The sequence below is a fragment of the Rattus norvegicus genome, chromosome 15, assembly GCF_036323735.1.
Source record: "Rattus norvegicus strain BN/NHsdMcwi chromosome 15, GRCr8, whole genome shotgun sequence".
Lineage (NCBI taxonomy): Eukaryota > Metazoa > Chordata > Mammalia > Rodentia > Muridae > Rattus > Rattus norvegicus.
Genome location: NC_086033.1, coordinates 56,310,672 through 56,432,567, shown reverse-complemented (window position 1 = coordinate 56,432,567; position 121,896 = coordinate 56,310,672). Strand labels below are relative to the sequence as shown.

Here is a 121,896-nt window from a genome sequence, read left to right as displayed (position 1 = left end):
ATGGCTGTGATCTGCGGTCGCCATCTTTGTCAGTTAGGCAGAGCAGGGCCCAAGCAGGTGCCGCCTAGACATTACAGTGAGGTACGGTGGTAAGGACGACTGAAGCTTATAACCCGTGTATACAAGAAGCAAGATGGGAACTGGAGGGTTTGGGTTCTGAAATGCCCTCCTTTCTCCACGTGGACGAAGCATTTAGGGGTTGGAGTCAGATGCCCTGGCTAGAACTGCTACATTTCTTGTTAGCAGTGTGGCTTTCGACACGTCACTAACTGAGTCTCAGTTTTCTCATCTTCAAAACAGACTCTTCCTACCTTTAGGCTCATTGTGAAGGACTCCATTTATGTAAAATGAGAAAAGCGGAGCTTAGCATCTGGACTACGGTAGGTAGGTGCACTGCCCACGAGGTGTAACAACCTGGGATAAACCTACTCTCTCTGTAATTGTTACTGCACTTTCTTCATTTTAAATTTGTTTGGAAACAAGGTTTCATGTAACTCAGGTTAGCCTTGTAATCCCTCGTCCTCCCTTGCCCCCGCCCCCGATGCCGGGGTTACAGGCATGAACCATAAAGACCTGCTTTGTGTCCTACTCTTAAAGGTGAAATGATGAATCGTGTGACTTTCTGGCCCATCTGATGACACCGCATGTTTCTGTTGAGCTATGGTTGCTGTGCAGGAGTGTGTGTGTTTGTGCGTGTGTGGTAATGCATATGCACACCTATGTGCGTGTCTGCATATTTCGTGGTTGTGTCAGTAGGACACAGAGAACCCACAGGATTGGAAGCTGACTCAAGACCATTACGCTGATGAAGGGGATTGTAGCTTTGTGAGATGGCTGAAGACAGAAGTAAAAGATGTTGTTTTCCAACTAAAGCATCTTGAAGACCTGGGAGGTTTGAGGCAATTCCTTTTAGCAAACACAGCTATGGAGTCATTTTTTTTTTTTTTTGGTGTACTTTATTTGCAATTAATCATTCATTCTTGAAATATTTTAGAATGGATTAAAACCAGTACATAAAATAAATCTTCACTGTATTTGTTACATATGGCACAGAATAACTTAACACTTTATAAATATGTTTCATCAGTGCACAAAAATGGGAGAAGAACCCTTTTGCTAAAAGCAGTCCGGTAGCGATTTGGACTACAGTAGCGTTTTCAAAATTGACCATGAGATGGCGCTGTGGCCCAATAGATTAGGTAAGCTTTAACTGAGTTTTTCTTAATTATGGCGTTGAATCCCTTAAGTCTACAAGACTCTATCAATCAACTTGAAGAAGAGTGAAGTTTGTTACTCTTTTAATAGTATTGGCTAGAAGTGAATCCTTTCATCATGGATCCACAAATCATTCAATGGTTAGTTCTTTTCTCCCTTCCTGGGGAGAGGAGTGTATCTAAGAAGCCATAGAGGTCAAGAAGTACCAGACTAAAGTTACCATTCAACTTCAGATTAATGAATTGAATACAGACTATTGATTTCAACACCCTGCTAGAATGGTGTTAAAATCTTCCCACCTAATTAATGCATCTTCCAGTTTATTTAAAGTGTATGTCTGTTACAAAGTAACCGCCCCTGGCAGTCATGGAAGGTCATAGGAATATTAGAACATGAATTCACATTTAGATCAACATGATTCAAACATGCACATGTGTGTGTTTTCGCCAACTTGCTCTTCTTCATATAAATATATAAATATTGAATAAAGTGCACGGGAACATGTCTGTACATATATACAGGTACACGTTTTCTTATATACACTTTAAGAGCTACTTACATAGAGAGAAAAGCCACAAACGCACTGGTAATATATGTGTAGTCAAAAAGACACCTTCCAGCAGGCTTTATGTCCATTCTGATGAAGATAAGTTCATGGGATAGAATCTGCAATCTTTTCCTTAATACAGATTGGTGTGTGCAGAGTTTTAAACTAAGGCAAAACACGTTAGAGCAGACTTCTTAACACTTCTGTTTTTATTAGTCAGTATGGCCTAATCATTAAGGACTAACTCCTTTTAAATGCAACCTCAGGACTAGTGACATTATAAATTTTAGCTCTGAAGTGATGACCATCATTCAAAGTGTCTGGAAAGACACGCTTAGGAAAACCTTAGTTTCCAGCTTACACAATGAAGCTTTCTACATACATTGACTCCTAAACCTGCAACATTTCCCATAGGCGTGCAGCAAAACCTCTTTGTATTCAGGAAGAATGTTTCAGCATTTTACCCTGTATCTATGGTCTGTTTCAACAGTAATGTGCTCACAGTGTCCTGGTGGATTAACTTCAGCTGGTCTTTGTTGGTCTGTAGTAGCCATTTCTGCAAAACATTACGGTAACTGGTATTTGCTTTTTAATTGGGATTTGTCAGAGTAAATGTAGTTTTTGAGGGAAGGAACAAGAATATTGTTTTAAATCTTGGTATTTATGGATTGAATCCAATTTGCTGTGTTATTCTATGCATTGGGTGCAATCTTTGAGTCAACTGATATTTTCCCATTTCCTTGTTGGCTTGGCAAATATGAGAAAAAAAAATGAAAAAATTCTCGAGAGTTGATACAGGCCCTTTTCTGAATCAGTTAAGAAAGAAATCGAACTGGTTGATTCTCAAAATGAATCTATTCATACTTTTTTCATAACAACCAATTAAGTTGTCATTTTTAATGCAAAAATCTTATATCCTTGTTAGCTAAGAAACTGCTCCACTCATCAGATCCAGTCAACATATCACTATGGAACCAAGCTAACCCGTTTTTACAAATAATATAAATACATTAATCTAAAAGTGTCATTAAAAAATACCCCTATATTTATTTATTTAGTTTGGAGACACGATCTCATGCAGTTCACGGTGGCCTCATACAAGATAAACAGCTGAGAATGACTGAATTCCTGATCTTCCTGCCTGCATTTCCCAAGTGCTAGGATTACAGACAGCCGTGCACCATGATGCCTGGTTATGCATTGCTGGAGATCCACTCTAGGATTTCCTGCACGTGAGGCAAGCATTCTTTTGTCAACAGAGCTCTATTTCCCAGCTCTTTGAAAACATCAGTTTTACCTGATAACTGTCAATATGAAAGTCACTTGATTTTTACAGAAATAGCCTAAGAAGCTACTGCTAACAGCGAGAAACCTGAGTTTGTTGTTCAGCTGTGACAGTCAACTCTTTGTACTGGTCACTGCTCAAAGGGCGCATGCGCAGCGCAGTCGTTCCCTAGTGAGTTACCGAACACCTCCAGGATGCTGTTTATTTGAAGCGCGTTCTAGAACTGTACTTGGGAAAGTGGAATTATCCTTTGATACTTTACAGAGAAGAAAAATATACGAAACAAGACCACATTTCAAATTCAGGTAAAGCCCAAGAAGTAGAAGAGAAAGCAGCGTGTTATCGAATAACATTTAAAACCCTTCCACATCTGAGAATTAACGACAAATGCAGCAAATGCTAGCGGTCTTGTGAACATTTCAAAATGGCATCTATGAAAAAGCAAGAATGAAAAATATTGTCAAGTATTTCAATGAATTATATTAGCAATACAAATGTCATATTACTGTCTATTTTTCTTTTCAAAATATATGTCGTGGTGAATTTGAAACACTTTTTTAAGCTATTCATTATTTTCAGTATTTCTAGCTACTTTTATATACAATAATAAGTCACCAACTCACTCCCATGCTACCCATCCACAACATGGCAGCCAGGTTCGTATTTGACAATAGAAGTTACTTAGATGCATTTTATGCCTCATTACAATTGCACAAAAGGCCAATGGTTTTAGAGATCTCATTGGCAATAATTAAAGCATCGTAACACTCCTAGCTCCAATGCTGTCAGGACATTATAGTTGGTCGACTGGAGTAGTCTAATTTGTTGCAGCCTCCTTATCCCCGCCCCACACACATGGGTATAACCTTGTTCACATGCCCTGGGCAATTGCCATAGCATCCAGTTCATCACACACAGCTAACCTTTTCATTCACGGTTTCAATATTGTCTGTACAATTCTCTTCCGACTGTTGTTTCCCCAGTGTAACCATGGAGCAGTCATCAACTGTCTGCTCAGCATCTTCCTGTGAGTTCTTTTTCTGTCCCACCTGGAGCTGACTAGACTTGTAGGCCAATGCTGGTATAGTGTTCACTAAAATTAACTGCAGTGGCTTTCTGTTTTCCTTGTACTGACACTGAATGTACCTTGAGAAGGCGGACCTATAAGTTTTATTGAACAACGTATATACCAGTGGATTGACAGCTGAGGAGAGATAACCAATCCAGACAAACACATTGAGCAGGGCTCCGATGACATTTTCATTGCAGGATTCTTTGCAGATGACGGCCATGATATTGGTGATGAAGAATGGGCACCACATTACAACAAACAGGAAGAACACGATGCCCAGCACCTTGCACGCCTTTTGCTCATTGCTGATGGACTGCATCGTCCTTCGGCCTGCGTAGGAGCCTGGCTCTCTGTGGATGGACCGTTGGAAGAGCTTTTCTGATGACAGAGAACTCTGAGGGAGGAAGCTGAAGGAGGCTAGTTTGGCTCGAGTGCTGAGGTCACTCACACACAAGGTGGCTTCTTTCTGAAGTGACTTGATAGTCAGGAAGTAGGTGATCACCATGATGGTTAGGGGGATGAAAAATGCCACAAAAGAGCCTATGAGAACAAAGTTGTCATCGGCAAGCAGGCAGCTCCCCTCCTTAAAGACCTTCGAATCATCCTGTAGTCCAAAGACTGGGATTGGCATGGATATACCTGGAAGGACAGAAAGTGAGACAGATCAAGGGGCTGAGAATATGAAGTGAAAACTTCACCACATAACACTGGCTGGTCAAGGAATTGAAGCCATCTTACTGTAGGAGTTTAATATATTGCTGCAATGAAAGTTGGGCTAATTGATATTCCATATTGTTCTGATTATATTTTATTTATTAACTGGAGAAAAACACAAAATGGCAAAATGAAGCAAATAAAAATGACCACTAAAACCTCATCAACAGACTAACCGCAAGGGCAGTTTAAGCATGTTTGTTTGAGCATGTATCACACACATGATGCATACAGGAAGGCACTCACCCACGAACGTACCCACCCACGCACGTACCCATGCACGTAGTATGTACCCACGCACTCAGGTGCCCTCGCACGTATGAACCCAATGCACGTACATACCCAGGCACGCACTGGGCAACAGGACGAAGCTCTACTTTATCTACAATTTTTTTGACTTTCCACTTCATATTATATTATCAGCATTCTTTACTTCTTTTGTGAACGTATAAGCCTAACATATTTGCTTTCTAGCAAATTTGAAAAATATGAAAAAGGTAACAATGACTAAAGGAAAATCCCATTTACTCTCGCCACCAAGGTAGGTTACTTTTGTTTGCACAGGACTTTATGTCGCAGTTTTAGATCGTCCTATCTCATTTAATATTTATTATAAAACCTTTGCTAGTTGAGACAGGGTCTTCTACTAGCCTGGGATAGCCTCAAACTCACATCCATCCTGCTTCAGTCGCTTGAGTTATATGAGCCACCATGGCCGGTTTCAAAGTTGGACATATTTTAAACTACTTTTGGAAAACATTCTCTACTGTTAATTTCAAGTAATTCAAAATGAACTTGGGTTAGTTTTTAAAAGTTTTTACTTCAGAGAAATTTTAACATCTGTGAAACCCCAAAACGGACAAAGCCAAGGAAGTCCCTTAGCTTTTACAGTTGTAAATTCAGGACAGATATTGTGTCCTCCAGGGTCCTCACCTGGGACCTCCCTCCTTGTTTTGAAGCAAACCTCAGACTTCATATGACTAAACATGTACACATCTTATTATATAGGTTTGAAAGTGACACCCTTTCAGAGAAACTCACTATCATAGACAGGCTTTCTCCTAAAGGGGAATTTAGTTTCCTTCCACATCATGAAATATCAAATTTGTGTTCAGACTTCCATTATTCCATAGAAGTCATATATTTTTATAGCAGAACATTCATAAGGATGAATTGCCAAAAACAAGGCAGCCGAAGACTTTTATTGTCTAATGTATGAGTTCGATCCAGAATGCTATAGTACATGGTAATATGAGCTTACAGCCAGCCAGTTGTGGAATTCTCAGATTTGGGACAGCTATAATGGCCATCCAGGTATACAGCTCAGACAGAGGAGTATAGTGGTGAAGAAATGTCACAGCTGGCCCTAATCATGCTAATTCTCCCCATGGTGACTGGACCTTACTTAGTGACGTTTAGCTTGACCACAATGTGAGTGTTTGTTCTCTTTTTGGAGCTACAGAGGTTTGAGGGAGTCTGGTTAGGCCAACACAATCATGGTATACTTCTTATTCTGTTATTTTCTCTGCCACAGAGGCAGAATCCTGCAGCTGAGAAAGGACAAGAAATAGCTGTACAACTTAGTTCAAGCTTGCTGCTTTTACCAAAGGATGCTCTGAGAAAAAGCTATTTCCTTTCCACACTGGCCTGTATTTCCGGTTTCCCGAGTTGCATGACAGAGCACCCTTGGTTGTACTTCCAGTCACTCTGTACCCCAAGATGTTGCTCTCTGGCCTGCTTATCCCAGAGTCAGGGGCCACCGTTTAACCCTTTCCTTGCCATACCACCACCACCACCACCACCACCACCACCACCACCACCACCACCACCACAACAACAACAGCAACAACGAGAAGAAAAGAATAGCCAAACTTTGCATCGTCAGAACAGAGTTTGACTGTCTGCAAACAGTGTGACTGTCCTAACATCCTGCTGGTAGAGGAGACAGCAGCCAGAGCCTGGTGTAATATTTGACAAGATTGTCTCTCTGCTTCCTGCCCCATGTGTTTGTGTGTATGGGTGTATGTGTACACGTGTGTGTGTGTGTGTGTGTGTGTGTGTGTGTGTGAGAGAGAGAGAGAGAGAGAAAGAGAGACAGAGACAGAGACAGAGACAGAGACAGAGAGAGACAGAGCGCATGAGCGAGCCAGTGAGCTTGGCCTTTATCTAGGCTCGTGTGGGAGCCAGAGGCTAATATCTTCAATCTCCTCTCCACCGTATGTTTTGAGACAGGGTCTCTCACAGAACCATTTCAGCTAGACTGGATGGCCAGCGAGCCCCCAGATCTGTCTGTCTCCTTCCTGGTGCTCCCTCTTGCTGCCTTGCCCAAGTCTTTGCATGAGTGCTTAGGATTCAAACTTGGGTCCTCGTTCTTGACTGGAACGAGCTTTGCTCCGAGTTGTTTTCCCAGCCTGACATGTCTCTTCCTGAGTGCCATCCCACCATAACTCAGGATAATATTTGTCTCTTGTCTGTGCAAGGTCATACCAGTTCTTGGTGTTTTGGTTTTTGGAAGGTAAACATAAATGACATCATTCCTGCGTGCACCTGCCACATTGCTGAGAACACCTTTTGAGCTAAGAGCTCGGAGACTCTCTGATACCTCATCAAACGTCAGGAACTTCAGAAAATCAGCCATAAAAGATAGCCTCTGACTTATAAGAAGAGCACTCTCTTTTTCTGCCAGTACTTGAACTCACATCTGAGAGAGATGATTTTTATACTCATGCAGTCTTATTATATAGACTCCCAGCTTACTGGATCAGAAGGGGTACACTGGACATCTACTTCAGATGGACTTAGATGTGAGTCATGGTTCTGGGTCTGGGGTGACGTTTAGTTCTTCTATGGGATGAGGCTGGTACCAACCGTGCCTTCATAGATGGAGTGGAGATAAGATGGATCAAATATGCAGAACACCAGCATGGTGCCTGGACCAAGCGACATAGCATAACAAATGGCAAAACAGGTGGTAATAATTTTTGTGTGTGGAATTACTCAGAAAAATGATTATCAACATTATTTTGTCCTAATCTATTTTTGCTCAGCTTTTCTATGCTAGCCTTTATATAATAGAGTTCATAAACCATAAGAAGCAAAATAGTGTTTTGACTGTTCACTATTGGCGATGTAATGATGATGTAATTATTAGCTTCTGCCAGGGTCATGGGAGGTCTCAATCAATTTTAATTTGGTACAGCTAGCACTGTTGATTACTCTTCTAATGTGATGGATTATAGCCATTACTATTAGTCATGATGCATATAAACAAAGTATCAACTGTCCAAAGAGGTGTATGATTTTGTTATTAAACTCTTGGGTGTTCATTTTCTTGATTAATGCAAAGGAAGCTCCTACCTTTTCGCCCTGTTATTTATGACCTGGTAATGAGTGGCCATTTTCACTGGACCAGAATGTAAGACAGCGGAAAACACCCAATCCTTCAATCATGTGGACTTTGTAACTGTGTCTTGGGTGGGGAAAACACATACACTATCCACTCCCTGTGGGATATTTGGTTTTGGCAGCCGTGGAAGGAGAGTGATGGAATCACTCACATGGACACAGATTCTCCCTCTAAAATGTCTGAGAAAAAGACTTGCCTGACAGGGTGATATACTGGCAGGATTGTTTTGTGCTTGGAGAGGACACCTTGATTTGGATGGAGGAGAATCAAACTCACGAGTCTTTAAGTGGTTAATAAAACTATCCCAACTACTGTTGCATGCCATTCATTTTCAGCTTTTCTTCCCAATTAAGTGCAACCAGCAAATATTTGTAAAAAGGCTGGCCAGAGAATTAAAGCAGCACTCTAGGAAGGGAAAGAAACTTTTGTCAAGGAACAGAGGCATCTACCTAGGCTTTGTGTGGGTAACAAGGGGCTCAGAAGCCAAGGGAAACGAAGAACACTGGCTGACAGCCAGGAGTATGGCCACAGTCATCTCAAGGGCATTAAATTTTCTGGCTGCTTTCTTTGATAATAGTGGCTTTTGGAGACCTGACATCTTCTCATGTTGAGATTTCTGCATATTAAGCAGTTTGCTTTATGAACAAACAGACAGAGGCTTGGACTATGCTACTCTGCATTTCATTTAATATTTCCCCCCCTGAGGAGAAGGAAACAGCAATCAAAATGCAGTAAAGGTATTAGAGCTCCTGTGCGTGTTTCATATTCCTCTGCATTAAATTCCAGACGGTGAAGTGAACAGTGGGGAATCATGGACACTACAGACATGGAGGTTTTGGTGGGCATTCTCTTTGGGTTCAGCTCTCTGCTTGCTTTGCCCATAAAGTTCGCCAATCTAGTTAGCATCTTACCATGGGCTAAAGGATCTTAATTCTGAATTACCAGCTATAACAGTCAGGCTCTCCTCATAATCCTACACTTTCATGATTTAGGATCTTGGAACTAATGGTTCTTTTGTGGCAAGTACTTTCCTTTCGAATCAAGAAGTTTGAAGTACTAGGTAGCAAGGGTCTCATGGGAAATGAAACATTCAGAGTCGATGTATGGGGGCTTTCAGTGGGGGGCTGAGAGCAGAGAAGATTAAAACAGGTATTTCATGACCCTGAGGAACGTTTTGAGTCATGGGTTCAATCTTGCTCAGATTGTTACCTTTCCTTTGGATTTGAACACTTGCCTTAGAAGAAAGTGTAAGAGGGGGTTTGCTAGCAGTTTGACAGAAAGCATCTTATAAGTCAAAGCTATAGGAAAATCTTCACGCTGCAGGGAAGGAGAAATTAAGATACGTGGGAAACTGGAACTGAAAATGGCGCGCATCAACCTGACAACATTTCAAGATCTGTTACACACTCACATTCACTCTACATTGAGTGTTTTATGGATTAGATAAGTATTACCCAGACTACCCTAAGGGTAGATAAGAATTTCACCATATGGAGATGAAAATTGGCCCTAGAAAGCTTATGAAACTTACTTGGAATTGCACAGGAATTGAGGGACAAAATTAAGACATACTAGTTTCTTACTTGTTAATTACCACTGAATTTCACTAATATTGCACATTCATGCCTGCACACACGTTCACATACCTACACATATGTACATGCATATACACATACTATGCATACACACACACACACACACACACACACACACACACACTCAATGGTTCTCTGAAATTTGAATTGTCATTCTTAATCTCAAAATAAATTTCCTCCAGTGAGACTTATTGCATTACATTTTTAACGCTAGAAATTAGAAAGACAACTTAAAACCCTCGTTTGCTCTGAGTCTCATGTAACAGTTGCTCTCAACTTTGGTTGTATATTATAGTAACCCAGAAAGCTTTAAAAAATTATGGTGCCTATACCTCATCCCAAGAGTAATTTATAGACTCTAAGAAATATGAATGACCAGGTTCTGCCCTGACATTGGAACAAAAAACATGTCAGTGACCTCCGAGAGCTAAGCTGCCATGTGCATCCCAGAAGCTGGTGGCCTAGCTGCCTCATCGTAGATTCTGGGTTCAGTGGCTCTGCCAGTCCCATTGGAGAGAAGAGGCAGGGCTTAAACACTGTGACGGTCTCCCACGGAAAGGTCGGTTGAACTGACTTTGAGATCCAGAATGTTGGCTGTCACTTCAACACCCGTCTGCATGGCTCTTGTTCTAGAGAAGCTTTAGTTACACTTGCCGGTTTTGTCCTTGGAGAATATGAGTGCCTGAATCATATTGCATAGTTGAAATCATTGAAATTTATTATTAAAAAATTCATCCATTATTTCTGTGGGGAGGACACATAGGCGTGTCATGTGTGTGGCCTTCAGAGGACAATTTTGTGGAGTTGGTTCTCTCTTTCCACTGTCAGTTCTGGGGACCGAACTGAGGTCTCAGGGTTATTCTGCGAGCACTTTTACCTCAGTGTCCCTGAGACAAATTATTATAACTTTGCTTTGCTGTTGAAACCCCCAAATAATAAAGGAACTTTGGGTGATGACTATGTAAATTAATCTGGTTTAATTATCTTATATACATGTCTTAAAACTCACTTTATATCATATATATGTATTCATTATGATTTTCTCTTCTTTTAGTATAAAATAGAGTTTATTTAGGGCATGGGGAGTTAAGAGGGTAGTAGGGCAGAGATAGAGAGAGAGAGAGAGAGAGAGAGAGAGAGAGAGAGAGAGAGAGAGAGAGAAATAGAAGAGAAGAAGCCGGCCATGAGCACATGGAGAGAAGCGGGGATGGGGAGAGAGGGACAAAGAGGCAAGAGAGTGAGAGCCAGAGCCATCAGGATTTTCTAACAAAGCATTAATAATAAACTCAAATTTTTCTATACTGCATTTTTAAAACTATAATCATGTAGAGGTATATGTTATCCAGCACCTTGTTTAGTAACATGCTCATAAGCAGCAATTTATTCAGATAAAGGTCATGCCTGGGAACACTATTGAACCCATTCTTTTACAGCTTCCCTGAATTCCTATTGGGGAAAGGTTTCTTGAATACGTTTTGCATGTGAAATGTCTAGTTTTGGCAACTCCTGTCTACAGGTATGTGTAGAAACAGTCCTGGTGTCTGGAAAGCAGGCAGCTCTGTATCCACACAACTCTTGTCTATGGGAAGTCAAACCTACCTGTGGGTTAACACACTAGATTGAACATACTACACTAAAGAGAACCAACAAAGTTCCTGCTGCCCAGGCAATCACCGACCATTCAGCTCACCGTAGGTCTTTGCAATTTGGTCTTCGTGTAACTATTCACCATTCTTATTTCACATAATCCTGTAGCCTTTTCTCTCCGACACATCTTGAGCTATTCAGAACAGCCTTGCACAGGGCTTGCCTTTTTGGTTGGTTGCATAGTGATTTGAGATGTTCTGAAACTTTGCCTCCTCAAATAAATGTCTACTCCCAGTGACTTGGTTGATGTAGGCAGTGTCCTGTTGTTAGTACGAGCTGTCCCTTTTTGCATATCTAGAATACACTGGAGGGTTGGCTTTGACCCAAATTCAAATGGCAGTGAATAGGGTGGGTCCACATGGACCTTGACTGCCATGAAAGAGAAGCCACAGGGGACAGCTTAGGATGTTAGGGTGAGAGTCAGATGATAAATATATACTGGTATGTTATTATTAACAGTTTAGAGCATCGAAGGGCACTGTAAACAATAACAGGGGGAATATGGAGACTCCCAGCTCATTTCCCTCCTGATCCGTTCTGCCTACCTCTTCCAATGCTTCAGGCTCCAGGATCCCTGCTAAGCAGGGGCTTGGGTTAGGCAGCCAGTTGAGCATCTAGGGGTGGGCCACCTGTCTCATGACTCCATTTGCATAGAAAGAACACATGTTATTTGGTGTGATTACCAAGTATGCCATTGGGCTGCAGATGGAGACCGTGTTTCCAAGCTGCCCCCTCCATTTCTTCCAAGGCATTTCCCAAGGCAGATTCTTTGTGAAAACTCTCCAAATCATTCTCCAGCAAGGATGCCGTCCTCACTGTTGACTCCCTAAACATTTACATGGTGCTTCCAACATCTTAGTGACTTTTTTAAGTTCTAGAAATATTACACTTGTGGGATGATGATTTTATTAATAGCAGAGGTAAACGCTTATTATAAGTTCAGACCTCAGGTAAAAGCCTGTGTGACTTGGGATCAAGCACTGTAAGTGGGGTGGGGTAGAGGGAGATGGGTTGGGAATTAGAACACATTTTATAGGTGCATCTTGGAATTACTGAGTAATTTCATAGTGTTTCCCTTCATTGCTGTTGGGGAAACACAGTTAATCTGTCACAAATGGCAGAAGAAAGTGAAGTGGACGTTTATGTGAAACAGAAGAGCTACCCACAGGATGAGGCAGCACAGAACAGCCTACCTGAAGAGCCCAAACCACAGAGGGGCGTGGCTATGGGTGCTGGCAGTACCGTGTGGAAATCAGGGATCTCAGTTTTCTTCCTTACTATTCTGATTCCTGGCCCATTATATTGCTTAAAGCTGTTTCTTAGGTAAATTTATTAGTGGGAAACTAGAGAACTGTATCGTGGGGAAAGAGAGTATTTAAAATAGAAGTTTGTCTCCCGACCTCAGGCGGTGGGATTTTAATGATTCAGCCTTCGAGGTAAGGGATATTAAGGAGAGAAGTCTGCCCTCGTCTTCATGTAGGACTTTGATGAGGAAATAGTGATACACTGGTTTAGAATTAATTTTGTAAACTTCCAAGATTTATTTAAATGAAAGCAATTACAATTCACTTCACGCTGGGTGAAATTCTGTAGGTAATACAAAGGGCATATGCGAAGCTTCAGGAAGCCCGGGATCTTATAGAGAAAATTAAATGTGCATACATGATTTATTAAGGAGGCAGCGCAGGAGGAAATGAGATGAAGAGGCAAAGCATAAGCGTGGCTGAGTGATGGTGGAGTGGGGTGGTCAGAGGGAGTTCACAGTTCTGGGAGAGAGTCATGTAAGGAGGCAAGCACCTGGCCGTGCGTATCTTCGCATAAGTGTACCAGGCCTCCCTGTGGGCTGAGGCGATCTCCAGTTCTCTGTGCCACTGCAAGCTTAGACGCACCCGCACACATTCCCTTTGATTTCTCTCTCTCTCTCTCTCTCTCTCTCTCTCTCTCTCTCTCTCTCTCTCTCTCTCTCTCTCTCTCTCTTCTCTCTCTGTGTGTGTGTGAGAGAGAGAGAGAGAGAGAGAGAGAGAGAGAGAGAGAGAGAGAGAGAGAGAGAGCGCCAAACTCAAGGCCCTATCAGTGCTCACCAAATATGTCCCTGATGAGCTATGAACTGAGTTCCACACTCATGTCTTGTTTCTTATAGACACTGAGTGGGTCCTCCATCTGCATCAGCAATCAGTTTTGGTCATTTATTTATCAATCAAATATTTAATTGAGTCCTTACTGAATGAGATACTTAGGAATTCAAGAAAAGAGGGGGCTTTACTATGGTCAGTTACTTTATAATCCAAGACCTTTTGACGTCATCAGTCTCAAAGAAGGTTGCAGGGTGGGGGAGAGGGCAGTGTCAGGGTTATCATCAGCATCCCACTGCTAAAAGAAAAGATGCGAGAACTTTGTCCTTGTCGAATGGTACTATAAAGGACATTAGCCTGGAATACTTGGTATCAAGACTTGCTTAGACACTTAGAAATCATTAAAGGGTCCAGCAAACTTTTGTTTTGGGGACTTTTAAGTATCTATTGCTTCAGAAATTCAGAAGAGCACTTTATAGGCGGTTTTTAATGATTCATTCAATGGTAAAATATTACATATTAGCACAAATAGTATATTTTAAACAACAACAACAACAACAACAAAAAAAAAAAAACCCCTGTATTTTCCCAAATAAATGTGTAATGGCACTGTTTTATAAGTGAAAATCTGTCTACTGTCTGGTTTCATAGAACATGGTGGATTGGCAGGGCTCTGTTTATCAGCTCCAGTCTTTGTGTATCACTAATCCTTATATCTGGAAACTGCACCCTGTTCTCATAAGAGGATGAGTCAGGAAGAAGGGCACCACCATCTTGAAAATACCATTGACCCCTTTGGACATCCTGAGAGTGTCCTTGGGATTCTTGAAGACCCACACAGCATCCTTGAAGGCCACTAGTGTAAGAGAGTAAAACAGCTTATGTCAGAAAAGTCCAGATTGGCTCCTCTGTTATTTGAAGTGAGCCTCTTCTCTTTTCTGAGTTTCTTCTGTAAAAATGAGGATTGTTCAGTAATGTCCCTTAAAAGGACTGTCATCAGGAATGGAAATGAGACTCGCTGTGCCATTAGTGGCAGCTGTGGTACTGTCTGACAGCTGGCAAAGACAAGAGTGCTCCGTCAGCTCCCCTATGCTCAGAGTTCTTCGTGCTACCTGAAATCCCTGCTGTTGACCAAACCTCTAGCCACCCTTGTTGGGTTCCAACAGAAATGCAATCATTTTTATAACTTAGTTTGGAGATGTGTGTGTGACTTAACTCCTCTATACATGGGCTTCAATTAACCTCAAACCATTAACCACCCAAGACAGGGCCCTTCAGAGCAACACCGTATGCTAGCATGGCAAGTAAGAGAAGTGTTGAACATATTGTTCTCTGGGATGGGAACAATGGAGCCCACCACCAACACTAAATATTGGGTGCAAATAATGGCTATGACTAAGATAACACATGATGAGTCAGATTCGCAGAGAAAGGATAAAGAGATGCTCACGATGGCCTCTCTCTGTGGGCCCTACGGCAAGTGGGAGTCCTTGGCTGGCGTTAATGTTCATGAGAATTAGCATGGGAGACCCTCTTTCTATGAAGCAACCAGTGATAGGTCTGCATTGACTCCATTGCTAGTCAAGTGTTTGGATTTAAGAAATGGAAACGGTTTCTGGCTGGTGCAGCAGAAACTAGGCTTAATAAAGTGATACTGAGCACGTCAAGGATGTGGGAGAGGGCTGGACTCCAGGCGGAAAGCTCAGAAGTAAAATTATACCATAGATGCAATGGGTAGGTGAAGAACATGCCCTGCTTATGTAAGTGCCCCTTCTGTACTTGGGGCTCAGGGGCTCAGGGGCTTAGCCCCTGGCAATAGGTGCCTTCGATGTGTGAAACAGTACCTGGCACCAAGTGTGGTGAGCCTTCCAGCCCCAGGCAACTTCTTCACCTAATTTGTTCACTTCACTCCTTCCCAAGCCAAAATTGGTGGTCCTACTGGGTCCAAGTCTAGGTCTCAGGAAAAGTTGGCAAACAGAGTTCTGAGAAGTTTTGGAGTTCTTATGAACCTCCTGTAAATGTTGAAATCATGCTGAGAACAGCTCTGGAGTGTGGGGGCTGACACCCACTTTACTCAACATGGAGGATGATATACTGCTGCTGTAATGGCTAGCTAATTTCTGTTGTTCACCCCACCATTTCTCACATTTGTTGGGTTTTACTGTTTTTCTGTGACTTTAGCAGTTAGAATAGGGTCAAGTATTTAATACTTTAAAAAAAAAATAGGGCTAGCAAGATGGTTAAGTTGGTAAATTACTTACCATCCAAGAACAAGGGCCTGAGTTAAGATCCCCAGAGCCCTCATAGAAAAACAGGCACTAGTTGTGTAGCTTGATCTTGTGGGACTTGAGAGTGGGAGCAGAGACTGTCTCTGACTTGGTTGACGGCCTTGAGATCCTTTCCCCCCAACTGGGTTGTCTTGTCCTGGTTTAGTAGAGGAAGTGCCTAGTCTTACTGCAATTTGATATGACATGGCTGGTGGATAGCTATTGAGGCTGTACCTTTTCTGAAGAGAAACAGGGAGGAGTGGCTGGGGGGCTGCAGAGGAGAGGTATGAAGGAGGGACTGGAAGGAGAAGAGGGAGGGGAAACTGATGGTGGAATTAAAACAAAAGAAAAGAAAAGAAAAGAAAAAGACAACCTAGATGGAGTAGCACAAAACCGGAACCTCAGAGCTGGAAGGGGGCAGGGGACAGAGATCAAGAGATCCCTGGAACTCATGGGCAGCAAATCTAGATGAGTCTACAAGCTCCAGGTTCAGTGAGAGACTCTGGCAGAGGGTGTCATGGGGATGGCTTAGTGGGTAAGAACATTTTCTGGATGACAACCTCAATTCAAATCCCCAGTTTGTACCTATAAAACTTGGTCATGCTTACCTGTAACACTGGCACAATGTGGAGGATGGAGACAAGATCACTGGGGCCTTCTGGCCAGCAGCCTAGCTTCAGGCTCAGCGAGAGAGAGCTTGTGTCAAAGGAGTAAGGCCGGAAATAATAAAGAAAAATGCCCAAGGTCCTCTCCTCTTGTTCCTACATTCACATGGCATGCATACTTGGATACACACACAAGCACACACATTCACACACGAGAGAGACACACACACACATAGAAACATACACCGTACACACATACACAGACACACACAGAGACATACACACATAGACACACACAGATACAACACACACACACACACACACACACACACACACACACACACACACACACCAGCCAAACTGGAAGCATAGACTCCTCAATAACAACCATGACCTCAGAAGCTTCCAGAGCCAGTGTTTATAATTCAGTAGCATACCTGAGCTGTGAGGTTGGGGGAGGATGGTTGGTAGACCCAGTGCCTGGTAAATGATATCTGTGCAATCAGATTCAATTAATAGGAAAACTGAGACACATTGTACAAGCGAAACAAAATGTGTCTGTGGGCTAGATACACTTTTCCATTTTGTTATTAGCTTGGCAGGCTTAGAGCTTTAGAGAATTTCTCTTGAGTTCTTTTTAATTCACATCCCTTGTGGGCTTTTCACCTTGGCCTTACCCTTGGGGTCACTGTCTCTGTACTGATAAACTGACACCATTTCTACCACAAGGCTCAAAGTGGCTTTTTATTTGGTTCCTAAATCCTGAGATCAGCTAGGCTTGTTCTCAGCTCCATTTCAGATTCATGTTCTTGGGCTCAGAAAACACCACGTTTACACAGATAGGTAAATTCTCAATTTGACAGTGCCTTCTCAGGGCACGGAAAGTCCCTAACTAGCAACTTCATCTTCTAACCCCAGCCACACTTCAGCATTTCCCTTCTGTTTTAGCTGTGCTTGAGCTCCTAGAATTCTGGAAGCTTCTTTATGATTTCATCTTTCAACACCTGTCTTATTAGCTCAGACCCTCACATTTTAAATCCAGCTCAGGGAAGCTCAGGATGAAGAACTCTGAGTTTTGCTTTCTCTCAAGTTCTATTTGCCATGACCTGAGTAACGGGAAAGCTGCAGCTCAGCGAAGAGTTTAGCACCTCTACCTTCTACTCTGACATGTTGGCTCAGGGATGTGGAGGAAGATTTATTTATTTTTCTATACCAGAGGAACTTTCCTGGGCTCTCTAATCCCTACTTGTGCATGCTCTAGCTTCTCCAGTCTAAGTGCGCCATTAAGCTTGCAGCAAGAGGCACTGGCTTCAAGTTAAAAAGCACCTTTGATGGAGTTTATCTGGTTGTTACCAAGAAGATGGAGTACAGCTTTCTTGTAAAGAGCTCAATAGAGCTTGATGGTCATTGAATGAAATGGTTTTCCTTTATATTCAATGCTTCATGCAAATACACATTCAAAGGTAACAGGCAGGGAGAGATGGTTCAGGCTCGGTGTGGGTCATCACAGATGGTCTACCCAACAAGGAGCTGACAGGGTAGGAGGTATTCTTCCCATTTTATGAAGAAAACACACATGACCAGATAATCTATGGCTTTCTATTACCCTTAGGGCTAACACAAGGATGAGTTAGGAATGCAAGCTAGATCTGATCTATTTTATTTTCCCATAACTCAAATGCTTTAGGACCTTGGCCTGGAGGATGTTAGTCTTGTCTGCTTTAACTAGGCTGTTGTGTTTATAGGCCAGTTGGAAGGAGTTTTCATAGATCCCTTGACAACTTGAGGTTTATTAACATTTTCATGACTCTCGTTTTATAGCCAATGCTTCTGGGTTCTGAGGATTAAGTGCATTCACTTGTGGGAGCATTGAGATGCGTATGGAAATTATTCAAGATTTCCCATTACTTAAACATGGGCCAAGGAGCAGAAAAAAGAGTTAGAAAACATCGACAAACTGAACCTCCACCCCAAGAGCAGGGCACTGTCACAATCAGGAAGATGCACGGACCGAGCTGTCTGCTTGGCCTCTTAGTTTTGCATCTCCTACCTTTGCACACTCATTGCACACTTATAGCAGTGTCATGGGCTGCGTGCCATCACCCATTTCCCTTAGCCCAGGAAATGGCACTGCTCTCTCTCTCTCTCTCTCTCTCTCTCTCTCTCTCTCTCTCTCTCTCTCTCTCGCTCTGTGTGTGTGTGTGTGTGTGTGTGTGTGTGTGTGTGTCTGTGTGTCTGTGTGTCTGTGTGTGTGTACTTGGCTCAAGAACATAGAGGAAACATTTTCATCATGTTCCCCAGCAGCATCCTAGTAATGTTAGGAACTCATGCACATTCTACCCTGCGGGGGACTTAGTGACCAAGTCTACCATTCTAGTCTCATTGCTAGTCCTGCACTGTGCCTTTGGGACCCAGGTTTGATCTTCCCCGCTGTTCTTACTGCTTCAAGTCCATGGCATACACCGGCCTTCCTCCCTTCCACCACACACTGCCTCTTGTAGGATACTAGAGCTTCACTGTTGGCTCTTCTGATCTTCAGCTCCATAAACTGCTTACTTCTTTATGGTTGTGGGACTTGCTGGTCCCAGTGCCAGGACACTTTCTCCATTGGTACTCACATAGCTGTGACCTTAACGATTGTCTATCCTCACAAATACCCTGTCCTTAGAGGTCCCTTCCTGACCGCTCAGTCGGAACTGCCTTAAATCACCCCTGAGCTTGGTTTCTGGTTGGCTTCCTCTTAAGTATTCGCCACATTCTGAGGCCACTTTATTGGTTTATTTGTTTGCTTGGTGGGTGTCTGTCTCCATGGATGTGAGCTCTGTTGGAGCAGAGATTCTTCCTAAGGTCATGCCCAGCACACAGTGCTTAAATAAAGTTTCCGGAATAACTGACCTAGAAAATGAAGCAAAGCAGTTATGACTGAAAGGTAGACTTTCTCATTGTCTCAGCGATAGACCTAAGAGACTGCCCAACTATAGGTCTTTTGAGGGTTAATAATTTCAGCACCTGGGGCTTTGTAGAAAATGCAGATAAAGATATTAACTTGAGAATCCTCTATATAATCTCTCAATTAGAGAAGCCTCTAATTCGTGCTGCCCGTAATGCCCCAGCTGATAAAACTCTCTTGATGCTTCTGACCTAGCACTGTACTGGGCGAACTTGTCATAGGGGTGGTCACAACCACCACACACCCACTTTAAAACAGAATGGGGATTAGTTAGGGACAAAAGACAGAGTGACGGGAGTAAATACATGCAAATGAATCAGATATATACAGGTATATGTGCAAAAATGTCATAATACAGCACAGTATTTTATATGACCTAAAATAAGTAAAAACAAGTCAGATTAGCGGCAAATATTATACAAGCTTACTGTGTCCCAGGCGCTCCCTAAGTGCTTTTTGCAAATTAGCTCGCTTATTCCTCATAGCAACCCTGTGCAGTAGCATTATCTCTATTTGCTGATGAGAAAATGGAGAGACAGAAAGGCTAATCAACTTGCCCAAGGTCACACAGTGAGTGGCAGAACTAGAATTTTGACCCACACTCAATCTGGCTCTGTAGTCTTTGTTCTTTTATGCTGTGTGGCTCCAGTCTAACTATTTAGACATGAGATGCGCAGGTTCAGGGGCCAAGTTCTCTCTCTTTGAAGAGTTGAGGTGATCAGACATGCCACTTGGGTCCTGAATCCTCAGGTCGTAGGGGCCTAGAAGTCATGTTGCACCCTGTGCAATGCTTTTTGAGCACACACCCATTTTGTGTGCTTGTGCCATATTTAGAGCCATTAGGATGCAGTGGAGGTGAGAGCAGGTCATGGCTTCCCAGAGGAGACATAAAAATGAAGACAGCATGGGGGTAGCCTCTGGACCTCAGTATGAAGGGATAATTGTCTTTTACTATAAGCCTTTAATGCACAATTTACAGGCCAACATTATTTAAATTACCACCTCTTCCACTCTTTCTTATAATGTTAAGTTCTGTCATTGAATTCCGGAGAGGCGGTGTCCTAGACCTGTATTGACATTGATTCTCCCCCAATTTAACCTGTGGAGGATGTCAGGAGTGGGGCCATGGAGAGCAGACACCCTTAAAGATGAATGCAGACACTTACATTTGTGTGTCTAAGTTTAGAAGAGGTGGGTTCTGCTAGTACTCTAAAGCATAAGACATTTTGGATCACTAGGTCTAGGTAAACAGTGAATATGTTGCATACGTAGTGTCTGTGTGCACATGCGTTGCATATGTGTGGTCTGTGTGCACACATGTTCATGACTGTTGGTAAAACAGGCTGACAGCTTCCCTGTTCTGCTTTTTCTGGACACTGCTTTCTTGAGAACAGGAAAGTACTTTATAACTAGGAAACACCACAAGCAACAGAAGTCACAGTCGAAAACAAATGTGTCAGACCCTGTATGAGGAGATGCGGAAGAATGGTGATAAGCTACTGGGGAAACTTGGCACCCTGACATCCCAGAAGAAGTTCATTTGCTAGGTTAACACCAAAGCACCTATTAGAGTCTGACAGGCAGGAAAGGCTGTGCAATGTGGGTAATCTATAGGATGAAAATAGAAACTTCTAGAAAGTTGCTATAGTTTTCAATTTCACAGGGGTAGGTTTATAATAGTGAGATCATCCTTATAGCAATATTGTGGGTACATGTGGTGTGTGTGTGTGTGTGTGTGTGTTTGTGTGTGTATGTCTGTGTGCTTGTGTGTGTTTGTGTGTGTCTGTGTGTTTGTGTGTGTGTCTGTGTGTGTTTGTGTGTCTGTGTGTTTGTGTGTGTGTCTGTGTGCTTGTGTGTGTTTGTGTGTGTGTTTGTGTGTTGTGTCAGTGTGTGTGTGTTTGTGTGTGTGTGTGTCTGTGTGTGTGTGTGTGTGTCTGTGTGTGTGTGTATTCAGCTGCCAACTTCTCTAAGATATGCAGCTAACTTTTAGATTTTGTGAGAATAACAGGAAGTTGTTTAGTTTTCTGTAGCCCATTAAACATTTGTACCTGATACATTTTGTGGTAGGCAGCATAATGGTGTTCTAAAGACTTCCAGAATGTACGGCTATGCCCTAGGTCATGTTCCACAGTAAAGAGGAGTTAAAGGAACAGTCAAGAGTACAGCATCCAGATCAGTTGATATTAAACACAGGCTGGAACCTTTGACCACCAAGATGGGCCCCATGTATTCACAGAAGTCTTTGGAAGTGGAAGCAGGAGTCAGGAATATTGATTTGTTAAAGCAACTGAGGGAGAGGAAGGCCCACCCACTGGTCTTGTCTGGCTTTGCAGATGGAGCAAGTCCATAGGCCTGGCTTGTGTCTCTCCTGCAGTTTGAAGGAGAAAAGCTGACTTCCAAGGAGATCAGGCTAAAAGGTATCATGTGCCCATATCCTGTCTGGAAACCTCCATGTACATCTGGGTGGATTATCACTCTACCTCAAAATCCTCTAACTTAATGCTTAGAAGCAGGAGAGAAAGCTCAGAAACCAGCCAACGGCTCTTGTTCCTCCCTGCACTATTATTGGTTATTGGATACACATTGGGACCGATGACCAACTTAAAAAATAAACCCAAATATCTGACTGAATCCACATGGAGTCTGACTTTGCATTGTGGGTAAGGCTGAGGGAGTGGGCACAGGCATGTCCCACGGAGCTCCTAGGTGATTCCAATGTAGTCTGCATGCACTCTCCATTCTTCCCAGGCTAGAGAAGATGCTGGGCCACCACTCCTCTCTCTGCCTTGGGCAAAAGGTGGGCAGCCCTTGGCTAGGCAGTGTGGAGCCTATACTATGGCACTGTCTACTCCGTGGCTTTTTCATTAGTCCTCTGCTCTGGGCTGCCTATGATTCCTACAGTTGAATGAATGATCTGGTGTGTTGATATTTAGCTTCTCAATTGGCTCTGAGTCTATCGTTTTTCTCTTATTGAGAGGAGTAGTCTATAGTCCCACCTAGTGTACCTTCAGAACAGAATGAGGCCATCTTTATTTATTTATTTTTTATGTGTATAAGTGTTTGTCAGCACATCTTCATACTGCCTGTGTGCCTAATACCTGTGGAGTCCAGAAGAGGGCATTGTACCTTCCAGGAACTAAAGTTACAGATGGTTCTGAGTCATCATGTAGGTTTTGGGTATTGAACCCAGGTCCTCCAGAAGAGAAGCAGTGCTCTTAGCAGCTAAGCCATCTCTCCAGGCTTCTCTCGTGATCCTGAGAGAAGGGGAAACTACCTGACTCAGGAAGGTGGTTGTGGACATTAGCACCTCTTAATCCCATTGTGGGCTTATAAATTCCTCTGTTTCCTGAGACAAGCCTCTGCTCCACCCCACTAAGACTTTTTTTTGTAGACATGGTCAGAAATGGCTTCATTAGTCCATCTGAGCAGTTCATTTGTAGGCTGGACCAGTTTGGGACTGGTTGGCATAGGAACGCCATCTAAGAGGGATTGGGGGGTGATACTGAAGAAAATACTACCATTCCAGGACCAGTTCTTTCTAGATTAAAAGTTGTTCCAGGTTTTATGATCCGCAGGACTGATGACTTGACTCAAGAAAGACTCCTGTGCACAGAGACATGAGCTCTTGGTTGTCAGCTTGACATACTTGGGGAAAGGGAGTAATTGCCTCTACCCGATTGGTCTGTGTGCATTTTCTTGAGAGGATCCCAGAGGGAAGCAGCCTGGCTGCTACCTTGATCCTAGTCTCCTGATCTCCAGAGGGAGACAAGAACCATGCTGCAGCAAACCCTGGAAGTTGATCCACCTTTTCACTATTGTTCAGAAGGGATGCTGTGGATTGTTCAAACTCAGGGACGCCTACTCAATTCACAGGCTAAAATACAGAAAGTCTGATAACCATTCTGATCTTCAGAGACAGACATTTCACAGGACTTAACCTAGTATGTCTTTTAGCAGATTGTTGCAGACCTCTCTTTGGGGCCAGGTATGGGCATGTCTCATTCAGTGTGCAGCTCCTTGGGGAGAGGGAAAATGGGGAAGGAGACCCAAGTGGAGACATTTTTCTTTGCTCTTTATTTTTTTTAATGCTTTTAGAATACCCTTCATTCCACATAGCCAACAACATCTAAACAGAAGCAGGAACCCCCAATTGCCCCTCCTTAATGAAGGTGGTAGGCAGACAGGTGGGTATCTATGAGCATTTTAAGACCTGAAAAAAAGTAGTATCCAAAATACAAAAATTTGTGATCTCAGAATTAATATATTTAAATTTCTGTTAAAATGTTTCTATCTATTGGACACACCTAATAGTTGAACATTTAAGTTATTTTGCACAGCTTATTAATATTTATAAGAGGATGTAAGTAGGCTCTACAAAAGTAAGAGGTACCAAATGTCTGAAATGGAACTGGATGCTAGAACTTATGCTGTCTGCTGATCCCTCCTATTCTCACCTAGACCTTCTTACCAGGGACCTGCTTCCCCGCATCCGATAGGGTAAAACGATGACATGCTGTGAGTTGAGGACAAAGGGATAGATAAAAGCAGTCCCTTTCTGTGCTTGTCTTAGAAAACTGAGCAATTTAGCAGTGGGCTGAGAACAAGACTCAAGGCACTCTTGGGCCACTGCCAGTACTGTCTCATCCCTTGGGAGAGTACACAATTGAAAAATTTCTCTATAGAAACTCATTAAAATAAAAGCAAGGCATCAGTCCCTCATAGATTTATAATCAAACTAATATACCATTTTGAGACCACAAAGTCAAAGCTGAGGCACAGAATTCTATCTTTCCAATGAAACTTCAATAAATCTAATTACTTTCATAATTTCCTAACAAAGGCAGGTGGGAAGGGACATTATTTAAGAAATATTACTGGAAATGCCATAAACTTCAGAAATTCAAGAGGTAGAAAGCACAGCCAGATTTCAAAAAGCAAGACAGCTTTTAAAAATGGCTGTGAGGCTCAGGGGTACAGGTCTTTTAAATGAACATGGATCCTGTGGTGGTTTGAATGAAAATGGGAGTGGCACTATCAGGAGGTGTGGCCTTGTTGGACTAGGTGTGACCTTGTTGGAGCAAGTGTGTCTGTCACTGGGCTGGACTTTGAAGTTTCACATGCACAAGCAGGCCCAGTCTTGCTCTCTTCCTGCTGGCTACAGATCCAGATGTAGCTCTCTCAGCTCCTCTCGAGCACTGCCTGCATGCTGCCATGCTTCCTGCCACGATGATAATGGACTGAACCTCTGAACTGTAAGCCAGCCCCAATTAAATGTTTTTCTTTATAACAGTTGCTGTTGTCACGATGTCTCTTCACAGCAATAAAACCCTAAGACAGACCCTGAACACCCCTTTAGGTTTGTGGCAGTGAATTCTGCAAGACTCATGAGGCTTCTTGAACAAAATTCTAGACTGATGCAATTGAGGTCACTGATGCAATGGAGGGTGGTGGTTATGAATGATTTCACACTTGGATTAGATTCCTTATAACTTAGATTAAGAGACATATTGTTATTTAATTCATAACTGGTTCATGAAAGGGTATATTTTACTGAAAGTGTGACAGACGACAGACATGAGGTTCAATCCTGAGAAATATAACCTTTGTCCAAAACAGCAATGGTCCCTATCACCAAACAGCTTACAGGTCAGTAGGTGACATTTCTATATCACTATGATAAGTACTGATATGAAGACAGTACAAGGTAGGAGACACACTGGCATCTTAGACCCAACAGGCTGTTATAACAAAACACTACCAACAATGCCATTTATAAATCATACACATTTGTTTCTTACAATTCTTAAGGCTAGAAAATCTAAATTGCAGGCAACAGTAATTGGGTGTCTTCCTTATATATAAATACACAAAACTTTATTCATGTAATCTTCAACATAACAGGAGGGTCAAAGCTACTCCCCAGGGTCCCTTGTACAAAGGTGCCAACCCAGTCATGAGAGTTCTGCCCCCAAGATTAATCAGCTCTCACCAGTACATTGGTGATTGGGTTTCAGTATACAGACTTGGAGACACACTCCAGTATTCAGACCCTATCATGCAGGGAGGAGCACTTGACAGGATTTGAGAACCGATTAGGAAAGATTTCTGTGGAAACTGATAGCCAAGCAAGCCTTCAAAAACACCAAGACTTTATCCAGACAAATTGGATAAATGCCCCAGAGGCAAGAAAGCTCAGCACATAATCAGAACAGAAAGTAATTCAATATGAGGTAAGGGTGCTCGAGAGACAGAGCTGGGCTCAGACGAAGATGTGAGAGGCGCATCTTGAAGGGGTTTGCGAGCCATTTAGAGAAAATGTAGCTTCATCCTGGGGGCAATGGGTGACTCTCAACCGATTTCAGGCAGAGAACAAATGATGTGGTGAATGGCCTGGCCATGTGAAGGATGGATTTGGGCTAGAAAGGCAGAGAGGATGCAAGAGCAAACAATGGGGGTGGTGATGGCAGTATCGGGGACAGGAAGGAGAGGATTCCTAAGATACTGGAGATGGAATTGGCAGGACTTAGTAATTAACTAGGAATAGGCACTAAGGAAAAGACTGGGGGCTTCTGGCAGAAGAACTCATAAAGGAAGAAACAAGTTTTAAGGGAACGGTGATTTTCATGTTGTACAAGTAAAGTCATCTAAGTTATATACGCTGTCTTAGTCAGGGTTCCTATTGCTGTGAGGAAACACCATGACCAAAACAACTTGGGGAGGAAAGGGTTTATTTGGCTTACACTTTCACATTGTAGTCCATCATTGAGGAAAACCAAGGCAGGAACCTGGAGTCAGGAGCGCATGCAGGACCATTGAGGGGTTCTGTTTACTGGCTTGATCCCCATGACTTGCTCAGCCTGGCTCTTTGTAGGACCCAGGACACCTGCCCAGGGATGGCCCCGCCCACAGTGGGCTATTGCCTCCCCTATTGATCACTTATTAAGAAAATGCCTCACAGCCGGGTCTTAGGGAGGCTTTTCTTTTCAATTAAGGGTTCCTCTCTTCAGATAACTCTAGCTTGGGTAAAGTTGACGTAAGACTAGGCAGCACATAGGCTTGCTGAGGCCGGAGCAAGAAGGTGCTGGGGGTTCCTCTGGCATGGGCCTCTCCCTCCGTCAGCCCTTGGGCCTTTAAGAAGAGATGAATGCTGGTGGTTAGGAGGTAGAGGAAAGAAAGCACCCCAAGAGCAATTGCGTTAATGAAGGAGAGTAAGAGCTGCGAGGAGCTGGGATTGATACAGAGGGGAGCAGACTCAAGGCTGGGCATTCCTGATCAGTCTTGCACATTACAGTGTCTGGGGTTTTAGAAAGAGTCAAAGATTTTTAAATGAGAGAGAGAGAGAGAGAGGGGGGGGGGGGAAGAAACAGCATTTGTTTTAGAAACGAGACTAGTAGAGATCTGCAGACTGATTTAGAGAATACAGTATGAGTACATTCAAAAGACCAGGGAGGAATGAGTGTGGGAGACTGAGAATTACAGCATCCACCTAGGTATGTTGGGAGGTGGCAAGGACAGTACCGGGGCTCTGCTTTGGCCAACCTGTCAGATGGGCAACACCAGCTGGGGGCTAGGGAACATTAGGTGCCAAACATCATGATAGGTTGATCCCAGACCTTGGTTTTTCATTTTAGTCTAAAGTCTCTGAAACAGTAGAATTTGCCTCCCTACAAAAAGCAGCCATCAAGCACTTTGATCTGCACCAAGGAATGCGATGTCACTAAGGCTCCTCCAGTATGGTATTATGGCTTACGAGTTAGTCCTGTATTTGTGAAATGTTTTGTTTTTAGAGAGCAGTAGCGCATTCATATTCAACGTTGATGAGTGATGAAGTCCCTCTAGGATTTAGCATTTGCAGGACACTATTGTTAAATAACTCAAAAGAACCAGGTGCTTCGCCACAGCAGTGACTCTGAGGTTTGCTCAAGTTCTTGAGATGCCATATGTGGTGATGGTGGCTCCTCCCCCTTCCCCTCTTCCTTCTCCTCCTTCTTCAAGAGTCAGTCAGTGGACATGAAAGTTGCCAGCCAAGCCTTTCTAGAAAGATCTCTAACTACGTTCCACCATTGAAGCTGTGGCGCCCAAACCTGCTTATTCACAGCGCCTGCCCTTGCCACTGTTCAAGTGTGTGTTTCCCTGCTCATTGCCTCTCTCTCCTACCACTTAAGGTCGTGGGTGGGTGTAGGTAGGAGTCGTTCAGCTTCTCAGCCTGCACACAACCAATAGCAGCTTTCTGTCTGCTGTGAGATCACTTTTCTGTAAATACTGACTCTTGGAGATCCCCATTGGCAGGCTCTTTTGAACCAACACCTCTTTTATGACCACACTGACGGTTAACAGCCCAATGCCTTTTGTTTTCCTTACCAGCCACTGCACAGAGCCCTAGAATCCTTCCCCATTAGTGCTGCATAGCTCTCCCTCTCCTGGGAGTCTTCAATTTTTTCCCCCCAATAACCCACCACTTCAAGCTTAACAACCAGGTCAAGCAGGCTCTTGCCCTGGTGCTAAAACTGACATTAGGTCAAGCTGTTGTCTGTGCTGTACATGCTCATATTTTGACCACCATCCCTCACTGCCTTTAATTTGTTTTGCTATGTAATGCATGGAAAATTCCACAGCAATTAGATCAAGAAAGGATTCCTGATGTTAGCAACGGGCAAGCTCATTTATGTTAAAAGGGAAAACCATACCAACAGTTACTGCACATAGATGGGTAGGTCTGTATATATGATTGAGACAGGCAGTATATACAGGCTCTGGAGAAAGGGATGGGGGAACTGGAGAATAATTACATTTATTCTATTTTTGAATGGAAGATGATGCTTTATTGCTTTCAAAGAAAATTAAGGCTTACTGAAAGGAGTCTAACTTGAATCGCGTTGACTATTCCATATATTCTTAAGTGGAGAAATCTTGAATGAACCTTCCTCTTTAGCTGTCTTAATTGGATTCCAACTGGGCAGAATGGATTCTTAATCAGGACATATTTTATTTGCTTAAAATGAATATTACCACAGTTACCCCCTATTTATCAACAGAGTGGTCATTAAGAGCTATCAGCGGCTGACCTTGACAGATCCCATTATGAAAATAATGAAACCTGATGGGATACTATTATTCGCTAATGGTTCCGCATTGCAGAGAAAGCATGAGACTGGGGTGAAAGAGAGCTACTTCTTCAGGCAGGCTGACCCCAGGGAGGAGGTGAAGAGGGAACTAATGAAAAGCTCAGAGTTTGATGAAAAACGAATGCTTTGCAGGCAGAATTCTACAAATGAAATGCAAATTTGGATATATATCTTTTACTCGCCAGACTGAAAAGGTTGATTACTTAAAATTAGGCTCTCCAGATGTTCTGGTTGAGAGCAGGAACGGGAGGCCAACTAAGAGAGAAAATAAGAATGCATCCTTTGAAAAAGCTCTGGTTACTACTTTCTAATAGCTGGTTAGACATTGAACTGATAAATTGAAAGCATCCAGGCTTAGGAGGGGAATATAGGGGAAAACCCCAGAACAAGGTGGGAGGAGAAGTAAGCCGAGATTCTACCAATCATGTCGGCTCTCTGCATTTCTGAAATCTGGAGGTCTGAGCTGATGAATAAAAGACACGCTTTTCTTAGCTTTTTTCAAAGGCATTTACAGGTTAGGCTCGTTGAGCTTGTCAAAAACTCCCTTCAGAAGTGTTAAATTTTTTATCACCTTTAAATATTTGATCCACAGAAAACAGCCCGATGTTTCTCTTTTTCTGAGCAGAACCAGCAATGTGCACAGGACTATCCTTTCTTCTGGGACAGCTTGTGGGACGCTGGAAAGGCCTGTTGTAGCTCAGGTGATCCCCCAACCTTGCTGAAATTTCCCACTACACGTGTATTTCGTCAGGCCCACAGAGCAGTTTGGCTTTTCTGCCTTCTCTGGCTAAAGTGCACAAGTGTCCAGAAGAGATGGTGACTCACAGCCCTTTTGCTAGTCTTAGCAGGTGAGTTCAGCCAGAAGGGAGTCTTACCCAAGCTGAATCATGTGGGATGGATTTTGTTCGTTTGGTGGTTTTCTTTTTTTTTTTTTTTTTTTTTTTTGGTAATTATCTGGATGAGAGAAAATAGCACCCACGGGATTGGCAGAAGCCACCTTGCCTGTCTTATGGTCTGAAGAGGGAGGAATCAGCCCTGGCTTACCCAATCCCTACTACCCAGACTTTGTGGCTCACTGATGCTCCAGCTGGAAGCCAGCTTTGGGACTTTTAGGCCTGTCTATTGTACTGGAGCTCAGGTTGTGGATGATTTCCTACACCTGAAATTAGTTGTGGACCTCAAAATGACCTCTGTATAAGCATGCAAAATACCAGATAGGACTAGGTTCCTGGCCAGTGCTGATCAATTATAGTTACACAAGTGCAGTAGCATCTGTAAATATACTTGACCTTGATCATCAGGGCATGGCATATAGGAAATGCGGATGCAATTCTAGACACATCATACTTTAAAGCAACTAGCTCCTTTGAAAATCCATTTTTCTGTAGTTCTCACAACCTAAGCTTACAGAGATGATCACTCTGCAGATTGTGGGCCTGCAACATGTGTGCTAATGGGTGTGTCACTGTGTGATTTTATGCTATGTTGTATTATCAAGTTGGTTATTTTAATATTAAAAATTATTTTATGTGTATGGGTGTTTGGACTGCATGTACATCTGTGCACCATTCGTACACCTGGTGCTAGAGGCGGCCAGAGAGGTCAGATGCCCTGGAACTGAAGTTGTCTGTGAGCCACAGTGTAGGGGCTGTGAGTTGAACTCCTGTCCTCTAGAAGAGTGACTAGTTCTCTTAATCACTAAGCAACCTCTCCGGCTCTCATGCCCTCAAAGTTAATGAAATTTGTTTGGCAGAAAAAAATTGTAGCGCAATACTTTTAAAGAAAAAGGCTTTTGGAACATAGTCTCCCAACGAGGAACCTTGGAAACAGGAAAAACAGTGACTCTTGCTTGTGTGATAATTAATAGCTATGCCCATTCGTTGATATAAAACCTTGGCTCTCTCTCAACAGGAGTAAGGTAGTTTATTCTAGAACCAAATGATCATGGCCTGGGGACACAGATTCTGGTCACCCCAAGTACTGTGTTCCAATGTGCTAACGGTTGCACGGAGTTTTACAGTGTATCAGAGCAGAGGAGGCCATGAAGTAGACACTTTGCGAGGGAAGTCTCTGCTCTAGGCCTCAAGTCCTACCCGAAGACACTGTAAGCCTTTGTGCTGGTAGAAGCTACATTAGCTACTTCCATGCTCGTTCTTTTGAAAAGCATCTACCTGATCATCGTAGAATGACAGGTACACAGAGCCAGGCTAGGAACAGCTCCCAAGGGGGCTAATGCTCATTAGGCTCCTGGACCCATGGCATTCCAACTCTGCTCCACCATGAGCTTGAACTTGTTCTGCTTGTTAGAATCTTTAATTTTTCTGCAAACCACAGTTTACATATCAAATGAACTGTTTGGGACAAAGTATAGCTTATGTTGTATTGGTTAACTTGAAAAACTCCTTCTAGTTCATAATAAATAGATCCAGGGTTACGATATCTCAGTATATAAACTGGGAACCCAGGCCTGAAGGAAGAGCAGGAAATGGAGTGGATGGAACAAGATGAAGTGTGACCAGGAAGTAAATTTGAACCCCTTAAACAGGAGTAATTAGTACCTGGGGACAGTTCCTGCATGCCTCCAAGGAAGGATATGAGGAAGAAGGGGACAGTGGCAGGCGAAAAGAATGGGGGGTGGTGGTGGTGTCTGGAAAGACCCTTTCCTAAAGACCAGGAAAGATTACACTTCAAACAGTAGAAAGCTTTAGAAGAGATACACTTCCAACTTAGATCTCTGAAAACGTCATTGTCTAAAATAATGACTTAGCTGCTATATATTCAAACATTTAAGAATTAAATTCCAAATTAATGGGTTAATCCATGTATATGTATATATTAATATAATATTATATATGGTGTATTTATATTTATAGTTTTTTTTAACATCAAGTTTTATTATCTAGTTTTGGCTGGCCTGAGCCTCACTATGTAAACCAGATAAACCTTAAACTGGCAGCAATCCTCCTGCCCCTGTTTCCTTAGTATTGGCATTACAAACATACACCACCACACCTGGCTGTCTAATTGTCTGTTGTGTATGGTTATGAAAGGTCTTGGTAGTGCTCTGGTCACTGAAGAATGAAATAAGTGAATAATAGAGGAACTGTAGCCAACTGGTCCTTGACATGAATGATGGGGTTAGTTTTGCAAATCAGAGTCTTAATAAGGATTGAAATCGTATTTCCAAACCGTGTGGAAGGGCGCTCCCCTAGGCTGTAACGGAAGTCTGCAAGAGCGTAGCATTGCTAGGTGTGCAGCATTTTCTAGTAGCTCAGTGAAGGAGGCAAAGAACCGAAAGCAGGGCAATGAATCTAAGAACAGTTAAGTTGTCTGGTTTGTACAGATTTATTTAAATATCAATTACCACTTCAGAACAGACAAAGGTACATTTGTGCCACCTCTAGAATGAAAATGTTAGAGAAAAATAGCATAAAGCGAGCTTTGGGGAAAGTAATTGAATGGTGAGACTATTTTCAGGCCCTTGCCAGTCACTTCTAATGATGTCACCCACTAATGAAAAATGGCTCAGTTCAGTCATCATAGAAGACACCCCAGTGACCTCTCCCCAGTGATATTCCTTTTGGCAAACTAGTTCCCACCTGCATTTGAAGGTATGAAATCTCTATAGCCTTCTGTCATTTAGAGCAATTCAAGGTTGATTTTCTCAGATTCGTCAAACAAGGTGCTGCTCTAAGTGGCTGTATAGAGCTTTGAATGAATGTATTTTGTAAAACTGTATAAATATGGACATAAAGCAAAGCAAGCCACATGCCTGCCCTTTGTTGACAGCATTTGCTTTTGTACATTTGCTATTATAAATTGCTTCTCTGCTCTTGGAGACATAATCTTTCTAAAAACCTCTTGCGGGTCTTAGAATTTCTGAGTATCTTCCCCGAAGGGTCAGTGAGCTAGTGTTTGACATGTAATCACCAAAACGACAGTATTTCTATATCTCATGTTGAGAGGGTAAGTAGGAGGGAGTCCAGCTTCCTATAGGTGCCTCCCTCCAAGTTACAAAATTACCTTTCATCATTAAGATGTATTGTTCATTTGTACCAAGCCAATTGGTCGATACAGATGGCTACTCTGGTTTCCAGGAGAATCTAAAATGGACCATGCATGGCAGATGGTGCTGTCAGTCATCTCTTTTGAGGACTAGCTAGTTTTTATCTTGAGAATGTGTGTCATGGGTTCCATCTTCCAGACTCTCCAAAAAATGAGATTTCTTCCTATCTTTCTAAACTTCTATCTATGCCTGCGTGCCCAACAACAGCACTGTTTTCTGGACTATTCTTGAGAAGAAATTTTCTAGGTTTGAAGGTGATTTTGTCTGAAATCTCCCCCATATGACCTTATATTGATCATATTGATGGGACTCCATTCTCTTAAGACCTCACCCCAGCAGATGTTAAGAATTTTAGTGTCTGTGGATTCACGGTTTGTTTCAAACCACTTCTAAAACTCATTGGGACACATGGTCTACTGTTAGCCCCATCCCCAGACCTCATCTTTAATAATGTATTGAAACTTGAATTTAAATATAGAGGGTTAATTTAAAAATATTTTCAAAGAGTGAGATAAAGAACAAGGCAGGTTATTTAAGCTTCGGGAGGCTGGGAGCTGTCAGGCAGCTGAGAGGAAGGGGACTGATTATAACCAGTTTAGAGAGGAGAGAGGCTTGGAGCTGTTGGCAGTCCAAGGTTGGTGAGTATAAGACAGAAAATAAAACACTCCATGGTCCCAAAAGGCAGACAAAGATGAAACAATGGTGTACGGTTCACAGAAAGAAAAGAAGCCAGGGGGATGCTACACTTTATCCCTACTCACTCACTGCGCTACTAGAATTATGGCTGCGTCAGGCTAAGACCAGGCCTAAACCAGCCCTTCATGTCCATGCCATACCTAAACTGACAAGGACGGATGGCACTTTGTTTATCCATTCCCTTAGACAGGGTCTTGCTAGGTCCTACAGAGCATTTGGCCTCAAATGCTAAATCTTCTACCTCAGCCTCCTAAATGCTGGAATTATAAGTATGCTGCCCCTGTCTGTGCCTTGACTTCCCTTGAATCTTCAGAAGTGAGGGAAGTGTTCTAGGTCTCCATTGTTCCTTGTAGTAGCTACCAGCCGTGTGTGTGTGTGTGTGTGTGTGTGTGTGTGTGTGTGTGTGTGTGTGACAATTCATCACTGCAGGTGGCCAATGTGACTGGAGAATGTTAAATTTTTAATTTAAAAAAAGTAAGTTTTTAATCAGCATAAATTTATGTCACAATACTATACCTAGGGTCTTTTCCCTTGGGCAGCACAGAATTAGAGTATTTGAGGGAAAAATTTGGGGGCCATTTACTAGGGAACAGTTTTACAGCACCCATGCTGTTGAACGTGAATGGGTTACGTGTATTGGCGCTGCCCATCATTCACCCTGATGGGGGCTGCCCAGGACTAGAGCTCCTGAAGGTTGCTCCTTCAGGGATGAGCTTAGCTCTCCTGGGCTCTGTGCAGCCATTGCCTGAGAACGTTTTGCTGTTTTGCTTTCACATATTCCATTATTTTCAAGTTCTGCTATCTTTATCTTGCCCACATCCTGGGAATCCTAAGAGGATTCATTTGTGAGAGTCTTAGAAATGGCTTTGTAGATTAAAATTCAGTAGAGAGTGTCTATTACTACCGGCAGTCCTGACTTAGAGAGATTAGACTTCTGACAGTTCACTGTTACAGAGTTCAGAGCGGGGAATCTGTGTCATTAACTCAGGAGGTGGGTCCTTGCAGACACACCCTCTGAGAGAGGATTCTTACCCAGAAAGCTAGCCATCCTGCTGCTGCTTCAAGCCTCACAGTCTCTGACTGACACCTTCCTGGGGGCTGTGCCATCATCAACCCTGTCCGAGGGCAGGGAGAACTTGGTAACAGTGATAAGCATTGCACAGTGAAAACTCGGTCATCTTGAAGTCAGAAGATAATAAGACTTTGAGCTTTACTGTCCCTCGTTGGTTATGAAAGCGTCATCAGGTATATAATCTCTTTGAGCCTTAGCACTCTCATTTAACACATTCTGATGACCAATGACAGGCTAGGTATTATTTCATTGGGGACTAGAGTCATCCGTGAACAGCTACCCCATAGTAATTATGTTTCCACTGGGGGAACTGGAAAGAAAACAAAACAAATACTTTACAAACATACTAGGAAGCAATGCACTAGGGAGAAAAATAATCTGCAGAAAATACATGGGGGAGACTACAATTTCTGCAGTGGAATCAGAGTAGATCTCTCAGAGTAAAGGCTGAAAAGAAAGGAACTATAACCCTATGTGGTCAAGTTCGTCAAGTAACACAGTACAATGTGTTTGGTCAGTCTCACTGGTGACAAGAACAACTACCCTAGAAGTGTCTAACTATGCTAGAGGCCAAATAATTTAAAACAAACTCTCTCTCCCTCTCTCCATTTCCTTCTCCCCGCTCCCTCTCTTCCTTCCTCTCACTCCTCTATGTCTGTCTGTCTTTCTTTCTGTCTCGTGTGTGTGCGTGTGTGTGTGTGTGTGTGTGTGTATGTGTCTGAGTGTGTGTGTATGTGTGTGTGTGTGTGTGTGTGTGTGTGTGTGTGTTTTACTGGGAATTGAAACTTTGAATATTTTAGGTACACACTCTGCCATACACCTAGCTCTAAATGCTTCACATCTGAAAGCTGGAATATAAGGCCAACTGTGAAACTTTGAACTATCGGTCTCAAGAAATGGGTATTTTCAACTTGTATCTGACTCCATTTATCATTGGGGATTTATCTCAGTATTAAGAAATGGCTAGGTATGCAGAGATGGGGAACGGAACATAAAACCACTAGGAGCTGGTTATCCCTGGGACAGCCAGTAGCTATGCTTTCCCAGCTTCTCTGAGGATGTTTGAGGAATAGGTTGAAACACAGATTGTGTCTGTACCGGAAGCAAAGGGCTCTTTTGCTTGTTCATTATAAAAGGGCTGCTTTCCTTAAGATTAGCTTTGTTTTCTCTAGTGCAGTGGTTCTCGACTTGTAGGCCATGACCCCTTTGAGGTCCAGTGACCCTTTGGTGGGGGAGGGGATGTTGAAAGACCCTTTTATAAGGGGTCACCTAAGATCATCAGAAAATATAGATATTTACAATTCATAACAGTAGCAAAATTACAGTTATGAAGTAGCAATGAAAATAATTTTATGGTTGTGGGTCACCACATTAGGAACTGTTTTTAAGTGGTCATAGCATTAGGTTGACACTGCTCCTAGCTAGTGTGATCAAGCATTTATAGCGGTGGGCAGTAAGACTCAGGCGGCTAGTGGGAGCAAGTGACTACAGTGCTATTACTGGATAAATCTATGCCCAAGAGTCATGTATCTGTCACCAGACAAGAAAGAACGGCAGGGGGGGTTGGAGATTTAGCTCAGTGGTAGAGCGCTTGCCTAGGAAGCGCAAGGCCCTGGGTTCGGTCCCCAGCTCCGAAAAAAAGAACCAAAAAAAAAAAAAAAGAAAGAAAGAACGGCAGGCTAACTCACCAGTTGGCTAGTGGAATATACTTTAAAAATTTAGTCTGGGAACATTTGCTCTGTATATCTATGTGAATTAGATTTTCAAAGATAAAATATATGAGAAGTTAAGGAAGAACGATTTAAAAAAAAAAAGAACCTTACACACATAATGCACTGAACTCTTTGAGTAATGAACGTCCAGATTGTAAAGTACACAAGGAAATGATGGCTCCATTGTTATCTATAGCTTGTAATTTTAAAAACGTGCTTGCTCTTTCTTGAGAGCTCTGCTTGAGGTCCCTCAACCTCTCATGGCTACCTCTGCCAAGTCACCAAAGACAGCCCAGGCTATGCCCTTCTTCTGCCCACCTTAGTCACCATGGATAAAAAGTACCAGACAGTCTTAATATTTTAAAACTTTCCTGCCCCATCCTCCTTGGTCTCTACCCATGGCAGAGGCTACAAACTATATGTGCCCTGAGACCTACACGTTTGCTGCTTTCTCTGATCCACTGCCTGCTCTTTTCTCTCTCTCTGCATCCCTCCTCTTCCTCCTGGGACCCGGAAATCCTACCATCGCTCAGCGAATGACTTCTGTTGTCTTTATTGACACAATCAAGAACCAATTAGGGAAACAACACCTCTACCTACAGTTGTCACAGCATAACTATGTTTCAATAATACATTTAACCTATTAATTCTTCAAACATCCCCAGAAAAGATCAGGAAAGCACAGCAACTCACTATCTAGGGAGAACTAGCATCTCGTGGTTTTGCATGCTTACAGAGGTGGTTCTTAAGTAGCAGTTTTTGAGGCAGGGTCTTTTTTTTTTTCCCGGAGCTGAGGACTGAACCCAGGGCCTTGCGCTTGCTAGGCAAGTGCTCTCTACCACTGAGCTAAATCCCCAACCCCTTAAGTATCAGTTTTCTTTGGGTAATTGGAAATATAGAATGAATGCTTTGGGCCATTGTGACAACTTCTGTTTCCATTTTCAAGCATTTACCCCACTTTTACCACCCTATAGCCATGGGAATGTTTTCCTTAAAAGGCCAGGCCTTAGGGAGCACTGGACATTTGAATGACGGGAGAGCTTAGCATCCCTGCTTTGGTGAGCTGCCAAAGCAGGATCAGAGTCAGGCTGAGCATAGCAGGTGATCTGGATGTGAGATGGACAGCAAAGCCCCGGGGCAGGCTGGGAGCTGAGCCTTAACATTTATACAAGGTCCTGGAGGGTAAAGGCATGGACGAGAACAAACACAGCACCAAGATAATGGTTTCCAAGACTCCTCCATATGATCAAAAGTAAATGTCAGGGTTAGGACTCAGACACCATCCAGAGTCCAGAAAATATCACTGCCGATATTATTTCTTTAAAACGAGGGGACTCGCACCTTACAAACAGATGATGACGACTCCCAGCTCTTGGCAAGAACCTCTTCATCGGGAGTCAACCTGAAACTCTGTAGGTCTCACTGAGTTCCTGTTTTATCCCATGTATGGTGTGACCATGGTTTAGCTTCAGGTGCTCTCTGGGCAGACACTCATCTTCAAATAAGCATGAGTGCAACACAGGCACAGCTCGCTTGCCTCACTGTGTGAGGGTCTATGTTCAGTTCCAGAAGCTCCCAGGAGAGTAAGGTGTAAGCTTATCCACACTCAGCAGCTACTGAAAGCTCACTATTTCTAAAAGTAAGTGTGGTAGTTTTGAATAAGAATGGCTCCCATAGGCTTATAGATTTGAATGCTTGGTCACCAGGGAGAGGCACTATCTGAAAGAATAAGGAGATGTGGCTTTGTTGGAGGATGTGTGTCTCTGGGGTTGGGCTTTTGGGTTACAGAGGCCGGGCTCAGAGATTCTCTCTCTTTCTATTGTGTATGGATCTGGGTGTAGAACTTTCAGCTACTTCTCCAGCACCACCTCTGACTGCATGCCGCCATGTTCCCTGCCATGACGACAATGAACTAAACCTCTGAACCTGTAAGCCAGCCCCATTGAAATGCTTTCCTTGATAAGAGCTGCCCGGGTCATGGAGTGTCTTCATAGCAACAGAACACTGATAAGACAGTAAGTAAAAGCTTTTTTTTACAGCTATTGTCACACCCGAGACCCTCAAAATGAGGTAAATACTTTAAAGAAGTGCTAGAAAAATAAAAGCCCTTAGTTTTAATTCCTTGATATATTACTCAATTAAATGACAGTGCCATAGTGATTGAGTGTATTGTGATAAATTGGCTTTAAAGAGTCTAAAGAGAGAAAAAGGAAAATTGAAGCAACAAAGTCAACGAGACCCCAAGAGCAAAAGTAGAAGCACATGCATTTCCCGTTCCCTGGGCAACCTTGCTTTTTCTCCCTCCGTTCATCCTCTGTGTCAGCTTCTGATACCAGAAGAACTTGCTACCTGGGATCCCAGTAGCCACACTGGACTTGGACGCAAGTAAATGATTTCCACTTTCCTTCCTGCCATCCCTAGGATTTCTTCAGATTAATCCATAGCACACCCACTGGCCAGTCTTGTCCTCACACTCTACCGCCATTCCTTGGAGACTCCTTGTAACTGTGCAATGGACTCAGACCTCCTCCTTTCTGTGGATCCTCTCAGCACCCACTCTAGAACATTTCCTTCTTTGCGTCATCCGCCAGTACCTTGGAATGCCGTCTACCTGGGAACCCAGATAGGGGATCTCCAGTCTCATTCTGACCTTCCATTATAATCTTCCTAGTCTCACCCCCAGCCTGTTGCAGACTGCCTGCTGGGCCCTTTCTTCCCTCCCTCCCTTTATTCCATGGGGAGTTTTCAAATCTTGCATTGAATTTAGCTTTCTTCCCTCTCCCTACCCTTTGTATCAGAAGAAACAATCTCTACTCAGGACCCCGCAGTGGTCATACCTGACAGGGACTGGGTTAGGTGAGTCACATTATCATTCCTGGTCTCATTTATTTTGTTCAACCCCAGCCAGGCAACAACTTTCTTATAGGCATCCCTCCTCTGACCTTAATCCCATTTATTGGAAATTTCAGCTCTTGGTTCAGAAATAGGGTTTCCAGCCCAATCATCCCCATCTTCTCTAGGTAATTCTTTGCCTTACTGCAACCTACTTGCAGGATCTCTTTCTATCACACCACCATCTTCTTGGGGACCCCACCTCTAGGTATGAACAGGATCTCTTAGCTCTTTCCTGACGCCCCCTCTACCTTTCCCCTGGCCTACCTCTATTCCTCTGCTACTTTTTGACCTGCAAAATCACTCCCTATCGGGCAATCCACAGATATCACACTTTCCTACCATCCAGGGAAAGCAACAGGACTCAAGGAATGGAACACCCACCCAACAGAGACAAGGTAAGAAGAGAGGACATTGCATACTCACCAAAGGAAAAAAATCTATCAAGAGGATATCACATTTCTTTTTAAAAATTTATTTATTTTTTATTGGATATTTTATGCATTTATATTTCAAATGTTATCCCCTATCCTCCTTCTCTTATGTGCCCTCCCCTTCCTCCTGCTTCTATGGGAATGCTCCCACTCCCACCCACCCACTCCCACCTCAATACCCTGGCATTCCCTTTCACTGGGGAAATGAGCTTTCACAGGACCAAGGACTTCTCCTCCTATTGATGCCAGACAATGCCACCCTCTGCTACATATGTGGCTGGAGTCATGGGTCCCTCTATTTGTACTCTTTGGTTGGTGGTTTAGCCACCAAACCCCGTCACTATTCCTGATGCCAAGAAGTGCTTGCTGACAGGAGTCTGATATGGATGTCTCCTGAGAGGCTCTGCCAGAGCCTTACTGATACAGATGAGGATGCTTAAAGCCAATCATCTGACTGAGCATGGGGACCCCAGTGCAGGAGTGAGAGAAAGGACTGAAGGAGCTGAAGGGGATTGCAACCTCCTAGGAAGAACAACAATATCAACCAGCCAGAGTATATTTCATTTCTTAATATCTTATTCACCAAACAGAAGGTTCATATAAGTTCATACAAGTCCAAATGCATACAAGAAACACTACTATGTCTCAAATCACAATTGACCCTCATACAATGATAGTGGGTGATTTCAATACTGGATTTTCCTCAATAGACAACTTATCTAGATAAAAACTAAACAAACAAGTGATGGAGTTAAATAATTTCATAAATGAAATGGATTTAGCAGATATTTACAGAACATTTCACCCAAATTCAAAAGATTATACGTTTTTATCAGAAGCTCATGGAATTTTCTCCAAAAGTCACTACATACTTGGTCAAGTCTCAAAAGTACAAGAAAACTGAAATAGCACCATATAAGCTATCTGAGCACCATGGATTACAGCTTGATCAGCGACATCAGGAAAAACAGAAAGCTTACAAACCCATGGAAACTGAACTCACCGTGACTCACTTAACACCCAAAAATGTGTTAAGACAGAAAGTAGGAAGGAAGTTAAACACTTTTTAGAATTGAATGAAAATGAAAACACAGCCTATGGGATACAATAAAGGTGGTTCTTGGATGAAGGTTTGTCACACCAAGTGCCTACATTAAAAATAATGAATTAGGGAGATCTCAGATTAGTAACTTAACAACACACATGAACACTCTAGAACAAAGAAGAAAGTGAAAAATTAATTCTTTGAGAAAAGCAAAAAGATCAGCAAACTCTTGTCTAAAATAACTAAAAGGCACAGAGAGAAGATCCAAGTAAATAAGATTAGAGAGTTAAAGGGGTTGCTGGCCCCTGGTATTTCCTGGATGTTCTTGACACTTCATAAAGGCCATGCATACCACCACATTATTTTATTTCTGTTTTGTACCATGCCTAGTGCTATGGACTAGGTTCCCACTGTGGGCTTGAATGTAGAAGAAATAGACGGTATTATCCCTATTACAGATCTGGGTTTCCTGTCCTGACCAGCTGGCTTAATGTCAAAATCTAATTGATATTTTTCTTAAACTGATTTTTTTCTTGAGAATTTAAAAGGATAATTTGATTTCTAGAAAATAGTAGACTCAAAGTCCTGAGACCTAAAATTCTATTCTATTCAGCAAAACAAGTCATTGTGTATAGAGGTTGTTCAACTAAAGCAATAAATGTCTGTTAAACAACAACGACGATGACGACAACAACAAACAACAACAACAACAACAACAACAACAACAACAACAATCCTACACTCTATCAAATTGGAAAATCTAAAAGAAACGGATAATTTTCTTGATAGGTAGTAATTGCCAAAGTTAAATAAAGATCAGATACACAATTTAAACAGACAAATAACCCTAGTGAAATAGAAGGAGTAACTAAAAGTCTCCCCCACCCCCAAATCTCAGATTTTGCACATGTAAGTGCAAACTTACACGTGCGACTATGGAAATCAGTGTGGTTGTTCCTCAGGAAGCTGGAAATGGATCTGCATCAACATCCAGCTATACCACCCTGAGCATTTACCCAAAGGACTCTGTACCCAACTACAGAGACGCTTGCTAGAGCATGCTCAGTGTTGTGCTATTCATAACAACCAGAAATTGAAAACAGCCTAGATGAAAGCACTCCTAAATTCAGAGCAGAATTCTACCAGACATTCAAGAATGAGCGTTAATATATCTCAAATTATTCCATGAGATAGAAACAGAAGGAACACTGCCTGATTCTCTTTCATGAAGCAGCAAGTACCCTGATATCTACATCACACGAAGACCCAACGCAGAAAGCAGACTGCACTCTAATCTCCCTCGTGAATACAGATGCAAAAAGTTCTCAATAAAATTCTTGCCAACTGCATCAGTAACACATCAAAAAGATCATTCACTACGATCAAGTAGGCTTCATCCCAGAAATACAGGGCTGGGTTACAGATCTATCAATGTAATCTACCATATAAACAAAGACAAAGGCCACATGATCTTCTCATTAGAATCAGAAAAGGCCCTTGACAAAAATCCAACACCTCTTCATGATAAAAGTCTTAGAGAGATTAGGGATAAGACAGATATACCTAAACATAACAGGGCAGTTTACAGCAAGCCCACAGCCAACAACTTAAGTGGAGAAACACTGAAAGCATGTTCACTAACATCAGGAATGAGGCAAGGATCACTCACTCTACTTATTAGCATAGAACTTGGAGTCTTAGCCAGAGGAATGAGACAAGTGGAGATCAAGGGATACACAAGGAATGGAAGAAGTCAATTACTGGGTTGGGGGTTTAGCTCAGTGGTAGAGTGCTTGCCTAGGAAGTGCAAGGCCCTGGGTTCGATCCCCAGCTCCGAAAAAAAAAAGAACCAAAAAAAAAAGTCAATTACTTTTTATTTACAGATGGTAATATACATAAATGACCCCCCAAAACTCTACCAGGAAACTTCTAAAGCTGATAAATACTTTCAGCAAAGTAGCAGGATATACAATTAAAATACACAGAAGTCAGTAGTCCTCCTACATACAGATGACAAATGGTCTGAGATAGAAATTATGGAAACACCTTTCCCAACAGCTCCCCAAAATACTAGAATAACTCAAACCAAGCAACTGAAAGACTTATATGACAAAAACCTCAACACACCTTATATAACAAAAACCTCAACACACCTTATATAACAAAAACCTCAACACACCAGAGAAAAAATTGAAGTGATATCAGAAGATGGAAAACCCTCTTATGCTCATGAATTGGTAGAAATAATATAATGAAAATGACTGTCCTCCCAAAAGCAATCTACAGATTCGACACAATCCCCATCAAAACCCCAACACAATTGCACACAGAAATTGACAGGGCAATTTTCAGTTTTATATGGAAGCACACATCCACAAAAATACCCAGGAGAGCTAAGACAATCCTGAATAATAAAAGAACTGATGGAGATATACCATCATTTCTGATCTCAAATTATACCACAAAGCTATAGTAATAAAAAAGCATGATGGGGAAGAGCCTGGGGAAAGAAGGTCCAGTGACAGGCCCAAAGTGGGATCCAGCTCAAGGGAATCCCCAAGACCTGACACCAGTACTGAGGCTATGGGGCCCTCACAAAAAGGGACCTATCATGGCTGCCCTCCAAAAGACCCAACACGCAGCTGAGTCAGATGCAGATATGTGCACCCAACCAATGAACAGAAGCTGCTGATGCCTCTGGTTGAATTAGGAAAAAGCTGGAGGAAGCTGAGGAGGAGAGCATCCTTGTAGGAGGACCAGCAGTCACAATTAACCTGGATCCCCAAGATCTCTCAGACTCTGGATCACCAACCCCTCATACACCAGCTGAATGAGGCCCACAATATATATACAGCAGAGGACTCCTGGGTCTGGGTTCAGTCAGAGAAGATGTACCTAATTCTCAAGAGACTGGAGGCCCGAGGAAGTTTAGAGGTCTGGTGGGGTGGGTGGGGTGGGTGGGGTGAGGACATCCTCATGGAGACTAGGGAGGAACTGTGGAGGGGAGGTACGGGATGTGGAACAGTTGGAGGGTGGACCAGGAGGGGGATAAAATATGGAATGTAAAAATAAATACGTAATAAAAAAAGATTCTGCATAAAAGATAAAAAATAAAAATAGCATGGTATTGGCATAAACACAGATATGCTGACCAATGGAATCAAATCAAAGACTCAGACATAAGTTCACACATCTATCGGCATCTGATTTCTCACAAAAAGCCATAAATACTGAAAAACAAACAACAAAAATGAAAAACCCAGCATTTTCAACAAATGGTGCTGCCAAACCGGGAGGCTATATGTAGAACAATGCAAACAGATTAATATTTATTACCCCACAGAAAACTCAACTTCAAGTGGATTATGGGCCTCAGCATAAAGCTAGCTTACCTAATTTGACAGAAGAGAAAATAGGGAATAGGCTTGAACTCTTTGGTCCAGAAAGGAGTTAATGTACACTAATAACACAGGCACTAAGTATTATACTATTAATTATACTAACAAGTATTAATTAATGGGACATCATGACATTTAAAAGCATCTGGATACCATCGGACACCATCATTTGGATAAGGCTGCCAGCTATAAGATAGGGAAAGATCTTTACCAGTTATACATCTGATAAGGGATTAATATCTAAAATATGTAAAGAACTAAAAATCAAAAAACCGGACACCAAAAAATAACCAAATAACTCTATTAAAATGCATAGAGAAACAAAACATCTCAAAAGACGAAACACAAGTGACTAAGAAAAACAACGTTAAGAGATGTTTAACATCCTTATTCAGCAGGGAAATACAAATCAAAACTACTTTAATATGTCATCTTACCTCAGTCATGATGATCAAGATCAATAAAACAGCTCATACTGGGAAGATGTTGGGTAAGGGGGAAACATTATTAATTACTTGTGGGAGTGCAAACTTACACGTGCGGCTATGGAAATCAGTGTGGTTGTTCCTCAGGAAGCTGGAAATGGATCTGTATCAACATCCAGCTATACCATCCTTGAGCGTTTACCCAAAGGACTCTGTGCCGGACTACAGAGATGCTTGCTAAAGCAAGCTCAGTGTTGTGCTATTCATAGCAACCAGAAATAAAAAACAACCTAGATGTCCATCAACAGATGAATGGGTAATAAAAATGTGGCACATTTATGCAGTGGAATGTTATACAGATGTTAAAAAAAGCAAAAGAAAATCATGAAATTCACAGGTAAATCGAAGAGCTGGGAAAAATCTTGAGTGAGGTAATGCAGACCTCAAAAGACAAAGATGGCATGTCTTCTCTTTCGTGTGGATGTTAGCTTTGAAGCCTTCGATAGGCATGGGGGGATTAAATGGAGAGAGTGAGGGGAGAAGTGAATAAGGGAGGGAATATAGGGGAAATCAGATAACACTAAGGGCCATTGACAGGGCCATACAGAAACCCTACAATAGACACTCCTAAAAATACATACATATATGAAAGAAATCTATATGAGCTCACCAAATAACAGGGGAAACAAAGTTCCAACAAGACATCTCTTGTCATCAAGTGAAACCTTTAATGTCAGAAATAAGCACCAAGTAATTGAGAGGTTGGCCAAAGGTCCTCATGGAGACCCTCAGACAGCATAGGCTGTTGCCAAGGCTATTGGTCAATCTCTGTAAATGGATGATGGTAAAACCTTATGGCTGAAGACAAAGCTTAATCTCATTGAATATGGAGAATTCAAGTTGGTGCCCAACTAGAGCCTTCACCCCTGTTGACTAGTGTCCCTAATACTAGGTTCTCTGCACACTCTCGGAGGAGAAAGGTCAACACCCTGCTGGAAACCCTGTGATCTGTCATGGTGACCTGTCTGCATGATATGCTAGTACAATAGAGGCACACAGGTTGTGGGAGAAGCAAAACAGTCTCTGAGGACCATTCCATGAGATGGAACCCATGCCTGAAACAGTTTGAGGGGCTAAGAATCTGAGACGAGACAGACCTAGGGGAAAACCAATCGCCATTGCTCAAAGGAGCATCGCAGTCAAGTGACTATGAAGACATTCTGGTCATACCCAGAGATAAGTGTCCTGTTCAACCAGCGTGAGCTGAGCTGCAGCTTCCTCCTGCAGTAGATGGGGCCCAATACAGAGAACCACAACTGGACAATCGGCAGAGAGTGAGAGACCTTAGCACACGATGTCCTAAATAGGGTGTTTCCATGAAATCTCTTGCCTCAAGGTTTAGGGAATTATGCAGAAGAGGAGGCAAAAAGAGTGTAAGAGCAAGAGGGGATGGAGGACACCAAGGAAAAGGTGACACACCTGGACTGGCACATATGTGACGTCAAAGAGATTGAGGCAGCATGCATAACGCCTGCACAGATCAAAACCAGGCAGGGTCCCAGCAGTGAATTGAAGAAGTAGATAAGAACATCCACCCCCACACAAGAAGCTCTTCCGTTGACAACTACTTTCACAGGGAAAAACAGTTTCTGTAAGGGGGTCTCGCTGTGCTTACAAAGTGCACTTAAGGGAGGCTCCATACTCAGTAGTAGGTGGCCAACACAGAATGAACTCAAAACGGTTTTTGAAGATTTTGGTTTTTGGGCTTTAAAAAATATTTTATTTTACTTTACTGGTCGTTTGCTTGTGTATTATGGTTTTACAATTGTGTGTTTTATAGGTTTTATTTATATGCACCTCTCTCTCTCTCTCTCTCTCTCTCTCTCTCTGTGTGTGTGTGTGTGTGTTTAGCATGTTCTTTCTTTGTTTCCTTATTGATTGTTTCTATGTTTATTTCTCTTTCATTCTTATTTGTTTCCTTTGTTTTATTTGCCTGTTTGTTTCTTTTTTTAAATTTTTTAAAGATTTATTATTATTTTTTTTATTAACTTGAGTATTTCTTATATACATTTCGAGTGTTATTCCCTTTCCCCGTTTCCGGGCAAACACCCTCCTCCCCCCTCCCCTTCCTTATGGGTGTTCCCCTCCCAACCCTCCCCCCATTGCCGCCCTCCCCCCCATAGTCTAGTTCACTGGGGGTTCAGTCTTAGCAGGACCCAGGGCTTCCCCTTCCACTGGTGCTCTTACTAGGATATTCATTGCTACCTATGGGGTCAGAGTCCAGGGTCAGTCCATGTATAGTCTTTAGGTAGTGGCTTAGTCCCTGGAAGCTCTGGTTGCTTGACATTGTTGTGCATATGGGGTCTCGAGCCCCTTCAAGCTCTTCCAGTTCTTTCTCTGATTCCTTCAACGGGGACCTATTCTCAGTTCAGTGGTTTGCTGCTGGCATTCTCCTCTGTATTTGCTGTATTCTGGCTGTGTCTCTCTGGAGCGATCTACATCCGGCTCCTGTTGGTCTGCACTTCTTTGCTTCATCCATCTTGTCTAATTGGGTGGCTGTATATGTATGGGCCACATGTGGGGCAGGCTCTGAATGGGTGTTCCTTCAGTCTCTGTTTTAATCTTTGCCTCTCCCTTCCCTGCCAAGGGTATTCTTTTTCCTCATTTAAAGAAGGAGTGAAGCATTCACATTTTGATCATCCGTCTTGAGTTTCATTTGTTCTAGGGATCTAGGGTAATTCAAGCATTTGGGCTAATAGCCACTTATCAATGAGTGCATACCATGTATGTCTTTCTGTGATTGGGTTAGCTCACTCAGGATGATATTTTCCAGTTCCAACCATTTGCCTACGAATTTCATAAACTCGTTGTTTTTGATAGCTGAGTAATACTCCATTGTGTAGATGTACCACATTTTCTGTATCCATTCCTCTGTTGAAGGGCATCTGGGTTCTTTCCAGTTTCTGGCTATTATAAATAAGGCTGCGATGAACATAGTGGAGCACGTGTCTCTTTTATATGTTGAGGCATCTTTTGGGTATATGCCCAAGAGAGGTATAGCTGGATCCTCAGGCAGTTCAATGTCCAATTTTCTGAGGAACCTCCAGACTGATTTCCAGAATGGTTTTACCAGTCTGCAATCCCACCAACAATGGAGGAGTGTTCCTCTTTCTCCACATCCTCGCCAGCATCTGCTGTCACCTGAGTTTTTGATCTTAGCCATTCTCACTGGTGTGAGGTGAAATCTCAGGGTTGTTTTGATTTGCATTTCCCTTATGACTAAAGATGTTGAACATTTCTTTAGGTGTTTCTCAGCCATTCGGCATTCCTCAGCTGTGAATTCTTTGTTTAGCTCTGAACCCCATTTTTTAATAGGGTTATTTGTTTCCCTGCGGTCTAACTTCTTGAGTGCTTTGTATATTTTGGATATAAGGCCTCTATCTGTTGTAGGATTGGTAAAGATCTTTTCCCAATCTGTTGGTTGCTGTTTTGTCCTAACCACAGTGTCCTTTGCCTTACAGAAGCTTTGCAGTTTTATGAGATCCCATTTGTCGATTCTTGATCTTAGAGCGTAAGCCATTGGTGTTTTGTTCAGGAAATTTTTTCCAGTGCCCATGTGTTCCAGATGCTTCCCTAGTTTTTCTTCTATTAGTTTGAGTGTGTCTGGTTTGATGTGGAGGTCCTTGATCCACTTGGACTTAAGCTTTGTACAGGGTGATAAGCATGGATCGATCTGCATTCTTCTACATGTTGCCCTCCAGTTGAACCAGCACCATTTGCTGAAAATGCTATCTTTTTTCCATTTAAAGATTTATTTATTATATGTAAGTACACTGTAGCTGTCTTCAGACACACCAGAAGAGGGCATCAGATCTCATTACAGATGGTTGTGAGCCACCATGTGGTTGTTGGGATTTGAAGTCAGGACCTCAGGAAGAGCAGTCAGTGCTCTTAACCGCTGAGCTATCTCTCCAGCCCCATGACTGTTTGTTTCTTAATACAGAAAGAAAGAAGATGTGGATTTGGAAGGTCAGGAAGGCAGGGGAGGATCTGGGAGGAGGTAAGGGAGGGAACGTGTCATCAGATGTATCATGTAAAGAAACTTATGTTCAATGAAAAAGTTTAAACTTTAAAAACAGAAATAGATGTATATAACTTCATCGAAAGTTAGACCGCTTTGTATATTAAAGGGCCTTGTCAAGAATATCAAAAGGGTTTATGGAATTATGTGTTAGAATGAAGGGAAATATTTGTAAATCAGATAACATTACATTTCCAGGCCAGACAAAGAGCACCCAAAACTCAACAAGATAAAGCCACCAAGTAAAGATGGGCAAGGAACTCAGATATTTCCAGAGAAGCATGAAAGTGACTAATAAACATGGAATAACGCCAATTCCATTAATTAGTAGGGAAATACCAATTAGTACCACGAGGGCATAACAGTTCACATGTAATTCAGTGGTCAGAATAAAACAACTGGAAGCAGGAGTGCAGATGAGGGGTGGAGAAAAGAGAAGCTTTCGATATTGATAATGGGAACCCAAAAAGATCCAGTTGCTTTCGGGAAGACATCGGCAATTCCTCAAAGACAAACAAACAAACAAACAAAACCACCAAAACCCAAAAAAACTAGAAACAGAAAACAAAGACTAAACCTAAATCTATAAAGGGCCCATTAGTTCCACCCCTGGGTACAAACCTAAGTTTTAAAAACAAGAATCTAAATAGTTATTTGTTTGCAAACATTCACTGTAATGTCCCTCACAGTAAAGGGCAGAAACAGCTTAACTTCCCATTCATCAATAAGCAAGATGTTGCACCCACACAGAATAGTATTTAGCAGTTAGCTGGTAATCTAAGGGGGATGGGGCGAGCTGAACATGGAAAGGGCGAACATTGTACAAGCCCACTTACATAAAATGCCTCGAATAGACAAACCATTGGGAAGTAGGTTAAGGACAACCTGGGAGCTTGGGTGGAGGGAAGAAAGCATTAGTGATTAATGGACACAGTTTTTGTTTAGACGATGAAGGTTTGGAAATGGCGGTGATGACAGATGATCCTGGCCCTGAGTGCCATTCAGTGACACACTTAAGAATGGTGGAAATAGCAAAGTCACGGTTCCATATTTCGCTATGAGATTTGTTTTTTTTTTTTTTTTTTTTAATTAACTTGAGTATTTCTTATATACATTTCGAGTGTTATTCCCTTTCCCGGTTTCTGGGCAAACATCCCCCTCCCCCCTCACCTTCCTTATGGGTGTTCCCCTCCCAACCCTCCCCCATTGCCGCCCTCCCCCCATAGACTAGTTCACTGTGGGTTCAGTCTTAGCAGGACCCAGGGCTTCCCCTTCCACTGGTGCTCTTACTAGGATATTCATTGCTACCTATGGGGTCAGAGTCCAGGGTCAGTCCATGTATAGTCTTTAGGTAGTGGCTTAGTCCCTGGAAGCTCTGGTTGCTTGGCATTGTTGTACTTTTGGGGTCTCGAGCCCCTTCAAGCTCTTCCAGTTCTTTCTCTGATTCCTTCAATAGGGGACCTATTCTCAGTTCAGTGGTTTGCTGCTGGCATTCGCCTCTGTGTTTGCTGTATTCTGGCTGTGTCTCTCAGGAGCGATCTACATCCGGCTCCTGTCGGTCTGCACTTCTTTGCTTCATCCATCTAGTCCAATGAGATTTGTTTTTAAAACATACATATTATCTGTGGTTTTGGAAAACGGGAATTCTAAGTTCATTATACATGGGTGATAAGATTTATTGCAACCCAAACAAATACACCTGAGCTAATGATAAGCAGGCAAAACTAAAGAGACAAATGTAGACTTCCATGAGGTGGAAGTGAGTTGAAACCAGACCAAAAGTGCTGTGTGGTTAATTTATTTCACTTTAGCCGGTTGGCCAGGAGTGGATTGGGAACGACAGTTCATACACCATGCTGGACATACATGAGGGAAGACTTTATAGTTTTGGGGTCATTATGAACCTGAGGGGAGACGGGGAGGTGTTAGCACTACAAGATTAACACAGAAGGATCATAGCATAGACCAGCAGACAATGTTCTTGCAACTTTACGCTATACTACATGTGACAGACAAAACATAAAATGGAAATAGCTGCGCTAGGATTAAAATATTTCAAGTGCTGCTGTATTATTCAGTTTTTGAAGAAGGGAAAGGAAGAGAAAAAGGTTGACTCAGTACCTTGAAGCCCAATAATGGTTTAATATCCAACTAGATCACTTGGCGGATTTGGGATAGATTTTCTCCATCTTCGACTTGTACTGATGGTGTAAACTCAGTCTGCAGATCACGACTAATTGAGGTGGTGACACTGGATTTAAGCCAATGGTTTACTTACAGATTTTAAAAAATTCCACATTGTGTTTCACTTGAGAGCTCCCTAAATACTCTCAATGGTAAGACTTCAAGACTCGGTATAGCTAAGGTTATGGAGATGGAAATGAGCTTAGGGCTTTGGTAGCCAGCAGAAGCCCAGGTCTTCCAAGTCTTGGTCCCCTACTCATCATCACTGAGCAGTGTGAACTCGGATTGGCTTGCAAATCCTGCATCGCTGTTACAGACACATGACTGGATGCATTTGCTGCTTGGAGACAACACTGGATGATACCAGCTTGTTGTTTTAAACCTATACTAAACTAACACAATCGGGCTGGGGAGTTAGCTCAGTCAGTAAAGTTGTCCATGTGTAAGAACCTATGTCTGATCCTCATGTCTCTGTACAAGAGACAAGGTGCCCACAGTTATGCTCTGGCATCCACAAGCACCTGTATACATATATGCATCCCTACACATGATTCACATGCATGCACACACAGATTAAACTAACCAAATTGGTTAACCTGTTGTGCCTTCTAACATTACAGGAGTGATTTCAACTTAGCTATTCTTCGATGTTGACATGAAAGAGAAGCTAAATTTGGTCCTATAAATACAGCCTGGCTTGAACTCCTTATATCTGCCCTAGAAAAAACCATGTTCCTAACACATATATTATTTGGGTCAATCTTGACTCCAAAGATACCACAGGAAGTAGAAGGAAATCAGTGTGGAGGCACATCAACCCTGGGGCTGCTCTCCAGCTTCATTTGGAGCAGGAGGTTGGGGCAGAATAGAACCCCTCTGGCCCTTCAGGCTTTTCCTGCTCTAAGGCCATTGCCCTCCTGTTTCAGTCTGATGAACCCGGAGAGGCTGTTAAAGAATCAATTTTCTGCTCTGCATTTGACTATTTTGGAAAAGAAAAGAAAACCAAGAAAATCATCTTGAAAATAGACTCTTAGCATCACTCTCCCAGTGGGGTTTTCCTACAACTCAGTGTATCCAACCAGGAACTAACCCCACTTGAAAGTAATCATATGTTTGTAAACGCCACGGTTAGAGGTCTGAAGGCAAAGCTGTGGCTGGTCAGACCAGTGAGAGGCTTTAGCCTCCTTCTATGTAACCGTGACACCCAAGGTGCTTGGGTGCATGGTTGGCTCTGAAAATTGCATGGATCCTGTGCTTTGGATTCTATGCTGTTGGTCCAAAAATCGCTTTATGAAGCTTGCTGAGAGTCTCAGCTGTGGAGACCTGATGGCTAAGACGTAACAGGGATACTGAAAGGGTTATCGAAAGGTAGTTCCATTGGAGGTAAATGCCCTGTAAGACTTGCGATGTTCAGAGCTGTTTCAGAACAGATCAGGGAAATGGTTCAACGTTTCCTTTGTTTTTCTGTTACAGGCAGGGGAAGTAATTATTAATGGGCAGGGTCATCTTTGAAATATCGTGGTGCCATTTATGATAAGAGGGGCTACATTTTAACATTCTCATTAACTTGGAATGAAAACTGCTCCTTAGCACAGACTTTAGATCAAAGGTAACATGAGAGGAAATTCAAAAATGGAAAGGCCAGTACACCTGCTTGAGGAAATCCTGATGGATTTATCACAGAACATCTGTAGTATTAAGTATTTCTTGTGTCAGTGATAGAAGCCCAGTGATATGTATTCCTGTCACGGGAGTAGTGAAGGCCAGTGAAGGGAAGATGCTTTCTTTCTAGTCAAGAGAATGGAACCTTCGGCTTAGATGGAGACCTTATATCCCAGAGGTCAGTCACCTGGCTAAGGGACATCATTTAGGAATATGGATCTACCTTAAGATCATGCTAACAAGAAATGAGGAATAGTTACCTCTGGGAAGGAATGCACTTTTTCTTCCCAAAATTCCCACCTGCTAGCGCAGTTGCTATAGGGCTACTGTAAGGCTCTACCATGGGCTTTTCCCTTCCTTCCTTCCTTTCTCCTTCCTTCCTACATCCCTCCCTTCCTTTCTCCTCTCTCCCTGTCTCCCTCCCTCCCTGTCTTTCTCCCCCTTCCTCCCTTCCTCCTTCCCTCCTTCCCTCCCTTTTTCCTTCCTCCCTCTTTTCCTCCCTCCCTTTATTCCTCCCTTCCTCCCTTTCTTCCTACATCCCTTCCTACCTTTTTTATCTTTCCCTGTCGCTCTTCCTCTCTTCCTCTTTCCCTTCCTCCCCTCTTCTCTCTCCTTCCTTCCTTCCTTCCTCCTTCCTTCCTCCTTCCTTTCTTCCTTCCTTCCTTCCTTCCTTCCTTCCTTCCTTCCTTCCTTCCTTCCTTCCTTCCTTTCCTTTTGCTGATGATAGCTAGAGCCTAAGTACACCTTTTCTGGTACCCGGGGCTTCCTTTTTCTACCCTGAACTTCCATGCCTAATTCAAAGTGCATGACTTTTTTTCTTCCTTCCTCTTAGCCATCCTAGGGACAGCTGTTGAGATGAACAGTTTGTCTACTTTCGTTTTCCTCTTAAACAGTAACAACATTGTTTTAAAGCTTTCTTAGGAACCTGTTCTTAAATTATTTCATTAACAAGACTAAAGACCCCAACAGAGGACCCTGGTCTCTACTAATATGTGGCAACTCTGACCAGAGCAGACTTTCACCCAAATTTTCCATAACATCTCTTGCCCGGAGCACCTAATACTCTATTATGCTCTATGGCATGGTTAAGTTGTCCTCTCTGCATATTGCTGCTGGAGGGGCTTACATAACAAACACATGGACTGAACAGACATCCTCTGAGTTTAGACAGAAGTATGCATAGTGTGTGGCTCATGCAAGGCCTAAATCTCTAACATTTGAGGTGTGCCTCTGAGTGTAGTCTATCTCGGGAAGCTCCTCAGCTCCTATTGAATCAGATTCTCTGTGAATGGCCTTTAAGAAAATGGTATAGCTGTTTCCTGAGAGGCTCTGCCAGAGCCTGAAAAATACAGAGGGGGATGCTCGCAGCCAACCGTTCAACTGAGAACAGGGTCTCAGATGGGAGAGTTAGCGAAAGGACTGAAGGAGCTGAAGGCGTGTGCAACCCCATGAAAAGAACAACACTAACCAACCAGACACCCCAAAGCTTCCAGGGACTAAATCACCAACAAAGAGTACACATCTCCATGTGGCTCCCATGGCTCCAACCACATATATAGCTGAGGGTGGCTTGTCGGGCATCAGTGGGAGGAGTAGCCCTTGGTCCTGTGAAGGCTCGATGCCCCAGTGTAGGGAAATGCCAGGGCAGGGAGTGGGTAGGTAGGGGAGCACCCTCATAGAAGCAGGGGAGGGAGAATGGGATAGGGGGTTTCAGAGGGGAAGCCGGGAAAGGGGATAACATTTGAAATGTAAATAAAGAAAATATCCAATAAAAGAAAAGGAAAGAAAAAAGAAAAGAAAATGCATTTTCCAGTAACTACTATGCACTTTTCAAAGAAGTCATGCTTTGAAGAGATGAAAGTTTTTACCCAAAGGTGCAGAGGTCCTCAGGGGCCATCATTTTTGTATCTATGTCCCACTCAGACTCGTCTGGATCATCAGCAAGAATTCACATTTATGGTTCAGTCACAGTCTCCTGTGGAGTCTCTTCCTTAGCATGATTTATTCAAACTTAATAGAGAAAATGCTTTAAAGCATGCAGGTGAATGGGTAGGGCTACATATAGACCATGGAAAGGGCTTGAGGCAAGGAGCCATGAAGGCTGTAACTGGAATCTAAGTTCTCCATCCCCCTGACGAGCACTCCCTGTGCACACTGTCCCTGCAATTGCTCTTACTTTGACGAAATGGTTGGAGATATAACCTTATTAACACAACGAAGACAGTTCTTGGTGGAATTAACATGCGGCTCTCCTGCGTTAAGGGAGAGACGGTGCAAGGAAAGTGACAGCGTGCATCTCGCAGTCTCAGTGCAAAGTCCTTGTGCTATATGATTTTTCATTCTTGGCTTCGGTCTGCAGCCAGCTTTGCCAGAACTGTCCCCAAGGAAACCAACATTAAATCTGTGAAAATACTGGAAAAGCCACGGTGGAGATGTTCATCCAGACGCATTTGTTGTACTTTTCCAAGTAAGGTCCCATATGCACCCAGGCAGGCATAAGCAGTCATTGGACTGTTGAAACAACTTCCTTATCAGGGAAACACACAAGGGCCTCTGGGGAAACATTTTCTCCCTTCTTTCAGCTCTTGGTTGGCACTCTTTATTTTCCCTCCTTTCTTCCCTCACTTGTCATTTATTCAGCAACATAAATGTGCCCCCCATTTGCGGTTAAATACGTATGTGCATATACTTCTATTTCTTCCTGTCTAGCTCAGGCCCATGATACATAGCTTTCAGGGAAGCCAACTGACAAAGCTACTATGTTTGAGTGTATCTCGGAAACCTATCTACTAAACAGATAATGATAAGAAGGAAAGTTTGCTGTTTTTGTCATGAACCTCCAACACCCAACAGCATTGTGTATATATCTTCAGGGCGAAGGTGGGGTAGAGTGGCTGAAAGACTGGGGTAGAGGTGCTGTAGGGAGTTAGGGATGGTGGAGAAAACAAAGGCTCTTGGGTAGAGTCACCTAGCTCACTGTCCTCTTGCAATGGACTCAATGAACCATGAAACAACAGCAGCAACAACAACAACAACAACGACCAAAACAAAGGATCCTCTGGTTAACTGAAGAAGCCTCCAACATCAAATGCAGCATGTATACACGTGTGTGTGCCAGGGGATGGACAGAGATGTGGCCCTATATGGAGTATCTAAGATAAAGGCACAAGCTATGGAGTCACCATGCTTCCAGCGCACCTGGTAATTGGAGATCATCTCTTTTAACTTAAGACAAGCTTGAATATCTCTCTTCAGAGGAAGCAAAATTTTAGTCAGCATGTTTACCAATGGTAGATGTACGGACTGACCTGTTAGGGAGTAGATAGGAGGCAGTCCTTTGCCTCTTGTATCACACTGCGTATGATCAACTTGGCGATGTACTTGGCTTGGAAATGTACCCTGTTAGAGATCACCACCCACATGCATCTTTGGAGTGGTGGGGTTAGTACTTTAAGAAAGGGGAAGGGTTGAAAAGGCATCGTAGTGAATCTGCTCCACAGAAGGCAGTGAAGAAAGGAAGAGAATCCACATTTGAGAGAGACTCTAATAAGCCAAGAATGAGCTAGGGAGATGGCTCAGTGGGTAAAGTGCTTGTCACATAACATGAGGACCTGAGTTTGGATCCCCAGGATGCACACAGAGTTGAATTACAACGATGATTTTTCATGTCATTAGTCACAGTTAAATGCTGTGTAGAAATAATGACAAATTATATGTTTATTTTAAGTTTACTGTTTTTGACTGGTTGTCTAGGGTTGGCGTTGAAGCCTGGACATTGTAATCCTGTCTGTAAGCCCAGTGCTCTTAATTGAGTATGGGAATTGAGTATGGGAAGTGGAGACAGAAGGTTCCCTATGAACAACAAGAGACCCGTCTCAAGCAATGTGTGTGGCAAGGTCCTCATAATATGACTTCATTTACACACACACACACACACACACACACACACACACACACACACACACACACTCACCCCACTCACACACAATTTGAAAATACCAAGAGTGGCAAGCTGAGTGGTTTTGACCCTAAGAGTACTCAAGAACATGTTTTCATGTGTTGGGCAACAAGGTTCTTAACATTTCTGCACCTCACCACAGCCAAAGGACCTAACTACTGGAGCTAGATGTTAATAATGAATGAGAAAGGTAAATTTGAAAATTCACTTCCAGGATGCCACTTTTAAAACACACCATTGTAATTTCTACTTACAGCAATGCCAATGACAGAGGCCCTAACCCAGGGACCTGGAACGCCTCAGAAAATTGCCTCCTTCTGAAGGTTTATCATAGACCAGTGAAAGTGCCCATCGGCTACTTCCCTAGAACAGCCTGTGCAGAAGAATTCTGCAAGTTTTCTGATAAAAATATTTCGCTCTCTAGATGTCATCAAGCAAGAATTTACAATGTGACTGGTATGAGCCAGGGTTAATCCTGGAACTGGGATATAAAAATAGCAGATGGTTGATGCTCGAGAAGGACAAGTCTGGCAAGTTGGACTTGTGCGTGCCAGGGGGACAATATTCTGGCCTTAGATAAATGGATTTGTGTAACCAACCACTGATACCCATGGCAGAAGACTAGAGAATATTGGAGTTATAAAAGACTTCTGTCAGGGTCTCTAAGAAAGTTCATTTTTTTCATACTATACATTCTGAATATAGTTCTTCCTTCCCCAAGTCCTCTCAGATCCTTTGACCCATCCAAAATTCCCACCTTTCTTTCTCTTTCATTAGAAAACACAAGTATCTAATAAAAATTAATAAAACTAAAATAAGATAAAATAAAAAGAAATGAAATAGAATAGAACAAAACAAGTGGAGAATAAGAGCCAAAGAAGAACACAAGAAACATACAGAGATGTAGAGACACGCATTTGTCTGCCCAGAAATCCCACAAAAACACAAAACCAGAACCCACAGTATATACGACTAGGAAGGTAAATACCAAATGCCCAGACAATGCATTATGGGACTAAAAACCTCCCCAAAGATCATTGAGTTCATTTTGTACTGGGCGTGGGGCCTTCCCTGAAGTGTGGTCTGTGTACTCTGAGAGACTCTTTTGTAGTGAACTGATTTTTCTTTTCTGAAAATTTTTATTTAAGTTTTATAGAGCTTTTCACATTTATTTTCTTGGAATGAAATAAAATAAACCTGAAACAATTTATTTTTTCAGTCAATGATTATTTTTCTGTTAAAATTTATCACTTGTGAAGAGTACCTTTATACTTTTCTTCAAATATTAATTTGACTAAGAGTAAGGCCTAACTTTCCACCTAAATTATAACTTATTTATTTATTTTCCACTTAAAATTAATTATTTTACTTATTTGCATCTCAACTGGAGTCTCCCTGGTAGTCCCCCACTTCCTGGAGTTCTTCACCCCCTCCCCAGTCCTCTTAGCCTCTGAGAGGCTGCCTTCCCCACCCTCATATCCCCCTTCTCTGAGGCATCAAATCTTTACAGGATTAGGTGAATCCTCTGTCAATGTAATCCACTATATAAACAAACTCAAAGAAAAAAATCATAAGATCATCTCATTAGATGCCTGCAGGGGTTTGGGAAGCCTTTGACAGAAGCCAATGCCCCTTTATGTTGAAAGTCTTGGAGAGATCATGGCACATGCCTAAACATAATAAAAACAATATACAGCAAGTCAACATCAAATTAAATGGAGAGAAACCTGAAGCAATCTCACTAAAAGCAGGGACAAGACAAGGCTGAGCACTCTGTCCCTATCCATTTCTTGAGAAACTCTGTTTGTGGTGCCCCTTTCCCATAGCAATCTCTTCTTGAAAGTTCTCCCTCCCTCTTCCTTTCTTTTGCCAACCCTGTGTACACCATTCAAGATCCAAGTTTAACCTTTCCCTGTTCGGCCATCTTTCCTGATCCCCAAGCCGTGCCAGAGTTCTCTATATGTTGATCGTAATGCAAATTCTACTTTCTGCTGCCCGGAGCTGTCTCCAGGTTTTTAATGTGCTTATTACATACTTAACAATTTTTATTAAAAATTAAGTTGTGACAATTTTATGCACATCTGCAATATTTTGGGAGCCTATCCACCCTGTGGTCCTCTCATAGCCCTCCTATCCCTATGTCTGGTTTTTATTTTAAAACCGTCTGTGAGCATTTCCATGTGAAACCTGATGGGTGCTCATTTGTACCCTCACATGCTTATACAGACCCCTGCCAACTGTGGGCTCTCACTCATTTGCACTGCTGTTTAATGTGACCTTTGAGAGGATTCCCCTGCTAGGAGGAAGGGTTCTATGGAGTTGAAGGACCCAAGAAAATAAGTCTTGGGGACTCCACATTCAGAATATAAAAATTTAATTGTAATTTGACATGCAAATTTCCTTAGAAGGTGGCATTCCCGAATAAAGGAAACAAGTATCAGGAGTAAACCAGACATGGACCGTTTCTGCCAACCAAATGATCCTGTGGGTAGGGGATAATCAATCCCACAAGCAGAAGTGAGGTGCCAACATCCTGCCCGGGAGACCCACTAGATACAGAAGACTGCCTGCTTGCCTTTTTCTCCTTTTTTCTCATTCTCCCCTCACCTGTTTACCCAACTGAAAAAGCAACGTCTTTTAGAGAGCACTTTGATTCCAAACTGGGAAGTCCCGCTTTAGAAAGGAACGATTCCCAAATGCTTTCTGAAGAAATCTCAAAACCCCAGATGAAAGCTTCCCAGCAAATGGGGAGCACAACAGAGCAAGGCCCACGGAGGGTGGCTCTCTTACAGCCGCTACTAATTAGGCGTTGTTAATAAGCGTAGCAGTCCGATGCTGAGTAGGACAATGGAGCAAGTCCTTTCTTGCATAACTATTAGTCTTTATTACTTGAAGTATAGGGAAACATTCTAAAAATAGCTCGGAAACAGCTCATAGAAATACAATTTCTTTTAAAGGTGTCTCGGTGTCAGACTGAAGAAATGAGTTTTCAGCGGAGCGCTTGGATAGGCGTTTTCTATCATCAGAGGGGTTGGGAGCAAGATGAAGTATGCTTTACTTTTGTTTGGATTGCTTTCTATTTCTTGTTCTCTGGAAACTTGTGACCTCACAGGGAAGTAAGATTATTATCACATAAATGGAAGATGTGAAGAGATAGGAGCGTGGAAGGAAGAACCAAAGTAGGATAATACCTAATTTCTGGAGAGAAGAGAAGCTTGAGGAAGGCTTCTTAGAGGTGGGTGGTAAAAGTAGAAATCCTGTAAGCAAGGGGAGGGGGAGGGAGGCACTGCAACCTGAAGACCGGGCTAGACTGTACTAGGATGTACAGCTTCGGTCACAGCCTATGGAAGTCTGCTTAAAAAATGTGAACACGCTGTCCCCAGATGGTAGCTAAGCCAAAAATGAACTCTCTGTTCCTTAAATTGCTTTTGGTCATTCATTGTCTTAGGAACTGTCAATGATGTTCACTTATCGGAAAGACCGTTTAGAAGTATTTTCAGATCCAACTTCCCTATGAGCTTTCTGTAAGTGTAAAGGGCAAAACCTCATGGTTTTCTTTTTAAATTGAAATTATCGATGGATGTAAAGATGTACAGAAGGCCACATTTGTGGGGTGCCATGATATCTGAATGCACATATACACTGGGTGACTAACGAGGAATGCACGCATACACTGTGTGGCTAAGTAGGAATGCACGTGTACAAAAAGATGCTAAAAATCTCCTGTGAAAATAATGATGAATTAAACTGGTTAGGCTGTTTTGTTCTCACTGTCCCCGTGTGTGCATCCTGGGAAGGGAGGCCTTCCTTCTGAATAAAGAAGAGGCTTGATACAAGAGCCTGAGCTCTGGTGTAGTCTCTGCGTCAAGTCCTTGAAGAAGGAGGCCTTGACTAAATGCCACCCAGCCTACCTTTGTCTACTACAGAAATAATAACACAGACAATAGCGGTCGTGCTTAGCCTTGGGAGGCAAATCTTTCTATTTAGGACTTCGAAATTACCCCATGAGTTGAACATGCATTTCTGCAGTGCAGTTCTACTTATGGAGAATGGACTAGAAGGGGCGCATGTGCTTGTCATCAAATGACCGTGTGTAAGCAGAACCTTCCCCTTCCTCTCCCGTGCTTATCTTGCCTAATAACAAGATAAATGGCATATATATTTTTTTGCCATGGCATCAGCAAGGTGATCAAGGAAAGAGCTCACTCGCTTCATGTATTAGAGCAGGGTCACAGTTACCTCTGGCTGTGGGGATTGGGTTTGAGAAGGACGCTATAATCCACAGATAGTCCCTGGATTATTCACTTGATGTCTCTTCTTCACTCAGAGAGATATTACAGATGGAACACAGGGTTGATTTGTAATTATGCTAATTCCCTAGTTGATGCAAGTTTAGACAAGCAAGAAAATGGCTCTGCTGATAGCAGTAAGCAAGGGGGAGAAATGAGCAAATGATGGGGTTTACCCACTTCAGGGAACTGAAAGGCTATGTGAGCAGGCGGTGGACTCTGGTATCTGTAACATAAGCCCCAAAGGCTGGCCAACACTTCCGGAAGTCTTCTCTGATTCATCATGGAGTTGTGACATTCTTGGTTCTCTAGACCATCTTGTAAGTAATGGTCGTGGTGACTACAACCATGTGATCTGAAGGAGGGGATGGCGGCTCTGCCACTCTTTAGGATTTCGGACTCTGTAAATGAGAAGTTCTTCAACAGCTCCTCAATTTCCTGTCTCCTGTGATCATAACTAACACCGTCAGCCTTCTTAACAATCAGAATCAGTTCATAGCCACAACCTGAGCTCTGCATTTAGCCCTATAGACATGTCTCAGGAGACTCTGCTTGAATATCCAATGCCCTAATCAGTAACTCTGAGAGCTTCAAATGGTCCTGAAGTAGAGAATAAATCAACCCAATCTCAACTGAGAGGAGCTGAACACTCTACGATTACTTTTATTTTTCTAGGAAAAAAAAATTGTCAAGCAGGGCAGGTGTCTGCTTTTAATAGCGTTAGCAAGGTTGTACAAGAGCGAATCCTTTCCCCTGTCACACTGGGACTGTGGGTGAACACACGGTGCCAAGGTCACCCTGCAGTGTGCGAGGGTGGGGGTGGGGCATCTTTGGTCGCGATGGCTGGCTGGCCAGCGAGTGAAAAGCCACGGCATGCTCCTGCCATGTCTCCATGACCCCTGAGCGATGTTCCCAGGCCCTTACTGTTTATTTCAAATTATATTTCTGAAAATTGCCCATTTATTTGGTTTATTTCTTTCCTTACTGGATTATTTGTCCTTAAGAAAAAATCAAGATCTAAGTGTATTTTGCCTCTTAAAAAGAACAGTTTTTGGTCTGTGAGTCTCGTATTTTTTAGTTTGCTCACAATGATTTTAGTCATACCAACCATTTTCTACAGAATTCGTTATGCCTCTTTATCTTTGTGGTCGCTGAACTTTGTGACCTGTGTTAAAAGGCCCGTTGCACCACTTAGATGAGCTAAAAATTCTGAGGAACAAACAACCAACCACCACCACTAACAACAACAGCAGCAGCAGCAACAACAATGATGACCTGGGGATACAGGCAGATGAGAGAAATTGAGACTCCCACTTTCTGCTCCTAAGTAGAAAGGTTGGAATACTCATCTTGGATAAGATTTAGATTGGGAGAGGAATGAGAAGAAAAATCCAGTAGAAGTTATAGTAAGAGGGAAGGGATAAAGGAAATTACAAAAAGCATTTGCAGTTCGGTAAGAAGGGGAAAGGGGAGCAGCTTGAAAGAATGACAGAAAAACAGGTATAACACACACAGACAACAGGAAACTAATGATACCAACTGTCGTGGTGAATGTGGACAGGCTAATGTTCAGTGTTAAAGACATTTGCTGTCATATTTCGAGAAAGAATAAAATTCACCCCCAAGTGTGAGGTGTATATAAGGCAGTGAAGCAAACTGGGTTAAGATGAAGATAGGCTGGAGAGGACCGAACAGAAGGAGGCCTGCTGGTGTTGGTATAGAGCGAAGAGGACGGCAAGTGTGCAGACTGGTCTCTGAGTGAGGGCTGCTAGCTCAGACGGGAAGGGCCTGAGCCTCAGGGTATGGGGGCCATCTTGTTTCTGAAGCACTCACTGATCTGTCAGAGGTTGAATGAGTTTACAGCCATATTGTGGGTTGAGGATACGAGAGCTGAGGTCAGAGCTCTTAAAGTCAAGACACATCAGGTTTTTACCTGTCATCGTAGGGGGATACAGAGGGAGTGTAAGGTGACAGCAGGATAGCAGTCAGTTCCTTTGAGATCACTGCTTAAAATAAGTAGTATGATTGGGTTGAGGGCTCCTGCCCATACATGCACACACATGCACATTACACACACATGTACCAGGTCTGCTAATGCTCATGGATTCACCTGTGCTGAGAGCTAATATCAGTCCACAAGCTACAAGGCTTTTACATAAGATCACACAATGCAATTTTAAAAAATCTAGGTATAGCAACTCAAAAAAGTAAGGAAGGCCAGGGCAAACCAGGGGTCAAGAATCACCAGGTATCAGGTATCCAGAAAACAGTTATTGCCGTTTGATAGATGGAAAGGTAGAGGATGTTTGAAAAACTGAACTCTGCTAACTAATCAAACAAGGAAGATTTAAGAATCCAGTAACTGAAACGCAGTCTAAGAGAACACACTAGACAGGTTTGGCAGTAGATTGGAAATAGCTGGTGTCGCAAGACTCTGTTACACAGATTGAAGCAAGAAGAGAGCAGGAGGGAGGGAATGTGGAAACTGAGTCCTGAGAAACATGGGCCAGAGTTCCATGGGCACAAGCTGGAGCCTCAGATAGAGGGCAAGGAAGCACAGGGCGGGTGTGATAATATGGCTTATGAGTTTTCCCAAATGACTACAAGGTGACGTTGAACACCAAGGTTAATAATCCACACAAACCAAGTTCAGGATGAAGACAAACATAACCCACTTCCGGGCAGCACTTAAGAAAATCGCTAAAATACGAATGGAGACACCCAGACAGCCGAATTCTTACAAACAACAAACTAAAATAATCTAGAGATTCAGATGGCCATGGAGAAAGTTCTTGAAGAGAGAGACTGCTTCCTTCCTTCCTTCCTTTGTTTATTTATCTGTGTTACAGATTCTGGTGCCACCAGCCACTTCTAATCTGGGATTGAACCCAGATCCTCTCATATGCAGGACAGGTGTTCTACCATTGAGCTACAGACTGAGATTATTATTTTTTAACGACAAGTTCTCATTAAGTTGCCGAGGTGGGCCTTGAATTTGTGCTCTTCTGACAACAGAATCTCAAGCAGGTGGCGTCATGGGTCCGAGTCACCAGGTCAGTTTGGGTTCTGTACTGTACAGTGTGTGCTTTAAATGAAGGTAAAGCAGAGCGACCTAGAGCTACAAAGATGGAGAGCCAAGTAAAAGCATGACACTGTGTGGCTGTCTGCAGGAGTGAGGCTGCAGACCCAGGCAGAAGTGCAGAAGGGAAGAAAGTGGCGCGTGGCAGTGGGACAGTTTGCACATGGAAAACACGCCCAGTCCGCAGGGCAGCTGTGACGGCGTCTTGGGTCTTATTCATCCATATGTACAAACCCGAAAGGACCTCAGGGCAAGTGGAGTTAAAGTGTTCTCAGGGTTTTGTATTTCTCTCTTTTTTTCTTTTTTTCTTTTTTTCAGAGCTGGGGACCGAACCCAGGGCCTTGCGCTTGCTAGGCAAGCGCTCTACCACTGAGCTAAATCCCCAACCCCTGGTTTTGTATTTCTAAGAAGTGTAAAATCACTTGTTTTAGGCTCTCTATGATTAAAAAAAAAGCATTTTGCTTTTGCTAAGAGAATATAAAAGAATAGATAATTAATAAGCTTACAGAGAAGGGTAAATGACAGTTCTGAACATTCCAAAAGAAGAACAGCGAAAGATTGGCTGATATCAACCCTAAAAGAACTAAACACTCCATCTGAGAGACGAAGATGGGGCTGGAGTGACGGCTTAGCAGTCTGAGCAATTGCTGGTCTTCCGGAGGACCCAGCACCCATGTCAGGCACCTCACAATTGTCTGTAACTCCAGCTCCAAAGGACTTGACATCTCTACTCTCCACAGCCACCTGTACTCAATGCACTTATCTACAAACACACACACACTCGCACACACACATGCACACATACACACACATACACACACACCTACACATAAATAAAAATTGTTTAAAGACAAAGATGGATTGCATTTTCAGAAACTGTGCTTCTGTCCTGGTAGCACATTTAAAATACAAAGTTATAGTTCAACACCAGGATAGAGTAAAATACAGTCAGACAAATGATGATCAAGGGAAATCTGGCATAAACATAATATCTCCAGAGTTGATTTTTAAGGCAAGAAGCATCTTTAGAAATGAAGTGAGCATTTGGTAAAGTTAGAGATCAGTATGACAGATAAAATTATTTGTGTGTAGCTAATAACCCATAGAGGGGTAGATAGTGTAAATGAAGATTAAAGATATATATATATATATATGTGTATATATATATATATGTTAAATGGCACCAGAGAGGTAGGACTAAGTTCTATACATACTTCTTTCTTATGTAAAGAACTCAAAGGAAAAAATGACCACCTCTCAACTTCCCATAAGGAAGCTAGGAAAAGAAATTGTACAAATACAAGATTAGCTCTGTATTCATCAAGTTATCAAGAAAGTGGAATATATCAGTAAGCTGAGGAAAAGTTCTACAATAGTCTGTAAAATCCTTAACTGTAATCAAAAGCAAAGTAGGTCGTATAAAATAGAATTCTGTACTATGCAGCCAGAGAAAAGAAATCTTCCCGTTTCCAAAAGTGTGCATAAGTTTTGAAAGCATAATAAGGACAAATGGTCTCACTCATACATGGAATCTAAGAAAAGGTGGATTTATAGAAACAGTAGGGAGACACTGCTAGCAGGGATTTTAGGGTAAAAATCTGGGCTCCGGCAGCTTCCAACAAGTGACATGCCAATTAAAAAGACCCAGAGATGCAGAGGAAGGGAACTTAGTCCTCATGGATACCTTGCAAAAGACAACAATGTCCAGTGACCCCCAAGTCTGCCTTTGAGATCGTGCCATGAGCTTTAATTTCAATAGAGGGTAAGATGTATCATTAAACAGCCCTGATCATGGCTCACCCAGCACTGAGCACTGTTGTCTGGCTCTGGTCTGCCCTGCAAAGGAGTCTGAAAAGATATAAGACTAGTGAGTTCTCTTCCGGAGTTGCAAGTTCTTTCCTTTCTGTCTTTCCCTTCTCTCAGCATGGGACTCTGGGAAATGTTGATCCAATGGGTTTCATGTTTAAATAATCTGTTAGCCAGAAGTGAGGGTAGAACCATTTTCTTAGAATATTTCCTCTCCGATAAGACTGGTTCCATTATCAGAAACAGGTAGTGGTGGTAGTGGTGAGAGATGGTTAGTTCCAGGGACCTAGTGAAGGATGTGGTGTCTACATTTGCTAATTCTGAGTTCTGCTCTTGTAATTTCCTCCGGGTTTTGACTGCAAAATACAAGGCGTCTTGGTGAGAGGATTGAGGAATGAACTAATTTAATTATGATATTTACTTTACAAAATTTTTGTACGTTCAATCACCACAGTGTACATCTTGAAATCAGTTTCATTTGTTGACTATACAGGATTAAAAACAAAGCAAAACAAAACAACAGGAAATAATTGCAGATGGACTAAGGATCCACATATAAATTCACATGCAGAGCAAACGGAAACCTCAGACCCAAACAAAAAAGTAGAAGCAGAAGCAAGAGAAGAAAAGTCAGGAAGAAGAGCGCTGAGCTTCTCTGGGAGCCAGGGGAGAACTGACATTTTATTTTTAGCATTTCTTATCTGATTGTTTCTCAGAAGACCACCTCACAGGTAGTTACAAGGTTGGGTGACCTCTAGTTTTGTTAGGTTTAAGTGTCTTCTACCACACTGGGAGAGACATTTGAACACACGCTAGTCATCTGGTTTACTCTAGAATATCCACAGGACGGAGGGATGATAATTTCTGAATGATACTTTTTTAATGATGTCCATTGGTCAGCGTCCCTACAACCATTCCAACCTGTCTTCCTTCTGGGATGACGGCCAGAAAGAGCTAGGGCAGACAGCCTTATTAGGTGGTAGATAAAGTACAGAACTGGATTGGCCCGAGATGACTCTTGGCTCTAAGTGCTGCTATCCTGTGTAAAGGACTTATCTGCAAGGAGCTCTGTACATGGCTGGGTCTGTACAATAGTCAGAATCTCTAACTTTTGTTAATGGTGTTGTTGTGAAGGTTGAAAGAGATGGGAGTTGTTTTGGCCAAGGGTAAAATATAGTAGACTCTGGGACTGGAGAGATGGCTCAGTGGGTACAAGTCCTTGCCGTACAATGTGAAGGCCAGAGTTAGACTTTCAGCACTCATATAAATGTTAGCTGCGCTACCTGTAATGCTATCCCTCAGGAGGCAAAGACAGGACCCCTGGAGCAAAGTCTGACCAGACTAGTCAGATTGACCAGCTCTGGGTTCAGCGAGAGACCCGCCTTATAAAGTATAAACTAAAGAAGGTCCTTGGCGTCAACCTTAGGCCACTGCATTGAATGTGCAGACACATGAACTTCTTTTTTTTTTTTTTTTGGTTCTTTTTTTTCGGAGCTGGGGACCGGACCCAGGGCCTTGCGCTTCCTAGGTAAGCGCTCTACCACTGAGCTAAATCCCCAGCCCCGACATGAACTTCTATACATGTACACACACACACACACACACACACACACACACACACACACACACACACACACACACACGAGAAGAAAAGGTGATGGGTCACTTCAGTTTCTTCGTGGCCGGAGGGACAGTCTATGCAGTGAACTTTGCTGCACGAATTGCACTTGACCCTTTGTTCTTGTTCCCTTCTCTGATAACCTGGCTTGTGGTCCTCAACCATGGACCTATCTTAGGATCACTCCGTCATTTAAACCTAAGGGCTCTCCAGAGTGGTTACAAGCAGCTCGGTTGGATACCTGCTGGCCGCTTACCCTCCTGTTCCGGGTGGGGCGAGCCCTGAGTTGCCCAGATTAATGCCGGCAGCATTTTCTTGGAACAGAAGCTGTCAGCTAAGGAAGGTGTGGTACACGCAGCAGAAAGAGCAGGGCTCCACGCCAGAAGTCTATAGCGCTAGTGAGTCAGACATGTGACACAGGAAACCACAAGTCCTCCTTCCTGAGGTTCCCCAACTTATCAAACAAACACAATGGTCTCTGCTGCCGACCTCTAGTGAGAACATAGGGCTGGAAAACAGATGAGGTTTTCCCCAAAATGTGCAGAGATGCTGTGTAACACATAACTTATCGCTGTTAGCATCAGAGCCAGAGGCTTCTCACTGTGCTCACACTCGCTGCACACACCCCTCTTAGAACACGCGTGTTTCCTCTTCCTCAAAGTGGAGACGGTGTCACATTAACTCCTGTTATTAGCAGGAAAGAAACGAATGAGCACAAGCTGTGCTTGCTAATAGGTATTTTAAAAATTGCTTTTACTTTATCTGTTGTGGGAGTTTTGCCTTCCTGTATGTTTGCACACATGCGTGTTCCTGATGCCCTAAGAGGTCAGAAGAGGGTGATGAATCTCTTGGAACTGGGTGGTGAGCCATCATGGTAGATGCTGGAAATCAAAACAAATCCTTTGCAAGGGCAGCAAGAGCTCTAATGTTAAGCCATCTCTCCAACCCCGTTAATAGGTATTTTAAATTACAAAGTGGGTGAGTAGCATCAAATGAGTTCTGGAATTTTAACCTACCATCAAATCCTGCAGTCTTCCCTGGAAGTAGGAACCCAAGGGCCTTAGCAAATGCAGCACTTCTGTCTGAGAAGCTTCGAGACTCTACAGCAGGTCTCAGGGAGTCTTTGATTACAAACTAAGTATTTTGAGGGGACAGGTGAAATTGACTTTGCTGCCTGAGAGCTGCCCCTTTAGATCCTACTATGGTGACAGAAGATCAATATTAGCAAGAGGTGAGTGTGTGTAATCGAGCCTAACTGAAGTGGCTTGGAATCCTTTGGTGTGGATGTCACAGGAGGAAGAAAGGCCACAGAGTTACCGGGTGGCTACAATGCCCCAGCCCTTGAGCCATTTCCCTCTGTCCTCAGCTGATGCCCCTTTCTGGATCCTCCTCCTAAAAGGACTATGCTGTCTGGGACAAGTGCCCACATTCCTTAGCAATCACAGTTCAGTAATGACAAATTCAGGTTTCTGGGAGACCCCGGGCTTAGAGTACTGAGCCTGGATGTGAGAAAGAACACAGGCACTCCTGCCTCAGGCTGCTAGTGTGCTGTTTCTTACATGTGCAAGACAATACCAACACGTGCTGTCAGCCATTGACATCGCAGATTCTCCCTTCCTAAAGCGACTCCGATAATCATGAACTTGAGACACACCTTGCACACGTGAAACAACAGACTCAGAGGGTCAGGTTTCAGCGCAACCATGTGGGACCTGTCTCCTGGGAAAGGACAGACTCTAGTTTCAAATGCAACCCTACATGATGGTTCAGCTTACCTACAGATATGGTCCACACGGCAATGATTTTCAGGAAGGCTTTGGTTCTGGAGTTGAAGCGGCTGTGGTGAATGGGGTTCTGGATGGCGACATAGCGGTCCAGGGAGATGGCGCAGAGGTGCATGATGGATGCCGTAGAAAAGAGCACATCCAGGTAAATCCAGATCGCACAGAGCTTGCTAGGCAAAGGCCACCGGTACCCTGTGGGGAGAAGTTTAGCATCAGTGAGTAGCTTCAAGCTTTCTGCAGTGTGTGATTGATCTATACCCCAGGACAACTGTTTACAACTTGGGGACCAAGTGTAGGTGACAGGCAAGGGGCTACAAGAGAGTTTTGATACTTGAACAAACAGTAAGTGTGCGCTGTGACAGCACGGACAGGGGAGCTCAGGTTTGAAGGTGTCTGGACTGCGGAATTATATGAATGAAGGAGGAACTTGGTTTTTCCTCTTGGATGAGTCTCTTTTTCCCTTTACCTGGCAAAGCCACTTTTATTTAACAATCCATCCAAAGTTATGTTCTGAGCCCCTTAATTGATGTGCCAGTCACGTGCAGCCTTTATTTATCCATATGATTTTCCTGTGGCTTGTCCAATCTTAGTCACTCCTAAGACATGTCCAGTCAGTCTCACACAGGCAGGCAATTAGTGACTGTGGGACGAAATGGCTTTAAATCTCTTGACTCTCTTTACTTATGGTGCACAGTCCCTTAATGTCTTATTAAGCTCAAGTTTGGGGCATGTGAGAAAAATTAAGGATGGTGAAGAAGGGCATCTGACCTTGGAGCTTTGTCTCGGGGCAGTGCTCAAACCATAGGTGACAGCTGGTTTTTGTGGGGACCTGCCTTTGGTGATTCTGGTCCAATAAGCTTGGAGCAGGCTGGAAAATGTGCATTTCTATAAAAACTTAGAAATCATACTGCTGAGGCTGGTGTTGGCACCCCCCACCCCCGACGTCTCCCTGAGCGTCATAACCAACCAGTATAGCTTTGGGCCCAGTTAAATCATTCTCTCTGGAGGGCGGCTAGAGGTGGGGCCTCAACATCAGAGGATTTTAAAACTTCCCAGAGTCCAATGCAGGAAGCTGGGCAGGTTCTCTGCTGCCTTAGGAAGATGGAAAATGCCTTGGTGACATAAACGAAGTGCCCTGCTCCTCCCTGAGTGTTTTGGAGAGGATCAAACACTTGGATAAACTATCAATTTGTTCTGCTAACAGAAGGAGCAACAATATTGCGTCTGCCTGCAAATGGGAAGGAAGATTAGAGATCAGTACTTCCTTTAGGATAGTACAGAGCTCAGGGTGAGCAGGCCCTCCTCTTCCACAAGTCTTATTTCTGTCTTACAGCCTCCAGGGGTATTCAGAGAAGGAAAGGATGCTGGTCCTAAGTCTAATCCAAAACCTGCTAGTTATGGTTTCAGGAAAGAAACTTCTCCCCTCAAAGTTTCTTACCAAGGGGTAAGAAGAGAATACTTGTGCAAGACAGATTTGTGACTTGTGTGCTAGGACCAGCCTGGTTAAGTGTCAAGTAGACTCTGGGCAAGTGTAGGCTGCATACCCAGAAGTCGTCACTAGGGGGCAGCCTTGTACCCTGAGCTGAGTCCAGGGACCTGCTGCACTTCCTACGTGGCCAGGGCTACCCCTGCTGCCCAGCAGGTCACTCTGACTTCCTGCTGCGGTTTTGGGTTCTTGCAGAGTCACCCCTCCCACCCCATAGTAGGGTTTGCCTCTGAGGGTTGGCCAGGGTTTTAGGAAGTGAGAGCCTCTCTCCAGTGGCTGAGATATGATAAGCAAATTTAATGGAATTATTTGGGTGTGTCATTTCAATGGTCAAGCCAGGGCAAATGGATGCTTGATATTCCTTCTTCCTTGAAGCTTTTTGGGGCAGGATGGACATGATCAGATTATAGCCTCTAGAACTTGGCCAGAAAATTCTCCTTTAAAGGTGTCCCTAAAACTGCCTGTAGGTCCGGTGACTGCCGAGTACATGTGCCAGCAGTGCAAATATTCTCTCATCTGCTCATTGTTAGGAGAGATCTGGCTGTATTAGTCATACTTTGAAAGAATATCACATTCTGCTCCCCCATGAAAGCCGTCCCAGTGTTTGGTGACTTCCTGAGAAGTTTGACACTGTCAAACTGGATCGAAAAGAAAGCAAGACTAAGAGCTTTCAGTTTGTTCTCCATCCTTCTCTAAAACCAGACAGGAGGAGTTTATGTGTATACATTTTTAAAGACTTGAGGGTATAACCCAAAGGCTTTCTTCCGTATTTTCTTCTCTGGGCTAGGGACAGGGAGCAATTAAAACCAGAGTAATTCATTTATTCTAATGGAGACTCTGAATATTTTAACATTAAACCCACTCCGGCACTAATGCTCTCTCTGCAAATGTTCCAAGGTAATTGGGAAGGTTTTAACCACTCCATTAGAAATGCTGAGAACTGGGTGAGAAAGATAAAACAAAAGCAAAAAAAAAAAAAAAATCACACGGACAGACCGAGAATGACAGTTAAATTATACTCACGGAGTATTGGAACATAGATAATAATTTCTCTACAAAATGTATCCACTCTAAGGCACAAATTCACCAATGATCAGGTACTAGGCTGTCTGATTTTTTTTCTCTCTCAAGGAAAAATAGAATTTTAAGGCTAAAACAAAGCTGTCTGTTTATTTTTCTCTGGAGCCCCAGTCCCTCCGCTAACAGCATGCACAAGCTCTTGGGGACTACCGTAGGGACGGCTGACATGCTAACCCCACTCACCATACAGGATGGTTAACATGGACACAGGCATGACAAGGAAACCCAGCAGCATATCAGCTATGGCAAGTGACATCAGGAAATAGTTGGTGGCATTCTGCAGCTTTTTTTCTAGGGACACTGCCATGATGACCAGTATATTTCCAGCAATGGTGAGAATAATCACGACAGTTGTCAATAAAGCAGACCAGTTTTTTTCCTGGAGATGAAGAATGGAGAGGCATGTCGGTGGGAGGTACCCTTCACAGGAGAGGTTGGTTCTGTTTTCAGCATCAATTGTCCAGTTCGATGCTTCCGAAGTGTTAGCATCTCTGGAGTTGAAGTCATTATGGTAGAGCCTCGGGCCATCACCTAATTGCATTAAGGAGTTTGGAATTGAGCTCAGAGAGATATTGTCTTCACAAAGAATTTCCATGTCTAAGCCGGAAGTTGTAGCAGATGAAGTGTGGAGAGACTAGGGGGTCATAGCCTGGGCTCACCATTCATCTTCGTGCCCTGGCGCTAGGACGTGCTGAAGCGGAGAACATGTGTGGCTCCTCTGGCTGCCTTCTCCTCTTCCATAGTAAGAGTTACAGAAGTGTGATGCTTCTTGATTATGCCTCCCTTCACGGTGCTAGGGAGAGCCCACGGCTGAGCTGTAAGTTCTCACGGAAGCAAAGGCCAAAAAAAGCACTTTGAGTATTCGGGGACACAAACGTGTTCCTGGTTAAGGAAGAAAAGTTTTGTATCCGGTGAAAATCTTTCAGCTAATTCTCGGGTTGAATATGCTGCTTCCAAGAGTTCAGCCATCACAAAGTTAAAACAGCATGAGATCCAAACGAGGAGGGAGGGCAGTGTGCCCTCTATATCAATTAAGGAAGTCAATTAAAAACCTACACAGTGTTAATGCCATCCTAACTGAATATTCTTGGGTTAACCCTTCTTAGTCTCAGGCAGAAGTGCCTCAGCCGCGGTCAGGAATTTGAGCTTGTATTTCTGGCTTAGTTAATGAAAGGAAAACGCGAGCCGAAGAGCAGCAGAACTTTCCACATCAGAAATTCTCACGGCAATGACGGCATCGTGGCCAAGCGTGACTTTAAGCAGAAAGAAAATCCCACAGCAGTAAAAGACAGCAGCCCAGGAACTTACATTCGTTGTCGCCAGGGTCCGCTATCCTGTGACTCGCCTGTCGCATGGTGACTGAGCCAGTGTGGAATCCCCTCTCTTTAAGCTTCCAGCAGCATAAGATGATAGTAATTTGATTTCTGGTTTTGCTGACTTCAAAAACCGCATGCCGGTTCCAGCACCGTTGAGGTCTGTGCTGGCTGCCTCTGCCACTGCTGAGCTTGGGTCCTCCCTCCCAGAGCCTGGCTGCTCGCTGAGGCGAGCGCACAGAGAGGAATCAGTCACCAGAGAGCCCCTCTCAAAGTCACACAAAAGAGCCGCAGGGAAAGTAGGAAACGCTGTCTGTACCAGGAGGCTCTGGGATTTCCAGAAGAATAAGCAGCTCCTGGTTGCCTCCTTCCTCAGACCTCCCTCTGTCACTGTGTCATAACCTGCAAGGTGGCGACAGCCAGGAAGGGCGGACCAAACCGCCCCCTCCCCCGGCACGCCCCCATTCTTCTTTCTGCTACAGGTTAATTGAGAACCTTTCCATAAAAAAGAGAGAATGGGGAGACAGCCTAGGGGATGGCAGGCAGGTGGCTACATGGCAGTCATATTTTAGGCTGAGGGGCGAAGTGTGAGAAAATAAATAAGGCTAGAAAACCGCACGTCCTGGGATCTAGGGGCATCTGGCACTTCTAGCCACACCAGTGGTTATGTGTCCAGGAGGGATGGCTGACAGTGGTGACACACGTTCAGAGGAGTCAGGAAGTCTGTGGCAATAACTGATAAAACTATTAGAACAATTTTTAGTTAGTTAAAGCACAGGCACTATTGTTATGTGTATACATCTCGCAACTAGCTTACTTTTCTTCGTCTGAAAAAGGTTGCCAAGAAGTAATTGAAAACTTCATGTTAGAAAGTGAAGGGTTTTGTTCTATTTTTATTTCTTCCAGAAGTGACCCTAATGATAAAGTGACTAGATGAAAAAGAGGCCCTCTCCCAAGTGGTCCTTAAAGGAAGATAGATGTAGGGGCTGGGGATTTAGCTCAGTGGTAGAGCGCTTGCCTAGGAAGCGCAAGGCCCTGGGTTCGGTCCCCAGCTCCGGAAAAAAAAAAAAAAAAAAAAAAAAAAGGAAGATAGATGTACTCATGACAGATAAGAAAATCGATTATTTCCTGGACATCAGGGATTTTTGGGGGTTCTGTCCACCTAATTTTTCTCTTGTTTATCTTTTACACTCTCAGTTCAGCCACTCCCAGGCCTTCAGTGTGTTCTCATGGCAGTGAGCTAAATGTCTAGTTGCCTTCTAGATCCTTCTGTCTGTGACCCAGGATCCATCCTGACCCTCCTCTTAGGGCTCATGGACTCATCATATGGTCCACCTGGCCCTTCATCCCTGCTCCCTGCCTGTGCCTCTAGGTTCCCAGCATTGCTCCCATCCCACTCACAGTTCTCAGCTCTCCTCTGCTCAGCCCACAGTGAGGAGACCTTCTGCTCTTCCTGGGCAGGGACATTATTTCCCAGATCGCCTACCTGTGACTAGGCTGCGGTCATGTGTGTACAGAGTAGGTGTGAGAGTCACAGTCCTTTGGTTCAGAATCCAGCTTTGTAACACATATAACCTAACTCAGCTGCCTTTAGAGCCCACTGCTCCCCACTCCCAGGGCGTTATTAGCTTCATCATCCCTGGGTTACAGTGAGGTATAAGATAACATGCATGAATGTTTAGCCCATACTTGGCTTATAGGATGTTCTACATTTTATACTGGCTATTTTATTCCCATTAAAATTATTATTGGTTGAAGGAAACATACATCATTACCCTCTTGCCTACATTCTTTATCTCTTCTTTGAGGGATACACAACTCTATTCTTAGTCTGCTCATTCTCTGGGGTCCCCATGTTCAGGCCTAGATGCTCACAGGGTTTCTGTGGGTAGCCTGGCCACAGCCTGAATCTTCATGTTTCTGACATTTTTCATATTTGTGCTTGTAGTTCTTTGAGGCTGGAGTCTGGACCGCCCTCGCTGCCTGTCTTTCTGTATTCTTCTTGTGAATTTCCAGGGTGCAGCTCCCAAGTTGAGAGTCCCAGGTTTGCCTCTGTGACTTTGATTAAGCTCTTTAACGTCTACATGTGGTTTCCTCATCCGGATAAAAAGGAATAGGATTAGCTGTGCACCTACTTCAGAGTTAATCTCAGAGTTAAGTAAATTTATAGATTCACCTTGCATATTATAAGTCCACATGTTTTTAGTCTTTCTGCTGTTATTGACTTTTCTTTCAGGGAGCTTCCTGGGTACCATCCTGCCCCAATGGAGGCGAAGACTTCAGCATCCTCTGCAGTTTTTCATTTGGATGCTAATCACACTGAGTGCAAGCCACAGAAAGGCCAGAGGTGTGAGCATCTTGCTCATGGTTGGTTGCTTTTTCACTTAGATACACAGGGAGTAAAAGTGTTAGTCAATGTCTAATGGTTTTTGAAGGTGGCACAGGCCTGTGATCTCAGTTATTTAGGGGTTGGGAAGTAGGGTAGCAGGTTCAAGGCCAGCCTGGGCAAAACTAAATATAAAAAAAGGGTTACTTGCAATTTTTGCAGTTTAATGGACAAAACAACATAGACATGATCTCTCTAGGCTGTTGACTACCGATAATGGAATGTGAGTCAGATTGGGTAGGAAGATATTTGTATTCCTATATGATGCAGATAGTAACAAGACTTTATTGTGACATTTTTATATATGTGTACGCGTGATATGTTTTGATAATATTCAACCCTACTGATTCTAAGTTAGACAGTCCTTTTGAGTTTGCAGTGTGTTAGTGGCGAATGTGCTGTCCAGCACCCCCTGCTGGACTGTAGTGCTCAGTCTTGCTCCTGAGGGAAGTATTACCAGATGGCTGTGGAGAAGTTCTGATATGATGACCTTCTCTTTGCCCGAAGGCTGTATAGCTGTCAATTGCCTCCTTAGAAGAGCTCCTCCTCACATGTGGAGAAAGAGGAACACTCCTCCATTGTTGGTGGGGTTGCAGACTGATACAACCATTCTGGAAATCAGTCTGGAGGTTCCTCAGAAAATTGGACATTGAACTGCCTGAGGATCCAGCTATACCTCTCTTGGGCATATACCCAAAAGATGCCCCAACATATAAAAAAGACACGTGCTCCACTATGTTCATCGCAGCCTTATTTATAATAGCCAGAAGCTGGAAAGAACCCAGATGCCCTTCAACAGAGGAATGGATACAGAAAATGTGGTACATCTACACAATGGAATATTACTCAGCTATCAAAAACAATGACTTTATGAAATTCGTAGGCAAATGGTTGGAACTGGAAAATATCATCCTGAGTGAGCTAACCCAATCACAGAAAGACATACATGGTATGCACTCATTGATAAGTGGCTATTAGCCCAAATGCTTGAATTACCCTAAATGCCTAGAACAAATGAAACTCAAGACGGATGATCAAAATGTGAATGCTTCACTCCTTCTTTAAAAGGGGAACAAGAATACCCTTGGCAGGGAAGAGAGAGGCAAAGATTAAAACAGAGACTGAAGGAACACCCATTCAGAGCCTGCCCCACATGTGGCCCATACATATACAGCCACCCAATTAGACAAGATGGATGAAGCAAAGAAGTGCAGACCGACAGGAGCCAGGTGTAGATCTCTCCTGAGAGACACAGCCAGAATACAGCAAATACAGAGGCGAATGCCAGCAGCAAACCACTGAACTGAGAATAGGACCCCCGTTGAAGGAATCAGAGAAAGAACTGGAAGAGCTTGAAGGGGCTCGAGACCCCATATGTACAACAATGCCAAGCAACCAGAGCTTCCAGGGACTAAGCCACTACCTAAAGACTATACATGGACTGACCCTGGACTCTGACCTCATAGGTAGCAATGAATATCCTAGTAAGAGCACCAGTGGAAGGGGAAGCCCTGGGTCCTGCTAAGACTGAACCCCCAGTGAACTAGACTGTTGGGGGGAGGGCGGCAATGGGGGGAGGGTGGGGAGGGGAACACCCATAAGGAAGGTGAGGGGGGAGGGGGATGTTTGCCCGGAAACCAGGAAAGGGAATAACACTCGAAATGTATATAAGAAATACTCAAGTTAATAAAAAAAAAAAAGAAGAAGAAGAAGAAGAGCTCCTCACTAGATATGTTGAGACCTTTGTTTCAGGAATCATAAACACCTCCCCTGTAAGCCCCTCCTTTACTCCCTTCCCTCTGCAAGTTGTGCCCCTCCCCTGTAAGCCCAGCCCCTCTGCTGTAAGCCTCCCTCCCTGTAAGCCCCTTCCCTCCACTGTAAGCCCCTCCCTTACCCCCTCCCCTCTGCAAGCTGTGCTCCTCCTCTGTAAGCCTGCCCCTCTCCTTCCCCTGCAAGCCCCACCCTTCCCCATCATCTGCTCCCTTACAGGTGCTAATCTCTGTGAACCCTCCCACACAAACCTGCCTGATTTGGCTTCCTGGGAAACTCAGCCTAAGACTTAACTTTCTCACCTCCTATTTTAATGTTTACTTTTTCCCACCCCTGGATGAATCTGTCCTACAAAGAGCAGAAACAGAGTAGTTGCTTAAGTTGGTGAATGCTTCTTTAGCATAAACTTCCAGCCACGAATGGACGATGGCTGTCTTATTATTGTTGGAAGAATTTAAGGTCAACAGCTCAAATCAATTTATTATTTGAGGCAGAATTCTAAAATGATTGGGCCTTGCCTATGGGGGTGCCTTTTACTTTGAACAGGCCAACAGAAAACAGTTGCTTAAAATTGCTTTAAAAAACTGCTGGAGTAGCATTGGAAGTCCTTGCTAAGCTTCTTTTTTTTTCATTCTATAGTCACTTGGTTCCTGAAATATTAATGCTTTATAGATGTTAAAATATGTGAAGAAAAAGTTCTGCAAGTAAATAAATCTAGAACATATTGCATCTTTATAGCCTTCTCTTAAAAATACACTGTATACATTAGCATTTTAAAGGCTGTGGGAGATCCTGTAATAAGGAAATTTGCTTCTATTTATCTCTTTTTTCCCTTCTTCCAAAACATTCACTATAGGTCAATTTTATTTTCTTTCAAAGAATTGAGTTATATTTTGCATTCATCAAAGTATAAAGACCTTAAATATGTAATTTAGTGAGTTTTGAAAAATTTATACACCCATACAACCATCACCCAAATCAAAAAAACCTACCATTTTCATATTTCCAATACTTTTAAAAGGTTTTTCATACCCATTGTTGACCTCTGCTTAAGCCAGAGACGTCTGGTTTCTTTTTATTCCATAGAATGTCTGTGAGTTCTATACAGTTTGCTATTTTGTGTGTGTGTGTGTGTGTGTGTGTGTGTGTGTGTGTGTGTGTGTGTGAGAGAGAGAGAGAGAGAGAGAGAGAGAGAGAGAGAGAGAGAGAGAGAGAGATTGAGAGACAGACAGAGAGTGGGTGGGTATGTGAGACCAAAGGAGAACATCTTGTGTCCTGCTCTGTCATTCTTTTCCCTAGTCTCTTAAGATAGGGTCTCTTAACACCTGGAGCTCACCGCTTCTCAGTCAGCTGGTTGACTAGAAGGCTCCCATGGTCCTCTACATCAATATCATACCAGTGACAAAACTAAAGGTCCATGTGCTTATACCTATCTTTTATGTGTGTTGGGAATCTAAATTGAGGTGCTTATGTTTACTTAGCAAATGATCTTATCCATTGAGCCATCGCCCCAGAACCATTCCCCCATACCAATGTAAAAAACAGGTGGTGATCCAGCAAAATCTTCAACAGTCTGTACATGAATATAGACTGGATCTACATTCTCTCTGTCCTTTTAAAATTTTACCTTTTCAAGATGGTGCCAACAGTAGTCTCTATTTAATCAGCTAAATCTAATTTTGTCCTGAATTGGCAGCATGGAATTCTTTTACTCCATGTCCTTCCTTAGGAATCTGTCCCTGAGATTTCTGGGACATAGATTTTACTACTCGGTCTAAGGATGAAAAACCACCATTCACAGATTTGTTTGTTTGTGGCATTTTAATCTATCATTTCCCCCTGGATGCTGTAATTCTCAGGTTTTAAACAGGCTAGCCCTCTTTCAATTTTTTTCTTTTGTTGAAAATAGAAATTTTCATTTTATATATTCTGATTATGGTTTCTCTTCTCGTATCTCCCTGTTCCTCCCTACTTCTCTCACACGGATCTACAACCTTTCTGTCTTTAATTAGAAAACAAATAGTCGTCTAAGGAATAATAAAATAAACAGGATTATTAAAAAATAAACAAGCCAGAATATGACTAAATAATCAAACAAGGAAAAGAGCCAAAGAGGAAAACACCTCTCTTCCAAATAGAGATACCTGCCCACGCTGGCGGAGTGAAGACTATTCTTTCTATTAGTGGAAGGCACTGTTTGACACTTATTTATTTATTTTTGTAAGTTTTTACTCAGCCACGCTGTCTCTGGGGCCTGAGTCATCCTTGGGTTTCAGGAGAAGCGTCACATTTATTTCAGGTCACAGTAAGACTGTTAGCTACATTCTTCTGCTGGAGCTAAGTAGCCCCTCCAGTCAGGAGTGACCTAAAAGTAGTCTAATTGTATTTCCCCAAGTATCTCATTTATTATTAGCCATGACCTTGGTTTGAGAGAAATTACCACTTAGACTCTAATTATTTTCTTACATAAAAATAAAACTATTGGAAGAAATGATCCACGCTAGTCCCAAAGCACCACTCTTTGAAGTTATGTATTGTTTCTTCAAACTTTGAAACTCTCTTACAGGAAGATATTTGGCCAGGATGCCCAATCTTTTCTGGGTAATAACTGCTTGGTACTCCTCACTTGCATACATGAAGAAGTAAGATTTGCTTTTCACTTTTAAGCAGGGTCTAGAGTGAGTCAGAGTTGTCCATAGGCAATGTGAGTTTCTGTTTAGTCTCACAAAAACACTTGCTGGACCTGACTGCTGAGCTCAATCCTGGTTTTCACTTACTGTTTAAGGGGCTATCAAGAGGAATGGCTGAAGCCCTCTCCAAGTGAGAAGAGGGCTCTAGAACAGCTTTATCAAACCAGTATCACAAGAAAAGCAGGTTATGGGTAGAAGTAAATATACTCAAAGAGAAGGAAACACCCCTGTGTCTGGAGGAGGGGTGTCTCACCTGTTTGCTTCTTCCATAGGAGGCTGCTTCCCTCAGAGGTATGGCCTTGGCCTTGACCTATTTTAGAATTTCCCTTCCTTTGTAGTGGGAGGGCACCAGGCATTAAAGGAAGCCTTGAACTTTTACAGGATTAAATGGGTAGACGGACTCCTCAGTTCCCGTGTCTTCCAATGAGTTCACTACCATGACTAGGGAGCATTGCCTTCTCTGAGAGATACCAAGAAATCAGAAAAGTCAAATTTGCACCTTCATTGGGCTACTTTTCAAATCCAAATAACTGTTCTTTCTGTCTCCCTAATATCAATGATTCATGTGGTCAAGCCCTCAGGATGTTTTATAAGTATCTCAGATGGGGTACTGGAAACCATTGAAATGTATCAGGACATTACTTCAATTTAGTTTCTTCAAAGGCCAAAGAAAATTACTCTGCTCATTCCTTTGTTCATCTCAAACAATGTAGGCTCTGCTCTCTTGGATGAGGCAGTTGTTTCCTTTTGGTATTTCAGCTGTCTTCTAGAACCAGGGGTTAATTTGCTGTGACAGAAAAACCAGAGACAAGTGACCTAGATGCAGCAAAGGTTTGCTTTGGCTCATGGTTTCAGATGATTTACTGGGGAGTCACTTGTCCCTGCTGCTTTGGGCCCTTGGTAGCTTAGTGCCACACAGTAAGAGAGTGTGGTGGTGGGAACTTTAAGCCTTATGGTAGTTTCAAGAACATGCCACCATTGACTTAACTTCCTTCAGTTAGCATCAAGAATCCTACTCAAATATTCTAGTACTTTCCAATAGGGCAATGGCCATGGTCCAAGTCTTTACCACATTGTCCTTTGAGGGGCACAGTTCAGATCCAAATCACAGAAAACTAGCTCTGTGACATTAAAGTGAAAAAGTCCTAGTCTTTATTTGTAAAAATTAATCATTTGATCTTAAGAAGCCTAATATCCCCACTTTGAAGGCCATTATTGTCCCCACACCTTTGGATGCTGTTGAAGAACTCTAGAGCATTAGACCAAAGAGGTCCATCTTGCTTCGTACCTCAGCTGGGGGAGAGAATCGCAGTGGGTTTGTTTACTGGTTGGTTACATACAGTGTGTCTGTGAGGCTTTTCTACCCTTTGAGTAAACCAAATCCTCAGTTGTAGAACTGTCCCCAGTCCTTGGTAGTCTGTACTCGTTAGGTAACCAGAGCCATTTTTATGTTGCTTTTGTGAGATGATTGCCCCTGGAATCCAGATTGTAGTTTGGTGACTTATTTTAGGGATCTTCTTTCCAGAACCACATGCATACATTTTGTCCCCGAGAGGTTGTGAAACTTCAGGTTAGAGGGGTTGAAGAAAATGGCATTGTGCATTTATGATGTTGTCAGGGAGATACATTTCTAGAACACAACTTGGATTTGTTTCTATAGCTCCCTACCAACTCCGATATTATTTGATCTGGTGAATCTAAACACATTGTAAAAAACTATTATCGATGTCTTAATTTTTAAATTCTGAACTACAAAAAATAAAGTGTTCATAAGAAGTTGTGACATTTAGGATTTCTTTTCTAAATATAACCCCATATTTTATATATTCCACTAGATATTTTCTTTGTCCATGTGGGTCTTTGTGTGTAATTACCCATGTATATAATTTGTACGTGATATGGAAATTGTACAGAAAATTGGAAATACAGATTGGCAATAGAATTTTACTGATAGATATTCCATAATGCGTTTAATTTAACCTTTTTTTGACAACCAGACAACATGTTTGCATTTGGGGTGCCAAATTTCAAATGTTATTAAATAACTCCTTAACATTATATGCTGATGTACATTACCCCAAGCAGCTCGTTATTTTCCTTGAACCTAACAAAGAATTCCTTATGTGGGCAACTCGAATACCTTTATAATTTGTTAACAGCTACTCAGATTTGTTTCACTGGCAAATCAAAATTTCATTCCTTTTCAATTGCTACATTCATGAAAATGTCCTTAGGTATGAATTTTCAGGTCATAATATGCAGCAGGACTTTTTGGAAGTTACAGTGTCTGAGACTAAAATACTCTTCCTTTTTATAAGAGGCACCCCTTCTCCCCACTGAAGCTCTACTGTCCTCTCCTGAACATTCTGACTACATGTTTAAAACCATTTTCCAGACACTTCCTTGATAAAGATAAAGAACCTCTTCCCACATTGCTTGCTATAAGAAAACTCACTCTTAATAATGTTGGGAAAAATACAAATTGTAAATAAAATATGCCATAATTCACTTAATCAAGTTCCTTTTAATAATTAAAGTAATTAGATGAACACTTAGTTAAATACAATAATTAAATTAAGCACATCATGATGTTGTAAAAAGTGCTAAATTAAAAATCACTGAATAGCTCTTACAAATGATGTGCTAATTTATATCTCCAGCCACAGCCTAGATTGTGAGTCCCCCTAACACGTTACCAGGCAGACTTGTGCAGAGCTGGGGCAGTATGCAAGGTTTTTTCAGCCTTTCTGCATCTTCGCTGTGCGCACACATTTAGCGCCTGCTTAGCCAGCTTTAAACTATATCTATAAAGAGAAGGGGGAGACACATTTTCATTCTAAGTCTTCGCAAATATGCAGGCTATCATGTCACAGCTCTTCTGCTTTGTGATCAGAGTCCCCATGTTGCCTCTGGTCTTTGTCCTGTGCTTTGATGCTTAATACTGTATATTTTGCCATAGGGTGGCCTAAGACTGATCAAAGAATGTTCTCCAGTGGCTTCTTCAAAAATGATCATGTAGCTGTACTCCCAGACTGCTCGAAAGCTAAGAGAAATACTGTTGTCTATATACACAAGTAAAATTTGATCAGTTTAAAACTCCTGTGTCATACTCTATTTCTCTAAGGATCCTGTAGCTATTGAATTAACCACCCACTGGGCTTTCATATTGCTGTGGAGAGTTTTGGTTGGAAGAGGCCACTCATGCTTCATGTGTCTAAAACTTTCATCTAGATCAGTGGTTCAAAATCTCTGGGTTGAGATCCCTTACGGGATATCAGACAACCCTTTCACAGGAATCACATACCAGATATCCTAAATATCTGATGTATACACTGATTCATAACAGTAGCAAAATTGCAATCATGATGTAGGAATGGAGGTAATTTTATGAATGAGGGTCACCACAACATGGGGAACTGCATTAAAGGGTCATAGTGTTAGGAAGTTTGAGAACCTTGGATCTAGATTCTTGAAGGATCTGTCTTCATTTTGGTTTTGTATGTATCAATTGCCTGAGTAAATTATAAATACACACACACTTTCACTGTCTGTCAAGCTTTCCTAAAATGCTGTAAGTCCTTTCTTTTAGCATGTTGATTTCTTCCTGAAGGTCCCTAAAGGTTTCTTGACTTCTATTTTGTTAAGTGAATTTATTAGTATTTGAATAAAGAACAATGGGTTTCATTATACCATTCCATATGTGTGTCATCGTGCTGTGCTGATATTCCCTGAGCACTGCGCTTGTTACTCCCTCTCCCCTGCTGTTTAGGAAATATATTTTGTCCATGTGAAAAATTATGATATTTATTTCTTCCTTCTCCACATCTTATACTATGCTCCCTCTGTTAGAATAATTTGTTTTTTATTATGGTCCCCTTGTACTTTGATGCCACATATACATGCATATATATACATATATATTCATATTCTAACTATGATAGAAAACGCCTTGTTCTTTGAGTTTGGCTTATTTTACACAGTGTAAGTTCTAGTTTTTTGTAACTGGTCTACTTCTCTTCTCTTTGTGGCTCAGCCTAGGTTGGTCCATAACTGAGCTACTGCCTCCAGTGCTGACGTAAAAACTGATGTGCAAGTGCCTGTGCTACCCTGGCTTAGAGTCCTCCAGGTAAATACCTGGGGGTGCAGCTGGGCACGGGGATAATCCATTTTTATTCTTTCTTTCCTGATATTAGAGGAAATGATATCCGTTTCCCCCACTTAGCATAATATGGCTATAGGTTTGCCATACGTACTCAGTTATACAGAAGTATACCCCTCAGTATAACAGACCGCTCTTCGTTTCCTCAGGTCTTTTATCCTGGAGGGATCTTAAACTTTGTCCAGGACCTTTTCTGTGTGTGATTTCTGCTCTCAAGTCTATTTAAGTCTGAATGTCTGTGCTCTGTTTATTGATTTATTTATGCTTACGTGTCTCTGCATACCTGGAATGAAACTAATGAAACAGAAGGGATGGTGTGTACCATCACTTTAAAGGTGCCTTTGAATTACGTTTGCAAGGATTTTATTGAAGATTGTCGTATCTTTGTTCTTCAGGCTCATTACTACATGGGTCTCTCTGTCTCTCTCTCTGTGTCTCTCTTCCTCTCCTCCCCCACTCCCCACTCCCGTGTGTGTGTGTGTGTGTGTGTGTGTGTGTGTGCGCGCGCGCGCGCGCGTGTGTGTGTTGTCCTTATTCGGTTTTGGTAACAAGGTAAACCGAATACCGTGGAGTGAGTTTGGTAATGCCCCCTTCGCTTTCTATTTTATGGGGTCACTGAGAAGCCACGGTTCTAATTCGTATTGCAAGGTCTGGGAGAATTCAGCAGTGACTCCATCCGGCCTGGGCATTCTCTTTCTTTGGAGGCTCATGTCATTGCTCCAGTGTCATTCATTTTAATTTATATATCTATTTAAGTTTTTTCTGTCCCCTTGATTTAATTTTGGTAGGTCACATATCACTTGGAGTTTATTATTTCTGCTAGGTTTTCCATCTGCTTTTAGAATATATATTCTCTAGAATATTTTCTATTGATTCCCTGAATTTCATTGGCACCAGTAGAAACATAGCAATGTAGCGCTCTCTCTCTCTCTCTCTCTCTCTCTCTCTCTCTCTCTCTCTCTCTCTCTCTCTCTTCATCTCCAATTTTATTAATTTGTATTTCTTCTCTCTGACTTTTGGTTAGGTTGGGCAATGGTTTGTGGATTTAAATATATTTTCATAAATTTATTGAGAATTTCACACAATGTATTTTTATAATATGCATCCCATCCTCGCCCTTCAACATCCCTTGAACCTTCCAGTTCATATCATCGTTTGTTAGAGGACAGCACTCTGCTGCAGGCAGTTGGTGTAGATGCTGTGTTTTAAATGGGCATTGATAAGGGAGGGACCCCCCACTTTAGTTATTCTCTGTGGTTTGACTACTTGTGACATATATAATAATATCTATTGCATAAAGAACCTTCCATGAGAGGCAAGAGCTATACTTGCCTGTGGATATAAGGAAAACCATTTAGAGTGTAATTAGCAATTAATAGTGGTTTAGTACAGTGGCAGTAGTGGGTTCCCCTCTGGGCTCTATGGCCTCACCAGCCATGGCTAGTTGGTTAAGCTTACAGTTCCAGATATGAATTCCTTCCAATGAGCAGGCATTAAGTCTCCCTAAGTGGCCATTAGTTACCCCAGGGTATAAATGCCACCATTGCACCTTTCAGAATATCTTGTTGTTCTTGGTATCTTGGTCATTGTTGTGGTTCATAGGCCTTACAGCTGGATAGGACTCCTGACTGCTGGAGTATACATAGGTCCTTCTGATGCTGTGAGAGCTCTTCCTCACTATACTATTGGAGCTATTCTCAGGGAGAAAGCTTCAAAGTAAGATCATATCAAGATTGATTCCTCCAAGTCTGATGTGTGTGATGTCTTCAACACAAAGGTCTTACATGCAACAGCAGTAACCTATATTATTTTTGGGCCTCTTGTACTCTGCTGACCAACAACTTGAAAGGAGGTTTCCTATGCTTAGCATGGGGGTTTTTGTTAAATAGTCCATGGTGTTCGGGGGAGCCTTATCATATATAAGTGGTTCAACTTCAGGGAAAATTCATGTATATGCATACACATACTTATATATGATTTTCAGTTAACACAAGATGTTCCCTATGACTTTTTTATTGGTTATTTTGTTTATTTACATTCCTCTCTGAAAACCCCCCAACTCATCTCCGTACCCCTGCCTCCATGAGGGTGCTCCCCTACCCATCTACCCACTCGCACCCCACTGCCTTGGCATTCCTCTACACTGGGGCATCAAGACTTCACAGGACCAAGGGCCTCTCTTCCCTTTGATGCCAAAGAAGGCTGTCTTCTGCTACATATGCAGCTGGAGCCATGGGTCCCTCCATGTGTACTCTTTGGTTGGTGGTTTAGTCCAGGGAACTCTGGGGCTCTGGTTAGTTGATATTGTGGTTCTTCCTATGGGGTTGCAAACCCCTTCAGCTCCTTCAGTCCTTTCTCCTAACTCCTTATTGGGATTCCCCTGCTCAGTCATGGTTGGCTTTAAGCATCTGTAAGCCTCTGGCAGAGCCTCTCAGGAGACGTCCATATCAGATTCCTGTCAACAAGCACTTCTTTGCATCAGCAATAGTGACTGGGTTTGGTGGCTGCATATGGGATTGATCCCCAGGTGGGGCAGTCTCTGGATGGCCTTTCCTTCAGTCTCTGTTCCACTCTTTGTCCCTGTATTTCCTTTAGACAGGAGCAATTCTGGGTTAAAATTGTGAGAAGTGTGTGTGGCCCCATCCCTCAACCAGGGGCCATGCCTAACCTCTGGATATGGTTCCCTATGACTTTTTCCAATATCCTGAGAATTATTTATTCCTTTCGCTTCTCTCTATCTTTCCCTTCTCCCACCCCCAGGTTTGTTGACCTTTTAATCTTTTCTAAGTACCAACTTTTGCTGATTCTTCATTCTTTCAGGACTTGTTTCATTAATTCTCATTGTGAGTTTTATTATTTATTTCTGTCTACTCACCTTGAGTTTGGCTTGTTCTTGTTTTTCTAAGACTTGAGTTCCATCTGTGTATTAGTGTTCCTTTAATAGATTTTGAAATTAAAATCAATGGTATTCATTACATTAGAATTGTCTCTGCTTATAATGGGGAGAGAAACTAAAGAAGATATCTGCCCACTCCAACTGTGATTTAATTACACACACACACACACACACACACACACACACAGATACACACACAGACAGACACAACACACAGACAGACAGATACACACACAGAGACACACATACACAGACAGACACACACATAGACACACAAACAGACAGACACACATACACAAGCAGACACACAGACACACAGACAGACAGACAGACACACACACATAGACACAGAGACACACACAGATAGACAGACAGATACACACATGCAGACACATACACAGACAGACAGACACATACAAACACAGATAGACACACATACACAGGCAGACAGACACACACACAGAAGAGATGAGTATAGCCATGTTGGCTTCTGTTTAAGTTCCCATTCCCTGGTAAATTAATTGATAATCTTGTTCCTCTTGGTTCGCATGCATCTTTGCCAGTGAGATCCATTCCTGTAGACAGTGTATTCATTGAGGTTTTGAGACAGACATCTGGTCTTCAGCTTCTGTGTGGGAAACAAAGACTGTTTACCTTTAGAATTACAGACATAAATTTGTTAATTCCTGTAATTTTGTTGGTTGTTTCTCTATTTAGTTCAATAGCTGCCTTTTTTTTCTACTTATATTATCATCTTGCTGATTTATTGAGCTGGGCATGGTTGATTCTCAGTTCTCCTTTGTTTCTCTTACTCTTTGCTGTGGTTGAGACTATTCCTTTGCTGTGTGTGTATTGACTTTAAGAGTCATCTAGTCCTGGTTTGTCTGGCATGAGTTGATATAGTTTGCACCTGTCTTGAAATGTCTGTGATGATTAAACGCAAGCAAGCAAGCAAACAAATAAAACACCAAACACACCAACAACGTTACTGTTTAGAGCAAACTTGGCTGGTAATTGTTTTGTTGTACAGCTTAAAATATATCATTTCAGGCTCCTCTGGATATTAGGGTATCTGTTGGGAAGTTGATATTATTTTGCTATGTTTACTTTAGTAAGTTGACTTATACATATTTGAGATGGGGTCTGGTGTACTTCAGATTGGCCATGAACTCAATGTGTAGCCAAGACTGACCTTGAACTCCTAAGCCTCCTCCTTCCTACCACTGAGTGCTGGGACTACAGGTGCATGGAGCACTGGGGCTGGACGTTAGTGCCTTAATATTATAACTTCTGCTATAGCTTTTGTTTTGTTTGGTTGACAATAATATGTCACAGAGAGAGTCTTCTCTAGTCATGTTTTAAATGAGGTTGGGGTTCTAAGTTGGCGTTCTGACTGCCTCTTGTGTTTGATAACCATTTTCTTTCCACAAATTTGGGTAAAGTTTTGTTCTAATTTCATCGACTTGGTTTCCCTGTCCTTTGTTTTTATCTTGGCTCCTCCTATCTCCTTCTATCCTTTGAATTCTTAGGTGGTCCTGCTTGGTTGCCTCATTAATATGCAAATGTAGCAGTTCTTCAACCTTGTCTGCTGTCTTTGGCACTACATCCTGCTAGTTCTAGTCTGTTGGGGAGACTTTCCACTCTGACTTTGTACTTTACCAGTTTTTTTATTTCCAACATTTGTTGTCTCAGGATCTCAATTTTCTTACTAAACTTCCTGTCAGTGTTACTGACTTTTCTTTCTGTTCCTGACTCTCATGTTTACAAAGAACATTGATCTCCTTACCTTGTTCTTCTGTGTACTTCCTTCTTGAAATTATTATTTTTTAACAATACTCTGAATTCTCTGTCGAACATTTCAACCAGAACCTTAAGATACAGCAACTCAAGAGTTCTGATTTTTCTTTTCTCTTTTTCTTTCTTTCTTTTTTCTTTTTGGATTTTTAAGCTATGGTTTCTTGTGCAGCTCTGGTGGTCTTTGAATTCGCCCTGTAGATCAAGCTGGCCTTGAACTAAAGATCTGCCTGCCTTCGCCTCCTAAGTGCTGGGAGTTTTGCTATCTTTTTCTTCTTCTTCTCTTATATTATATCCTGACTGTGGTTTCTCTTCCCTCATCCCCCCATCCATTCCTCATCCTTTCCCTTCAGCAAATGGTAGACATCCCTCCCTCTTCTATATAGGAAACACATGGCATATTAAGCTGCAGTAGGACTAACCCTGGACAAGGCAACCCAGTAGGAGGAAAAGGGTCCTAAAAGCAGCAAGAATAGACAAGAGAGTCAAAGTCAGTCCTTGTCCTTAGGGTTCTGGTATATTGAAAGCATTGCATTTCTTTCTTTCTTTCTTTCTTTCTTTCTTTCTTTCTTTCTTTCTTTCTTTCTTTCTTCCTTCCTTCCTTCCTTCCTTTCTTTCTTTCTCTCTCTCTTTCCCTCCCTCTCTCTCTTTCCCTCCCTCCCTCCCTCCCTCCCTCCCTCCCTCCCTCTCTCCCTCCCCTCTCTTCCTTTATTTTTGCTGCATTTTTCTATAGGTTGGGTAATTCGTTTGGTTTTATTGGGAGTTCATCTTAGTGAACAACCTCTTTTTCTTTTTTTCCTATTAAGTTTTAGGCGAACATACAGAGCAATGGGTTCCACAACAGCACTCTTTTCATATGTGTTCTCATTTCTTCCCTTTCCCTCCCCTTCCCCCAGGCTCCCTTCCCCTGGTCTTCTGTCCATCTGCTTTTGTAGCAAAAGTAGCACATTACCCTTTCTACTTACCACTTTCTCCATCCTCACAGTCTCCTTTATGTGTTCACAGTTCTCTACATCCCATAAACATACATACATACATATATGCATCATTTTATATCAAGGCAAGAGATAACATACAATTTTTATCTTTGAATTTGAATTTGGCGAATTTTGTTTAACATTGATTTTCAATTATATCCTTTTCTTGTGACTATTATTATTTCTGGATTCTTTGCGGCTGCGTAAAATTTCTTCAGACGTTTATTTGTTAATAGTCAGCTAATCTGGTTCCGTTTCCTGGGCATTTGGGAATAGTGAAGCAATAAACACAGACGTACAAGTGTCCCTGGGGGATGGCAGCTGAGTCAGTCCTCCTATGTCCCCAGGAGCAGTGTAGTGAGCAGCCTACTCCCAGCATCTCAATCCCCAGTCTCCTCAGAGAGAAAAGAAAATGCTGGAGGAATGACACAACTCAGCCAGAAATACGCAAAAATATACTCAAAATGGACTGATTACTGCCGGACCAATGGCCTCAGAACAGCAAATAGAAGAACTGAAGTTGAGCGTTAGGAAGCTGAAAAGTGTTTAGTTCTGTGCAGAAGTAGCCACAAATAAGGCAAAGGAGGGTGTCCAGGAAAGAGGAGAAAGCAAAAAGCAGCAGGGTTGTGAATAAGGCTGGCGAAGGATGAGCCTGGAGAAGGATAACAGGGAGTGATGAAACTGTGCTGTTCTGCCATGAAAAGAATGTGTCAACAAAAAACAAAGGAAGGGAAAAGACACAAAGTATCATGGCGTTTCAAACAACTACTATTGACCACAGTTTAAAAGGGAGGAGGTAGAATAAAAGAAGAAGCAAGGGACAATGGAGGAAGCAAGTGCTGGGACACCTTCTTTCTGTATCCTCCCAAACTGGAGTCTGTGCACTGGCTGTGTGGCAGGTAAGAGCACCCAGGCCAACCTGGAGACTAAGGCTAGACTTCTTTTTTTTTTATTGGATATTTTTTATTTGTATTTCAAATGTTATCCCCTTTCCTGGTTTCCTGCCCATAAACCCTGAATCCCATCCTCCCTCCTCTTTCTTCTATGAGGGTGTTCCCCCTCCCCAACCACCTACCCCTTCCTGCCTCCCCACCATGACATTCCCCTACACTGGGGGGGGGGGTCCAACTTTGGCAGGATGAAGGACTTCTCTTCTCATTGGTGCCCAACAAGGCCACCCTCTGTTACATATGCAGCTGGAACCATGGGTCTGTCCATGTGAACTCTTTGGGTTGTAGTTTAGTCCCTGGGAGCTCTGGTTGGTTGATATTGTTGTTCTTATGGGGTTGCAAGCCCCTTCAGCTCCTTCAATCCTTTCTCTAACTCTTCCAGTGGGGACTCCCATTCTCAGTTCAATGGTTTGTTGCTAGCATTCATTTCTGTATTTGTCACACTCTGGCTGAACCTCTCAGGAGACAGCTCTATCAGGTTTCTGTCAGCATGAACTTCTTGGCTTCATCAATATTGTCTAGGTTTGGTGGCTGTATATATATATGGGCTGGATCCCCAGGTGGGAGCAGGCTCCAAATGGCTGTTCCTTCAGTCTCTGCTCCAAACTTTGTCTCCATTTCTTCTACTATGAATATTTTTGTTCCCCCTTTTAAGAAGGACTGAAGTATCCGCACTTTGGTCATCCTTCTTCTTGAGCTTCATGTGGTCTATGGAATGTATCTTGGGTAATTTGAGAAGAAGGGGTCCAAAGAGCCAGATTAATAATAATATGCAAGTATCATGGGGTGGGGCTGGGCGGTAGTCAGATTAACATAGAAGTTTACCATATCATTTAACTGCTCAACTATTGAGGTGCAGTCTTACACAAATCTTGGTTTCTTTGTGAAGTTATTGGGGATTAGCACAAGGTAAATAAATACAGCCATCAGATTAATTTTACATTTATATTAAGAATAATTCATTTTCAGACATACCCTAATATAGGTGGCACCCCGGGTAGCAACCCCGCTCTAAGGAGGTGGCGTGGGAAGACGTTTGCTTCCTGCTGGTTTGTGTTTGCGTCCGTCCAGAGAGTTCATCTGTTCTTCAGGTGCCATTGCTGTCGCTGCTTCTGTATTCTTTTGCTGATATTAGAACTTATTCTGACTTCCAACATGGTCTGGAGACCAATGACTCTCCAAGAATCCTTAGGGCCTGCAGCTCCAGATTGGGACTAGGCAGGCACAGTCTGAGGGTCTGAGTAGCTACCAGATTCGTAGCCTCTCCATCGTGAAGACAGCTATTGTTGGACTGCCCAGACCATACTGTGTGAGTCAATCTAACAAATCTCCTTTTAATGTATGTTCTGTTCCTCCAGAGGACCCTAACTAACCTGAGAGAGTTTGTTCCCCTTCCTAAGAAGGACTGAAGCATCCACACTTTGGTCATCCTTCTTTTGAGTTTCTTGTGGTCTGTGGATTATATCTTGGGTAATCCGAGCTTTATTTATAATAGCCAGAAGCTGGAAAGAACCCAGATGCCCTTCAACAGAGGAATGGATACAGAAAATGTGGTACATCTACATAATGGAGTACTACCCAGCTATTAAAAACAATAACTTCATGAAATTCATAGGCAAATGGAATGAACTAGAAAATGTCATCCTGAGTGAGGTAACCCAGTAACAAAAAACCACATAATCCTAGATTATGCACTCACTGATAAGTGGCTATTAGCCCAAAAGGCTAGACTAGTCTTAAGTCCCAGATCGTCTGTCAGCTGTTTCCCTTTCAGTGGCTTCCCTTTGCACATCAGGGGCCTCTGCTGGTCACTCTTAGCTTTGCAGTCTGTAGGCTTGTCAGATTCTCCATATCCTCAGCACTTTTCGGTTTGGATGCACACTGATGTGACTAATGTCCTAGTGGGGGTGCCTCCCAAGGCTCAGGAATGGGGGAGAAGTAAATACAGCACTGGAATCTGTAATTGTGGACTGATCAAGCTCAGTACTTTAAAGCTCACTTCTCATTGAATAATTTGTCTACTGGAACCCAGGACTCTCAGGTCTTGAACCTGAGATTGGCAGATAACAGAGGCTGTTCTTGATGCTGGCTCCACAATTACTCTCTTATGATTGGTTCAGTGCCAACCTATTCATGTTACCCTTCACCACTGAGAAAAATCCCCTGCCTCCTCAGCTCTTGACACATGGGTGACGGGTCCTTTCTTCACAATTGCTTCCATTGCTGTTTCCTCATTCTGGAGAGATGATGGTTGAGTCTAGGTCTCCCTCTGAGGTCCCTCTTTAATCCTAGATTTAGATCCAAGCTTGCAGCTCTTGTTTACATGGGAGATTGTTTCATGAGGGCCTTGATGAATCATTATGTTTGGTCAAAATTCTAATCTCCATGGAATTATTTTTGAGAGGATAAAATTTTTCCTGGTATTCAACTTTTTGGGTTTTGTTTTTGTTGTGTTTTCTTCCTACTACTTACAGAATTTCTCCACAAGACCCGAGCATGGTCCTATCCAGTGCATGTATGTCTGGTTTAGACAAATTCTTTACTTATCCATATTCACTCTTTCTCCCTCTCTTTCCCTCCCCACCCTTCCCTATCACTGTCTACCCGCTTCCTTGTCTCTCCTCTTGTCACTCCCTCACCTCTCCTCATTTCTGCCCTCCCATGTCTCTACCCACCTCTCCTCTCATTGTTCTCCCATCTCCCTCTCTCACTGTCCCCCCCATTCTTCCCTTTCCCCTTCCTCTTCTTTCTCTCATTCCCTCTCTCCATTTTCTCCCCTTTCTTTCCCTCTCCCTCTTACCCCTCTGTCTTTCTCTCCATTCCTCTTTCCTTTCTTTTCTCCCCTCTGCTCTTCTTCCTTCCTTTTCTTTCTTTCCTCTTCTTTTCCTCTTCCCTCCATCCTCTTCATCATTCTGTCTTTTTCCTTCTTCTCTCCCTTCTTACCTTCCACTTGCTCTTGTCCTTCATCTTGCTCACTCCCCCTCACCCGTGCCCATGGCTTCAATCTCCCTAGCCAGCAGATGCTGATGCTAGAAGGCTGTGATCGATGCAAACACTGTTGCTGTCCTGTAGTTACTCACCACATCTTATTGATAACCTTTCAGAGCCTTTGCTCTTTCAAATGGGATAAGAAAGCTCATGCCCTCCTCAGTCCTCCTTCATCCTCTCTCCCCAGAGGCAATGTCGACCTTCCTTTCCTCAGTCTGTGGCCTTGGGGAGGGATGGATGCTGACAGCTTCATCTCAGATCAGCAGTGACAAGGATGTCCTCAGCCTTGTCCCTCTCAGCTTCTCTGATCTTGGAGCTCTTTATACAGACAGGTCCTGTATAGCAATGCTGAAAACGAAGATTGCCTTTCTTTCTAACTCATAGGTTTTTTTTTAATGGTACCACTGAAAGAAGAGAGAAACATAATGTTCTTGTTTACATGTTTTGCATTAGAAGTGTTATGTTGGAATGAATCATGCTTAAATTAGTTGTGCAGACTAGCTGTTCTTCCCCTAAGAGTTACACTTTGTATCAAGGCTTCCTTTCATTTGTCTTAAGGTTTGATGGTGTGGTTTTAAAGCATATGAAAATAAGTGAGATCTGTGTTTGAACATCAAGAAGCAGCATCTTTAATTTAAAAAGAGTTAAAGAAGACACAGTGAGTGTCTCACAAACAATGAGAGTCCTGGGTTCCAGCAGACAAATTATTCAATATGAAGTGGGCTTTAAAGTACTGAGATCAGACACTTAGCCTGGGTGTGCATCTCTCAATATCCCCTGAACAGCAGATACCTTCTTCCTATGACTAGGATCAATCTCTATAGCAGGGGTCAGCACATGATGGCCTGCAGACTACTACTACTTGCTGTCTGTTTTCTATGTGATGTCTTATTAGAGCCCACCCATGCATACTCATTTGCATATTACCCATGATTTGTTTCACGACACAGTTGCATGATCGAGTCATCACATGTTGTGTGGAAATTTCCCCCAAGATAAAAACCCCCAACTTGGAGAGAAGAAGCTCATTAAAACACAGGATGTTCTAAAGGGAGGTGAAACATCCCATCTTGCAGGGAAACTTGTTAAACTTCAGGGAGTCCCTGAAACCGACCAGGTGTACTAGACAGCCTTCTTCCCTAAGCATATATGAACAAGAAGGACTCCAAGGTATGTTGTCAAACCAGCATGTCCATCTGGAGAAAACAGAGAGCAGCTGAACAGCCCGGAAAGGACATTCCCCAAACTCTTGAGCTGCCCACAGGCTGTGCACCATGCACCAGGTTTCCTGCTTTCCAGCTGGGCTGGGCTTTGGTTTAAACTTTCGAGTCATTTATATTCTTATAAATTATGCCTCAACTATATTCCCGCAAGTAGCTGTCTGTCTTTGGTGGTATTCTCCTTTGGCCTACCCCTGGTTCCTTATCTGGGGTGAGTAGATGTGTGTCCATGTCTCCTCTGAAAAAGTGTCACAGTGTTGTGACAGCAATCCTATGCTATTAAGCTTTTTTTTTTTAAACAGAAAAAATAATTACTGATCCCTGATTTAGAATAATTGTCTATCATCTTGTAATTCTTTGCATTTCTTTCAATCAAGGTCACTTTAGAATAAATCAGAAACTCTCTGCTACTGGTGTTCGCCCCCAGGAAGTAGCATGTGGCATGAACATATAAACACACCTCCTCTGCTATTTCTTAGACACAGACCAGACACCATTTTGGCAAGGGAATATTTTTTGGAGAATGCCAAGAAATTTGAATTTTTAGAGACTTAGTAGAAATCTGTAAGATCCTTGCTGTGGCTTTCTTTTATGTTTAGAAGACTCTCCCGTAATGTAGTCATCTTTCGTGATCGTTTAACTGTCTCTAAATTTTTTTACCACCTATTTTGAGGGTGATCATCCACGGCTTCTAGAACCATTTGCTATTAACCCTAGCAGCCAAAGACTATAAAGAAAGATTATGGTGTATAAAACAAATTTATTTATCCACACACTCTTTTCTCTTCTACTCTGCTTGTTGTTATTTTATTACCAGATAGGTTTTTCCTCTATAATAAGAAATTATAGCTGTTGTATACCAACTGTAGTATTCTAAAACTTAGAACAAGCCAGTGAAGGCAGCATAGTTTTTGACCAGAGAAGCCATCATACGGCCCAGAGGAAGGGCTGGGAAGCATTCGACAGGGATCCCTGTGCTTCATTTTTCACTGATGTACTTGTCATGTTTTTCCTGCAGTCCATGATCTTTTGACTCAGAACATAAAGGTCGCCCTCAGACCTCAACCTTCATTTCCCCCAAGATCTTCTATGACTCTCGTTCCTTCTGGAGCCTAGAGGAGAAATGAGGTGTAATGTCAGAAGCTTCACCCTAGTAAACTCTTGGTCACTGTGTTATGGATGTTAATGTCCTGGTTCCTCCCGCGGCATCTGACAATGCTCGCACATGGAAATGAGTTGTTGCCAAGTCCCATTCGCCGTGAAACCCTTTAATACTTGAGAGGAGTGATTTTCTCCCGCCACACTTGGATCTGGCGGATTTAAACTGGAATTTCATCATCACTCACCCTGGTGACACATATGTTAGTGACACCCCACTGAGGCAAGGGTGCAGCTCCACATTGTTAACCAGGACAGCATAGTCAGGCTTCTTTGAGATGTCACATTGTGTATTATGGATTGGTGACAGGAGATGCTTGGCAGTCTAGTAACTCATTTCCCACCCTCCATTGCTTGTCTGACCCAGGAAAGCATGAAAAATTGGAAATGTCTAAAAACATTGTGAACTTTCCTAATTCTGGAGGTGCTATATGGACATTTTGTTGCCATGTTTTCCTATTGTATCATCATATATTCTTGTGTGCTCTCATGGCGTTAAGGATAGAGCAGTTGCCTTTGTATGAAACATGTCCTATCTTGTTTTAAAGTCAGGGATGGGAGATATGTGGGTACTAATAGAGTAGTGTGCTTCATATTGCACCGCACGATGCAGGCGGCAGCTCTGTATGACAGAGGTGGAATCTATGGCACACATACCGTTAGGGAAGTGAAGAGATGTGCTCAGGTTTGCACCATGGTCCAGTGCTTGTACTAGAGCTCAGTGCTTACTTCTGCTCATCTTTTCCTAGTATGTCACTTTTTATTTGGCTATGCACTTTTATACTTTATTATGTCTTTGTATAAAAAATTTTTTTATTAGATATATTTCTTTTTTTTTATTAACTTGAGTATTTCTTATATACATTTCGAGTGTTATTCCCTTTCCCCCTTCTTTATGGGTGTTCCCCTTCCCATCCTCCCCCCCTAGCCGCCCTCCCCCCACCAGTCTAGTTCACTGGGGGTTCAGTCTTAGCAGGACCCAGGGCTTCCCCTTCCACTGGTGCTCTTATAGGATATTCATTGCTACGTATGAGGTCAGAGTCCAGGGTCAGTCCATGTATAGTCTTTAGATAGTGGCTTAGTCTCTGGAAGCTCTGGTTGCTTGGCATTGTTGTACATATGGGGTCTCGAGCACCTTCAAGCTCTTCCAGTTCTTTCTCTGATTCCTTCAATGGGGGTCCTATTCTCAATTCAGTGGTTTGCTGCTGGCATATGCCTCTGTGTTTGCTGTATTCTGGCTGTGTCTCTCAGGAGAGATCTACATCCGGCTCCTGTCGGTCTGCACTTCTTTGCTTCATCCATCTTGTCTAATTGGATGACTGTATATGCATGGGCCACATGTGGGGCAGGCTCTGAATGGGTGTTCCTTCTGTGTCTGTTTAAATCTTTGCCTCTCTATTCCCTGCCAAGGGTATTCTTGTTCCCCTTTTAGAGAAGGAGTGAAGCATTCACATTTTGATCATCCGTCTTGAGTTTCATTTGTTCTAGGCATCTAGGGTAATTCAAGCATTTGGGCTAATAGCCACTTATCAATGAGTGCATACCATGTGTGTTTTTCTGTGATTGGGTTACCTCACTCAGGATATTTTCCAGTTCCGACCATTTGCCTACGGATTTCATAAAGTCATTGTTTTTGATAGTTGAGTAATATTCCATTGTGTAGATGTACCACATTTTCTGTATCCATTCCTCTGTTGAAGGGCATCTGGGTTCTTTCCAGCTTCTGGCTATTATAAATAAGGCTGCGATGAACATAGTGGAGCACGTGTCTTTTTTATATGTTGGGGCATCTTTTGGGTATATGCCCAAGAGAGGTATAGCTGGATCCTCAGGCAGTTCAATGTCCAATTTTCTGAGGAACCTCCAGAATGATTTCCAGAATGGTTGTACCAGTCTGCAATCCCACCAACAATGGAGGAGTGTTCCTCTTTCTCCGCATCCTCGCCAGCATCTGCTGTCACCTGAGTTTTTGATCTTAGCCATTCTCACTGGTGTGAGGTGAAATCTCAGGGTTGTTTTGATTGATATATTTCTTTACCTACATTTCAAATGTCATTCCCTTTCCCGGTTTCCTGTCCATAAGCCCCTATTCCCTCCCCTCCCCCATATCTGTGTTCTCCCCATCCATCCCCCTTACTGACCCCCCCCCCAAATTCCCCTGCACTGGGGGTCCAACCTTGACAGGATCAAGGGCCTCCCCTTCCACTGGTGCCCCGACAAGGCTATTCTCTGCTACATATGCAGTTGGAGCCCTGGGTCAGTCCATGTATAGTCTTTGGATAGTGGTTTAGTCCCTGGAAGCTCTGGTTGGTTGGCATTGTTGTTTTTATGGGGTTGCAAGCTCCTTCAACTCTTTCAATACTTCCTCTAATTACCCCCAAGGGGGTCCTGTGTATAAATTTTTATTTTTTTCGGAGCTGAGGACCAAACCCAGGGCCTTGCGCTTGCTAGGCAAGTGCTCTACCACTGAGTTAAATCCCCAACCCCAAAAATTTTTAATTGACTAATAACCACTGTGTGCTAAAAATAGCACACGAAGGCACATACACATACGGATACACTCATGCATAGAGTGGAAGTCAATAATCGCTGATATTTTGTGACAGAACAATGTAACATTGTTTAAATATTTCTTCTGCAATTTATGTGCAGATGAGCTTTTAAACAAGTTTATCCTTTGCTCAATGGCACTTTATGATTAATTACACAAACGCATTATTTCTTTTTGGAATTTATTTTACTTTTTTAAACAAAATAAAATAGAGTAAGGTAAAATGATGACAAAAATAACATCAGTTGGTCAAGGCAACTAATAGAAGGAAAATCGCCCCAAGAGAAGGCACTAGAGTCAGAGACTAACTTGTTCATACACTCAGGGGCTTCATAAAGATTCTAAGCTGAAAGCTACACTCTGTGTGGATTGCAGAGGATCTAGTGTGGACCTGTGTGCACCCTCAGCTTGCTGCATCAGTCACCGTGAGTTCATATGCTCAGTTGATTTAGAGGGCCTTGTTCTCTCTCCCCTCTGGTTCTTACTCTCTTTTTTATCTTCCCTTCAGTGGGGCTCTCTGAGCTCCAAGGGAAGGGGTTTGCTGGAGACATCCCACTTAGAGTTATGACAAATTATTTTTAGATACTTTCTGTATTTTTTTATTTTACCTTTCATTTCTAAAAATAGCATATTTTAAGCGGGTTCAGTCCTATCTAGTGTCTGCTTCATCCCTGCTAGGTGTTCAGCACTCAAAGGTCTCCATGGTTTTATACAGCAGGTATCAAATCAGATCAAAGTATTAAATTTCCATTATAAGTATAAATTCCCATCCTCTCTGTAAATGGGAACAGTACAGAGGCCTCAAGATTTGGATATAAAATACCCCAGAGGCTCCTGTCTGGAAGGCTTGGTCCCCAGCTCACAGTACTACTAAGAGATTGCTGGGTCATGGGGCTCTGAGTTTGCAATACTTAACCCATTGATGTCACAGGGCTATTAGGAGGGAGGGCCTAGCAGTAGGAAGCAGGTCATGGAGGGCATGCTTTTGAAGGGTTTATCTTGTCGCTGGTCTCTTTCTGTTTCCCAGTCACAGCTAAGTGACTAAATCTGAACTCACAACTCAGTCTCCTGGATGTTTCAGCCTTACCTTGGGCCTTAAGCTAAGAAACCAGTGGGGAGCTCAGAACGACCTCTCCCTTTAAGTTATGGTTTAAGTTTTCATGTATCTCGTCATGCATAAGAAAAGCTGACCTGCCAGACATAGCAGCACTCATCTTTAATCCCACCATTTGGGAGGCAGAAGCAGGCAGATCTCTGAGTTCAAGACCAGCCTGGTTTATAAAGCAAGTCCAGGATAGCCAGGGTTACACAGAGAAACCTTGTCTTGAAAAACCAATCCAACCAACCAACCAACCAACCAACCAACCAACCAACCAACCAACCAACCATGAAATGCAAAAACTTAGTTGTTAAGCTTGTGTGTCCTTCGGTGCTGGCTTCTTAGAGCTTACCATCATCGAATCCATTTTTCCAAGTACAAGTTAGGCTTTTGTTTTGGTATTTTTAAATGAGAAGTTTCAAAGTTTAATTTGAAAAATCAGCCTGGCCAAACTATTCTAAGCCTCAGTTTACTCTTCAATGAAATGGGATACAATACCATGTAGATTGTTGTAACAATTAAATGTTACATCCAGAAAGTGCCAGGTTTTATATCTGACAGGTGATGGGCCATCAATAAATGGAGCAACGAGAGTTTTGATCATGATGGTGGCTGAGGATGTGCCTGTAGGCCAAAGCAGCTTTGAAGGAAGTATGACGACATTCCAGGTAGCATGCAGGCCTGTCAAATGTCCCTTCCACTCAATCTTCTTTCCATGTAAGGAAAAGCAAGTCGAAAGCTTGTCTTGTTCATAGACAATGTCGGGGATGAGGGCCTTTTATTTTACGCAGTTAAATATGCCAAGCTGCCAGAAGACAACATTCCTGGGGTCCAGTCATCTTTCTTTGTTAAGGATGATCAGGGTCTCTGTCTTGTTTATAGTTCGGATAATGTGATGCTGTTGGGTTGGCATGATACCATTCAGAAGACACTTTTACTCGGATGGTACGGAACAATACCTCTAATTTTTAAGCCTGGTGGATTTCCATTGAGATTCAGTCATCCCCTATAGACTCAATTCCTGACATTTGCCTGAAAAGGAAAGCATTCTCAGGATCTCATCAGCATCCTATTGAGAGCTACTTCTCTTAGACTCTATACCTCCCTTCACACGGGTGGGGCCAGGCTTGTGCATGCTCACTCCATCTCTCAATACTCAGTCGCTACATTCACAGCCGTTGTCTTGGCACTCAGCTCTTGCCTACAGTGAGGTGCTGTCACTCTTGTGCTTACCATGTCCACTCCACAGCACCCAGGCACTCCTGCTCCTTCCCCAAGGGCCCCCGTTTGCACAACAGCCATAGACCCACAGACCCACAGAGTAGAGAGGGAGCCATAGGTGAAGTCAGTCTATACACTACACAAAACCCCCTGACTCTCAGTGAGTAGGAATCCATGGGAAATAAGCAGAAACTATTCTATTTAAGTTAAAATGCATGAAGTTACATTTAAAGTTACATTTGAGGGTATTTCTTTTAAGTAAAATTATTTTTGTTTTATAAGACGATTTTACCACCATCTTTTGTATTTGAGAGTGCAAAGATGTACTTGAGCAGGGAGCTAAGGAACCAGGTTACAGGCTGGTTCACATAGCCCAGGTATGGAAATTTATTGCAACTCATGGCCCCCCTTGAAAAACAATGTCCTCTTAATATGCACATACCCTTTGTCTTCCTAAGTATTGGACAAAAACTAATATAAGGAAAGTTACAGAGGTCTAAGATGGATGATTCAACTACCAAAAATTATTCCATAGATTTATTTTCCATTGAAAACAAGTTGACCTAATACAAGAGGAGAAATATTCACATTAATCTGAGATGCATTGTTCATAATTATGATCATTAATTCCTAATATGAATATTTTTGCACACTTTTTACTCTTGCTATATGAGCATTGGTGTTCTGAGGGAACTAAAACCTAAATGAAATTGGCCTGCGATATGTCCTATATATTTTTAAAAAGATAAGTATTTATATTTAGAGTACTTTTAGATTATTTTTTCTTTGCGACAATTTAATACATGAACACAACACGTTGCTGTTACGCTGATGCCTCCCTCTCCTTACCCCAGTATTACCTCTTACCCATGCTTTTCTGGTCTTCTTCCTCAGGACCCTTTCTTCATAGACCACTCTTTACAAGATTTCTTTTTGACTCCTGGGTTCTGCTCGTTTGCATAAGCATGGGTGGAGGTACTGAGTTGCAGTGGGGACAGTAGCTACACAATGGCAGGAAATGGCTTTGCCACTCAACATGATTCTCTGGAACTTTGCCATGTTACATTTTTTCTTGTATATTCCAACTTTTTTTTAATAACTAGATTATAATCAGTGGCATAGCTGTGCCACAGGACTTACTATTTTTTAACTTAGTAAAGTAATATAGATTGTTTACTACTTTGATGACACAAATAAGAGATCCATAAATATCAATACAAAGACGTTTGCAAGAGTGTTAATTAGTTTTTCTCTGGGATTAATGCCCAGAGACAAAATGGCTGAGCGACGCCTCCAGCTGTGTGGACAGCAGCTGTATAATTTTCAGTCAGGCTAGCACCAGCTAAGAGATGTGGCTTCTCTACGTTTCTCCAGCCTTTGGTTCCTGATTCTGCTTTTCATTTTAGCTAGACAGGATTGCAATAGGGTCTCTTCACGCGATTGATTTCCAGTTCCCTAGTACGTAGTGGTCCTGGCCACATTTCCATGTTGACCCGCTGCCCCATAGTATGTTTACGGAGTTGTCTTTATGTATTTTGCCCTTTTCAAACGTTGATTATTGCTTTCTTACATTCTAGATGCTGCTTGGTCTTCAGATTACAATTACTTTCCCCACACAGTAATGCTTCTTCTTATATTTTACATAGGATTCATCTATAGAACAAAAATTTGTAGTTTTGGTGGGATCCACCATTTGAAAATGTATAGATTGTGATTTTTGCCCCACGTTTAAGCATTTTTATAGTTCTATCTAGACCTCGAAACTTTCCCCATATTTTTTAGGGGGCTTCACAGTTTTCTATTTTTCTATGGTAGATTTTGAGCAGTGTTTGCATAAGGTGAAAGATTAGGTTCCTTGTCTCTAGGTCCCGAGAGTTCTAGCGCTCTGAGTTAGAGACACTGGAGTTCCTCTGTTGACTTGCTTTTCTGTCTTCGCAAACTGCAAGTGGACATTTTGACGTGGACTACGTCTGAGGGCTCCCATTTGGATTTCATTGCTCACTGAGAGGATGCATTGGGTCCGGGAGCTTTACCTTTATCCTGTAAGCTTGCTGCCCCTCTTCCTCCTCCCTGCTGTGCTTTATGGGAATCCATTGGGCGTTTCCATCACACGCTCTGCGAATAGAGATGCTCTTGTCTCTTCAGTTTCCTTGTCTCGTCTTACTGAAGTGGCTACAGCTTCTAGCGCCGCACGGAGTGAGATTGGGGAGTGTATGCTTTTGCCTTCTCTTTGTCACAGTTAAGAGTAACGTTAGCTGCAGGTGATTTGTATCAACTTATATGAGTTGCCTCCGACCCCTATATTTTGAGACATTTTTGGTAATCATGAATGAATGTTGAAGTTTGCCAACTGCGTTTTTTCTTCTGAACCAGTTGATATGATTGTGTAATTTTCCTTCAGCCATTTAATGAGGCAGATTGCATACAACAGAAATGTCAGAAGAGGCCGGAGAGGTGGTCCCGCAGTTTGTGAAGCTCCTGCTGCTCTTGCAGAGAACTTGGTTCTCAGCCTTGGTTCACCGCCATCGCAGTGTGAGTACCTTGGTGTTTATTTGATTTGGGAATTGTGAATGTTATCGTTCTGCCAAACTTGGGAAAATGTCTAACCATTGTATCTTAGATTAATTTTGTTTTTCAGATTTACTCTTTTCCTTCTTTCTAAGACTCCAAGTATGTGTCATTAACATTGGATCCCTTGTTAGGACCTCACAGGTCCCAGAATCTCTGTGCACGTTTCATCACGTTTACACCCCCTGTCTTCCCCAGGCTGAGTGGTTTCTGACTGATCTGCTTGGTCAGCAATTCTTTATCCATCCTCTCCAACCTGCTGTTGAGGCCATTCACTGTATGTAAAAATTTGACTATGGCTAATTTTCAGTTTCTTTCTTTCTTTTTTTCTTCCTTTTTTGAGACAGGGTTTCTATGTGTAGCCCTGGCTGTCCTAGAACTTGCCCTGTTGACCAGGCTGGTCTCAAACACAGAGCTCCATCTGCCTTTGCTTCTCACAAGGTGTGTACCACAGTCGCCTCCTGGCTTTATGCTTTATTCTACTTCTTTGTCTCGAGCTGATATTTGTTTTTATTCATGCGTGTATGCTTATATTTTTCTCTCCATAGTATCTACATGCTGGCTATTTTAAAAGCTCTGCTCATTATTCTAAATATCTGCCTGGTGTTGGTTCCTGTTTTCTGCTCCTTTCTAATCACTCTGAGCTCTTCCTGTAGGAAGATGAGGTTTCCCCTCTTTTGTTGTTGTTGGAAACTGTTGTTTGTGTACTTGGTTATGAGATTCTAGGTCTTATTTATGTCCCCTATTGTTGGCATCTATGAAGTTGTCCCACAGGGGAAGATATGCATGTGCTACCTTTTTACTGTCATGTGGGAAAAAGGTAGCCAGGCTCTTCACTGGGCAGAGGCCTGAGCTCCCCTTGTATCTTCCCCTGACACTGATGTTGGTGACTTGCCATCCAGCACTGGGAACCTTGTAGACCTTGGATCACAGAAGCATAGGACTTTGGGTGCTCTGTTTTCTCAGTAAGGGTAGGAGTATAGCTTCCCCACTTCCCCGCTTGGCGATTACTTGGTGGTGGGGGTGGGCTTATTCACTGCTATTTGACTGGAAAAGAGTAGTTATTAAGATTTCTGTCTTCCTAGTGTCTCAATTACTTTTCTTATTGCTGTGATAAAATACCTGGGAGAGCAACTTATAGGAGAAAGAGCGTCCTCTGGTTCCACAGCTCCAGGGCACACTCAGTCACGAGAATTCAAGGCTGTAGAAGCTTGAAGCAGCTGGTCCTCCAATTCAGTCAGACAGGAGGACGGTCAAGGCTAGCTTTCTCTGTTTTATACAGTCCAGGACCCAGGCTCAGGAAAGGTGCCACCCTCTCTTAGGGTGTGTCTTCCCAACTGAGTAAATCTTACCAGCACAGTGCTCCTGGAACCTGGATTTCTAGGTGGTACTGGATCCAGTTAAGCAGCACACACTGCCTTTACACCTCGTCTGTGCCTCTTCTGGTCCTTTGCTTAGGAAGAAGCTTTTGTGTTTTTTTTTCTCCTGTTTTTCCTTGGGTTTCCCAGTTGCTGTCTTCTGAGGTATCTACTTGGGGATATATGAGGCCAAAATGAACCCTAAAGAAACCACCACTGTGTTGTTCCTTAAGTTAAACAACCCAACCAGATTTTTCTGCTCTCTCATTATCTTCCAGAGTCATCATGTTCTGTGTATGCCTATGGGTACTCGAGCGCACGCGCGCGCGCGCGCGCACACACACACACACACACACACACACACACACACACACACACACGTATGCACGCACGCACGCACGAGTAGAAGGATAGGATAAAGTACACCTCTTCCTAGTTCTGAAAGTACAGTGATTTCCTTGGAGGTTAGTGAAGTCCATTTCAGAACGGAGGGCAGAGACTGAGGAACCTGTGTTGGGCGAGTGCTTGTCTACAGGAAGTCATCTGGGCTGTGGCTGTTTACCAAGCAGTTGGCATGGGAGCAACAGAGCCTTAGAGAGGGAGTTTGCCTAGCAGAGCTTCTAGCTGGTGGTTTATTATATAGACTCACAGTTTCTAAGAAATATTTCCTTGTTCTGATTCATTTGTAAAACAAAGATGCCAAAGATTTATTTCTACAATATTCAGGTAGTGTGAACACCACATGAATGAACGGATTAAATATGAACGGAGCTGGGAAAACAGAATGAATGCCTCTCAGAAGTTTATGACAAATTTTAAATTATAAAGAATGGAGAGCAATAATCGTTCATACTAAGTAAGGAGAGGGGAAATAACATGAATTTATAAAGATAACAGAAAACATTTAAATTCCATACGCATTGCTTGCATGATAATTTGAGGTACAATTTATTAATCGTAGTCAACCCAGTCAGAAGATGTTCATTACATATTCCTGACAAACTTTCAGCTGTCATTTTCTTGTCAAGAAGCCCCGACTTTCCCTACAGTGTTTGCTGTGCCTTTTAACTGTACTTAAAAAAAAAAAATCAGAATCCTGTGAACAGAATTAGGGTAGAGATGTTCTGTCTCTGATAAAATCTCTCAGGTAGAGCAGAGGGTTATTTTCTGTAACCTGTTTGCAATTCTAGTTACCCTGACAGGCTTTTATATATAACCCCCCCCCCCCACTAGTTTCTTTTCAACTGCCTCTGGCATTTCCTCGTTCATTAACAGTTTATTCAGGGCCTCCCATCATCCAGACTCTAGGTGCTGGGCAGGCAGAAGTGAGCTGCATGGATTCAGTATCTTCTGTGCATTTCCGTCCCGTTTGGGAAGATGAGTCGTAAACGCATATGCGAAGGAATATCCAAGATTTGGCCAAACGGTGTTGAGCTTTTAGTGAGGCAACTGGCAGAGGGAAGAGGATAGAGGACGAGAGGTGGTAAGGGATAGGAGAATGAAGGATGCCTGGGAAAGGCTTTTCTGAACAATACGGATGGCAAGGATCCTGTGAGAGTTGCAGTAAGGTTCTTCCAGCAGAGTCAAAAGGAAAAGTGGGGGTTGGGGATTTGGCTCAGTGGTAGAGCGCTTGCCTAGGAAGCACAAGGTCCTGGGTTCAATCCCCAGCCCCGAAAAAAAAAAAAAAGAAAAGAAAAGAAAGAAAAGTGAAGGTGTTTGTGGGAAACGTAAGGAACAGCAGACAGCCCAGGTAGCTAGACGAGAGTAGGTGAAGGCACATGGTGGATGAGGTCGGAGAAACCGGTGGCCAGCAGGCTATAGAGAGCCCACAGCTTTGCTAAGTGTCAAGGGGGTTCAGCAGAGTGGTTTGACCCCTTCCTGGAAAATGTACTGAAGAAGCAGCAGTACTCGTGGACTGGAATTATCTGGGGAGGAAAGACCTACTCTGAATATGAACAGAGTCATTCCATGGACTCGGTCCCGTACTGAATAAAAAAGAGAAAGGGAGCTGGGCACCAGTCTTTTCGCCTCGCTCTGCACCCTGACCGCAGGCACGATGTGATCAGCTGCCTCTCCCGACTGCTGCCAGGCCTCCCCGCCATGATGGACGGAACCCTCAAACTGTGGCCGGAAATATATTATTTTCTAAAGTTGATTTGGTCACCATATTGTCACAGCAGCAAGAACAGTGACCAATCCAGAGTTGAACAAACCTAGGGCCAATTCGATTTCTTCTGCTTACCAGGTAGGAAAAAAAAAGTCACTTGCTTTGTGAGTCATTCAGCTTTAGTCTAGGGATAATTAAGAAATCAGGATTGTTTTTCTTATAGTGTTATTGTGAGAATCAAAGTCACGAAAAGACCTTCTTCATAGTCCCAAACTTGTGCGGAAGGCCTTTGTATTCTTTGGAAATATATTTAACTCTGCTTAAGATGGAAAAAAAAGTGAGCTACAATTCACTGTATGTGTTAAGTTTTGTTTTGTTTGTTTCGTTTTTGCTTTTTGGTTTTTGTATTTTGTTGTTGTTTTTGCTCTAGCATAAGAAAGTGTCAGGAAATGGGAGGCTTGACCTGGTGACTGTGGAAGGATATACTGAGTGTAGACCGCTGTAGCGCCAGAGTGTGTCGAGGGAATACCTTAGTTCGGCTTTCTGTGACTGTAACAAAACAAATAGCTAATAGAAGAGACGTTTATTTTGGCTTGGTTTCTGTCATTCTGGCCCGTGGTTCCTTGTGCCTGTGACAGCACAGTAGATTATAGCAGTAAGAATGGGTTGAACTGTTCTCCAATGGTGACCAGAAGGAAAAGACAAGCAGGCAGGGTCTCAGTCTCCCTTCAAAGAATCCCCTAATCACACAGCTTTCTCCACGAGGCTACCTCTGACAGTTACCTCTGAACAGTTCTGTCACCTTTCCATAGTGTCACAGGGTGACAGTTTATAACACTGGTGGGGAAGACTCCAGACTCCGTCTATAGCAGGAATAAGAATGAGGCGATGCCACATCTGGAGGGTTTTGATCAAAACAACTAGAACTGCTGTTTATTGAGTTGTGAGAGACTGTGGAGATGCATTTTTATTTTTAAATATTTTAAGTATTAAATTCCATTTTGGAATTCCATTTTGGTCATGCAAAGTCAGGTGGTTTTAAAGACATTTAAATGGGGATATTAAGTAAATGTTGGAAAGAGGGCTGGGGCTGGGGCTGGGCTGGGGCTGGGCTGGGGCTGGGGCTGGGCTGGGGCTGGGGCTGGGCTGGGCTGGGGCTGGGCTGGGGCTGGGCTGGGGCTGGGGCTGGGCTGGGGCTGGGCTGGGGCTGGGCTGGGGCTGGGCTGGGGCTGGGGCTGGGCTGGGGCTGGGGCTGGGCTGGGGCTGGGCTTGGCTGGGGCTGGGCTGGGGCTGGACTGGGGCTGGGCTGGGGCTGGACTGGGGCTGGGCTGGGCTGGGGCTGGGGCTGGGCTGGGGCTGGGGCTGGGCTGGGGCTGAACTGGGGCTGGGGCTGGGCTGGGGCTGGGCTGGGGCTGGGCTGGGGCTGGGCTGGGGCTGGGCTGGGCTGGGGCTGGGGCTGGGCTGGGGCTGGGGCTGGGCTGGGGCTGAACTGGGGCTGGGGCTGGGCTGGGGCTGGGCTGGGGCTGGGCTGGGGCTGGAGTACAACATTAGATGGTTTTCAGAGTAGGGAGATTTAAGAACAGCTGTCTTAGGAGTAATAAGGGGTGAAGGAAAGAAGATGGAGCCCAGGCTGCCCTGATATATAACCTGGGTAAAATGAAGACAGCAGGTGATGCAGACAGTGAGGTTGGGAAGAAGTCTAGGAAAAGAAGCATTGAGAAATCCAAGAGGCCAGAATTCTCCAAGAGAAGTGGAATGTGCCAAACGTTGTTTAGCAGGAACAAGGAGAAGAGAGTGAACTGCTCAGAAAAAAAAAAATAAAAATCTACAAGATGAGCTTATTTCATGACTTTGTTGATGGAAGATTTTGAGAGAAGCTGGGCTGGAAGTCTGATTGGGATGGATTTAGAACACCAAGAAGGAATAAAGAGTCAGCAGGAAATAGAATTTTGCTGTGAAGAACGGCATGGAAGTCGGGCCGTGACTGCAGGGGGACTGAGATGGGGGACAGTGCTCCCAGCGACTGTTAGCTGACAGATTGACGCATTGAGGGGGTATGGAATACCGAGGCAGAAGAAGAGATAAATAGCTATGTGGATGAATAAGTTACCAATGAGAATGAAAGAAAACAGATAAAAGATTAGAATGACATAAAAAAATTCCACTTTAAAGTTTTTGAAAGTACTTTTCCTACCATCTCTGTAAATGCCCAGCCTCCCGCCTATCCCCACAGGATGTGCTGCGTGATATGCACGCGGATTGCTCCACTGGCTCAGTGCACGTGGCCTCAGTGAAGCATCCACCTGTAAGGTGAGCCCAGACCCTGTGTGGGCCGAGGGAGAGAGCCCTGTCTCTGTCATGATCAGGACTGGTCCAGATGCGCACATAGGGATGTAAGAACACAGACTGGGGAGTCCCGTGGAATTTTAAACACAGTTGCTAAATGATTGAAGAATGCCTTTGACTAGAGACTGAGGTGGAAGCTCCAAGTAAGAAAGAACGGGGCAAATGCAGGAAGAGAAACAAAGACAGAAGACCGCCATGCCAAGACAGAGAACGACATTCAGGTTATTCTCGACAAACATTTCTCCTTAAAGTTGCCAACTGTCTGAGCCACTTCCCTCTGCTTTGCTTTGAGCATCTATTGGCTGTGCCTGGAGGGTCCTGACTTGATTTTCTAACACACAGCTAACAAAATGATGAGAGTTAAACAGGATGCTAGTAAGAAAAACTTTGGGCTTTCTGGTGGATTTTCATGTCTGCACTGAGTGGGCATGGGTAGCACACAAAGGGAGATTATGGCAGAACCTAAACCTTCTGACGTTTCCCCCCTCAGACTGCTGGATCTGTCCACATCCAATAAAAGGCTGCACAGTCTTGCTTGCTGTCTTGGTGCTCACATTTCCATCTTACTGTGTGAATGTATATACAATAATTGGGTCTGTGGGACTGCACATTCAGGCTGTGCACATTGGCATTCATCTTGGCAACCCACCCTGATATTTTCTCATGAAACTAAAGGGAAATAGGAATCCTTTATCCTCAACATTGAACGGGAGCCACAGCATGAACATGCACATAAGGACTAACTTCCCTTTTGCCTTCCCTACCAGAGAAGATCACCATGGTCACTGGCATTAAGCCTTGGCACCTTTTCTCTGGAGGAAGAGATCATCCACAGAACAGAAGTGGAGATATATATTCTCCAATTCTATTTTCCACTCACAGAATTATGAGGGTTCCAGAATTTTCTTCTGGAGGCCTTCGGGTTTAGGAGACCTTATATGTGTGAAGGACTGTGGTGGCTGTGTGAAGTGAGAGTGTTATCAGCCTCTCCATGGCTGTGGGGAAGCCCTTGTCAGCTACTGCAATGCAGAATGGGAGCTCAGAGAGCAGATCGCTCCCAAGCTCTACATTGAGCAGCAACAAGACAGCCCATCCAGTGTGTTAAACTGTGCCTTAAAATCAAGCTGTCTTTTTCCTCTCAACATGCTGATTTTCTATATCCGTTTACCTGCAATCTCTCTCTTCCTGAAAACTGGCCACGATATAGGACCATTTCGATAGTATGTAAATTTTTATCTTTCTCCTCAAAAACAAATAGTTGTTCTTGAGAATAAATTTGTTTCCATGGCTGATTAAAACGACCTCATTGAAACTGGATTGATCAGATGTAGTCTGGGAAGGGATGCTAAGATAGTTCTGGGTCTGGCCACTAGGGGGCTGCAGCTCCTGCCGATTGTCTCTTGTATCAGTGGTTCTCAACCTTCCTGATTGCTGCAGACCCTTTAATACAGTTCCTCATGTTGTGGTGACCCCCAGCCATAAAACAATTTTTGTTGTTACTTCATAAGTGTAATTTTGCTACTTTTACGAATCGTAATGTAAATATTTGTCGTTTTTGGGGGGTGAGATCCACAGGTTGAGAACCAGTTTAGGCAGTCTTACATTGTTTGGAGCCCTAGTGTAAGGATGTAGTGTCTAATCGTCCTACTGGGAGGACCTTGCAGAGAGAGAGAGAGAGAGAGAGAGAGAGAGAGAGAGAGAGAGAGAGAGAGAGAGAGAGAGAGAGCGAGAGCAAGAGGCTCTTAGACTGTGTAGAGAAACTGAGAGTTCCAACTGCACTCAGCTTTCTAACCAGACTCACCAAAGCCACAGGAAGCTGAGCGTAGACGTTTAGCGGTGTTCATACTGAAGCAGCCAGCAGCTAATTGAGACTGAAGGATCAAGTGCGGCAGAGCATGGGACACACAAGAAATGCCCAGAAAGCTGAGTGTAGTGGTACACGTCTGTAATCTTAGCACGCAGCAGGCAGACACAGTAGGATGACTGTGAGTTCAAGCCTAGACAAGGCTCACACAGCGTGACCCACTCTCACTCTCTTTTTAACGGTGGCTGCTCATACCATTTCATTAAAAATTCTCTTAGAAGATTAGACTAGCAGACAGGAGTAAAACGTCATACAAGGAGCCATCTAAAGTCTTTATGCGTTGGGTATAACTGTTACCCAGCAGTTGGCAGATAAGTAGATAGCTCTGACGTCTTTGAAGGAATTACTCTCTTCTTGGTTTTCAGTGCAAGCAGGTTTTTCGAAGCCTCCTCTGTTAGCATCCCTGCCCTCCTACGAAGGTGCCTGAAGTTAGCTCATACTGAGAGGCCTTCAGTATAGGCTGAAAAGGACAGAGACAAGTGGTTGGAGATAAGGAGTTTAAAGCCGGGGATGGATAGACAGCTTGGAGGAATCCCTGAGGAGAGGAGTCGGGACCACAGGGCAGAATCTGAATCCTTTCTTAAGGCTGGCTGAGGAAATCTGGTGTGTGTGGGGGCGGATAGTAGGGAGGCATGCTTCACAGCTTGAGCCTGTGCTAGGAGGCAGGAAAGGGGGTGGGGAACACAGTATGTGGCCCTCACTTTTGCTGTAAAGTCACTTCTGGAAGTGTGATGTGCAGGCCCCACATGTTCTGTTTCCTGCTGCTGACTTTGTCACTTCCCCACAGCAACCTCCCCCAGTCCCCAGAATAACCCTTAATCCCATGTTTCACGTGGGTATGTTTTTTAGGGGAGCAGGGACCGAATGAGAGAACCACATTGTACCCAGCATGGCCTCAGCTAACTAAAGTTTCCTGTAGAACTCTGTTCTCCATCTTTCGGATCCACCCTCCCCGTCACCCTACCTTTCTACAATCCTGGGGACACTGAACCACTGGGCTCCCAGACAAATGACTGTGTCTTAACATATACCTTGCAGGAGAATAGGATGAAAGGGATTGTTTAAGGAGGAACTGTGCAAGGTCTACTGTGTTCCTCCACACCTCACCCTGACTTTCCTTATGACTTAGATTCTTAGGGCTTTGCTTACTTCCATCCATGTCGTTGGCTCCTCCAGGGACAAAAATGGTTAAGCTAAGGCAATCTCGAAGGTGATTCCTTTCTCAGTCTAGATGTTGACATGCTCTTGACCCTGAGACCTCTTGGAATAGCTTAAGCAGACCAGTGTGCTTGGGTGAGCCAATATCCTGGAACGCTTGAGAGATGAGGGCTTTGTAGATAAGTGTTGTAAGGTTAAATTCATGTGAACCAGCACATGAACAGTACACTGTCTTGGCTGCCTTTTGTAGTTTCATCAGAATTCAGTCTAGCCTAGTGTATCCGATTCTCTGTTATGGTCTGAACATGCCTGTTTATTCCCTAAATTCATATGTTGACATCTTAACCCTCAAGGTGATATTAAGAAATGGAGTTTGTTATGTGGAGACTTGGCTCAATGGTCAGGAACACCCATTGCTATTGTAGACCTGGGCTTGAGCCCTGGCTCCCATGCGGCAGTTCAGAGCCATCTGTAACTCTAGTTCCATGGGATCCCATGCCTTCTTCTGACCTCTGCTGTCATCAGGAATGCACATGGTGGATATGCATCTGTGTAGACAAAACACTCACACCCTACTACTTTGAAAAGCTAAAGAAACATTGAGAGCAAAAGAAACCGTATGTTAGGGTTCCCTAGAAGAATAGAACCAATAGAATGTATGTGTACTACAAAGAGGGATTGCCTACTTGACTTATACTATAGGGGCTAGATAGTCTAACAGTGTTTATCTGTACCAGAGAGGGGCTGAGGACCCATAGTAGCTCATCCTACAAAGCTGGATCCCCAAGAAGTACCAATCTGGTACTGGAGGCATTGATACTTCCTGGAAAATCACTAGTTTCTAGTTGGTATTGAAGACAGAAGTAGTGTCAGCAAAAGATGGCCACAGTATATGGCATAGAGACAGCAACACATAAAGAAGAGAAGAAAGTGAATGCTATTTCTTTGGACTTCTTTAAACCTGGGCAACTCCCCAGAACCTGGCGTCTACTCTGAGCGAACCTTCTCTCATTTCTTATCACTTCCTGGCCATGCCCACATGGACCTGCTTAGAGGCATGTCTCTTACTTGATTCCTCATCCCATCAAGTTGACAATCATGACTAACCATGACAGTGCCTACTGAACAACTCCAGTGGCCCATTCATGACTTTCTACTAGAGAAAAAGACCCACTAGTTCACTGACTAGATTCTTTATGGTGATGGTCCCATTATATTCCTTCTTACAAAGCTTTCCACCTTCCAGTATGATGAACGATTCCAGCATTGATCCACAGTTTGTCCCACATTAATTAAATCTGAGGAGACTTAAGTTGTCACTAAGTTGAACACATTTGTTATTTGCCACCCACCATGTCCTGGTGAACTGTATTATGGAGTCTCTTATCCTCTCTGACTCTAGGTAGGTCTTGAGGGCTTTTGTTGCTGGAGTTGGCAATAAAGAACTGAGTAATTCTCCTGCATCCCTGGCTCTCTAAGACTGCATTCATCTTGCATGGTTTACTGAGGACAGTCAGCTCTTCCCTCTGCTGTTCTGAGTGCTTCCACTGTGCCTTTACAAGTGTGCTCCTGTGTCCTTCCATATTCCACAGACCTGACCCTGTCTGTACAGTACTTTCCTCTTTCACGAAGCCTAAAGGAAACTCTTGACATTGTCAAAGAACTCTTCACATACCGTTTTTATCCTTGCCAGAGACATGGATGTTTTGTGGACTCGAGACAACTTTTAATTTCTAATGTCTAAATTCTAACACTCTAATAATGAGGGAACAGCACACACGGAGCTCAGCTTCCTTTCTTATTTCTGGCTATGCTTATGCTGAGATGGCCTAATTAATTAGTACTTTTAGGAGTGCTGTGTCTTTCTCAGTAGCTCAGACTTTTAATCCTTCTGTCTCTGACACCCCAGTGCTAGAATTGCAGGTGCATACTACAACAGGTAGCGTTGATATAGTTTCTGAGTGCTCACATCCTTGTCAGTGTTTCCTATGGTTGTTTTCTCTGAGCCCCCATGTCTCTGTTGCTCTTCTGTTGGTGTGATAAAATACCATCAATAAGGCAACTTATACAAGAAGGACTTGATTTGGGCTCGCAGTCATAGAGGGATAAGAGTCTGTCCCTACAGAGAGGCATGACAGTGGCAGGAACAGGCAGCTGAGAGAACAATGAAGAATTAAGACAAGACTACAACACTCAAAGCTTGTGTGTGTGTGTGTGTGTGTGTGTGTGTGTGTGTGTGTGTGTCTATTTCTCAATCAAACTACCACATTCTACAATAGTTTTTCTTCTTGGGAAATTCCATATTTGCTGGGCTAAAGTGCTAGAAACCATGATTCAACCAAGATAACAGTGCCAGTTAAAGCTGGGTTACATAGAGATTCACAAGGAGTCTTTAAGATGTTGCCAATATGGCGACTTATATATTATATCATGCTTCTGACTTTGTTTCTGGAATACTTAAATATTAATCATCATAGCATATTTCTCACAGTTTTAATGCTGATGGTTAGCCACAAGTTCCAACTGACTTGGAAGTGACATTCCAGGAGTCATCGTGACTTGAGGTCAAGTTGATTTCTGGTTGTTCTAGTTTATATGTTTGGCAATGATATTGGAAATTTATTTTTTGGCTAAGTCAGATCTGCCTAGATCATAGCCTACTGATCCATGGCCAGATCCATGATAGAAAACAATGTTCTTAGGAATGAGAACCCACAGAAGCATCACAAAGAATTTGAGAAACAGTCTGGGATCCTTTCAGAGGAAGAAATTCTCTGAAGAGGAGAGACATAAAACTTAGGGACAAAGAATCATAAAATGTGTGTAAATGTAGTGCCAAGAAAAGAGAGAGCAGCACGGGGAATTCTCAGATGTTGCTCTATCTATAACCAGAAGCACAGGTTGGCTGCCTGCGACTTAGAAAAGCATTCCCAAAAGACTAACAAGAAAACCTGATCTCTCCTTGGCCATGCTGTTGCGAGATGGCAGGATGCTAAAGAGAAGGAACCTAGTGTGATGTCTTCTGGCCATTGAGGGTGTGCCTTTGAAGTGAATATCACAACACCAGACCTGGTCTTTCTTTTTCTTCAGCGATCGTGAGCTGAATTGACTTCCTTCATAATGGTCCCCTGCCACCAGTTTCTGAGCTTCTCCAAATCCCACATCAATAAAACTTAACAGGTAAGGATTGAGGCTTCCAAATTGTGAGCCAAAATAAACCTTTCTTCTTTGTAAATTTACTATCTCAATTTTGTTTTGCTATAGTAACGGAAAGGTAACAAGCTGAAAATGTAGGTTTTAAAGTTATGTAGCTCTGTAGCAGAAATTTAACTCTATTATGGAGTCTTTTTAGGCTTTAGTGTTATAATTAAGTAAGATAACTGTCAAGGGCTTTGGACGGTGCCTGGCATATGATGAATAGTGATGTGGAAGTATAAGCTGAATAAACCTTTTCCTCCCCAAGTTGCTTTTGGGAACCTTGATTGAGAAGATGCCTCCATAAAATCTGGCTGTAAGGCATATTCTTAATCAGTGATTGATGGGGGAGGGCCCAGTCCATTGTGGGTGGTGCCATCCCTGGGCTGGTGGTCCTGTTTTCTATAATAAACCAGACTGAGCAAGCCATAGGGAGCAGTAAGCAACGTTCTTTCATGGCCTCTGCATCTGCTCCAGCATACAGGTTACTGTCCTGCCTGACTTCCTGTCCTGCTGTCCTTTGATGATGAAGTGTGATGCGGAACGTATGTGTATAGACCCTTTCCTTTCCAAGTTGCTTTGGTCCTGGTGTTTCATCACAGCAATAGTAACTTAGTTAAGACAAGGGGAAATAGTACAGTATGACTGGGAAGGCTTGACAGTAAGAATTGGAAACTAGCTGGTCACATGACATCCATGTCAGAGAATGGACAAGAAGAAGAATTGATCTACAAGGTCTTACAGTCAACATTCAGTGACCCACTTCCTCCAGGGAGGTGTCACCTTCTAAAGCCTCTTCATTATTCCCAAAGAGCTCTACCCTCTGGGTACCAAATCTAAACATTTCTTCATGTGCTGTTCTCTCTCTATTAGGAGTCATGATGATGATATTAGCTAGCAACTGATTTCTTCTTCTGAACCCAAGACCCTCGGAGAGCTCAGAACCTAATATCTAAAGTGTTCCATAGTCATAAATTCTTAAACAGCCTTCACAAACGACTGCACAGGCCATAATGCACACCACTAACCAATTCTCTGCTACTGGATACACAGATACTTGTATTGTTTTGCTGTCTGTAGAGGGAATGAGTTTTTTTTGTCAATTTCCTAAGTTGGTATCTCATGTTCAGATGTCAAAGTAACTGTGTTGTGGTGGACTTGGGGATGACTGCCTGTTGAGTTCTTTAGTGATGTCACTCTCTATGGGTAAGAAGCCAGGGATAGTCTAATAAATGCCCATTGCAGGAGAGAAGGATTATCAAACTGGAAGTAAGAGGTTGGAAGGTATACACTGAATAAGAAATGAAAAAGTTTATGATCCATCTCTTCTTCTTTTCTTGGATTTTATTACTTTAAGGCATACTTGTGAGAACATTCCTAGTGTGTTTGGTGGGGGGGGGCAATTCATCTGTAAACAGACATGAGGTGGGTTAGAAAGCTCCTGAATGAAGATAAATGTGAGGAATCTTACATGTAACCCTTACTGAACATTGGTCCTCAGGCTGGAGCTAAACATTATCCAAGAAGTTTTTATAAAATCCAACTGCCTGGGTCACAGACCAGTATATGAGACTACACATTGGGATATCTGGGAAGTTTAAGAGCTATTAATTCATTTATTATTTATGGGCTATGAATATATTGTTTGATTGTTTGAATCTTATTTTTTTAAAGCCACCAGGTAAAACTTCCACTGGCAGGAATGGCGTTACATCTCATTGAGTCATTGGACAAAGGAGTCCCACAGTACCTCTCAAACATTGTAGTCTATTGTTAAGCTAATAGTTGCTCTTCACAACCTGATAGTAGGACCTGATTGCTGGGGTCCTTGTTTATATCACAGAACACTGAGAAGTCAATCTTGTGCCTAACCAGAAGCTTCACTTCTGGTGACTAGAATTCATGGTACCGGAAGGTATTCTGCATGCTACCAGAGTAGAAAGGACAATCCTGCTACAAACCCTGTGACCTAGAATAGCAATGGGCCTGTAAGATACGTGGTGCCATAGCACCACAAGGGTTATGGGACTTAACACTTACTCATGAGGTAGAACCCATAGTTGATGCTACTAAGGTATCCAAGAACCAGAGAGACTAGATAGATCATGGGCCGCAGGGAAACAATATCCTAATTCCGCTAAAGGGATGTAGAAACAAAACGACTCCTGATGGATAGATCAGTGCCCACATCAATCAACCCCACATCACAGGAGCTTCTTCCCCTTTCTCTTGCTTTCCTGTCCTGCTCTCTCCTTAATCACTTCCCTCCTCTCTCTCCATGTGCTTATGGCCAGCCTCTACTTTTCTACTCCCCCACCCCTGCTTTTCTCTGTTTCTACTATCCTCTCAACTCCCCTCCCCATGCCCCGAATAAACTATTCTATATTAAAACAAACAAACAAACAAACAAACAACCCCAGATAATCAAACCAACAAAAACGAACTCCTTCTTGCAGTAGATGGGAGTTAGTGCAGAGACCACTGCTGGACAAGGAGTAGATGAGAGTTAGTGCAGAGACCACCGCTGGACAAGCTGGAGAGAGATCTTTGGGGAACTTAGTCCTAAATGAGATGATTTCATCAAATGCCTATGCAGAGGATTGTAAGAGCCACAGGTAATGTCCGACTTCAAGAACAGCGTCTTCTAGACTCTACAGGACGCTGACACTTTATGAACTCACAAAGGCTGTAGCAGCAATGAAGAGCTACAGATGTTCAAACCAGATGGAATTCCACCACTGTGAGTGGGAAGAAGGCACGGGATTCCACCTTATCCTAGAAGCCATTGGCTGCTGATATCTGTGGGGCAAAAGAAAAATCAGCTTTCCCCAATAGTGTGACTGGGTATATCAGCCACACTCCAGGGCAAGTTCCATGCCAGATTAGTTGGCCAGAACAAAATGAATGCAATGGTATTTCTTGTGGACATTTTGTTTGGTTTTGGTATATTTTGTCTTATTGGTCGCCCCCCCCGCCATTTTGATGTTCATTTCTTCAATTTTTATGCCAGCGAGAGAAAGAGGAAGAAAAACATAACATTGGATGGGAGGTGACGTGGGGAGGATCTAGGAAGAATTGGGGGAGGGGAAAACATGCTTAAAATATGTTACCTGAAAATTTTTAATGAAAACAAATTAAAAGTATATCTAGTTGTCTTCTTCAAACCACTTCCTTTCATGATCCAAATATCTTATCAAATTTTGGAACAATTTTCATAAGCCACATCAATTAGAATCTGAAGAATCTCAAGTTTAGGATTTAAAATTTATTTAACAATTAAAAGGGCTTAAAGTGTGGGTTCTGGGCACTGTACCCAGCATGTTCTGACTCGGTACTGTTGGAGTCGGTGCCCCCAAGTTTGTGTTTGTGGTTGATTCCTGACAGATACTACTGCTGCTGGTGGTGGTGGTTCTGGCCTCTGGAATAATACTCTGTGTTTTCTTCTTGTTCTCAACGATTTAAATGTAATTCGTGGGCAAATCTTTTAGCTTTGCCTTATTTTTTCTTGGAGACGAAGGAGAAAGACCCAGCACTCTATCTGAGACTAGACTGTAAGAGACACAGAATGGGACGTGAAGCAGTTGTATATAGTAGAAAGGCCAATTTCTAGATAAGAGGTGGTTAAGAAATTGATGACCTTCTCCCTTCCCCCTTGCTTTTCTGCATTAGCAGTGAGGGGCTACGGTTTGATTTTGAGAGATGTGGTGGCTGTACCTTATAATAAACAATGGCATCTAAGACTATAAATAAAAGTGACTTTAAAGAGAGTGTGCCTATGGGTATTCCACGTGCATGCCTGGTGACTTGCAGATGGCATTGTATCCTTGCAACTAGAGTTGGAGATGGTTATGAGACACCATGTGGTTGAAAAAAAGAAGACGGATCCTGTGTTCTTCACTGATGAGCCATCTCTCCAGCATGCACATAGACATATTTTAACAATTTTGATCATATACCTAAAAGTGATTCTTTTTATAATATTCACATTAAAAAGGAAATTATATGTTTGAGAGAAATTATAAACAAGCTTAAAAATCTTTTTTCCTCATGTCTTTTACATGATTTTATTTGGAATTTAACTGACAGATTATGTAATATTTTCATGACATTTATAATGGAATATTTAAAATAGTGTATTTGTGACACAGTGGTATAATCTATACATTTTACATATATAGACTAAAACATTAGGCTAGAGTACATGTTAGCCTGTATTATGAGTGACACAGGAGTAGCAAAATCTAAAATCAGTTTTCCATACTCAACATCAGGATTTTCTTGTTAAGATTTCTCCATATTTATAAGTTTGGAGGTATTAAAAAATCTGAGGCATTGTGTCATTTTATACTTTCACATGCCATTGTGGATCTCTAAAAGTGATGTTGCTTTCTCTGTGACTACAAAGACATTATAATACTCAATAAAATGACAGATAATTATTTAATAATACCTAATACCATTATCTCAAAGAGTCGTATCCTGTCTCTCTTTACATTTCAAGTCACAAACCAAGCAATTCTTTCCCCCGTGTTCTGTGTTTATATTTCATAAGATTCTTTTATCTTTACTGTCTTCCTCCCCCGTTTTAAATGACACTTTAAAATACTGAGGCATTTGTGTGCAAACCTGTAGAAGGTACCGATTTTAGCAGGATTTCTTTACTTTCTTGTGATATCATGTGTGTGTGTGTTTGTGTGTGTGTGTGTGTGTGTGTGTGTGTGTGTTCTGTGTGTCTTGGTATGAACATTAATGTGGGATAGTTGATTTTATTCTGGTGTTGTTGTTTTAGTCCTTGGGATGTGAAAATGAAATCTCTCCTCTAAACCTCGTCATTACTGTCTTGTCCAATGGGCTGTTGTTATTTGGTACCTGAATCAATTATTTCACTCATGGCCTTCCTAATCATCCATTTCTAAATCTGTTCTTTTATTCTGCATGGATTAGCTGATGTATGTTTGATTTTAAAGATCTCCAACATTAACTAGGTATTGAACTACTTAGAAGAGGAATCAGGATGGCCATTTAACTTCGTAGTCTTTGCTTTCAGTCGGTAACTTCCAGAATAGGTTTATATCGCATTTACTTCCAAGACTTTCCAAGGATGGCTTCCCTTGTTTTCTCTTTTACAATTAACATTATTTGTGGGTGTTAAAATATTGCTTTGGTCAGGCATACTCACTCTTTTGATGACTGCTTCTACCCTCTTGACACGACTCATTGTCTGATGACTGTCTCCTGGCTGGCACATGTCCCCAGTGCACATGGCACATATTTGAGACATGCGTTTCAGAAAGCTTCTTTGTCTATGGTGGTGATGTCTGAGTTTGGTGATGCTCATTTTGTTTTAAGAAAGCAAGCAGACAGGCCCAGAACATAACCACACTGTCCAAAGAATAAAGTTTTTTTGTGGTTAATAAATATGAGTTTGAGGTAATTTAAAAGGACAGTAATGGGGTATTAGAAAATGTTTGTTTAACCTAAAGCTCAGAAATTATAAATTATACTATTTTAGTAACTGTATATAAAAATTCTGTCTTGGCACCTGTTAAAGAATTCCAACCATGAGCACTTTGTCTCGAATTTCTTTTCATTTTTATTATTACACTTGCTATGGACTTAATGTTTGTGCCACCCAGGAGTTCCTGTGCTGAAGAGAAAGCTTCATGTGGTGACATTTGGAAGGAGGACCTTGGTGTGTCATTAGGCCCTGTGCCCTTGAGAGTAAGGATAAGATGATGGCAGTGAATCACTCTCCTCCCTGTGTAGATACAACAGAAAGGCAGAGATTCACAATCCAGGACATTTTGATGGCTTAGGTTTAATCCCAAATTACTTGCCCTTCAAAGGGCAGGAGTTTCTCATTTGCTGTGGGAATAGACAGCTAGAGATCTTGACACTGAGGTGAAATAGTGTCTCGCCAGACATGGAGTCTGACCATTACTTCCCTGGCTGTGGATCTCTTTGTCTCCAAAGAGACAACCCATGGTGATTGGATACCACAGCCCACAGTGAGAGACTTCTTTCAGGTATAAAATTTCTGTTTTGTTCTTTTTCCGCATTCAATTTGTGTGTGTGTGTGTGTGTGTGTGTGTGTGTGTGTGTGTATAAAGACTTCTGTCCCTTCTATTTGTTTAAGGGTGTTTACAAATGGTAGGTCACTTTTCCATAACAGCTAAAGTCCTTCTAGGTCACCCTGGCCCTTAATCAAATCAGCAACCCCGGATTCCAGTTCCTCTGGTGGGTAATATTTCAATGATGTAGTTAATTTTATTTTTTCCTTTCATGTGTTTTGATTTTAGTCTTCTCTCCTAGTTCCTTCCCACATCCCCTTGGATCCAGACCCACACCTTTTGCCTCTCATTAGAAAGCAAACAGGTTTGCAAATTATAATAATATAATATGTACAATGTAATGTAATAATATATAGAACAAAATACATTGTTATAGAATAAAACACATAAACAGAAAGAAGAGTCCAAGAAAAGGCCCAAGAAATAGGTATAGCTAAAGAGACCCATTCATTCTCAGATTCAAAAATCCTGTAAAAACACAAAACAGAAAGCCTTAATATACACACAAGGACCTTTAGGATTTAAAACAAAAGCAAAAATAAAAAAAAATAAGAAAACATTTTTTTAAAAAAGCCCTGACATGACACAATGATACAAGGAACCTTGAATGGTTCCACTGCATTCATTTTCCTGTTGGGCATTTACTGCTGGGCATGTGGCCTGCACTTAAGAGTAGTTTGTTTCCCCAGGGAGACTCTCTTGGAGAAATCTAAACTTCCATTTGCAAGTGGTTGTCAGTTGTTCCTGGGTTGGGGTTGAGGGCACTGCCCACTTCTCTTTTCAGCTCTAG

General features: G+C 42.8%; 1 protein-coding gene across 1 annotated transcript; it reads right to left on the bottom strand.

Annotated features, from left to right (window-relative positions):
* Positions 1–3,864: 3,864 nt before the first annotated feature.
* On the bottom strand, positions 3,865–71,921 carry Htr2a (5-hydroxytryptamine receptor 2A). Its single transcript, NM_017254.1, is given in 3 exon segments — positions 3,865–4,758; positions 68,693–68,893; positions 71,451–71,921. Coding segments are annotated over 3 exon segments (1,416 nt in total). The 5' UTR covers positions 71,863–71,921; the 3' UTR covers positions 3,865–3,955.
* Between the last annotated feature and the right edge of the window lie 49,975 nt (positions 71,922–121,896).